The following is a 144,179-nucleotide window of genomic DNA, read 5'->3' on the forward strand; positions in this document are numbered from 1 at the left end:
TGTGTTTGGGCTCCTTTTCTCATTGCACATTTTGAACTAACCCTGAAGTCATCCTGAAGATCACACTTGGTGCCAATGGAGACAGAAAGTGTTCAGAGGCAGGCTGAGGTGTAGTTGGTCTTTCTACCCTGTCCTCCCAAGCACACCTGCTGAGGCAGTGTGCCGCCATGTAACCACACCACAGGCAGTGCATGGACTTATATTCACAAGCTATACAGATGGGACTTTTCAGGATGCAGAGATCCTTTGCACGTACATAAAGAGACACAGCTTGGAAGTAAATCTGGGCAGACGCTATATGGATTGGGAACAGAGAGGTTGAAAGAATCTTCTCCAGCATTCAAGTACCAAACTTAGAGGGAATCTTTCAACTTGGAGTGAAAACTGCTCATGGGGAGCTAAGATCACAAGCCCATTTATCATTATACTGGCAAGTGCTCCCTCTGCACTTGGAAGGAATGGGAGAGTCTCACCAGAAAATGTGCTGTGTCTTCTGCAGTGTCCTCTGGGACAGCATGGCCGTTTACTCTTACTCAGAAAAATGCCTTAAAATCCTTTCATATTACTACACTTCACTGACAGTGTTGCATAGTCATTCAAGAGGAAAGGGGGAAAAAAGGATAATTAAAAAGACAATTCGTATATCGTTTTAAAAAATATTTATGTACATGCATATATCTTCAGAGCATTTTTATTGGAAATATCATTAATAAAATCAAGACCTACTGATGTTATTCCACCCTAAGGTGAAATTGTCATTGACTTCAATGGGATATTTGCCTGACTAAGGGCATGGGAATTAGATTCAATGCAATTAAAGCTATAAAATATCCCCTCACTAAAATAAAACTGGAAAAAAACTGCTACTGCTACCACAACACTGTACTATTCCAAATGTGTGCTACTGAACTGTTATTATGCTTGCATAGATGGTTGCAGGGGAAACAGTGCTCTACATTCTCTTCTAGCAAAGCAGACCTCTGCAGGTAATTTTAATGGGGCTGTTAATAATCTGGCAACTGTCCCAGCCAGATGTAGCACATTTAAACATTGTCCTTACAGCTTTGTCAGAACCGTTGACATGGCATGTCAGTAACAGAAAATTGCCACTGCACCAAACAACCATCTTCATTATATGGAATCACATTGTTAATCTACAGCCAAATGCAACTTGAGGCAGAAAGAGAGTTTAGATTGCACCCATCTGTATACTATCACTCCAGGTGGCAGGTCGTTCTTCAGGATTAGAGATTGAAGCAGTCTTTCCATCATCAATAAGCCCTCCTCCACAACGAATGCCTGTCAATCCAATATTTTACTTTCAGCACCGTGAGGACCGCACAGCATGGTAATGAAATTTCTCTGTAAGTAGACCACAGGGATCTATACCAGGGAGATATATCTCTTTAAAAAGCTCAGGGAAATCAGACAGCACACTGCACAATCTGGACAGTAACTCAGTTTCAAGCACCAACCTGTTTTATCTGTTTAGGGATGAGATTTACTAGATAAAACAGCATTCTAATACTAGATTATTTTAATTTTTATAGTAATTAGTAGTGGGTGATTATTTCCTATTCGGAAAGGTTTGACAGCCTCAGAAAAGATACCCATCTTTGAAACAAAACAAGCATGTTGATATAAAGAATCAGAATCAGAATCACCAGGTTGGAAGGGACCCTCAAGATCATCGAGTCCAACCCATGCCTTACACCTCGACTAAAGCTTCTACATTTAACATTTCTCATCACATATTACAATCATGACCTTGGCTAAAAAACTCTATTTTAAATTGCCCATTAGTAAAACTTACTGGACATATTTTATTGCTATCTTTTCAAGATGCAACTTAGCTTCTTCCAACAGCAACTGGATTTTCTTCAAGACCACTTGCTACCTGCAGTAGGCATTTTGTCACATTAAGAAGTCTTCTGCCTCGTTAAATTACCTGTCTTGCTCTTATATATTTATGATACAACTCCAACCATGGTATCTAGTCACCATCACCAGCACTTTCCTGAATCAGTTAGAATAATTAGTTCAATACTTTAGGCTTTTTGACTTTCTGATGATAGGTTTATTTTAACAGTATTATAAAAAAGTATACATGCATACTAGCTGCAACTCATGTACTTCAATTATTACAAATGAAACTACTTTTGTAACAAAAATATGAGTACAAAATTATCATGTTGTAACAGAAATCTGGCTTTTAAAAAGTGTATTATTTGTATTGCATTCATTACTACTTGGTCATATTATGGATATTAAATCAGGTCCTTTTTTTAAAGTGTTCATGTTTTAACTGAAATGGGTAGTTACAGTAGTTTTTCAAGGCATACAGAAATTAGACTAAACACATTGTCCAGTTTTTCACAACCTGTTGTTAATTTGGGTAGGTTGCACATTTGTTAAACACCTAACAAGCTTGATCAAACAATAATGATCATTTAAGAGAAATGACTCTGACATTATCACAGAAACTGCTGAAAATAGGAAAGCAAACAAAACAGAAGACATTTCAACTATGGAGGAACAGAAGCAAAAGACAAACTCTAAACCCAGAATTTCTGGAGGAGTAGGACTGGTAGAAATCCATCCTAGAATATGTCTTTTACCTCAGTACATCATTAGTATGTCTTGTACCTCAGTACAAAGTTTATCACATCTGCAAATACAGGGAAGGTATTTGTTTACAAGTACAGTTCCTTAGGAGACAGATAATTTGATTATTTATCCATTTATTCCTGTTGTATTGCCCAGCAGAACTAAAGAAACAATGTTAGTATATATTTTTTCTAACAGATCTCCTTTTCATTATACTGATGGTGGACCTGACTGATGACGCTATTTCCTTTCCAATTACATGGCCTATAGTCCAGTACCTATAGAGGGTGCTCTGCCTATAGGACTACAGTGGCCTAAGTCAGAAATCCCTGCTTCATATAGTCGGTAGCTCATGGAATTGAATAGTAGTAAATGCCCCACCAGAGGCACCTGTTAAGCCCCTCCTGCACTAAGAGGAACAAAATGATTAATTTCTTCATTCCATGATCTTTAAGCAGAAATAGACTCAGTAAATTATCAGTATGGACTTGAATTTTATTTGAAGGTTAAAGTCCAAAATTCGGAACTTTTCTCCCATATTCCTCAGTCTTTTCAACATTTATAAAATAATAAGACAATATCCTTTGGTATATCCTCTTACGTTTTCTTGGAGGTAACTAACCTGATGCCATGAAAGGAAACATCATATTAAAAGAAACAACTCTAACTCAGAAAAAGAAAAGTTTTTGTAGACAGAACTCAGAAACTCTTCTATCTATTGTCAGCCCCAAAACAGACCTTTTTGATGACCTTGCCCTTGCCTGGTAACATTTATGAGATGATAAAGTCTACATCTACACTACGAAAAACATCCTCTGGTTTCAGACCACCTGGTACCAGGAGCTTGCATCTACATTTCCTTGGGGTTCAACTCCATCAGCAAAGGATTAATTATGTCCAAAGTACACTGCAGCCCACACTGAGCTGCACTTGGCTTTAATTCCTCTGGCCCATTTGCTGCTTCAGTATCCACCCTGAAATAAGAAGGATGTTTTTGCTGTTCACAACACATGAAACCCAACCTGCCAGGAAGGTATTTTCTTAACACAATGCCCAGAGTCTATACTGTGTGCCACAGGTGTACCACATGACATATGAAGGTATTTTAGGGTTCAAGGCTTGCCAAGACAGTGTGCAAAGACCATATAAACAAAGATCCCAAGATCTTACGTACATTTGAAGATAAGATGTCCCTAGAGGGAGCTATCCAGAAAACCACATCCAGGTTTTATTTTAAAGGAACTGGCTGGTGTATTCCAATTGAAAGCCTGCAAGTAAACTATGACGGATGCACTGTGGGTGATGAGAGAGAGCAAATGAGAGAGCTGATTTGACCAAGAATGGAGGTAATATTCCAGCAGTTCTTGGGTTTATATTGCAAGTGGTCAGCCTACTGAGTCATCGGAGAGAGCCAGGATCCCAGATGGAAATGTGTCCCTCCTTCAAGGTCTGAGTAAGGAGCCTGCAATCAATGACAGTTCTCCCTTTTCTCCCTTCCACAGCATTTTTAACTACTAGTATCTCCTTGTATGACCTTCTTGCATGCTTACAAATGACTGTAAAAACTGCTGGAAAAATTTCAGGCACCACCTTTCCCCAACTGCTTGTTACCACTCCCTTGCCCTATTAGCCAAAGAGGATTTTGAGAGCACAGCTGCTACTTCACTGCCACAGCCACTGGCTGAGTAGGGGCATGCTGAGGCTGTGGTGGAATGTTCACAGAGTATCAGTAGAATCATGGAATGGTTTGGGTTGGAAAGAACCTTAAAGATTATTTAGTTCCAAACCCACCGACACAGGCAGAGGCACTTTCCGCTAGACTAGGTTGCTCAAAGCCCAGTTCAGCCTGGCAAAAAGAAGCACAAACCATGCTAGGTGGCCACAGCTACTCTTTCACTGAACACCTCCTTTTGACTTGTCTCCACCTTCAAAGTGCTAATTTCACAACGACAGCCAAAAATTAGTGCTGCAGAACCAACGTTCCTCTTGTATCCCTTTTTGGCGGTGTGCGAAATGGCAGAATTACAGCACATCACGTCACTGAATGGTAGACTATAACTGATCAATGTCTGAAGTGCCTTTATATGCCTTCAGATGGACATTAAGTTTAATAGCGTTCTTTGTGCAAATGGATCTTCCAATGCAGACAAAGAAACAGCAGAAGGAATGAAACTTATATGAGATGAAAATTAAATGAACAGGCCATGTGTCATACCTCAGGGGTTGTTGGCTCAGTGCTACAAGCAGCTTCCAAGATTAAAGACCAGGCATTAAAACTGGCCTTCTACTCTGCCACCCTCAAACTCGGTATAAATTTTGTTACTTAGTTCCAGAGGAACTTTACTACCAAACTTTCTGAATCACCTTTGTACCCCTTATTTTTTGAGGTTGCCTGAGAACCTGTTGAACTCCTGGCATCAATCAATGAAAGCTTAAAGCTATGCTAATTCATATATTGCCTGCAAGCATCCCTTATGAGCAATCCACCTGTCCAGAAGAGCTAGATAATGGCCCATTCTGGGTCTGCCTGTAACCTCAGAACACCTCCAAAGTGGGGAGTGTTTCCAAAGCCTATTTTACCCTTTTATGACCTCTTTGTATTGTCAAAGTGATGCAATTTGGATGAGTCCAATGGCAACTCAACACTTCCATGTGCGTATTAAACTGTTCAATGCAGAAATGCACTGCACCATGATCTGTGATGGATTTATCAGTCACTCAGGCCTGATGAACGATTCCACTCATTAAGTGGCATTACAGTGAATTTTTCTAGCTATATAACTAAACCCAGACTTCACAACTTATGATGCCTGGTTACAGTAATCTAGCAAACATATCTGTTTAAGAGATAGGTAGAGGAAAGGAGCAACATCTGAGAAGTCGTTTTAAAAGGGTAATTACAGCTGTGACGTGTATAGGCATAATGAAAGAAATCGACTTACATGGCCAGTTATAATATATTTCACATAATGGAGAAAAAGCTAAGTCAATGAACAATTTTGTATCACTGTTATTGCAAAATGATTAAAGTCCCCTTTACCACAGCTGTACAATATGCTGACTGAACAGGAAAACATGCAGTACACATAGTGTAGTGATTTCTATCACTGTGTAAGTAAATGTCAGACTTGTTCCATGTATTCAGTGATTTTCTTAATGAAAACATCAGCATAACATTGGCATTTTCCTCCTTTCATTTAATTCTTGCACTCTTCTTTCATCCGCTAGCTGACCTTTGCATGCACTTGGTAGCTTGCCCAAGGTGCTGTCACACCTTCATTGCTCCTCTCTAATGATGCTCTTTCACTGCCAGATTCAAAAAGGATACCTCAAAAGGAATTGCAGGGCCCTGCTCCCAGTACAGTACAGGGAGGAGAATCTGAGCACTTCACTACTTTATGTGACTTTTCACTTCTCTGAAAAGAATAATCAACAATTGTTTACCATAATTAACCTGTTCAAATAGTGTCCTGTTACAATATTCTAGGACTCAACAGAAGGAGCCGTTGAAGGAACAACTATTATACCAGCACCACAGAAATACTGAGGAACTACTAACTGTTGAATGAGCCAGAGATTTAATGGAGGATGTTTTCTCAATACAAAAGGATGACAAACAATTAGAATGAGAAGAGTTTTACATAAGACAATGACAAACAGGAATAACTTGTGCTTTATAAAATAGGAACAGTTACATGAAGTCAGGCCCTGTTTATATTACCATGTTGCAAAGAAAAGACTTAATAATAGTTGACCCAGTAGTTACCCAGAAAGATCAACACTTCATTTGGATACATATTATCTCTAGCATCAATACAAATAAACCCTGATCCAACTTGATGAAATAGGAAGAAAGATTAGTTTGTTGGGGGTTTTTTGTTTTGTTTTGTTTTAATCAAATCCCATTTGTGCACCATTTTTAGTGCTGGTCCAAGGAGATTTGTCTACATTGTACTGTGCTCTTGCATATGTTAGCCAACCACTGACCCCACAGCAGAGGCAGCAGGCAAGGGTAAGATGTACAATAAATTCTGGAGTGACTTGAAGAGGGAAGTAGTAAAAGCCGAGAGAATATGCAGCAGCAGCTGGTTCAAAAGGAAACTAAGTCCAAAGCTTCCTTCCTGAGCAATGCCAGTTTGAGGGTTTGTTCTCTCTTTCCAGGGTCTCTACACTTTCAAAGACTGACTTTCTGCCACAGAAACTCCTGTTCCTGACTTCTGAGCCTCTGGGAATGAACAGAACAAAGGCAATTACCTTTTCTCTCACTGCTTTATGATATTCTTTTACTTTGCCTGTGGGTTAAGAAAGGAATGGGCTAACTGCAATAACAAATAGTTCCTGGCTAGCAGATTTCACAAGGTTCAGCAAAAGCCAGACCCAGCTAAGCTACACAAATTCAGTTAGTTTTCCTGATATCGTGCAATATCAATACGTTGATTTATCCCTGACAAACATCATGTACTACATACAGAAACATAAAGAATTTCTGTCTCAGGCATAAAACAGTTAAACTAGAACTGCGAGCAACAGTTAACTCTAAAAGAAAGGTGACCTATTTGGGGAAAGGAATGATCAGTTACTTAAATCCTCTCCTACAAAGCATAACAAAATATATCTCATACAAACAACTAGGTTATGAATTTGACAGGTTTACTGCTATGCCACAAGTCTCTTACTGTTAGTTAGGTCTGTACCTGTAATACTTATAATCAGTTTTCCTCCCGAAAATGTGGATCAAAAGAAGTTGAAATAAGGCATACAGGAAGGTGTTGAACATAATAAGTAGGCTAAAGTAATTAAAGCTTTAGCTAAATATTTTCCACTTTTATCATTTCGCTGCAAGCTGAGAAAAATAACTTGCAAAAGAAGTATTTCACATGCCAAAGGAGAATACTCATGGCCTGAAAAATGAGAAGGCAGAAGGATCAGAAATCTGCAAATGATTTGGGTGGGCTGCTCTTTGCCACCAACATTGGCACTCAGGCACCTCAGCACCGGATCAGCATCCCTGAAGTTTGGAACACCAGCAACTTCTTTAACCAACTTTAGACACTTGTGATTGAGATTTTTGGCCATGCATTCTATACAAAAGCATAATTGAATGACAAAGTTCTGCTGTAATAAATGACTCCCTGTAATGGTGAGTGCTAGAGAGCAGATTGCTTATTTCTAGGAGTGAAAGATATAGTACTCTTTCAAGGATAATCTGATAGATCACAAGGATATTCAATGCCACAAAAGACTAAGCAGAGCCTTGGGATTTCACTGAGAAGAGGGACGTAACTAACCTAACATAATCTACTGATGAAGAATTAGCGATTTGCTACCAGCTGATACACTCAATTATAAAACCTTCTCTTGTCTCACTGTATCTTAGCAAACAGCAATGTTTTCCATAATGGCCATGCAGCCTGTGCTTTCCCCTCCTGCAAAAGCCAACAGGTTTGACTTTGCAGGAAAGAAACCTGCACAAGCACTCTCAAACTAAGACAAAAATCCCTTCTTTCAACTAAATAAAATGAGTGAACAAGTTCCCTTTGTTCTACACATGAAAACATTCCCTATCATACTTTGCAATAATGAGCATATGACCTTGAAAAGATTATCTGGTTGTAACACATGCTGCCAAACTATCAGTTTTACACCAACTGCTATTTTATTAGATAGTGTTTGTTTGTTTGGAGGGGCAGGCTTGTCGCTGGTGGTAGTGAATTTCACAGAGAAGAAACTATTTTTATGAAATATTGCCCCTTTTTATGGTGACAAAACTGAGATGATGGGTCAATTCTGAATTTGGGTCACCACCCTGGAGTGGTTAGCAGTGTATGAGAAACATATACCATGACTTACTTGCTTTCTCAAACACATTGGCAGCAAAGATAACACTTGGATAAATAATATGTGAGGAAAGGCAAAAGATACAATTCCTAGAATCACTGCAAAAAAAGATGGATGCTCCAGAATAGGAAGATGCATGAATGGCTGATTTTAATAAATAAGGAGAATAACCCCCTACTAGATATACAGAAGAGCTGAATTCCTTTCACAAGTGCTATATCCATAGAAAGTTCTCAAAGGGAAAAAACAGACTTGAACGCACAACTTTCTTTTTTCTCTCCCTGCCAGAGTCTCATTCCATAACGAGCAATAGAAAAGCAGAAAGCTCAAATTATTATAAAACAATGAGTACCACCATACTTGCCTGTATGGCCTTTATTGTTTGTCAAAGTACGTGTTGTCATCAGATTAAATCTACAACACATTTTGTTCAAGACAAACAAGTTTACTTCACACTTTCAGCACTTTTTTTTTTCCATGTGCACATTTACCAGAGTCTATAACCTTAGACTGATGAATGAGCTTTTCTAAAATACATGCTTGGCATTGTCACCCATGTAAAACATAACTGACAGAGTTTTTCAAGATCTAGCTATTATCATTCGTACAGTCAGACAGTAAGGTTTTAGTGTGGTGCTACCCAGGAGGCTTCTGTAATAGTTACTCCCTTTTCTGCCCTGAAAAATACGTAACTGCAGGGATGATATTTTAATTCAGACTTGCTTCTTCCCACCTCTTTATTATCCCATGACATAGTTAATCAACACAAGCTGCATGTGTTTTGCTATGGGAAAATGGAAAAAAAAAATTGTTATATGGTGTTTTTTTTTCTTTTTCACCCAGTTCAAGTACCAAATACTTCAGTTTTACATTTTCACCCTTCTCTTCTTCTCTTTCCTGATCCTGTGTAACTTCACATGATTTTATAAATTGACACGGTAGAATTTAAAGAGTTTTAATGACTAAGAAATTGTTGAAATATGTGCTTCTACTGCAACACATAAATGAAGTTTGCCTATGATTTTTTTTTCACCACGCTACTTGTTAATCCAACTGATGGCTTGTTAATTTAAATAGCTCATTCTGCTTTGTAATGCTTAGAGCCCCAAATTCTCTTTTAAGGTGTTCTTCTAGAATTACCTACCAGCAATCTTGTAAAATTTCAAACGTAAAGCTTATTACCATTTAAAGTAGATAACCTTAGGTAGTTAGAAGAAGTGATTTATGACATAAGTCAAGTAATTTTGGCAAAGATTAAGGAAAGAGAATTTCTGAAGTACCATAATTTTCATGAAAATTCCCCATGTTTGAAGGAGATATTGTACGCAACTGAGATCTATTCTTCAATCTTCTCCACTTGCTGAAGAGGTTGTGCTTTATTCATTTATGATAATAGGCCACTTTATATAAATACTCTTATTATTCTGAGTGAGTAATTTTGAAGGAGAGCATTTCCAGTGACCTGGCAAACCACAAGTTCAGAATTTGAGAATTAGGAAAGAAAAATTATTTGAAAATATTTCTTAACAAAAAGAAAAGTCCGAAGGACTACTTTTAGATTTTTCTTGATTACTAAGTTCTCAGCTTCATGGCTAACCCAAACAGACTGACTGACAACTCATGTGCTTAATGTTAAAATAGCACTGAAGTGCTTTAAACCAGCATCTAAATATTTCATACAGATATGATCAGAAGCATGTATTCATCTTGGACAGGGAATCACATTACATTTACATACCTCCACATCTTTGAGTATGTGGTCTGAAGTTCAGAGCCTTAAAAATACCACAGTGATTTCAAAGGGCACTGGATCTGGTATTAGTTAATAACTCTAGCTGCAATAATATGCTATTTGAAAATATTTAATTGAGCTCTGAAGACTCCATAGGATAGCAAAACCATTTTTATTCCAGTTTGACTGAATTCCATGGCAAAACTTTCTGACAGGGGTGGAACAAGCCCTAAAAGAACTGAAACAAGAAGACTTGTAGGTGTAACACTTATTGCAAGAAAACTAAGCAGCAGGGTGTGCCCACATTGCCTCTGCAGCATAGGCACTACTTTAATTCCAGTCCTATGACTTACTCTGAACACAGTCAATGAATTTGCTGCCTTGGAAGCAAATAATGGCAATAAGCAACACTGGCACACTGCTGCAAGTTTTCAAAGCTAATTGAATCAGCATATAAAAATGTTTTCCCTGTGTAATAAATCTCATTATAGACATCTTCTCCATGGCAGACACTTCCCTATGATATGCAAATTTCAATTATTTATTTAGGATATATTTAACATTTTCATGTGACTCCATTTCCTATTTAAAAATTTGAGAGTTGCCCAGCTCTCCTTTGGAAACTGTCATTATTAACAAAAATGTATGTCAGCATAATAATGGAGCTTTTCAAATATTTGGACTACAAATATAATTTAGAAAAGGTGAAGAAAGGGTTTCACTCAAACTTCATTTTAGGAGCTTCTTGGTCCAATCTGTTGTACTGACTTTATAATATGAAACAGTGAAAGAGATCAAGTTTTTTACAGATATTTTTCCTATTTTTCCCCAACATGAAAGAACAAACTTCATGACATAACCATAATAAATTTCCATATTAAAAGTCAGTTCAATCTCAGTGAACTCATGCTGGACTTCCAAGTGTAAAAAAAAAAACAAACCTCTACAGCAACATCTATTGAGGGAGAAATACATTTACAAAAACGTACTAGTGATACACTGATGCTATGAATCTCTGTCTCAACTGGTGTTAAACATTCTGGAGAATAGCTAGATGTGGTTTGGCATTTTTTAAATCCCAGCACACTACAAAGAATTACTGTATTCAAGAAAAACAAAAAAAGAAACAAAAAAAAGTAAGTCCTTTGCTTGAGAAAGTACTAAAATAATGATCTGAGTAAAGAAAATCCAAGCAGGCAGCACTCTTGAAATTTGTGTCTCCTGACCTAAACATACACCATCATCCTGCTCTGCTGGGAAGAAGGAGAAGAGGATGCATCAGAAAACAGATATTCTCTAGTGGAAACTTTTCACAGTGTACTGAGTTTCTTACTGTTTCCTGTAAGACATGAAGAACATGGGGAAAAGAGTCATATATAAACCACACACTGAGATTAAAAGTTAAAGAGATGCGGAGTTGTTTTCATTCCCTGAGTAGCAAATGCTTTCCCTACATCATAGTTACTGTGAATATAGAACAATAAGCCGAGGTCAGAACTTGTCCCATGGATAATTACTATTTTAATTTCTATTAAGCATCTTCTCCATTGTGATTCTAATCATGTAATCTTCCAGAAGCACTAGGAACTAAAGCACTTTCATGATGATGACCATCTCTTACTATAGAAAAACACAACCTGTGAATTTCTATTGTTTCTTTCTTACTGTTTTTGCAGAAAATTGCATAGAATAATACATTACTTCAACACAGACTAGGCTGTAAGTAGCAGTGATTTCCAAAGAAGCATTAACATCTAGTGAATACTTCACGTTTGTTTGGTTTTGGGGATTCACATGCAAAAGTTAAACTCATATGAAAGAGATAACTGAAATATTTGAATCACAGAGGCTGAGAACTGATTAGTAAAACATACAGTATCACCAGCAGGAAAGCAAGGATTCATAATTAAAGTATATTAAATTATATGTCTCATCAAAATGAGGCAGTTATCAGAGGGAATTATAAAAAACCCCAGTTATACACAAAGCTTGTATATATAGTCTGTTGGATAAAGAGTCCCCAGGTATCAGAGGAGGCTTTGATCCTAGACACTTAAATGATGAATCCTGAACTGTGATAGAAGGATACATCATAAAAAGATACTCGAAGGTCCCTAAATAAACCCTGGCTAAGAACTGTTTGATGCTAGATTCAAATAATCAGTAGGTGAATGAACTAAGGTTGCACCCATTCCAGGTGAATTCCCATACCATATACTTCTCTTTTTTCTTTCTGGCCCCCTGAATATTTAGTTACCCTGGGCAAAACAGAACAAATGCAAAAGGAGAGACTGAGGCAATGTAATTGTAGAAAACCCATAGGACAAATACAGCAGATACACAGAAGATAGAGATTTAATTCTCTCCAGATCCCACCTCTCTGGCTGTGCTTTCCACGCCAAGCATAGGTTAAATAGGTAATTGTAGAAAAGGAAAGAGCCTGGAAAGAATATAAATCAGTTTCTGAAGTTGCTTACATATATTCTTATCTTCAGCATTTCCTTTTAACTGGATGTAACTGCTCTGTTCTTTGCATTCCATTCAGGTGCACCCAACTCTTTCTTGTATAAGGGAATAATGAAAAGTTGTGTATTTTTGACATAATGATTAGTTCTGAGCATAGTTACTACCATGTTTAATGTCATGCTGCTTAAATGCCTTTTGGATATGGGCCTGTGCACATCCCTTGGCAATATACACACTATCAAACAGGGATCGTGCTTCAGGGCAATTATTATGATGCTGAAACTCTTCTCTGGATCGAGCTCTAACAAACTATTTCCAGGAAACAAAATTGTTCAAATCTAACCGCTATGTTCTGTAAGAGTGGTAATTGGTATGTAATGTTAGCAGGTATGTCTGTCTTAATGGATGGAAGCTAAGAGGAATTGCTGATTGTTACTAAAAACACATTCTGGCAACAGAGCACTGGCTGAGCTCTTAACTACTGTGAAAAGTCTTGTAAAGTGTTTCTGAACACAATCCCTATATTCAATTCGGCAAAGACAACACCGTACTCATGATTCTAGTTTAGGTTTGTAATATCTCTTTCTCTGCAGATAAAAGCATTGTCTATGATTTTCGCCTTTGTAGAGTGATAGGTTACGTCTCCCTGTGCAGCTTTGAGGTCTGTCTGCTCTCTTTCCAAACTAATAAAATAAAAAGTGCTCTGGAAAGCATGACTCCTAAGAGAGAGACATATTTCAACTTTAAGAGACAAAAAACATCTGCATTAGGATGATAAATGACTGACTATAATTAATTAATCAACTAATTGTTTTTACAATAAAACCCAGTGGGCAGTAGAGGCCTTAAATACACCATGACCCCCAGTTTTATCTGATAAATTATGCTCCATCAAAATCCACAGTCAGCAGTTATTTAGTACGCAAAGTTCCAAAATGGATCTTCTACTTCTGAATTAACTTGGATCCTAAGTACTTTGCATTTGTATTGCCACCCAAAAGGGTTCTTGTAAAAATCATGTTTAAAAAAGGGATATACAATATTTAAAGTAGGAACATGCTTGACTTTCTATGATATTAAAAAAGCTTAGTGAGAGGGAACAATGCTCATCATCTAAATGTCTGCTTTAGAAAAATTACTCCTGGGGTAATTTTAGGATGCTGCTCTCCCTGGATTCAATTTATGTTCTGCATCTACAATAAAGGGCAAATGTCTCTGCAGTTCCCTGCTGAAACCAGCATTGGGCTTGTACTGACTTCATCTCACAGCTTGGAAGAAGGCCATGACAAAGAAGCACAGCAAAGGGAAATAAGCCACTGCAGAGAAAGTCAAGACTGAAGGTATACTTCAAATCAATTCTGGCATGAAGCTGAGCTCTTGTTACGTCTGGTAGGAATGGATTTTAACAGATAGAAGAGAATAACCTTGGGGCTACTACTCTCCTAATCACACAGATTTTTTTTTACCTTTTTTTTTTTTTCTCTCTTTGCTGAGAAGACCAAACTGTTACAGTTTTTAAAAAAAACATTTAAGAGTCCTAAATGTCTAATAAAATCTTAGAGAAGTGGTTCAGTCTTGGAAAAAGATGTTATTTGCCCTATGAAACATGTTAAACTGATTTTTAAAGTGGAACTTTGTTATTCTAGCTGTTACATCATCATGTTCTTATACAAGCACTTTCCCAAAGGTGATGGAAATAAGAGACAAAAGAAGCATCAGTCTAATGAAGTATTAGAAAGAACTTTGACACGGTATTTGACAACATAGAATCGTAGAATAGTTAGGGTTGGAAAGGACCTTAAGATCATCAAGTTCCAACCCCCCCTGCAATGGGCAGGGACACCTCACACTAAACCATGTCACCCAAGGCTTTGTCCAACTTGGCCTTGAACACCACCAGGGATGGAGCATTCACAACTTGCCTGGGCAGCCCATTCCAGTGCCTCACCACCCTTACAGTAAACATATCAAATAAAGGGCACAATTCAGTAAGGGATCAAAATTCAAACATTCAGTAGTATTTAAAAAAGACTACACAACTTTAAACCCCACTACAATATGTATATATAAGTGCTACCCTAACATGCAGAACACAAACTGAGGAATAATATTTCAGAATAGCTGAAAAATCATGAGATTTGCTCATAGCCACTCCAAAGCTTTTCCACAACTAACTGAAATAGAGGTCATACGTCTCACAAAAATCCGGTTTCAAATACTTACCATTAATAATGGTAAGTATTTGAATAAACCCATCAATAAACCCACCAATGAACCCATCACAACAGTTGCACACATCAGCATCTTTGAGTTCAACTTGTAGCAGCAGTTAGGTATAGTTGGGAAGAAGACAAAGCAATGTTTGTTGCTATAAATTCTTGGGTTTTTGCTCAACTATGCCGGTCTATAGCACAGTTTAGAACAGCTCCATGGCCAGTTATGTACTTGGGGTCTGTTATCATTCAGACTCTGTTATCATTTGGGGAAGCATAACCAGATAAGATCTTAACTAGTATATTCCAAACATGCACAAGTTCCTCTACACTGCATACAGTGCTGTACTGATTCCTATCTCTTTTCTGGGTTATTTCACTAACAAAATAGTCATGACAAATGTACACAAAGCCAAAAAGACATTCAGACATTAAAACCATCCCTAGCCCACTTAACCTCCCCCAAAAGAAGTCTTTATATAACTGAAAATTGTGTGTGGTTGGTTGTGGCTTTGGTACATTGCCAAAAGAGTTTTCATCGAATTGCCACTTATTCACATTGAAACACTCTCAAATTCACGTCATCTATTTTTAGAGACAGATACTAAACATTTATGTGATCAAAATAAATAATATAGGACCACTGAAATATTTCAAAGGCTTTGCTGTTCAGAATGACATCAGCTCCTGCCAAGGAAGCGCACACAGCACTAGCCACACTGCGGCTTTCAACCATTTATTTTTGACAAAGGAAAATGCCTTCCCTGCAAGTACATGGCCTCTCTTCCTCTCTTATGTCAGAGTCTACAAGTCGTTGAGGGTAAAAGATGTACAAGCCTGTTCAGACTGAGCACACCAGCAACTTAGTCAGTATATTTCTTTTTTTTTTTTTTTTTTGAGTATTTAATATCATTCCTGACTGTGGTGGATTTAGTGCTCTTGAAAGTAAACACTGGAATATTTGGACTGCCACTGTGTGAGGGACAGTGATTGCTGAGACAGGACAGTCAGAATTTTCGCTCGTCCTACTTTTAAACACACTGTTAGAGAGACAGGGTAAGTATTTTTTTAAAGGACACCCCACATCAGGCAGTGTTGCTGTGAATCACACATAGCTGCTTACTAGACATGCCTCTGCAAACGCAGCTGCTCGCATTCCTTTGTGTATGCTTACAGCCTGCAGACTGAACGTCCTGAAATGAAGAGGAAAGGGGGGAAAATGGATTACAGATGATCAGACTGGTTTCAGCCTGAAGAATCCAAGGCAGCAGCTGCTTAAAGCTTTGGTAGGGGTTATCTAACTAAACCTGAGGGATTAATACATGAGTCTGTTCCTAGATAACCTGTCGCCAATGGCATTAACCAGGAGTTTGCAACCCAAGTGAAAGCATTCACCCCTTCTACTTCAGCAGCCTTTCAAATTGCAGCCAAGCACCATTAGAGTGCATACTGACATCAGAGCAGGCTTTTCTAAAGATCTATACAGAACAGCATTGTTTCCTGAAAATCAGCAGTTTTAGGCCAAATTCTATGAATCCCAGTGACCTTGTCTTTCATCAAATAAAATATGAAGCACTGGTGAATTGGATGCAGACTTTAACCACGACGAATAATAGTTTAAGCATTCCATGCTGGGATATGCAAAAGAACAGGCTATTCTGTTAAAAATACAAGCAGCCATGTAGTAGATTAGATTGTCTGTACCAGCATCTCTGAAATTCAGTCCTTTCTTATATCATTTCAAAGGCAGATGGACAATGTTTCGCCAAGTCTGCAATTTGGTGGTGATGGAATTGCAGCATGAATGTGATGGAAGTTAGATGACTACTTAGAATTTCATATATTTGTGAGAGAACAGAGGAAGAATTATCTGAGCTCTTCTAAACTGCAAGAAAAGAGAGGAAATTTGCGGCATGCTGAATCATCGGCAAAAGGACAAGCTGAATCTGTTTATAAGAATGCTGGCAAAAGATTAAGTGCCTTACAATTTTAAATCAAAGACCTGCTGGTGGAGAAAAGCTGGAGAGAAAAAAAAGAGAAACCTGCAAATACAGTTACACTTTGCTTTTGGTATGACATACAAAATAGGAACAGAGAAAGTAACAAAGGAAGTGGAATGTAATGAGTTTTTACCCAGGAAAGTATTTCTAAGCTCAAACTTGAGAAAAGGTAGGAGATACTGAGGGGAAATAATAAATATGGTAAATACATCTGAAAGAATCACCTCACATATAATATGTACAGACTATTTAAATATTTAGTGGTTATGCTGTGGTTTGATGTGTTTGTTAGAATACACACAGTATAAGCTGTGCAAAGTGCTCACAGTTCACTTTGCCATAGTACATTTCAGTTGGTTTCTGCACTATATTTAAAAGGGAGGTTTATAACTCATTTCCCTATGCTTGTTTTTCCTTTATGTAGAGCTTATCTATGCAAAATATGGCAATATTGGTAGATAATAACATGCACCTAAAATGTACTCCTATCTACATAACAATACCAAATATTGTTGCTCATGAGATGCCAAACCAGGTAGTTCTCTACAATGGAGGCATCCAGCCATCTCCTGCTTGGAACATCAATGTCCCTACAGTTACTAAACATTAATAAGAAAACACAATAATGGCAGATCTATTCTGCAGAAAGAGATGAAAAGAAAAGCCCAAAGACCACCTGCAAAATGACTCAAACTTCCAAAACGGGCGTGACTTCAGATAGCTGACTTCAGCTATGTGATCCAAATAGCTTCTGTTCATTGTCTCCCTGAACACAAAGACTTTGCAAACATTGAATGTCTGGTTTTCACCTGAAAATTTATTTCTACTTGTCCCAGTTTTGCCCTGTTTAAGCCCCAGCAGAATACAGAACACAGACAGGACTGTGTTCAGGTCTTTAGGTTCTCATTCCCGTGTGTGCTCAGGGCATGTTCATGCACCTGTTCATGGCACACTTCACCCACTGATAATTCTCTTTAAAAGGCAGTCTTAGTGGACTAGTTGACACTCATCTTTTATAACAGCCTCATGCAGAAACATGTATGTTCAGATCCACCTGAGCCTAATTATAAGGGATTCAACCCTACCTTTCCTCTACAGTGGCTTATGCAGAAAACAAGGCAGGATCACAGCAGTATAAATGAGCATGAGAAACCCATGATTCAGGATTTCCTGCAATATCTGGACTTGATTACTTTCATCATCCTCAGTAGACAGAAAGATCGCTGTCTGGTGATTCAAGAAAGATTCATGACATATTTTTAGAACTTATTTCAGTCCTCTCCATTTGCTTTTATCGCAAACTTCTGTCTTTCCTCCCTCCTACTTACCTTCATTTTCCTTATCACAAAACTGGAACAATAACTTCAGATTTTGCTAGCGTCTGTTCTTATTCTCTCTTTTAATCTTTGTCTTACTTTCACATCCTCTCACGTCACACCACAAACATGCTTGCCCCACCCCCCTTGCCTCTTTAACTACCATTTCTCCTCTCTCTTTAATCTCTTTCTGCTCAGGAACAGCACTCTGTATCCTGCCTTGAACTGTCAGCTCCCTTCAATGCATCTAAGTTCCTCTTGAACTCGGTCTCCTTTTGGCTTCTCTGGCTGTGCATTATGATCATTTTTCCACTGTGTTTCTGCCACAGAACTCTCCAGATTTTATTGCAGTTCTTGGTGGGAACTCAAAAATACTTTGTATTTTGCCTCCTTCTCGCCTGCCTTTAAATTATCTCAGCATATTCCTACCTGCAAATTTAAATTTAACTACTATCTTAAAGCAACTCACAGCCCTACCTCATCACCCCAGACCCTTCACCTCTTTGTCTCTGACATCATTTTATGACTGAATTGCTAGCAACTTTTCAAGTTCAACAAAATTAAAACAGGCATCTTGATATTTACTTGCACATTTTCCCACTATTTTCTTAATCACTTGGGATAACTTTGTCATTCTGCCACTCAAGCAACAATCCAAAGATAGATTTTTTATTTGTACCTTTCACCAACCTCTCTTGGTCTGTTAAGCCAGTTTTGCAAATTCTTCTACTTGGTACCTCCTACGTATTCTCTTCCTCTTCATCCTCACAATAAAACCTCTCTTTTCCAATTCTGATCAACCAGCATTTCAATATGATATATATTTAGAAATACAAAAGACATATTCCATCTACCCTCACTTATTCAAAATGCTGCTGCAACTACAAAGTTTTGTGTCCACACCACCCCTCTCTCTTCATTCTGCCACTACTAGGTCACTTTTTGTAGGAAATACAATGCATTTGTCTTGATTTTTAACACTCAATACATCACAGACCTATCCTAGTAAGCTCTATTAGTTCAAGAGCAGGAACTCCAAATGACTCCTCAGTTCAGTCTTCACATTATAACTGCTCTCTCACACACACGATACAGTGAAATATCTCCCCATCTTTCTCCCCTAGGTTTGTAAAATATTTCCCTTATTGTGAACCCGCAGAAATCTTTCCACTAGTCATGCTCTATTACTATAGAATATTTGACATATTTTCTTGTGCTGTGGTTTTTTGCATCTAGTATCTCCTTTTACTCTTAGATCAGTTGGGCTGGGATCTTCTTTGGTGCATCCAGAGAGTGCGCAGCCAACAGCATATCCAGTACTACTGCCACATTTATATTGCTGTTTAGGGATGTTCTCATGTGGGCCACCTGGCTGTAGCTCCATCTTCATAACTAACAACAAGTCCCTTGAGAGAATGTGTCCAAGACAAAAGGCTGGTCCTGAGAAGGGTCGTGGGAAGGAGAGGAGGGAAACAGTTGCAAAAGATGTAAGACCTTCACAAAGAATATGGAGTCTAGAGAATTGACACAAGTTGCATAGCACAAAAATAGAAAAATTATGTGAAAAATCTTATCCTTTCATCAAGAGAAAAACTGGCCTCACAGAAGGGGTTCCAGGAAGTCATTTTGTTTCCTCCCTTTTCTCTTTTCCTTGTCTCCCACACTTTGCAAACCTGAGTTGCTCTGAAAGCAGAGGTCATATTCATGCTCACAGGTTGAAAATGAAAGAAAGAATCTTCTATAGTACAAAATGAGTTCTCTGTTACAACCAGACAGCAAGGACAGAGACGAGGAACTGAATAAAGACATTTCTGTTCTACACATATGTAGTTATGTAAATTAGTTTATTTTAATGGTTTATTCTAAACTGACACTCATCACTTTTACTGATACTGCAAGCAATTACTGAATCTGTCCATCTCTCTTCAGTGTGGATTTCTATGATTCTTTTCAGCTGGATTTACAAGATCAGTATTACCTCCTGGATTGCCATCTGTTTTGAACTAAAAGCTTAAGATATTTTTTAATATTCTCCATGAAACAGTATTTGCAGTAAAATGATACAGGGAAAAATGGTAGCAATATCTCATGTAAAGCAAACATGTTTATAGTGAACTACCTGATTTCTGTCTTTTGCAATTCTGTATATTTAGCATCATTTTGCTTAGGGTTAGAGATCAGCAGAAATGACTGATAAATACTTATAAGTATGTTTGATCCTATTTTATACTAAAGTCTTTATTGAATTATGTATTTTAAGTTACACTCATGACAAGTGCAAAGAAAGGCACACTGAACCGGTCTTATATAGCAGTTAAAAGCTTTCTTCAAATGCTAATCATTTATAATTAGTCTACTTCAATTAGTAATGAACAAATTGCCCTCTCCAAGAAAAGAGAACATATTCCATGCACTGATTAAAAGGCAGCAGTGATTTTCAAATTGTGAAGCGAATGACTGATGTAAAGCTAAACTCTCCCACAATTCTGTACTTTTAACTCTTTGATGAACTGATAAACAAAGGCAAGTTTCCCCAAAATCTCAAAACCATTATTACCAATTCACATACAGAAAAGCACATCTGTGTTCATAGATTCACACTTTAAATACATCCTTGCTTTAGTGTTATTTTCTGCCATTTACTAAGCAGGTGTTATCTTCCTCTTTTTCCCTCTGGGAATCAGATCTTAATTGGCTACTTTCTAATGTGCAATAAAATCAAAAACCAACCTGCTGGTTGGCAAATGGTTGTTAGGTGGTTGTCCCAGAAAAGCTTTGGGCAGCAATAAACATCTTGTTGATTGGGGACAGTCTCAATCTCTAAAGATTACACAGTTTGTGAGAAAATACCTAAGCTGAATTTTAATACAAGACTTTTTCTACTTACTCTGTGTCAGAATTCTGACATTTACTGGAGCAGAGCAACGTTTATTGGTAGAGTAGTTTTGCATAACATATTCTCGGGGCAACAGTGTACTCCATGCTCAAGCATATGCAGATAAAGTATTGAATCAGCTGTAATGAAATGGGGCAGGGACAGGGGAAAGAAAATTAGATAATTCAGAGAGTAAGTTTCTGCTTTCTGCTGATATCCCAACCAGTGCATTACAGAAAATCAATGTTCTGTCCTTTATGTTCTGTTATTAGATACACTGTTTTCAGATGTTTGGAGAGGTCTTGTATAACTGGGGTTTTCTTTGTTGGTCGTGGTGGCATTTTTATGTTGTTAGGCACGTGTGTAGGATATTAAGCAAAAAATATACAGGACAATGTATCTGTTACATTTTAAAAGTAGAGAAGGTCCTCATCACTGATATGAGTGTGTAGGTGGCTGCTGTAGGAGTGATAAGGAATATATTAACAAAAAGATTGCAAATGGAAATGTGCAGACTTCAAATATCAGATAAAAGTTCTTCAACGACAAATCTGTCTCAACAAGAGCAGCTCACCTAGGTAGAGTGTTTCTCTAATAGAATTAATGGAATTTAACAGAGATTTCCAGTAGCTCATTTTAGCTTTACACTTCTCTCACAAATTAAAGTCTGCATGTAATTCTTCCTGTCAGGACTCATGGCACAGTCTCTGCGGAAGGAGGTGATAGCTCCTTCCAGTCATCCTCCACCAGCACTGATCACCCTTCATTCGGGGAGGCAGATGAAGGTACAGAAGCACAGCTCAGAAGCTGATATAAACTGTAAATCATTTAAATTTTATAACATCATTTGAAAAGATGTGGACATGTATATAATTGTAATCACTCCCATCTACATGTACATAGAGAAAAGGACATATCTTTGCTATTTTCTTAGGTGTACATAAAGATACAGCTTTCTTAACTATACCTCAATATACAGCTATAGCACTGATTAATTTCCCAATTAAATCTATAGATAACTTTGTAAAATGACTAGGAATAGCTTCATAAATCATTTACCAAGTGTCTAGAATTCAGAGAGTAAAACATAGTTTCTCTAAGAAGAGTTGGTTCCTCTCTTAGTCTCTTTCTTCCTAAATTAGTTCTTCAACTAAATTAATAATATTACGGTCAGCTTATGGCAATTCCAGAAATGTTCTATCAGGTTTAAAGAATTAACATTATCCCATAAAATGTCAGTGTATTTCTTTGATTTCTTACACTCAACCCTTTGCCTCAGTTCAGCTGACAATTTGCTGGTTCTGGAAAAGTTACATATTGTGCTTAAGAACAACAAAAAAAAATTCAAAGGATTTGTTGTTTGATTGCAAATGATCTCAGTAACCTATTAGGATGTTTAGATCAGTATGATCAGAACTAAACTGTATATTCCTTCCTTCCTTCCTTCCCTCCTTCTTTTCTTTCCTCCTTCCCTCCCTTCCTCCTTCCTTCCCTTCCTCCTTCCTTTCTTTCTTCCTTCCCTCCCTTCCTCCCTCCCTCCTTCCTTCCTTCCCTCCTTCCTTCCTTCCCTCCTTCCTTCCTTCCTTCCCTCCCTCCCTCCCTCCCTCTCTCCCTCCCTCCTTCCTTCCTTCCTTCCCTTCCTTCCTCCCTCCCTTCCCTCCCTCCCTTCCTCCCTACCTTCCTCCCTCCCTCCCTACCTTCCTCCCTCCCTTCTCTCCTTTCCTCCTCCCTCCCTTCCCTCCTTCCCTGCCTCCCTCTCTCCTTCTTTCCCTCCTTCCCTCCCTCCCTCCTTCCTTTCCTTCCTTCCTTCCCTCCCTCCCGCCTTCCTTTCCTTCCTTCCTTTCTCCCTCCCTCCCTCTCTCCCTCCCTTTCTTCCTCCCTCCCTTACTTCCTCCCTCCCCTCCTCCCTTCCTTCCTCCCTCCCTCCCCTCTCTCCCTCCCTTCCCTCCCTCCCTTCCTCCCTCCCTTCTCTCCTTTCCTCCTCCCTCCCTTCCCTCCTTCCCTCCCTCCCTCCTTCTTTCCCTCCTTCCCTCCCTCCCTCCTTCCTTTCCTTCCTTCCTTCCTTCCCTCCCTCCCGCCTTCCTTTCCTTCCTTCCTTTCTCCCTCCCTCCCTTCCTTCCTCCCTTTCTTCCTCCCTCCCTTCCTTCCTCCCTCCCCTCCTGTCTTCCTTCCTCCCTCCCTCCCCTCTCTCCCTCCTTCTCTTCCATCCTCCCTCCTTTCCTCCCTCCCTCTCTTCCCTCCTTCCCTCTCTCCCTCCTTCCTTTCCTTCCTACCTTCCTTCCTTCCTAACTTCCTTCCTTCCTCCCCTCCTGTCTTCCTTCCTCCCTCCCTCCCCTCTCTCCCTCCTTCTCTTCCATCCTCCCTCCTTTCCTCCCTCCCTCTCTTCCCTCCTTCCCTCTCTCCCTCCTTCCTTTCCTTCCTACCTTCCTTCCTTCCTACCTTCCTTCCTTCCTACCTTCCTTCCTTCCTACCTTCCTACCTTCCTTCCTTCCTACCTTTCTTCCTCCCTCCCTCCCCTCCTTCCCTCCCTCCCCTCCTTCCCTCCCTCGTACCTTCCTTCCCCCCTCCCTTCCCTCCTTCCCTCCCTCCCTCCTAACATCCTTCCTCCCTCCCTTCCCTCCTTCCCTCCCTCCTTCCTTCCTTCCCCCCTCCCTTCCCTCCTTCTCTCCCTCCCTCCCTTTCTTCCTCCCTCTCTTCCTCCCTCCCTCCCTTCCCTCCCTCCCTCCTTCCTTTCCTTCCTACCTTCTTTCCTTCCTACCTTCCTTCCTTCCTCTCTCCCTTCCTCCCTCCCTTCCTCTCTCCCTCCTTCCTAGGTTCCCTCTTCCTTCCCTTCCTCCCTCCCTCCCTCCCCTCCTTCCCTCCCTCCCTCCTTCCTTTCCTTCCTTCCTTCACTCCTTCTTTCTCTCCTTCCTTCCTTCACTCCTTCTTTCTTTCCCTCCTTCCTTCCCCCCTTCCTCCCCTCCTTCCTCCCTCCCTTCTTCCCTTAGTTTCCAGACACACTGCAGCAATAAAATGTCCATACAACATTGTTCACAACACATGTAAACCACCTAACGTAGGCCCCCTTCAGATGATATCGGGAGACCTGGCTACCCTGGATTTGGAGAAGGCTGAGGTTCTTAATGACTTCTTTGCCTCGGTCTTCACTGGCAAAGGCTCTGACCGCACCACCCAAGTCTTGGAAGGCAGACGCAGGGACTGTAAGAATGAAGACCCTAGGCCCACTGTAGGAGAGGATCTGGTTCGAGACCATCTGAAAAACCTAAACATACACAAGTCCATGGGACCTGACGACATCCATCCACAGGTCCTGAAGGAGCTGGCAAATGAAATTGCTAAGCCACTGGCCATCATATTTGAAAAATTATGGCAGTCAGGTGAAGTTTCCGATGACTGGAAAAAGGGAAATATAACCCCCATTTTCAAGAAGGGGAAAATGGATGACTCAGGGAATTACAGACCAGTCAGTCTCACTTCTGTGCCTGGAAAAATCTTGGAGCAGATTCTCCTGGAAGAAATGCTAAGGCACATGAAAAACAAGGAGGTGGTTGGTGACAGCCAGCATGGCTTCACTAAGGGGAAATCCTGCCTGACCAATTTGGTGGCCTTCTATGATGGGGCTACAGAACTGATGGACAGGGGCAGAGCAGTTGACGTCATCTACCTGGACTTGTGCAAAGCGTTCAACACTGTCCCACACAACATCCTTGTCTCTAAATTGAAGAGACATCAATTTGATAGGTGGACCACTCGGTGGATAAAGAACTGGCTGGATGGCCGCACGCAAAGAGTTGTGGTCAATGGCTTGATGTTCAGCTGGAGACCAGTAATGAGTGGTGTCCCTCAGGGATCAGTGTTGGGACCGGTCTTGTTCAACATCTTTGTCGGTGACATGGACAGTGGAATTGAGTGCGCCCTCAGCAAGTTTGCCGGTGACACCAAGCTGTGTGGTTCGGTTGATATGCTGGAGGGAAAGAATGCCATCCAGAGGGACCTCGACACGCTTGTGAGGTGGGCTGATGCCAAACTGATGAAGTTTAACCATGCCAAGTGCAAGGTCCTACACCTGGGTCGGAGCAATCCCAGGCACAGCTACAGGTTGGGCAGAGAAGAGATTCAGAGCAGCCCTGCAGAGAAGGACTTGGGGGTGTTGGTCGATGAGAAAATGAACATGAGCCAGCTTCAGTGTGCGCTCGCAGCCCGGAAAGCCAACCGTATCCTGGGCTGCATCAAAAGGAGCGTGACCAGCAGGTCAAAGGAGGTGATCCTGCCCCTCTACTCTGCTCTCCTGAGACCTCACTTGGAGTATTGTGTGCAGTTCTGGTGTCCTCAACATCAAAAGGACATGGAACTGTTGGAACAAGTCCAGAGGAGGGCCACCGGGATGATCAGGGGACTGGAGCACCTCCCATATGAAGAGAGGCTGAGAAAGTTGGGGCTGTTCAGCCTGGAGAAGAGAAGGCTGCGTGGAGACCTCATAGCAGCCTTCCAGTATCTGAAGGGGGCCTATAAGGATGCTGGGGATGGACTATTCATCAGGAACTGTAGTGATAGGACAAGGGGTAATGGGTTCAAACTTAAACAGGGGAAGTTTAGATTGGATATAAGGAAGAAGTTCTTTACTGTAAGGGTGGTGAGGCACTGGAATGGGTTGCCCAAGGAAGTTGTGAATGCTCCATCCTTGGCGGTGTTCAAGGCCAGGTTGGATGAGGCCTTGGGTGTCATGGTTTAGTGTGGGGTGTCCCTGCCCATAGGAGGGGGGCTGGAACTAGATGATCTTAAGGTCCTTTCCAACCCTAACTATTCTATGATTCTATGATTCTATGATTCTATATTGCAACTTACCCATTTGTACTTTTTATACAGTATTCTTTAAAGAAACACTGTTTATTAAGGGATTATTCAGGAGATTAGTTAGGGATAGCCTTTGGGTCAAGTGCCTTGATTTTCTCACAGATTTAGTTTTCACTTCTACCCTAGACATTGTATCTGACTTTTCTGAAGGAGAAAGTTTATGAATTTATGCTATCAGGAAAACACAACAGTATATGTTACTGTGTTACCTCCTCCACTTTTTGAAACATGACAACAAAATCAGGAACTGAAAATATAAGCTATTTAAAGAAAAAATCTATATTGTTTTAAAACTTGCCTTCTCTCTGGCCTCATGATGTGGGTAGTGTTTTGTTTGACAGAAAATGCAGTATTATCATCAGACTATTGATGGACTTTCAGAGTCATCAGTATTACTAATCCTGCAGAAATGAAAAATAATTTCCCAGGAGTCATTCAATTTACCACTTATAATGCACAAAGGACTCTGAAGAGAAACAGGAAAAATTGCTTTGCAAAACAAAGGTTTATCATAAAAATTAAATATTGTCCTTAATGAAGGGGCTTTTCATATAATAAATGCTTTCACAGCACCAGCTTCAGAATCCACATCTTGTTTCATGAAAATATATGGAAAATGAACTATGTGTATATGAAATACATAGCAGACATCAGCTTTGTACATTCTGTGAACACCAGTTAGGAAAAAGACATAATCCAAAGAATTAGTGAAAAGTCTTCTGCATTAAGGGAAAATATTTGATGGAATTCACCACTTGGAATTTAGAGAAAGCACTATACAATGCAATACAAGAAATACTAATGGTTTGGTAGGAAAGTAGCTGGAAAAACCTTTAGGGTTTATCTTCCTGTTTTGTAATTCTTCACCCTTGTCACTGACTTCCTTAAGTATTTCTAATATTTTTGTCACCATTTCTATAAAGAAAAAATTAAGTTAATTCCATGTTTTAAGTGAAGAAACTCTCAATTTCTATGGAAAAATTGTTCAGTGAGCTAACAGATATAAAAAAATCTATACAGTGTCCCTCTATACACAGTTGAGATAATCACCCCTGCAGCAGACATCATTTTATATTGCCAACAGCTTATTCAAGATCCTAACAAGTCAACAGAACAGCTCCCAGACAGAAATTATAAACATTAAGTAAAAGTTGTACAAGCAAGATTACAAATGATAAGTTTATTAGGATGTAATTAGACATTAAGATGTAATGAAGTTAAATGGACATCACCATGGGGTAGGGTGAATGGATGAAGCAGAACATAGTGTCCAGCTCCCCTCAACTGGAAACCTGGTAGCATCTTTCTGCTTTCACACACACACAGAGCACAGATCTCCAGAGATATTTAGAGACTAGTGTGCCCCTTGCAGAAGCAGCAGGAGCTGTCTTGAAGAGCTGTGCTTCTCAAAAGAACATACTTTGTACCTCCTATTCTCTTGTTAATACCCTGTGATACAGAGCATATTTCTGCTTGGATACTTCCAGTTTCTTCAAGAATCAAACTTCCTAATTTGTTTATTACTTGATCTTCAGCTATACCCAGCAGTGTAACAGACTAGCAAGCAGACTCCACCATAAAGAAACTGTCTGTTCTTTGCATAAGCTGGGACTGATGATTCCTAATAAACCTGTGTTTTCAGTTGTACACATTCAAATTCAAAAATGTATAGCCAAGACTGCTGTGATCCCATCACACAACAGTATGCTTGTGTTCTGCTGCTATGACATTTTATGTAGTTATGTCTTCTTGTCATAAGGAAAACTGAAAATGTAAAGTAAGCAAACGTTGCAGAGCTTTTACTCATTTTTTGCAGCACTCAAAACTCAAATCCTCTGATTATACGGCAGTGAATTTAGGGATATTACAGACCACACGCAGACAAATACAGCCTGAAATCAATCTTTGCAGCAGGTAAGGTCTTGATTTGCCCCTCAGAATTGAGGCTGCTGCAATTTATTCTGAAAGTTGTATATTTTCAACATAGATGTTTTAGCTCCAAATTTGCAAAGAATCAAGCTCCATTTCCCAGAATATTTTTTACATACCTTTTCGTCATATTAGGTAATTTTTCACCTGCTGTTTTTCTAGTTATTTAGATTATCAGGTATCAACAAAGGTCATTAAAAAAAGAAAGAAGGTTTGGGTATTTTTAATATCTTTATGTAAATGTGTAATTTAAAAATGGGTTATATATTTATGGAAAACAACAGCTAATTCCTCCCCAGAATATATTTTAAGTCAATAATATAAAACTTAAGAGGCAAAAGGCAGTCCAAATTTACCATTTACCAAATTTACCAAAATTGAGGGTCTCACTGAAAAAGCTGAACTTACAGGCTCTATTACAGATTGTCTAAGGATTTCAAAATTACTCTTACATCATACTGTCTCATAGCCACCAGGGTAAGAAAAAAGGCCAAGAAAAATCAGATGGATGCTTTCAAATCTGGATGACCTGCATCTCCCAAAAATGATGTCCAGGACTATAAGCAAGCAGACACCACTTAAGTTAGACTTCACACAGCTCCAGCTTCAGCCAGCAGTAGGGATTTGTCTGGACCCTGGCCAGCATCAGGCTTGAAGCAGTGAAAAGCTGTTTTTGTTCTCAGTGCATTTTGTTTTGGTTTTTGGTTGTTGGTTTTTTTTTTTGGCCAAATGAAGCTTGCACACACTACCAGACCTGCTTTTCTATTTATATCCCTGTTTAGACATGTATCAGTACCTTTGCAGACCTTTCAGAGAACACATACTTCATGGCAGACACTTCGCCAACGCACAGACCGCAGGGAAGCAAAGCTCGACAGCCCTGCTCCCTCAAACACACACAACATGGGCCTCCCAGGTTAAGCAGCTGTCTTTCATTCCCACGAAAACTGAGCTGTAGAATGGATAAGAGGAAGTGGTATATTCTCATCTTAAATTTTGGTCTCTTTCAGTCTAGAGGCTGTGCACAGTAGAGTACATGCTTAGACCTGCAAAGCAGGAGTTGATCGGGCACTGCTCTTTAAATGCAGCACCAGAGATACGGCTTTGTAAAGTTACATCAACTATGAACACATTTTACTTTTGAAATACTACAGTTTACAGGGTTAGAAATAATAAAATAGCGAGCCCAGCAGAAAGAATAGAGCTCATGTTTAAAGTACGACTTTTCCTCATCTAATGGGTAGGTATTTATAATTTACTAACCCTGCAATGATAATGAGGACAACCTGACAAGGCAAATAAGCTCTCTGACTTTCCAGCTTAGTCTTCTGTCACTTGGGTAAGTGAGCTGGTTTTCATTTTAAGTGAATATGTAATTCTATTCATAGCCTGCTCAGCAGAAGAAATTTAGTCTCTGAGTTCCTCAGGGGTCACTGTGTCAAGAGGGTCTTGGGGAGATACCTCCACACAGAAAGAACTGGGGCCTGGGGCACACACAGGGAACAGAAAACATCTGCGAAGTGCTTCGGGACAGGGATTGCTAGGCCTCTGGCAGCACCCATGGGCAGGGTGGCAGGATCATTTTCGCTCATCTCCCTTTCGCATGGTGTCACTCACAGCACCAATTCCTCCTCCATCCTGGAAACAGCTGCTCTGCTGGCAAGGCACAGCACTGCTTAAGGTGCTAAATGCTGTCTGGTCAGTCTGGCATTGCCTGGTCATCCAGGCTAAAATTCATAGAATCATAGATTGGTTTGGTTTGGAAGGGACCTTAAAGCTCACCCAGTTCCTGGGTGGACACCTTCCACTACAGCAGGTTGCCACAAGCCCTGTCTGACCTGGCCTTGAGCCCTGCTAGGGATGGGGCAGCCACAGGTTCTCTGGGCACCCTGTGCCACTGCTTCACCACCCTCACAGTGAAGAATTTCTCAAGCTCCACAGCATACTAATTCAGCCATGCTTCATCCCTTTCCTAAAGTTGGCTTGGTCTGTGGTGGCTTGGAGACAGCTGAACGTTGCTTTACTGCCTGCAGTTGTAACTATTTATCTCTCATCCTCTCGGTGGGAAAGATCTGCAGCTCTTTCCATTTTTTCATTTTTTCCATTTTTTTTCTAAAAATCCACCAGATTTTTACATGAGAAATAGCCTAAACACAATGCAACACTTAAAGACTAAAGGGTGGTGGGTCGGGGTTTTTTTTGAGGGGGGTGGCAGGGGGTCACAACACAGATGACACAGACACAGTTTCATCCTATGCCTGTATCCTATTATATGAGATAATCTGGCTTTTTGCACAGATATATTAGAATCACTCAAAAAAAAAAAAAAAAAAAAAAGAAAAATCACTGAATGTCTTGGTATTAATACTATTTGCCTTGTATTTTAACAAGAAAATAAGCCTCTAGCCTCATCTAGACAATGCTTCTAAGATTTCCTTCTCACCATGTCCAAACAATCAACATTCCTGTAATAATTAGTGCCTTGATATTAACTAAATCTCTAAGGTATCTTTGCATGGAGTTCTCATAGCATGGGCTGATATATTTAATTGATGAATAGCTTTGTATGTGCTTATTTTTAATCCTACCCATTTATCTCATGAAGAATTGCTATAATTGTAATTATTCCAAAGAAATAATACCAATATTTTTAATGATAATAATGAATGACATGGCTTTTAGTGAGCTTTTTTTAATGTTTGCAAAACAATACTCTGATTAGTCAGAATGAAATATTTGCTTAGTTAATACATAAAAGCTTGATTTTTTTTAACTTGATCTCATGTCAATACAATGAATCCAATAGGCTGAGTTTCTCTTTGAAACCCATGACCAGAATTTTTTTTAATCATACTCATATTTTATAATCTGCCAAATACTCTTGAAGATCTGCATGTTCCTAGTTAAAGAATATGAAACACTACCGGAAAGAACCCCTATAGCATTTTACCTGCTCTTTCATCTTCTGTATCCAACTGTTGCATCATGTTGAGAATTTAAATTGGAAGGTCTTTGTACTGGGCAGCAGTTTTTTCCTATGTGGCAGAATGGCTTCATTGTCCACTGTTAAGGTTCCTTGTGCTAATGCACTACAAAGAATGGTTATTATTTAATGAATACCTGTCGTCACCAGGATGGTTCACTGAGGTTATCGTTGTCAGTTATATTTTCTAAGCTTATATTAAAAAAATTACAGGAATAACTATCCCTTTGCTCACTAAAGGGAACAGAAGACTTCACCACTTAAGCAAAGAGCACACATAAATACCGTCCATAGCTGCAGTCTCAAGAGTTCTTATAAATAGCAGAGAATCCACCTCTGGATGTCTAGCCCTGAATCTTGGCCTGTGATCCAAAATTCGGTTTTAGGCCCTTAAATAGGCAAAGGAGTGTATAAAAGCCCTCATTATCTAGTCACACCACATATGTCACTGGCTGCCAGGGGAATCCATCAGTCCCATGTCATTGGAGGCGAGTTTATTCTCATTTGCCAAGTTCACAGACTACACAGGCCATTCTTTTGATAGTAGGCCTTCAGGTGTTTCTATTTTCACATCTGAAGCTCTTCAGAAGACTTCTGAAGACCCTCAGGAAATATTCAAACCATTCAAGCTTAAATATGAAGAGAGGCCCATCTGCTGCCTGCCATTCTCCCCATCTTTTCTCTTTTGATTCTTCCAGAAAAAATTAAAAATGAGATTTGCATTTTCAAATTTTTTTGTACAAATGACTTATTGATTTGAGACTTACTGATTTACTCAGTTAATACTTTACCAGTCTGATCAGTTAATATTTACAGTATTTTAGGTTATGAAATTAAATATTTTTTACATTCAGTGCTTCTTGGAAAATACCAAGAAAAAAGTTTATGAATTTCAATAAACTTTTTGAAAACCTTTTCCAAGTTTTTAATTCATCTGCTTCACTATCCACATCCTCCTTTCCAGACCACTGTAAACAGTTTGTTGATCATTAAGGAAATCATTAATCATACAGCTGATATCTCTTTCATTAATCTCACAACACAGGATTTTCTGAACAAGGAATACATTTTATATAAGTTTTGCTTAAAAAAGTAAACAAGGATGGAGTGCATTTATTGTTGGAATTTTATCTCTCTGTTGCATGCATGCTACGTACAACAAACTTCAAGCAAGAACTGAGGTCTTCTGAATACCACTGTGTACTGAAAACTGATAAAACCAGTATGGAAGTTCTTTTAGCCTGTGGAAAAGCGTTAAGTAAATACTTCATTGTGAAAAAGCACTGTAAAATTTGCCTCAAGTTTTCAAAGACCTTGCATATTTGGGAGCTTTGCCTCTTTTGTTTCTGTTGTCTTGTTTCTCTTGTGTTCACACATATAAGCAGAGAACATAAAGTGTGTTTGGCTTAAAGAGAATGGCAACTAAGTTATTTCAGTTTAAACATGAGGAGATTACAGTCTATTTGGTCTATTAAATTAAATCCCACTTAGGTTTTGCTTACTCTAAGCTTTGTATTTCACTGTACCTTCCCATAAAAGTTCTCAGGTGGAAATATAGCTGCTGTTTTCTAGGTATAAGAACTTCTTCCTGCCTCTCCTATTAAAAAAGAGTGAAAAGACATTTCATCAAAATCATTGTGCTGATAATCCCCTAAATTCCAATTTCAGTGGTTTCAGTGGTTTTTATTGGTTGAAAAACTTATTCAAGCTCTACTCATTAATTATGTATGTAGGAACTGAGGACAGTATCATATGATCCATAATTACAAATCAAGTCTTATAGAAGAGTCTCTTTTATATTGCTCTGGTATTCCCTCAGCAATGTACTTTTGCATCTCTAATATTAGCTTTTTATTGCCTTGGGGACTGCATATTGTTTATCAAAAATAATTCAAAACAATCTCAGAACAAACTCAGGTTGACACTGCTGCAGTACCATCCCCACAGACACACTGCCATGGCTTCATTAGGCTAATGAGTGTCCTTATGATTGCTTTGATAAAGACTATATCTCCTTAGCCTCAAGTGTTTGCACAGATGTCTACCATGACAGGTCTGCAAAATGTAATATTGCACTCATACGTGGCACCTCCTACACACAAGAAAAGGGTGGTAAAAAGGCAGAGAAAAGTAACAGTACTGCAGTGTGACAGCCTAGTTCACACTGGAATTGCTGGAAGAATAATTTTCTGAACATAACCCAACTCAGCCACTTAGTCAAGTATGAAGCTGGACACACTATGATCTGTAGTTATATGGTCAAAAAAAGATTCCTGTTCTGAATTGTTTCCTGGAGGAGCATCCCAGTCTCTGCAGGCTACCTAAGAAACCTGAAAAAGACAAACTTACTATCATAGCTTTTTAAGCTCAAACTTACAATAAGGTATTGTGAATACTCTGACAAAATGTGTAAATGGACAGCTCAAGAATCTTTCTGCATGTTAGAGTGGGAGCTCTACATGCTGGGCATCTCAACAGGCAAGAAGTAGTCCAGAAGAGGTCAGCCAAAAGGTCAGATGATGGAGGCACCTTCTTCAAACATGTCAGCTTTCACCCAACAGTCTGCATTGCTCAGAATTAGTTTGCTTCCTTTCTCCAGGGAGTTTAAAATATTATGGCTCTTTAGAAATCTAGATGACCAACTCCTTCACTACTCTAACAAGGAGTAAACACAGCAGTCCCTGCTGAAAATCAATTATAGTAGCTTGATGACTAACTAAAACTGAATGAATATTTCCATTATTTTTATACGTGATTTATTTTATTTTAGAATCTTAGAGCTTTTGGATATGTGGAGAGAAAATGAATGCAAGTTTGATGTTATTTTTATATTCTTCGTTTATCCTAATGATTGAATGTATCTATGACTGCTTCAAACTAGAAAGCACATCTGAAACTTCCAAATCTATGAAAAGCAAAACTAAAAAGTGTCTGACTGAATGTTAGATGCAAATCTATGACTTCTTTTTTTAAAGCTTTGAATATTCATGAACATTTTCTAAAAACGGTTTAAAACCTTATGAAATAGTAACTTTAATCACAACATTAACACATTTATTTGAGTTCCCCATAATGATAAGAAAGTAGTAATTCTACCAAAGGATTTAGGATGTTTTTAAAAGAGAAGAAACAGAAATACTCCTTTACCCTGAAAGTAAACGTATTCTGATGCCACTCAGGATCAACGTATTCTTAGATAACAAAATACCAGCCAAGCATGAGATTTGCATCTTCACTTCAGATTTCTCACACATGAACTTCTTTCCGCCTTATCAATGCAGTTAACCAAAAGGCTTAGCAAATGCAGCTGAAGTGGAGTTTCTCACTGTAGTTCTGACTGAAAACGTAATTGTTCGTGTCCATGTCTAGCAGCAAGTCATGCCTGCAGACTCATGATAAATTTAACTATAGAACAGGAAAAAAATAGGGGATATATGCAAATAAAATATTAATCTATATCTGCAAGAGTTAATGTGCCAAATTATATTATACATATTATGCACATAATTTAATTTCATTTATATTTTAAATCAAATGGCCTGATCAAAAGGAGAAATACTCTACCTGCTCTTCAAGCAATATGGGTCAGTTTAAACATGCTTAATGTTACCATATCCTTAGCAAAATTATTTCTGTCATTTAGATCAAAGGCATGTATTTGCAGCATTTTCCATGCCTGCTCAATAGATATAGATACATTACTTTCATAAGAAGCTGGTACTAATGCTATTGTAATTGCTCAGAAAATACTAAAATCACAGAATTTAATTCTGTGAAAGATTCTCTTTAATAAAATATTGCTTTTATTTTTCTCTTATGACTGTGTCATTATTTATTCTTTTCATGCATTTTGTTTCAGAAGTTTCAGTGTTTGACAACAACAACAAAAAAAATCAATTAAAAGCCCAAAGACGACACTGCAGCAACATGAAAAGAAATATAATAAACTTAAATGCAAAGTTCTAAATTATTCAAATTAGAAGTTTTTATAGGTATCCACAGTAATAAAAAATAATAAAAAGCCTTCAAACGAAGAAAAAAGGCAGCAGGTTTGAAGACCGATATTTAATATCTATAATTAGTTTAATAATTTGGTAATACTTTTGCCTTGCACAGAGGATAACGGCAGTTGTCTATGGAAATCACATATGCACTTGCTCAAAACTCCATTTTTGCTTTAACTTTCTGTGCACCATTTTACAGATCCTTCATGTTGTATCTACTGAACACAGAAATATTTTGTGCTTTTATGATGCCTTTGATCTATAAATCTCAAAGTAACTTGAACAATCACAACATTCTGCAAAATGAAAATTATTTTTGCTTTATAACTGGCGAAACTGGTACACAAGGTACACCGTCAAACATTTCACATGCTCCTGAATAAAAATTAGTGACCAAAAATGCAGAGGTGACAAATATCCACAATTTGCAGTGACGTATGTATGAGCTAAAAGCCTCACTGTGTCAGCAGCACCAGAACAGCTGCACTTACTTAGGTTCCAAGGGATGAACCTGAAGTTCTTTGCTTTTGGTGCCTGAGTGCATAAAAGCTGGACTGCATGATTTATTCCCTGATTACATATTATGGCACAGTATCTAGAAACCCATGTTATGAAGAATTCTTCTACCTCATTTGAAGGCCTTTATTGTAATACAAGCTGAGAATCTCACAGATGGTGTATTTGCCATCATTACTTCTTGTGACAGAATCCCAGTTTTACAGACTGAGGACCCAAGAAGAATGGAATTAAGGCTGAATGTGGGACTTATCTAAATTTACCTGGAGCAAGATGATGCACTACCCCAGAGATAATGGAGGAATTAGCATAATGAGGCAAACAAATGCTTCAGAGTCATAACTTCCGCTCCAATGCCTCTTGCGATGCTTCCTTTGCTCTGTTGAGTACTAAAACCATCTTAGGGCTGCTGACAAACAGGTGATAAAGGAAAAGAACAAAATGCCCATTTCCTTTATGATCTCCACACATGAACTGGGGTACAGAAAAATAAAAACTGCCATGCTGGGTTAAACTGAAATGGCTAAATCTGCCTCTGACTGCAACCAGTAGTCGATGGTTAGGCAACACAGAAGAAACAAGGGAAGGACAGACTGACCCTTCTCAGCAAACATTCACTGCTTCTGGCAGTCAGAACATTAACGATCTCCTGAACTGCCCACCTGCCATGAAGTATCCATTCATCTGGCACCAAGTCCCACAATTTAATTAAGAATTTTATGGCAAAAAAAAAAAAAAAAAAAAAATCCTTTCGCTTGTTTTAGATCTGTTCCTAGAAAGCAGATGTGTAGGTTCTTTTCTTTCCTTTCCTAAGTAAACTGTTGTTTATGGACACCTTTGTAATTACATGTTTTTATTGATCCCTCTATTTCTTGCATCCTTTGCACCTTCTGTTTCTCAGGACAGGCACATCCTCACTTATTTAGTTACACCCATCTATAGTAAAACCTCTCATTATTTATAAACCTCTACCTCACCTTTAATCCAGTCATTAATCACCACAACTGATAATTACTATGATTAAGAAACGGTGACACTTGAGTAAAAACATTTCCTCTTATTTCACAATAGCTTAGTTTCCTAAAGGATCTTTTCAACGAGGAACACAGGAGCTCCTAGTTCATCAGTGCTATAGCTATTTCAGTAAACTGAGGTGCCAAAAAACATTTCCGTGCACAAGAATTTCTTTCTCTGCAGTTTATCAAACCATTAAAATCGCCCTTGCCACACCTTTGGCGCAGGCAAGCTGGCACTCTCCAGACAGAGCCATCTGTGATGCAGTGTGTTAGGTTAGGACTGTTCCCATGGGCAGTTTGGACGTAGTCCTCCTCCTTTGGATTCTGAGAGTGTTCAATAGCATGGCCAGATGCTGCCTGGTGTCTCCAGGGCTGGTGAACGTGCCCTGGCACTGCTCAGTGCACTAGCATAGAAAAAGCCCAAATCAACGAAGTTCTTCAAAGCAGAGCACAAGACATGATTTACCTTTCATGTCCACTCCTACTTATTAGAAGTGGTTATATGTGATCAGCATATCCCCATATAACATCACCTTCCCCCAGATTTTGGATGTTCTTGACGGTATCGGAGCTCCTACATCCTTCTGCGGCCATCTAGGGCAAGCACATACTGTTCATAAATGTTTACCATAAAGAGAGTGAATCACAAAGTAAGAGCAGTATTCCTACATCTCAGTCCACTGCCAAAATAATATTTTCCTCAGCTCTGTTCTTAAGGTACTGTACAGCGATTTTAAGTCACAGTTGTTTTAAAATAAAACAAACTACTGAACCACAGTTTAGCTTAGGTGCTTATTCCTGAAACAAACAATATATTATTCTTCATTTTAATTATAAAAAATTGTTTGTGGAATTTCTTCCAGGAAGAAGGTCATCAGACATAAGCTACTTCTACTTTGAACATTTAAATCTAAAAACCCCACCACCTCTCCCATGTGTTGCCTTTCCAAGCAACCCTTCATTAAAGATGCAGTTTAGCAAGGCATAATTCCTCACTCTTCCTTGCTTAGTTAAGAACACCTAACTGATTATCCAGGGTTTCAGTTGTTTCCTTGAAATCACACTGTTGCATCTCATGCAGTTGAATTGAACTGATGGCTTATTGAATAGTGAACTCTTATTTGACATCGTGCTTATTCTGCTAAAACATAACTTGGCTAGGTTCCATTTAGGAAACCTAATCACCTTCCCATAGAAATACAGGGTTTTATCCAATTTTTATGTATTACTGTGAACTTGGCTTTTACTACATTTTCACACTTGCCCTTATGTTTCTTCCATGCCCATTGGTTTTTGTAGGGTTTGACTGTTGCACTGCTCCAGCTAGGCCAAAAAGCACCAATTCTGTTAAGCTCTTCTGAAAGATGTGACTTATTCAATTTAACTGCAGGTGAGACACATCTCATTAACTTCAGATAGCTACAACATAGTCATTTGAGTTTGCAGTCCTAGATCTGTGCTTGAGTTGGTGCAATGAAAAATGCATTTTATAGGGCAGTATACTTCAGTCTAGTGCAATCGCAAGAACTAGCTGAGATCCAGACTTTCAAAACTGTAGCCATCTCAAATTAGCCAAGATAATTGTTTCACATATTTTTTTAATATTACCTTCCTCATAAATACATGAGAAGAGCTAATTTTTGGTTGTCCTGAGAAACAACAGAGGAATAGCACTTGAGAGAGCAATATGTTGCATTTTCCCAAGTGATTAGCAGTCAGAGTGCCAAGCTGCAAGTCCAAACCATATTCAATGACCAGTACTCTAGAGTAGAATATAAGGGCACAATTGTTCACAGAGGTAATTCTGTCTTTTTCAATGATTTCTCCAGAACATACTATATACCCCATGAAAATTTTCCAGGGGTTTAATTTATAGCATAGTTTAAAGCATGAAATTATCCTCACTGATGAGTTATGATCAAATATGCTTTCAGCATAAGCCAGAATGAATCTGAACCAGCAGTGTGCTTCCTTGAGCCAGGAAGAAGGAAGTGGTAAACAGAGAGTGAGATTTGTGATGTGCTCTGTTTCACTATGTTCACATTCAAATAATTTCCCTGTTCTGTGACTCAATTTACCCTTCTGCAGACTGAGTATTTGTATTTTCTGAGAAAGCAGCTGTGAAATTTTACAGCTCAGAACTATACTTTGCTTTCAAATACACAGGAATCTCTGTTGTTTCACATCTGGAACTGAAATTAGAGTTCAGCCCTTGAGGTCCAAGTAAATAACTTGAGACTCTCAGTTGAAAAGGGCTAGGAAAGTGTGCATTAATATTTAAACTTGAATTGCATGGCATTTTCTGGGACATGTTTTCTATTCACTGACATTATCCAAACACACCACATTTCCTCTTTAGCAAGGTTTTACTGTGGGATTATCTTGATTGATGTAGATAACAGCGTTGCTGTGAAGAGCATTCTTTTGTGCATGCAGTCCAGTTCCTGTTAACAAATGTAAAGATTAGGGGTTTATACAACAGGTATTAACAGACTTTTCCTGATATTAGCCATTTAGATCAGTAATTTGGTTCATATTTGTGCATGAAGGCTTTATGATCAAGTATTCAAAGTGGTTCTGCTTTCTTTTTCTTGCTTGATTTATTGTTGGACAAGCTTAAATTCTTTGCTCAACTTCTCATATTTGAGGAATTCAAACAGCCTGCAGGCTCAAGGAGGGTCAATATATTATATCATACATTAAGGATGAATGTAAAATGAATTTCCACCTTATTCTGTATGACTAAACCCCTTATCAGTAAAGTCATCAGCTTTATTAAAATAACTTGTAAAATTACATACATCACATCTAGTGGAAGGTGTCCCTGCCCATAGTAGGGTGTTGGAACTAGATGACTTTTAAGGTACCTTTGGTACCTTTCAACCCAAACCATTCTGTGATTCTATGATCTTGGACATAACCCTCATCAGGGTCACAAGACAACTTTCACAGCTGAACGTGCTGTTCTTTGCTCAGTGCTGTGAACAGTACTGTGTGAGAGAAAGAAAGGAGCAGTCAAATAAAACAGAATCATCAGGGTTGGAAGGGACCTCTGGAGATCATCTAGTCCAACCCCCCTACACCTAGAGCAGGTTATGATTGCATATAATTCAAGTATTTAAATAAGTTTCTACCTTGAGGATCAGCATACAACACTCCTCTCCTGTCCATCTTCTCAAAAAAACCTCTGCTAAGGTTCAAATTTTTATTTCTGTCAAAGGGCTCAGAAACCTTTTATAACATACCTGTCTTGGGCAAAATCTATGCCATATCTATTCCCCATTATCTACATATTTGAAAGTGAAAAGATGCAGATATTTTTCTTCGTGAGGACAGAAATACCAGAGGGTTAAAATTAGAGCAGTAGCATTAGGCTGAATATGTGTATTCACTTCACTTCGAAGCCTGTAGCTTCCAAAAAACTTGGTGTTTGCATGATAAAAAGAATGATGTTCAAATGAGAAATTTTACATATAAATAGATTTCTTACAAATCACATATGTATATAGATTAAAAAGCATCCCAGAATCTTTATGGTTGTAAAATGTTTAGCTGTTGACCTCACTTCATTCTTCCTAGGAGAAACAGATGGCTCTAATTGAAATTATATGTGATTTTAAAGTTGTGCCTAATTTATGGATTTTGATACAGCTCTTTATTATTATACAATAAAAGAGGATTTCTTTCTTCTCTTTCTTTTAGTTTTTAATTTTGATTTATGTCTTTTTGTTTGTTTGTTTTTTAAGTCTGGTCAATACCATCAACAAGAGTGCAATTTTGGCACAAGCTTTTGCTCCCAAAAATCTACATGACGCTCTCCTCTGTTGTTTTCACGTACTGCTATCAGGTAACACTATCTCTGTCTCTGCCCAGTGCCAGCCAACATGGGCAAGCTTGAGCTCTGCTATGAGCTGGGTCTGGGCCAAGCCACCCAGTGACTCTGGCAAAAGCCCAGTGAGAGCTGGAACTGCTGTCATCCAGCTCTCAGCCCTCCTCCTCTGCTGCACCCCTTGGCTGAGGGAAGCTGAATTTCTCGTGCTTCACCCAAGAATGCAAGGGGGAAGGGAACCCTTGCGCAATAGGGCATCACAGTCATGCTCATGAACACAGGAACGTTTAAAAACACTAGAAATCACTCGTTATTTAATGCAGTGACGAGACAGTCCAAAAATATGAAGTAATAAATAACATGAACGGAAGGGATTTAGAAGCTATTCTAAGAAAATAATATGTACGTAAGAGCTATGTTGCAAAAATCTAAAAGAGCAGCAGCAATATTTCCATGAGGCAAGATCAGGGTTTTTTCCATAAAATAAAAGATAGAGCATCAGAATGGCATCACACCACAACATCAAGGGGAGTAAGATCTGGCTGAACTCAGATGCTACCGCTGTCTTACTATATAGCATATTATTTCAGAAACACATTTCTTTTACATAAAACCAGTGAAATATTCTCTGCTAACACAAAACCAATAAAATGTGCCCAGTTTTAAGCAAAGTAAAAAATCTGATTTTGTTTGGCAATTAACTGAAAATAGAGTTTTCTTTCACAATTTAAAGAACAATTAAATAAAGCATGATGGCACAATTCTTTTTAGATTCAAGTAATAAAACTCCTTTTAGTGTCATGTGACAAAAACACTTTCCCAGGGAATTATATCTCCTCTGTTCCATTAACATTGACGTAAGCTCTATACAATAAATAATCTCAACAGCAAAGCCCTGCTTGGCAATATCACAAAATCTTTTCTGGAAGCCTTCCCCATACCCTACTGAGCTAACACCATGGCAAATCTCAGGATAAGATGAGGTTAAATCTTCAGAAATCAATTACTCTACTGAGCATTTGCAAATAAGTACACACAAAGACCAAAAAAAGAAGGCCTACCAAGTATGGGATGAAAAATAGTTAGCAGAATAATGTACCTTCCTCAAAAATTGGAGATATATATTGAACATTTAAGGAATTTTTTTTAGATAACCCTAATCATAGTAGGGAATCACTGAGATTTTTTGCATGACTCAGTATGCTTTAAAAATTATTATACTTACAAGAAGCTAACCAGCTTTCTTCTACTTTCCTGCTCAAAGAATGACAATAATCAAACCTATGTGTCCCTATACACACATTATTAGGGCATAGTCAAAAGCTGCCTGAAGTGCTGTTCTGCTGTTCTCAAATGAATCCCTAAGCGCCTGCTCCCTTCAATCCCTTGAATTGTTCTGTAAGAGAGGAGAAGGGGTTGGGACCAGCAAAGACAAACCAACTCAAAGAGGAAGCCCTTAAAATCTTCAAACTGCTTTGAGCCATTTTTCACCTGGAGCAAATGGGCAGAACCGTTCCAGGGAACCATGCAAAAACCCCTAAAGCACCAGTGAAGCACCAGCTCTGTTGTGAGGAGCTGCACATTCACAGTGATGTTTTCCCCTACACCACTGCCTTTTTCAAGGTAACTAGATGAATTACTTAGGGAGTTATCATCAGATTTCTTCAGCAAGTGTAAGCAAGTGGCTTGTGGCTTCAGGTGAGAAGCCACCCACCTGAAAAGGCTGGGGAAATTATGCTAGAACAAGACTTAAATTAACTGTCATGCTGTCATGTTAAATTAACTGACCAAACTGAGTGAGATGTCAATGTTAAACAGCACAGTTGAGAAGCTTTTTAAAAAAATAAAATTGCTTTTAGTTTCAGGAATTTAAGAACATAGTTTTTATATTACTGGTTTTGTAGTACTGAGTTCAAGCATTTCGCTGCACTCATGCTTTTAAACGTGAATACTGCATTCAAACTTAATACAACATAGCAAACTGATAAAAATTTTCCAGTGGCCACTTTGGAGGAACCAAATGGAATTGTTTTTCTTCGAGTTCCTTCTGCCATTGATAAAATGACAGCCTCTCCTTTTGAGAATCCCCCTCATGATTTTTCAGACCCTCAATATTATAAATTCCTACCTTACCAAAATCATGATAGTCCATTGACTTCAGTGCACTGCATTAGATAACTCACTAGGTAACATTTTGCAATAACTTATTTCAGCCAAGGAATAGATAAAAGACTAATGCCTCTGTACCACCAATTATATCATTGTCTTCAGTGATCAAGTTTAAGTTCAAGAATATTTTCAGAAGCTGATATTTAAGAATATTTAAGAGATGCAGTGTGCCCACTTACTGCATTTAAAAGCAAAAATAGCATCTGGATGCCTAAATGGAGTACAGGATTCTGCAAAAATTAAAATTTCAGCATGCTAAACTTAGAATAATACAGAATAATGTCATTTTCATGACCAAAAAAAGTTTCCCCATACATTTCAAATATATTAAATTCTTAGACTGGAAGTTACATTTATATTCCTTTCTAAACTCAAGGCAAGTCCACAGAAAGATTTACATTTTTGGTCAAACAAAAGTGCTGTTCACATACATTGTCTAATCCGTGGAGACCTACAGGCTTTCTCTTTTAAAACATGACAGGTTTCTAGTACCACACTACATGCTGCAATTAGCAGTAAGCATCTGTGATTGTGAGATACAGAATAACTGATAATGTATGATGAGACTCATGTGACAGCAAAAGTAAACATGTTTTGTTTGTAACAGGGGCGGCTGAATCATATGATGTGATATTTTCCCCAGGCTCTGATCCTTTCCTCTCGGTTGTCTTAATGCTTGAGCAGATTTCTATCAGAATTACAGGAAGAAATGCCAAGCCTACACTGGTTCTGGCTATGACCCTTTCCTTTTTTGCCAGTTTCTGATGTCCCTTCTGCAAGGATTCTAATTACATCATACTCCCCACTGTAGGGCACAAAGAAATAAGGTGAAATTTGACAGGAGAGGTGCCTACATGTCCACCCATGTGAAATGATGCTCTTGCTTCGCCTGGTAAGAGCTCTCCTGACTGACTGCACACTTACATCTTTGTACACTAGATTTTGGAATAAAAGGTAAAACCCATCTTCCAAGTTAGGATTAGTTATTTTAAAATTAAATACTTCTTCCTCCAAAAATGGTTGTGGAGCAATCACACTGAGTAACTTCCACCAAATAACAAAAAAGAAACAAAAGCCTCAATTATGCCAATGATTAGTTCATAGAATCACAGAACCATTTGAATAGGAAAAGACATTTAAGATCATTGAATTCAACCGTTAACCAAAACCTGCCAAGTCCACCACTAAACCATGTCTGTAAGTGTCACATATGCATGTCTTTTAAATATCTCCAGGGATGAGGCCTCGGCCACTTCCCTGGACAGCCTGTTCCAATGCTTGATAAGCCTTTTGGTGAAGAATTTTTTCCTAATATCCAATCCTGACCTCCACTGGTGCAACTTGAGGTTATTTTCTGTTGTGCTATTGCTTGTTACCTGGAAAGAGACTGACATTCATGCTGCAACCTCTTTCCTGGTAGCTGTAGGGAGCAATTTACTAATTTCAAAGTGGCTAGTTCATAATTTTCCACAATATTTTTAAAACTTTTAGTTTTACAATATTTTCCATGAAAAGGAGCTTTTTGACTTTGCACCCAGCAACTGAAATAGCCTATCAGAGAATGGGCTGCCAAAGGCTCAGACTGAATGCAATCTCTCTGAAACAAAACAAGCACTTAGGAAAATACACCCAAAGTAATAAAGTATTGTGGGCTGAGTCCCTCTTGGTCTCTCATTTTTTGCTATTAAGAACTTAAATATTCATTAATACAGGAACCTGGGCACCCCCAGAGAGTGTACTAAGCAGCAGGCTCCAGAGATACTTTTTGTATTGCTGACCAAAATAGATGCTTAAGCATTTTATACATAGTGGAGCTGTTCTAACTGAAAAGCATGACATTCTGTAATAACATATAGCTCCATAGTTTGGACATTTTCTTCTAAGTTAGGGGAAAAACATACATCACCTTAAAATCAGTAGAGATTTGAACTGTTTCTGATCCAACATGTGTAAGAAAACCACAGCATCTCTTTTGTGATACGAGCTACATCCTCCTATAAATCAAGGTTTTGCTTTCATCTAAAATGCCTGAAAATGCATTTTTGGTTGGATTGAGCATGTTGCTTTGATTAGCTGGAAAAGGGGGGAAGGAGCAAGGAGCGATCTGTTTCTTGTCAACTGGAACCATTTTAATTTATTTATTTTTAAGTCGGTCACTGAACTGACAGATCAATTTCTTGTGTAGCCCAAGTGCTGATCGCCTGCCCTGAAGTCAAAGCAAGATGCACAGATGTAGGCAAAATTTGGCCTTTGCTTTTTGAGCACAGCCCCCATGAGCTGTGGAGTACGGTTCCTATGCAGGCTCTGCAGGTTCCGCGTCAGCAAATACCAAAATAGAGAAGCTTTATAGAGATTAAGAGATTACTCTTTCTCTGTAAGGTATAATTAAAAGAGAAGGAAGCTTAATTTCTCTAATTCCTAAAATGGAATAAATCAGAGTAAAACATCTTGTATTTTTATTTTCATAAAATAAGTATTAATATGTGTTTCACAAAGCATTGTATCACTACACATGTATTCCAACAGCAACAAAGCAAATGTTTCCATTAACAAACACCTGCTGAGATAAGCACTTTGCACTGTACTAATTCATACTGATATCTATTATACATTGCATTTTATAATTTCATCTAACTTCCTAATCAGCAATTGTACACCAGTTAACAAGTGAAAGCTATATAATAAAGAAGTAGAATTGTGGCAATTTTCTGAAACCTAAAGCAAAACAGATACCTGGAGCAGATTCACGTCTTTGCCATTTACTGTGACCAGTATGCACCTACAAAGAATTACTGCTAGACAATTCCTGGTGTAATTTTCTGAGAATTTTCTGCTTGCTATTTAAATTCCATATAATTAACTGGCAAAAATTGGAATTCCTGTTTCTGTAGAGCACATGGATGATTTCTGGATTAAGCTTCTCTGAACACATCATGTTTAATATGAAGGAAGGAAGGAAGAGAAGTAGTACCAGCAATACAAAGAAGCCCCAGTGCATAGGCATACCATGAGGAGGTGGCATACAATGTGGCGGATTAGTCCAGATCCCTGGAAGGTTTTTGGAAAACCATCGACCTGTATACTTGGAAAGTGCCACTTGTTATCATTCCTGAAGCAACACATCATTTGCCCATTTCATTAACAATGCATTTAAATACAATCTATTCCATTTGAATGGAAAGACAAATTATACAGAAATAGACAAAATGAATTAAATCATCACTAGTGTTTCTCTTTGGAACCGGCTGAGTACTTCACCGTTCCTCACCTATTCTTAAATTTGAATTTGGTTAGCAGTGTATCTGCACTAGAAAAGTTGCTCTTTTTGCACCCCTGAAGTGGAAGAATTGCAAATTATCAAGAATAAAACTATCGGGAATCCTTAGCAAGAAAGCAAAACCTGATCCAGCCACAGAGTCTGAAATCTGTATCTAGGTGTAGGTTTGATTTCTCAGAAACTGGGGAGGTATGAATATGACTTTTTGGTTTAGATCCACCGGTTAAATACAGAGGGAGTTTTAAGAGTTCCCTGGCAGAAAAGGCAGACAACAGGAACCATCTAGACTGTTCCTTATCTCCCTGACCCTGCACTTTCTTGCAAAGAACAGGGCCTATGGGATTATTTACCTCCTACTGCCTCAAAGCCATTTGTCCTGTTTATTTCAATAGCAAAAATACTTAGGCAACTCTAGTCTCTGCAAAAAAACAAACTCTCCCCAGGAAGAGGAAGCACAAACTGATACCAAGCACTGACACCGCAACTCCCCTGCTTTCTACGATTTTCCCTTGGGCCACTCGCACTCTTACTCATCATGCTCCTCCTGCACCATCTAATTATTCCATCTACCCATCTATCTTCTTCCTCTTCCTCTATGCACCATGTCATTTCCCTTCATGGTCTCTTTTCTCACCTCTTGATGACTAAAAAAATCCCCTAGAAATCCCACAAAGGTATTTTAAAAACTTAAGATAGCCCTGAAAAATGCCTTTCCTTTGATATAAAGAATTAAAAAAGAAACTATGGAAAAAAAAGTCCGAGTGTACTGGTATAATACCTGCAGTCAGTGTATTTAGCATTCTTTTTTATTCCATCCCCTTCTTCATACTCTTTACATTGTTCAGTTGGATACTATCACTTTGTCTTCATATGGTACGTGGGCAGTTACTGTTGCCTAAATATTCGTAAAACAATTTAACCGCTTAAATACATTAGTAAGCATATTGTATAAAACACATCTTTTGACCTTGATCTCCATCCCTGTGTTAACCCCGCTCTTTTGCCTATTCTTATACTAAAAAAATACTTCTAAAAAATTCAAGAAGATGCGAGACTAAAGGGATGTCTCCACAAAGGATATAAATCAATTTATGCAATTCAACTACAGGGTTCAATTTTATGGTAAATTTAAATTCTATAATAAAGAATGTTAAATTCTATAATTTTTTTTTTCACTCTATGCTTCCATCAATAATAAAAATTTGTTTTTCATAACAAGTAATTACAAACAAAGCATATTCACAGAAAAGTTATTTTATCTACAGTGAAAAACACTGGTTAAAAAAATTAAAAAAAACCAAACCAACACATCACATTTAGGGAAGAAGCAAATCAACCAAGGTCCTTGCATGACATTCCTATACTTAGGTTAGGACATCTTCATTAAGTTACAACAATTTCCTATGTTGCTATAACAGCAAAATTCAAATAACTGAATAACCACATGTAGAGGATATTCTGGCACATATATGTAAAGAACAGACCAAAAATTCCTTTTGTCTGAAGTTCAGCTAGTACCAGCCAGTCTCAGAGGATCAATTCAACACTGAAGGCTAATGGACTAGGTCAGGCATTGGAGGTGGGTGACTGGAACATTCGGCCTTGGGTGCAGAGCCCATGGACAGTGCTCCAGTGCTTAGTGCAGCTAATGGTGGAGCTCTAGATATTGAGTAAAATCAGCAGGAAACCCATCAGATGGGCAGTTAATAGCAAAACCCATAGATAGCTGCAATGAAGCAAAAGCAGCAGGGGATGAGAACAAACAAAAGATGCTAAGACTGCAAACAAACAGAAAAAAAAGTGGCAACAGGCAAGAGCAGTTCAAGAGACAAACTGACAAACCTAAACCTGAAGCACATTAGAAGCAACACAAAGCACAGGCAGCTTCCCACACTATAAAGGCAGGCAGGAGCTAGAGACAGATTTCAAACACTCGGTTACAAAATTAAATTCATTCGGCAAATAGAAATTCTCTTTTGGAAGGAGACTTTTTTACTTTAATTGCCTGTTTCATATTTGTCCTTGTGCTATCAGATATAGATTGAATGTTTTCAAAATCATTCTAAGTTGACAATGTGACAGAATGACAACCAAGCTGGTGAGCAGATCTGGCTTGTTCAGCAAAACTATGTTAGAGTTTACTAATAAGTAACATCCAGAACAGAAGTATGAGTTCACAAAAAACTCTGTCTTAATCAAGAGGTGGCCCATATTACTTCTTTCAAAATAAGAGATATGGTCCTTGTTTTTCTGAATTACAGCCCAGGATCAGGTACTTCTTAGCTACCTCCATGAAACAAGTAACAAATAGGGAGAGCACTCATACAGCCCACTTGAATTATTTCCTGTGGTAGGAGAACTCAACTCCAGCTAAGAGACAGGTTACCATATCCATCAGGGCATTCCCATTCTCCCCATGGAGGCTATGAAATTATTAAAGTACAACACTAAACTGGAGAATTCTGCAGTGTACTGGCCACCTTAGGTGGAAAGGGAACTTCAAACCCCTGTGCCAAAAGCTGACATGAGAGCTGAAGCTGTCCTTAGCATGGAAACTGGAGCCCTCAGGTGAATACAAACCATTAAACCTCATGCTCACATGTATTTTTCTCTCTGGCCCACTGAATCATGAACTATTTTCTCCCTAAAATAACCAAGACATATGAGGTTAAGGAAACTTCCTTGTACACAAGAAGAGATTCTGAGGTCAGTTCAGACCTCAGGTAGTGTGGCTGAATGCTTTAACTGTAGAGCAAGTATATATACAGAGAGACTTTCGTATTGGCAGCAGCCTTTCAGTTCACTGCCTTAAATGCAAGAAACTATCTATTGCTTTTTAAAAAATTGACCTCTACATAGAGTATTCTTGAGACAAGTCAGTTAGGCAGAGATTGAGGAAAGGGCGTAGTGCTCTCTTTCCTCCCCATACCTTTCCATCTCCTCCACAAGGTATGGTAAAGGTAGCTATTCTATTCTGTACAGACATAACAGCCAGGCTCACCCTCTCCTGAAGCCATGAAGAGGGACAGCCAAAATAAAGCAGAGTTGGTGCTAATACTGGCTTTTGAGACTTTGCATTTTGTCCCTTTGTATCTGAACAGATCAGTCAGTCTGATGGCAGAGACTTGAACAAGTATCTGGGATCTGGAAGACATTACTCCTACATGACCAAATTTGCCAATTACCTTACCCGTGAAATAAAATCTTAAATTTTTACAGAAATTCTGTAAGGTTCTACCATCATTTGCAACAGGTTCGATAAGGAGGTCTCTAATCAGTTAAGCTGCCTGAATGCAAAATTAATCACACCAGCACATGTTCAGGGAGCACCTTAATCAGAATTCAGTTTCTTTCCTTGAACTTTTTCTGGACCTTAGGATAACAGGGATTGGTTTATGCTTCTGGGCTCTTTCACTGGGCACAACAGTATATTTGAGAACACAGAGCAAATATCACTTCTGCATATTCCAGCACCATCAGTGCCCCACAGTAATTCAAAGGGCATTGCCAGGCAGCCTGGTCCATGGCTCTCCTTTGAGGAAGAAGGATTTTAAAAAATCCCAGATTCTGCATCTAACCATGTTAGGCTGACACTGCACAAGTTGTCCAGAGAAGCTGTGGCTGCCCCATCCCTGGCAGTGTTCAAGGCCAGGTTGGAAGGGACTTGGAGCAACCTGGTTTAGTGGAAGGTGTCCCTGTCTGTGGCAGGGGGGTTGGAATTGGATGAGGTTTAAGGTCCCTTCCAACCCAAACCAGTCTGTGATTCTATTACTGTTACACCTGGATTCTTTCTGGGTGAACTGCAGCAGTTCACTACGTAGGCTGTGCACCCTGCAATTTTTCGTATGCTTATGAAATACAGAGATTCCACTGGCTACATCAAAAAAATACAACCCTATTAATAGTGGCTATTCTTTAATAAACTGCCAAGAGATGTGATTAAAGAGAATTTCACTGTGGCTTCAGCTCTCCATTAAAAAAAGGAGGAGGGGGGAAAATGCTATAAGTTCAGAAGCAAAACACTGTTATTATTCTGATGCAGGAATGACATCCTTGTATTAACACAGTATGAAATCATGGTAGCAATTTTCATGCTGTATTATTTTGTTTTTGTCAGGTCACTGATTTTCAATTTCATCAATACTATATAAAACTAAGGAAGATAATAGAATAAAAAACATCCATTTGGAGTCCACTATTGAAGCAAGTGAAATCACAGAAGCAAGTACTGCTTCTGTGAATTTAAATCAACCAATCCACCCACAGAAAATATGGGTTACTCTCACCCTGGAATAACATAAATAAACTCAAATCAGAGGTTACAGAAAAGGTAATTTACCAAAGTAAACCTGATACAATTCTAAGTGTATGTTAGTATAGTTTGCAAGTTGATAATTACCTTCCTTTAACAAAGAGGAACAAAGTAACCAGAGAAGTACAAAGCAAAAAGCAACAGTGGGCTTTGTTTACACTCATCTGGACCCATGTTTTTAGGTTTTTCCCAAACACTATTCATTTAAAGTGAAATTACCACTCAAATAATCCCAGATTTAGCTTAATGCGTATCATCTTTCAGCTGTCTCTCTGTATTTTAAATGTATCATTACAACTGATCTGAGATCTCCACACGTTATGGCACAATAGAGAGCTAGGAGAGACAAAGGCACTATATTCAAAGCACACCTGCCAACTCACCACTGTGAGGGTCCCAGTTCAAGAAGAAAAGCTCACAGAACTGCACCTGGATAGCAGAGAGCCCCTAGAGATCCACCTCTCCATTTGGAGGCATTTGTGTGGTTCTCTGCCTGGAGAAGGAAAATGGGAGAAAAAACAGAAAGCAGCTATCACTTACAAAAGATCCGAATAAGTTTGCAGTTGGGCAGCTTGACTGTGAAGTATGTCAGTATCTGCTTTTCTAACTCATGACTGCTCCACCAGGTTCTAAACCCATGAGCACCTCACCTGAACCTCTGCATACAGCCTCAGCCCAAACAAGAGAACCTTCCTACAAAGAAGCCACTAAACTTCCAGGTTTCATCTCATGCATATGCCTATGCAAGACCAGAGGTGACTTTTCAAGAAGAAATATGCAACTTCTTTTTTCAAAGGTGACTGGAAGCCCCTGCAAACTTTCTGCAGTGAAGGCCGCACACGAAGAGTTGTGGTCAATGGCTCAATGTCCAGCTGGAGACCGGTAACGAGTGGTGTCCCTCAGGGATCAGTGTTGGGACTGGTCTTGTTCAACATCTTTGTTGGTGACATGGACAGTGGGATTGAGTGCGCCCTCAGCAAGTTTGCCAATGACACCAAGCTGTGTGGTTCGGTTGATGTGCTGGAGGGAAAGAATGCCATCCAGAGGGACCTTGACACGCTTGTGAGGTGGGCTGATGCCAAACTGAGGAAGTTTAACCATGCCAAGTGCAAGGTCCTACACCTGGGTCGGAGCAATCCCAGGCACAGCTACAGGTTGGGCAGAGAAGAGATTCAGAGCAGCCCTGCAGAGAAGGACTTGGGGGTGCTGGTCGATGAGAAAATGAACATGAGCCAGCAGTGTGCGCTCGCAGCCCAGAAAGCCAACCGTATCCTGGGCTGCATCAAGAGGAGCGTGACCAGCAGGTCGAAGGAGGTGATTCTGCCCCTCTACTCTGCTCTCGTGAGACCTCACTTGGAGTATTGTGTGCAGTTCTGGTGTCCTCAACATCAAAAGGACATGGAACTGTTGGAACAAGTCCAGAGAAGGGCCACAAGGATGATCAGGGGACTGGAGCACCTCCCGTATGAAGAGAGGCTGAGAAAGTTGGGGCTGTTCAGCCTGGAGAAGAGGAGGCTGTGTGGAGACCTCATAGCAGCGTTCCAGTATCTGAAGGGGGCCTACAAGGATGCTGGGGAGGGACTCTTCATTAGGAACTGTAGTGACAGGACAAGGGGTAATGGGTTCAAACTTAAACAGGGGAAGTTTAGATCGGATATAAGGAGGAAGTTCTTTACTGTAAGAGTGGTGAGGCACTGGGTTGTCTGAGGAAGCTGTGAATGCCCCATCCCTGGTGGTGTTCAAGGCCAGGTTGGACAGAGCCTTGGGTGACATGGTTTAGTGTGAGGCATCCCTGCCCATGGGAGGGGGGCTGGAACTGGATGACCTTAAGGTCCTTTCCAATCCTAACTATTCTGTGATTCCAAGATAAGGGTAGGAGGGAGATGGATGCAGCCAGTCCTCTTCCTTTTGTTCTCCATTTGTAGCCATGGCAGGAATGTCCCTCACTGATTCTGAGTCCCTTGGGAACCCTACTTGCTGCTCTCATTCCCCAGTATTCTTGTTGATGTACCGGGGAGACCCAAGTAGTTTGCCTGGAAGGGACCTAAAGCTCAGTCCAGCCAAGCCCTAACTCGGATGGGAGAGGAAGGAGGCCATGCTGCACAGCACCCAAGCTCTTGTAAAGGTGTCTTGTGTCTACTTTCCCTGTAATAGTTTAAAGATAGACAATTGCTGTGATTTTCTTCAATATCCTACCACCATCAGCAGTCATAAATTTCCCTATGAAAATACTGCAGATTAAATTGGACATTCTATGATTTTTTTATAAAACTGGATCCTTCCCATCTCTATTAGAAAATAATTAGGCCTTCTCCAACACCGAATGATTAAAATGTAACTAACACCACACTTCTTTCACATGATCAATGTTGGTACAATGAATAGCACATGAATTAGTAATGTCTAGGCACTTTTTCTAATTGTTTCCTAATGTTCTGTTATTATATATTCATTTGATATTCACTGTAATGCTAGTGATCAGCATTTTTTCATTTGTTCCATGAAACCCACACATTTTGCCTTTGCTTTCTGCAAAAAAAGAATTAAAAGAATGAAATAAGGTCACCTGATTTTCCTTTCACAAAGTTTCTCAGTCACCCATGGAAGTGGCATTTGCTTAAAAAAGCCCCACACAACATTGCACAGGTTAAGTGCTCACTTGGGGAATCACATCTCTTGAACAGGATGGTCAGTCACTGCTCAGAGGGCAGCAGGAGTCTCCATTTCAAGACTCATTGCAGCAGCACCATCAGCTGGATTGGGTTAGAATCCCCAGACTGCTGTTCTCTTCATCTTTTATAATTCAACCGGCTGCTGGTCCTGCGCAACCACTCCAGAACAGGCATCAGCCACCACTATAATGGCACTAAGGGAGATGAAATGAACATATACTACTACTGGTAAAAATGTTGAGGTATACTACCCTGCATTATGATGACCTGCCCCCTAATTGTCCTGGGATTACTTTTTTTTTTCCTCTATTTGAGTCAAAATAAAAAAATCAACATCAAGTCCAATGCATTTGTTCACAGAAGTGTATGTCCCTGGAAGCTGATATTTTTCTCACTCCTATGGTGTCCAAATTTTGCAGGTGGCATCAGACTTCTTATTACAAGGTGCCTTTATTTACCTGTTCTTTGACTGGGAGATACCATGAAAAGGAAATTAGATTGTTCATGGATCACAAACTTCCCTTTAAACAAAACAAAATATTCTAATTACTGTTAATATCCAAACACTTAGAAGAAAAAATTGCATCGCCTAGAAACATGTTCTTTATAAGCAGGCACCTGAATGTGATGGAAGTGACAAACGTCATATTCATAGTAGTTTGTACAAGTACCGGTTTTGTTTGTTATTAGGCTTTGTTCGGCTTGATCATAACTCCCAGCACAAAATCAACTAAGACAGATCACTTGAGAGAATACTGCAGACTATTTTCTTATTAAGCACAAAGAAAAACCCCCACATTTTCTGGCTATTAGCACTCTGTGAGAAAAGCTTACAAAATAGAAAACATGATACAGGATGACTCCAGGCTTTGTTTTGTGCCCTCACCCATACCTTCTAAACATCTTCTCATGCAAAACAAAAAAAAGTACTTCACATCAATATTTTATTGAAATTCTTTCAGAAAAGACATATACATTATATTTTCAAGATGAGATGCAGACAATTTTAGTTGCAGGGGAGAGCAATATGTTGGATAATAGCTGACATTTGACTCCCAGGGTTTTTCTTTTATGAATCAAAATTCATTTAGCGACAGTAAAGTAGAAGAAATCAATAGAAACATTCTGTATTCTAGTTATGGAACATAGAGATAACCCTAAGTCACCATTAATTATGCTGGCCTGGATAAACATTGACAAAGCCAAAGGGATGACTTTAAATAATAGACTTCAACAAGCAGGTATACACAAGCTGTGTTAATGGAGATTGCTGACATGCCTTATGATGGTTTCAATTTGTTCAGTGATGAATTCAGAAATGATCAGTGGCACCCAATTGAAAGCTGTAGCCTGATGTGATTGGAACAAAATTTTTCAAACTACATGACAAATGTTTATCTCCTCCTTTCCTCTAACAGCTTGGAAATAATAAAATCTCTTTCAAATACATAACATTTATTTACTGGCTCACCCCAGCTCTGTGCCAGTGACCGAAGATGGTTTTATTTTTATTTTCCTTATTGACAATGAACACTGAAATTACACTACCAAATGCACATACCCCATGCATTAATAAATCAGGTAAAGTCCATAAAATAACCAGAACAAAGGCCTTGTATTTCCCGACTATCCAAAACATGACTGCTATTGGAAGGAACTGTTTATGTTTAAAGAGTGAAATATCAAAACAGGAGATGGATGAGGCCAAAAGCTGTCTGCTCCATACAGGAACAATTAAGCCCATCGTCCCCTCAGTTCAGAAAGTGAATTGCCAGATATGACCGACCCAAGCAAAGCAGTAAAGCAAAAGGAGGGGATGAAACTATGTTTAACACATGCAGGTCCAACAGAAATAAAGAAGCAGTATCAAGGGTAACGCAGGTAAAGACCAAGATGCATTCCAAATGATTCTGCCAAATATTAATTGTAGAAACACCTATTCTTCAGTTTTGGGATTTAAACATTCTGTTTCTGAAAGCCACGAAATCTAAGCCAACTTTTAATTAGACAATAAATTAAAACAACAGCAAAAATCTGTTTCTATTCTTTTGTATTTGAAGGACTTGATTTTTATTAAACTGTTGCCTGTTTGGATACCAACATGAAATTTTTCCCTGTTTTAACCAGCTGCTTCAAATAGAGGCATTCCTGAGATCTCCCAGCTAAAGCTTTCAAACAGCTACTCAGTTTTTAGTTTATTCAAAAACAATTCCATTTTATTACTCTTAATGATCACACATACTGCAAAGGAAGCTGTCGGGCATAGCTATAAGTACACAATTTAGGACTCAGCAACATATATCTTATTTCCTTAAAGCCAGAATAAATCAGAGGTTAATAGTGAATCATCTGTAAAGAGGTGGCAAAAAAGCCATTACACAGTGTGTGACAACTACGCAAAATTAATTAGAAGTTTCAGTCAGTGTCACAAAGGCAACAATAAACAAACATTTTGGGTCCTCCTTTTTATTTACTGAGTCTTCCAATACTTCTTAGCAACTGTAGCTAACAAGGCCACATCTCCTACACTTCTGAGAATTTCAGATTTTACTATATGTTTCTAAAAAGCATATCTACCTCTCATAAAGACAAGCTTAAATATGCAATTTTAATGTACCCCAAAGACACAAGTGGGAAGGCAAAAAAAAAAAAAACACCTTTTAGACTCTTTTTTATTTCCTGTTTTAAACAAAACTCCTGATTCTTGTACATCTAACATAAGCAATGCTTTAAATTCAAAATGTCAAAGAAAAATCTTTGCCAGCAGGATCAACACAATGAGAATAAGGAATAAAAAATGTCCAGACAAAGGAAAGTGCCTTCTTTCCCCTTAGTTTGGTTCTTACTAAGAAATCAAAATATGCTTATTACTCTCTACTGGGAAATGCATATCAATTTCACCTTTATTTTATGAATATTTACTTAGCTGAATACCTAATGCTGCTAATCCATATTTTATGAATATGCGTACACACACACAAGTGCTACATGGAAATTGTTTCCTTTATAACACAAAAGAACTTTTTCTCCTGGTGAGCATATGGGTTTTTTTGAACAGGGAGGATGAATAAGCCCTGTCACCAGCCAAAAATCTACTTGAATCTGGAGAAGTTAAGACTGTTTGCAAGCCATGGATTATCTTTTGTTTCCATAGCATACCTTTTGAGGCAGAATAGGAGAGAACCATTTCCTTTTGTCCTTTGCTGTGCCCTTACCTATGTTATCTTTAGTGCATAGTAATACATTCTATAAAGATAACTTAATTATTTCCAGGAGAATAAGCAGCAAAAAGCCTCAGTGACTAAGGAGAAAAACACTTTCCTATTCACCACCCCATCGTGATATTTTTGTATCAGCTATTTTCCTTTGCAAGGGTGCAGAGAGAAGCATCAGAAGCATTTTCTGCTCTCATAGGAGAGAATAACTCAACATATGTGTTTCAGAAACCATTTCTCAGGATCTTTCAATTCTATTTATTTCAAATACCACTGCCTCAAGAGTAATAAATATATAACTGCCTGGGGACAAAACAAAGTGTTTAATCTTGATGCAAGAGGTTGCACAGTTGTTAAACAAGAGAATCTCAGAATTTGTTTCTTTTAGACACAAGGAGAGAAGAATTTTATTCAGGATACTCTCTGATACCCAAACGAATTAAGGAAGGTAGGACTATTTTAGCTATAAAGACACATTAAACGAATGTATCGTGTGGGGATTTTTGTATGCTGACCTTAAAACTGTAATTCAGCAGGAGGCAGATCAGACAGCAAAAAATTGGTCTATTTTGTAATAGAGCTGTGCATAGAACTAATATTTACATATTTGTTGACTTTGGTTCAGTAAAATATGAACATTAGTACTTCCTTTACAAAAGCCTGATTACTAAATCATTGCAGTGTACCACCACCATAAGCAACTTCGTGTGTTCTTGCTTTGTTCAACTCAAAAGAAACATGCTGGATTTTAAATTGTTGCTTACTCCTACCTTATTTGTATTCATGTATTAGGATTACCCTAAAATGAATATTTTTTTTAGGAGTTTTACAGTTATTTAGCCAAAATATACCCTTGATGTTCATGTGAAGCAAGACTGTTAATCTTGAAATCTAAAAAGTCTCACAAGACAAAACCAATCATGTTTTGGCTTGAAAGGTGTCTTTGGAAGTGTCAGCGATTTATCTAGTCATAGCAAAAGACAACCTTTGTCTCAATAAGCTACTTACACATTAATCACAGAATGGTTTGGGGTGGAAGGGACCTTAAAGCTCATCCAGTTCCAATCCCCCCCCGCCACAGGCAGGGACGCCTTCCACTAGATCAGGCTGCTCCAAGCCCCATCCAACCTGGCCTTGAACACTGCCAGGGATGGGGGAGTCAAAGCTTCTCTGGGCACCCTGTGCCAGTGCCTCACCACCCTCACAGGGAAGAACTTTTTCCTAACATCTAATCTAAATCTTCCCTTTGTCAGTTTAAAGCCATTCCCCTTGTCCTGTCACTAAATGCCCTTGTAAAAAGTCCCTCTCCAAATTTCTTGTAGGTCCCTTTTAGGTATTGGAAGACTGCTTCTTCATCTGGAAAAATCTGTATTGATGAAGACCAAGATATTTATTTCAAAGTGATAAATTAGGTCACCAGAAAATAAATTTCATTTTGGACTTTTGCTTTTAAACAGAAATACTTTTTCCCTAGCGAGCATGCCTTATTGCATCATTTAAGCAATCAAATCTAGAAAGGACAAATGGATTAATGACGACAGTCCTGAAGTAAGGGTTATCTTCAAGCCAAAATTTTGCTTTAATTTCAGACATAAAAAATAGTGCAGAGCCTCAGACAAAACAACAAGGAGGCTATACAAATTCATCTAAAGACAAATTAATTAATCCTACCATGACAATAATGTAAGAATTCAGAATTCAAAATAACTGAAACTTGAAAGCTGCAACTTCAGCAGGTAAAGATGAGAATAAAGGTTACAACCTTTCCCTTTAGAGAAGACAATATAACACAAGACACCTAAACATTAAAGATCCAGTACTTCTCACCTTTTTTATAGGCAGAGATTCTGTCTGCATGTTACCATGCACTGGTGTATGAGTGCAAAAACCAAAGCTGCTGTGAACTATAGCCCAAGCAGCAAGTTGGGAATTCATCAGTAGAAAAGTAGAAAGTAGAAAGACCATGGCTTTGTTCTAAATTCACCTAGGTTATAACTATTTGCAATTTCTCTTATCTAAGAAAAAAAATAAAACTTTTTGCATTAGCTATCCACATAAAAAGACTAGCACTGGCTAGTGCTATTTTGGAGAACTATTAATAAAAAATAACATTTTTTTTTGTTAGAAATAAGATACATATGAAACTACATCTACAGATGGAAAAGAAAAAGACTCACTAAGATGACCTTATTATTTTACTTGAGTAGAACAAAATCCAAGGTAAAAAAACTCCTCTGGAAGTCAGAAGTGGATGATTGCAGTTAGTTCCAAGTGTACTGGACGCCCCTCCAAGTAAAAGCTAACTGTGGCCTGCACTCTGCTGCCAAACAGATTGAGAAAAATGCATTGGCAATATCAATCTTGGCATACCACTTGGCTGCCTTTGACTCCAGTTCATACTGAAGTTCTAGCATGTCCGGTACGGCAGCACTCAATGGTGGTGTGACTTCATTCAGGCCACGATAGTCTACTGTTAGTCTCCACTCTCTGTTAGACTTTCGCATTGGCCATATGGCACTATTAAAGGGTGAGTGGGTCCTGCTGATCACCCCTTGGTTGTCCAGTCTACGGATCAGCTTATGGATGGGAATCAGGGCGTCTCAGTGCGATATTGCCGCCGGTGCACTGTTGTGGTTGCGATTGGCACTTGTTGTTCTTCGACCTTCAGCAACCCCACAACAGAAGGATCCTCTGAGAGACCAGGTAAGGTGGACAGCTGCTTAATTTCAGCATGTTTCACATTTGTGAATAACTTGGGCAATAGTGTCCATTGTTAAGTCCACCCCTTGATCACGAGCCCATCTGTATGTTGCATCTCTGCCCTGATGACCTGAGGTGTCACAGACCTACCAGGCCAAAAAAAATTCCCCTTTATGTTGCCAATCTAATTCCATCTGAGCCACTCCAATCTTAGCAGCTTTATCCACTTGTTGGTTGTTCTGGTGTTCCTCAGTGGTCTGACCCTTGGGTACATGAGCATCTACATGGCGTACCTTCACCACCAGGTTCCTCACTGGGGCAGCGATATCTTGCCACGGTGCAGCAGCCCAGATGGGTTTACCTCTGCGTTGCCAGTTGCTCTGCTTCCATTGCTGCCTTTAGGCTAAGGACAAATTATAGACTGTGGAAGTAGCATGATCCAGTGAAAAAAATGCACAAGGTATTTTGGTTATAGAGTAGTATCTCTGCTACTATCACAGTTCCAGCTTCTGCAGCCAGTCCCTAATAAAAGAATCAAGAAGATCTGTAGCAATAACATAGGCACATGTAGACCCTCAGAGACTGAAAATAAGTGCACTACGTTGCAAAACTGTGATAGAAGCTGTCCTTATTCTGAATTGATACAAAACCTGAATAATCCTCAGTTTTTTTGAGACATCGCAGTCTCAGCATTGCCTTTTGTTTGCAAAAATAATTTTAAAATGCCCACCAAGCACTCAAATTCTAGAATAAATTTTGATATTCTGCTAAATCTACATCAGCAGAGAAATACATTTTATATTGTACCGTTTACATTTCCAATGTAAATAAAGCAAGAGAACATCTGGAGAGAGGGAGACACAGGTTCTTTAATTCCCTAAGTCTGCAATGCAGCAGGACTGGCACGACTCTCAGTTACAGACTTCTTGCAGCTCTGTAGAGACTGCACTGCAACACTGCACGAGGGAAACACTAGGCACCCTTCTCTGCTAACACTCACTCACAGTTTTAAGAGTGCTTTTGCCTCGTTATGTTAGTTTTGTGATTGACATTAAACTTGGCTCCAAACTAACCAAGACTCCCACTTGGCTTACCTATTGCCTTATGTAAAACTGTGACACTAAGCAGGGAGACCAGTCTTGGAAAGGACATTTCCAGCCTGGCCTCAATGGAGGAAGTCATCCACAGCAGAGAGGGTGATACAGAGCCAGCTGTACCAGTCTCACAGCAGTGCTGAGAACTCCCTGAGTCGTAATATGAGCTAAATATTTCACTAAACTCCTGTAGAAGATCTGTGTAAAAGACCAGTATCACATTACTGTACCTACAGTGCTCTAGCCCTTGAGACCTTGGAGCCTACCTGCTCTCTTCTGTACAACCCTGCAGAGTACAGCTGCACCCTGAGCAGCCGAGCAACAGAAATCCTGTAAATAATCACTCACCTTTTCTCCATTGTGAACTCCACACACTTCCTGTCCTTTAAGGCAGCCTGACAAGACAGCACCTACCAGCTCCCTGTGAATGCCTCCTGCTCCCAGAATACTTCCCCAGCATGGACCAAAGAACTGTAATCTTTACATATGCTTATTGCTGCCACTCCTCACTTAAACCTCTCTGGCAGCACACCAGGCAGTGTAGGACTTTGTGAGACATTCAGAAAAGCAGCACACCAAAAGCTGCCTGCGTTGGGCCTGGACACCAAAGCACAATTCAATCCCACAAACTGAAGTTCAAGGTCTGCTGGACTGTCTAGGCAGAGACATTGTGCTCCTGCCCTGCACGGTACCTGCTTTGCTTTTCCCTGCTTTTCTGTTTCTCTTGTTCTCTTACACTTGGATTTTCTCTACAATGACTGACACATGACACTGAGTCAACTTACCTACGAGTAGTGCCTTCCTGTATGTTTTATGTGACCAACAATCAGAACCTTAAAAGGTGGCGGCACTGGAATGGAGAGCAATCACAGAATTATCTGTCCTGCTTCAGATCTAAGGCAGCTACTGATCTGGAGATATGAAGACACTTCTCTATAGAATGGCTCTATAAATATCTCTACTGGTGATTTTTAGCTTCCTTTGAAGTGTCAGGCACATGACATTACCAGAGGTTCCTCTGTGTTAGGCAGACAGATGTGATATATTAATCCCAAGAGGTAGACTGCTATATGCCTTCCCGGCACCCACCTAAAGCTCAGCAGAAGAGAGCGAAGTTAAAGCAAACTGCTTTGAAGATGTTTGTTGTCACTTCACCCATTTAGAAAAATGGTGTCAAAGCCAAGTACTCTATTGCTGGAAACTGCAGGACAGCCTACAACCGTGCTAAGTGCTATTTCTTCTTTGTTGTACCGCAGCTGCAGAAATAGTTCAGGATTGTGCCACATCAGACCTTGGTATCTCTCCTTAGGACAGAAGGCTTAATAGAATCAAGACCATGTATTAGACACCATGACAGCTAAGGGGTGACTCAGGCCAGAAGAGCATTCATTACAAATAAAGGATCTGTGGTCTTTTTGACAAGGCAGAACCAGAGTATCTGATTGTATAGAGTCCCCAAAAAGTAGCCAGCAGAAGGGATAAGGCAAACAACTATTTGCCAGCCAGCCAAGCCTTCCCAAGGTGCTTACAGTACACCTCCCTGGAATATCTGCTACATCACAGCTAGCTAACACAGCAGGGTAGGAAGGGGAAAGAAGTTCCTTCCATCTCTAACCACATCTATACCCACAAACAAAAGCAAAGAGTGTAGCATCCCTGTGGAGATCACCTGAAGTACGGCACACATGATCAGGGGCTTTTTGACCAAGATTATTCGTGGAAGAGATACATTGTTGTTTTGTGCTGCAAGTGCAAACAAAATTCGGTAGGCTCCATAGGCCTGTAATCACCGTGCCGAAAGAACATCTGTGCTCACAAACCACGAATAGCGCAAAGCCTTTGTCTCTTTTTTCTCTTCTGATATGAAAAGGCACTTTAAGCCTGTATCTCCAAAGGTGTTTGTGTCTTCTATATGTCACTTAACTCCCACTGAACTTGGTACTTAACTGCCTAGGAGAAGCTGACATTTAGGTTTTATCTAGACAACTTTTGAAAATACCTTCAACTCCCTGGAAAGGAACAGACATTAGCAGTGTCTCTTAAAAACTGAGAATATTTCAGCAATTTATGAATAACCAGAAAGTCAAGCCTTGAGCAAACTAAAGTAGTACAGCATTATGATCAAACTAGAGTAGAAAATGAAACTAATGAAAGGAATTTTAAGTCATCTGAGTTAAACTTTACCTTGGCTGTATATATTTTGATTTTGGTTATCCACACCAAAATCAGCTGTAGTCCAGTTTTTATGCTTTTAATTACATGTAAAGAGTTAAAAGCATGTACATTTTTATTCTGTTTATAGAAACAAAAAACAGAGTTTGAAATGTCATAGAAACCTTTCAAAGGCTTTTACAGCTGTTCATAAACACCTTTATAATCTTATTGTATTTTATTAATCATTTGTGACACCTCATCAGCTCTATTTTGTTTGGTATTTATAAAAAAATGTTAAGCCCCAACTTTGTGTCACAATGTTGGATCCATCTAGGTTGGCTAACTTGCACGCAATGGAGTTCAGTACCTGTGACTTCCTGCTCTTCCGTTTTCATGGAAATACTACAGTACTGTCCCAACCACCCAACTTTTCAATACATTCAGAATGCCTAGAAAACAGACACATCTTGCTCCTCCTCTTCATCCTTCACTGGAAATTAGTATTTATTGTTATTTATAGAGAACATTCCTCAGTGTGTGTGTGACAGGAAGAAAGGATAAAACAAGCTCCAGCAATCACATGAAATGCGTGTATTCATTAATAAGACATTCCCTACCATCCAAATTAAAATAACTCTCCCACTACTACAGACGGAATCTGTGTGGCCATTGTGCGCTCTGGTGCCAATTTCCAGGTTTGTCCACAGCCCTAGTTTTGGGAATATAACGGCCCAAACTGGCACCAATTCTATGTATTAATAGCTAATGCTGTCTGCTTTGTATGCAGAAACAACTAAAAGAGAGGTTCGACCCCTTCATCTTTTTTCTAACAGGTGTTAAAAAATGAGCAAGAACAATGTTACACAGCCCCTCAGTCCATCATAGGAAAAAAAAAAATAACTGCACTATTTTCCTAAGGCTGAAAGTTATCTTGTATTAATCAAACATGTCCCTACACATTAGAAGAGACAAAAAGTCCTTACGAATGCATCAGTAAGCTCATCCAAACTATTCAAATAACTTCTACAAATGTCAAGTTTTAGAAAACAAGACTGTGCAGAACACACAGATACGATTTTACTTTACAAAATATCCTTCAGAACACAATCCTCTGGTACTGTTTTTATTAAAAACACAGGATGAGCAACCACTGCCAGTAAATGATGCTGATCTGGAAGCTCTAGTGTATGAAGCAGCGCCTTCAGAGAAGACCAATATTTATTATTCAAGAGTGCCACAAACCCTGGTGACAGAAAAGAGAAAGCTGCACACGTTTTTAGAGAGAACAACCATAATCCTGCTGAGGAACATTATTCTGTGCAGCTGAACTATCCACATAAGGCTGGTAAAATATTTGACTAAATTCTCAGAGTAAGCTCTGTATTCCTACGCAAAACTCTTTGGTAAACTGCTCTTAATGTTAACCAGGTGTCCCGAAGCAGATGAAAACCCTTCTGAGGAGTTCTTTTAATATAACAGTTTAAAAGTAAATAATCATTTTCAAGTACAAAATAAATAGGGGGTTTGGTGGTTTGATTTTGTTGGGGGTTTTTTTCCCCCTAAAGTAGAGCTCAGTGCTACTTAAAAGATTCACTGAATTAAGGAATTTGGGGCTGGGGATTGCTGCAGTTGTATTGAGAAATAGACTAATTACACTGATGGGAATGCACTTTTAATAAGCGGTACATAATCACGAGCTACAGAAATAAAAATCTAGATTTTTTTTAATTTTTCTTTTTTCATTGTTTTGTTTTGGGATTGGTTTGGTTTTTAACAGATCTAAAGTGTTCATATGTCCTTTTGAACACTGCAAATTACTCAAGATGTCAGACTCACGGAAGACACACAGCCCCCAAAATCTAGGATTATGTAGAACAAAATAAAACAGGTAAACTATTTTTCAAGCACAAATAACAAAGGATTCTGGCTTCCAGCTCAGCCACAGAAAGGCAGAGTGCAGAAACCTCATGTATTTGAAGCACCGACGAACACATTCTGCAATGAACCTCAGATAACTCGTGAACCACACTCTTCCAATGCAAGGCAGAGAGAAGGAATGGCCTCAGTGCCAACAGCCACAGGCCCTCCTTGATTCTTTATGGAGTACACTTCAGTACTAAGGGGAAACAAGCAGAGTTCAGGGAGTGTTTCACAACCATTCCCTCCTCTGAGTTCAGAGGCACAACAACTCCCTGTTCACAGCCCCTCTTTCAGCATAATTACTCCATAACATAATCTGTGTATGTGAACACCTACCTGCGCTTCTTTCCAACTTCTTAATTATGACAGGCCTCCTAATTGGGTTTTCTAAAGATTCTTTTGCTCAGTTGGCATAATCCAAAAAGGAAAGTATTAACTATACTGCTCTGTATGCTTTAAAGATAATCTTTTCATGTCTTTAAGCAACCAGCCAGAATAAATATGGCTTCCAATTCTAAGCAGGGAAGCTTTTTTTCTTGTTCACTGGCTTATTTATGACTATACAATTTAATTAACATTTCTGTACTACCTTTTCTGCCAGATAACGACTCCTTTCTTCAACTTTGCTTTTCAAACCCACTATATTATAAATCACAAGGGAAAAATCTTTATTTTTAATATTTCCATTTATGTATTTAATGAACATTATTGAATTTTTGCCAAGTACTTATTGGAAACTTAGAATAAATATCTGTGAACTACTACTTCGTTTCTGTCTGTGAGGATGAAGTGTTCTGCTGACACCAGAATTTTAATAATAATTAGCTCCTTTATTAGAAGTCTGCTCTTCATTTTCAGTAACAGTATAAAAAGGCTGAATTTTAAACTAAACTAGAAATCAAAAGCTTGCTTTTTATTGAACTTTTGAACATAAGTTTTGAGGAAATCTTCAAAACCACAGACTGCAGAATGCCATGCCATGCCTAGTACTAATTAGTACTCAGTGCTGAATGTGGAGTTTTCGGCAATAAGTCCCAGCCTGCCCTCTTGAACTGTCTTAGTTATGCCTGCAGTTCCCTCTCCGAAACACACATTGTGCTCATGAATCTGCTGCATTTTTAAGTGCAGCTCCTTAGATCTTTTCAATACCTCACTACCAGGAGGCCTCACTTCCCAGCTGACCCACAATAGGTGCGCCAGTGGTCCCATCTCCTGCTTTGTCAAGGATTCAGTCCTCTCTGTAATCTTTCTTTTCATGACTAACCTACCTCTCTAAAGGAACTGTTCACCTTCCATTTAAGGATATGCATGTTTCAGGTTTAATTCCTTAAATATAAGAAAGAGTGAAATTCCAGCACAAACACCAGAACTCGCGCCATACTCTCCCCTAGATTTTTCTGTCATACTTCCCTGGCACACTCACTGTCAGTAAATTCGCTGAGGTGTATTGAGTAACAAAATGGGATCTACTTTATTGCAGATCTCTAAGGCACAGCATTGATTGTTTAATTATAAAACACAACAGGCCTTCTTTGGAAAAAAATTACTTTTTCACTAGGCTGAGTTATCCTCAGAGTATTTCATCAGTAGGGTGACATAGAACTCAATATTTAGAAGGAATATTTCTTCATGCTGATATTTTGACAGGATCAGGTCCATTAAAATAGAGCTTTTAGTGCACAGTCCTTTATGTCTGTGTGTAAACTACCATAGTTATCTGAAGTTTTCACACTTATAATGTAGCTGAAGCATCAATTATAAATCAAAGCATTCAACATTCAGTAGGTTTCAAATTATGAATGCTCTTGATCATATTTCATCTTACAGCTTCTTTGACAAACTATAAGACAAAAGATTTTTTTTTAAAGCCTAATCTTTACTAAATAATTGGGTATGTAATTGTTATGTTTTTGCATTTATGAAAAGGAACTGTATATTTTCATTCTGAATTCTTCTTAGGCTAAGGGAACAACAAAATCAAAACAAAAAATCTTTTTGAGACCACGTTGTATACCTCCCCTGTAAAGAAAGGATCCTTCCCACAATTATCCACAGATTCCTTAAAGACAAAAGTTAAATCGAATACATCAACACAAGACCCAAGAACAAAATTACGATTTGGTTACTTGGCATATATGTGGTCCTGTATCAGAAGCACTTTAATTAGAAATTTATTTGGCAAGTATGTTAGTGTTCAAAGATGCAATACCAGTTTCTTTTTTGGCCTTTTGGCCATTAAACAATTCTTGATTCAAGAGGTGAATACTGACTGTGGCTAAGGTGTAGGCCAATATTTATATGAGTGAAAAGTAAGTCCTGATACTGAAGAATATAAATGTCAGTATTTGGTGGAAGTCTGTGCACATACCCATAGCCTTTTTCTTTAAAACAGGGTGGATGTTTCCCTACCTCAGAACTGCTCTGTACTTCCCTACAGACTCACATCAAACCCAGGATTAAGACTATGTTTTCCTCTGCAGCTGCAAAGAATAGAAACCGTGGCACGTTCCTGTAACAAAGCACTCCTGTTGACAGCATAATGAGCAAGCTAACTTGTGAGAAATATGTTCTTCATATGTAAAGCACAGACTGTACTGTTCATCTTGAGGTTGTTCTTTCCTTGCTATTGACCAAACAGAATTAACTATGAATTTCTTCCTATCTACTCTCAGCTAAATAATAACTATTCCCCATGAAAGTTCATCCTCTCTTCTGGTCTGCTTTTCTCCAATTAGATACATTTTTTTTTTTTTTCTTTTTTCCAGAGTGATGCTTTTACCAAGGTGTTCCCTGTTTGTCACAGTTTGGGAGAGCTAACCATAAGAGCTGCCATATTTTTATGCAATTCTCAGCTGTAGAAATCTGAGATATGATTCACTGTTTACTGAAATTAGTGGACAGCCTGCCATTGATCTCAACAGATAAAGAAACTGACCTTTTATGTGCAAGTTTTTGCTCCCAAAGGAAAGGCTGGAATGGCTAGAAAAGAACAATTGGAGATTATTGAGACCTAGTACAACCCATTTTCTTCACTCACATCTTTTATTCTTTTTTATTTTCTAATATCCTGATATCTTTCTAGATTTGTGGGCAGAGGTCTCCTGTAGGCTGATGTCAGGAATATACAGTATAGCAGACTGTGCATTTATTTAGCAATGCTTTTTTCCTTTTACTTGTCTGAACAGATTGCTACCTACCTATTGAGTGATATTTAATATTCTGGTTTCTTGTTACTGTTCTTTGGGAGACTCCATCATCAACATGGCTTTGTAAATACATACAGTGGCTGGCCTTTACCTATGTAAAATTGATATCTCTTTGTGGCACACCTTAACTGTAACACTTCCTAAAAACTAAGTACTCAACTTCACAACACTTTTTAATGTAATGATTGAAGTGTATGTATCTATAGGATTACAGAAAAGGTATTGTTAAAATGCAAACTACTGTACCATATAAAAAAGCAGATAATTTGCACATCAGATATAAGAATAGTTCAGCATTCTCCAGGTTACTAGACTCTTTTCATCACATGCTGTCAATTTTGCTATGCTTATTTCTTTGGTACATCAAAACTAAGATTCTAAAGACCTCACAGAAGAAGAGTCAGAAAATAAGATTTGGAACCAAATTTGCTGTTCTGCTGATATCATGTACATGCAAACAAACTGTACAACTCCCTTAATGTTGTTTCCTTTTCCAAGCAAAGGCAGACTTTGAAAGCACATGTGGTTTGGTGCATTCACATTCATATTCACAAAGAACCTGAAATAACTTTAAAATGTGAAGGGCCTCACTCATTTCAAGACTGATAACTTGTAGTAAATGCTTATCCCCTGAAGTGCCAATAGAGTTAACTGTGATCAGCAGACCTGTCGGAAGCTTCAGTTCAGATCGTTGCTTAGATCTGTGCAACCTGCAAATAACCACTCCTTAAAAAAAGTAGCAAGACTGTAGATGGCTAACATTTACTTTAAGAGTTTAGGCAAGTTATGCTTGAAAGGGTAACACTTAAATACAAAACAAAGAAGAAATAAAATATCCCTCTAGAAAAATACTGAATTTAAGGGAAATGCCACAAATTGACTAATAATCTTTACTTTTCCCTATATGACATCTTTTAGATTAGGATACCATTACTCCTGACAATGAAACAATTCATAACAAGTGCAGTTAGGACAAATCTACATAAATTTTTGCAAGGAAGGTACTACTTACTGAACCATTAAAGTTGTGGGAAGTGGGTATTTTATCTGTAATTTTCTACAACAAGACCCTTGGGATACATTAGACTAATGATTCAATAATCATTAAGAGCTTAGAAGTATGGAGCCCTTTTAAAGAAATGCTTATTGAACACATCATAGTTTTAAACAGAGTAACACTACTCTGAGTTCTCATTTCTGGCAGAGTACTCATACTTTGAGAACTTCAGAAGAAACTGGGACCAATGTTTTAAGAAATCCACAATACCTTTAATTTCATGAAACATTTATTAATTTCATTAAACAAGGGATACATGCTTTTCATGTATCCTTTACATGGTACTTGAATATTGTCTGGGTTATTTCAGACAGGTCCTAATATGAGTTACAGTAGAATAAAAGGAAAAGTCATCCTTTCTAGCTTTCCTGCCATTCCAACTATAGCCAAGCTGATCCCTGATCATATTTTTCCTAGGCATGCTGGGATGCGTGCAGTGATTCTTGAAACTCTTGAACACCTCTTCTGTCTGATTTTCTATATCTTTTTCCTCCAAGATTCCCACTTGAACTAAGACTGCCAGCAGCTGCAGCCTTTCAGAAAGCCTCCCTGTTCTGAGTAGAGATCCTCTGGTGGCCCAGTGAGTACCAGCCTGGAAATGAAATCTCACCAGTACAAACAAGGGAGTTTTCTTTGATGGCCCAGATCAGAATGTTCAAAAACTTTAGGGAAAAAAAACCCCAAAACCACACCAACAAAAACACACTCACCACCCCCCAAAAAATATGCAACCAAGCCCCCCCCCAAAAAAAAACCCCACAAAACAAACAAACCCCCCCACTTCTAGACTTTTGGGAAACAAAAGGAACAAAATAAACAAGTGAGCATGTTCCATTCCACCCCACACATGTTTTGCTGCTGTTCCTCCCCAAAGAAAGCTACTATGTATTAGGGAACTGGCACTGACCATACTTTTCAAGCTTAGGGTTGGGGTATTTAAATATACTATTTCTTGTATTTATGTAAGAAAGAATGGTGCTGTTCACACATGATGGAAACACTTAGCCAAAGTCAGTGACCTTTTAAATCTCAGATGATGCCAGCATGTTCTACAAACCTAAAACTTAAATCTGACCATTCACAGTCATTTACAACTGCGGATTTAAACTGAGTTTCTGTGATACTGTACCCACACAAGTGAAAGCAAAATCCAGATTCATAGTTCCCCTCAGGGTAAAGCCTGTAAGATCTTCAAATTATTTTTGCATTATACAGCTGGAGCAACATATGAATTTTGATACTTTTCATTACGATTTAGCAAACACAGAACTATCATTTGGATACTGAACAAGTAATTCTGCTTTTTCCTTAATCCCAAGATTTCAGGAGGAGATAAAAAATGACCTTTCACACTTTCCTGACTCTTGTTGCCTTCAAAAACAACCAAAGTTGCTGAACAAGTCAGATTCATAACACTGAAAATAGTAGGAGACAGCATGCTCTTTCAGCTATTTGGGCGTATAGAAGGCTCAAATTAAAATGCCAAGATCTGAACATTAGAAATGAATGAAATCCTCAACAGGAAGACTCAAGTTGTTACAAAAACAGATATAAAACTGAACACCCTTGTAGACAGTAGATTTATATTTTATTGCCAGTAAAGTTCCACATTAAAACAGCCGGTGGGGCGGAATCATTTCCCATGGATCATGAATCAGTTGCTTTTCAACACTGCAGTGTTCAACTTCATCCTATAAGCAAGACTAATGCTACGGTACCTTGTAATTGGAGCAAATTTGCATTGTCTTTCAGAATTGGACAGATTTCCATCCCAGTTGTTTTGGGAACTAACTAGATCATCAGAAAACACACATTAAACAAATTTATCAGAGTGACATTATAGAGTTACCACTTACTACGCAGCAAGAAGGGTCTGATCTGGCACTATTTATTTCCATGAGTAATACTTAATGAAATGCCTGTTCCTACTCTCCCAAGAACAACAATTTGTGAGCAAAGGTTATTCATGTATTTACAATGTGAGATTTTCTCTTTGACCTTCTAATTACATTATTATATATACTTAGAAGTCCTGGTGTTAACAGCCATATTTTCTGGCTTTATCTTTACATATTCTAAGTATTTCTAAAGTTACAATTGGATACAGCAGTAATTATCTTTCTCACTTCACTAGCACTTAAAAAGTGTCATAACATTAATTCTGGTTTCTATGAATACATGCTGGACCTAGCAGGACTACTAGTGTTAAGGATTAAATAATGACTGAAAGGTTTTTGTCGGTTTTGTTGTTGAAGCAAAATTAATAAAAGTTTGTAGGATGACACTCCAAATCAAGCCATAATCCTGACTGCCTAATAAAGTAAAATTATCTATTTATTTCAGAGCAAAGATTGCTATTTATTCTACTTATTTAGTCTTAAATATTTCAATTATGTGTACTAATATACAATAGCAAACCTTTGTTGATCTAAAACACTGTAACATATTATACAAGAATTATTTAGTATTTGCCAAGCAAACACTGGATGTTAGGTTTTGCAGAGAGCATGGAATAAACAGAATAAACACTCTGCATTGCATAACTATTATGATTTAACAGGGTGCATTTACATCGGTTAGTTAGGAAAAAGAGAAGTCTCTCTTAAAAGGCAATGGCTTGGACACTATGTCCTTTCAAAATTAAAAAAATATTGTAGAAAACAATTTTTAATCAAAGGGAATGAGAAAACAGATGAACAGGTAACACAGGACTCCAGGCAACGAGATGATAGGATCATTGCTGAACCTTTCCCCAGCAACGACGTGCACCCCTAACAGAATTATCATGTATCCCAGGGCTGACATGAGTGTTCCATAAAACAGATCATAAAGCCTTCTTCTTCTTTCATACTCCTCGCAATTAAAGCAGTGAAATACCTAACCCTTTTGCCTGTCCTGTCTACCTATTTGTAATTTCATTTCAGACCTCTGCTGATTTAAAGCATTACAAACCATATTGCCCTTCATATCCAATCACATCATCAGCTCAAGTTTCAGTCCACAGCAGTGAAGTATTAGACTGGGAAATGGAGGAGCAAGAGATCCATTTCTGCACCTAAGTCCTGAACAGACTTGTTTACCAGTGTAATTGATAACAAATTTGGTAATTCCATTTCTTCATAAATATTTGAGCATTACATTTTGCTAGGTAGATATCTCTTCATTTGATCTAATGGCTGTCCTTTGGAAAATGTCATAGAAAGCCATTAGCATAGCTCCACCAGTGTAAAATTGTTAGACGTAAATAGTGATTGCTGAGAACAATATCCTTTGCCCAAAGCACAGTGATGTAAAGGTTGGATAATTTTATTACCTTTAATAACATTTGCAGCTATGCAAGCTAAGCCAATGATATGGGTAATCAAATCTCAGGCTTATAAGAGGACCACCTGTGGCTATTAGGAAAGGAATCCCCACTATCTCAGGCCCAGGCACAACACTACATAACCAACAGCCCATTATTTCGGAGAGGGCAAATAGACAGGGGAAAACAATGAGCAAATTACTGTAGACAGCAAACAAAGCTTGTTTTCATCAGAATTGATCTCAACCATTTTTCAGAGGACCATAAACACAAAGTATGGGAAACTTCTGAATCTCCCTTTTGCCCCCTGTCCCTTCCATACTGCAAGTCTATGGCTTTGGCAGTTCTCTAAACTGTCTCTATCAGGCAGGCATGCAGTGCTGCCAAGAAGGGTAAATGTGACACTGTGAATGTCAGGTGTGCTATGTTCTGCCCTGCTGTGACTACAAATGTTTGAAAGCACAAAATTTCAGACTGGGAGTGGCAGTCCCTGTGCCATTGCTGACTGCCTTCCCTGGAAGGAGCAACACAAACAATGTGGGAAGAGCTTCAAGGCATGTGTTCTGTTTGGTTGTTAAGATCGCCTCATTTCCTTAACTATAGACTAATTATGCAAGCTGACCAGACTTTAACTGGGCATAGAGAGAGAATAGTGACCTCAAAACTGGTAAAGTAAAGCTGGGGTTGCAGATATTGTCAAACCTACTCTCCTTCATTCTTTCTTTGCCTACTGTGTTTTTGCGGTCTAACCTCTGTAGATTTAGGCTCCTCCCCAAAAACGGCACAGTGCACAAAAAGATGTAAAGTGCTTCTGGTGTACTTCTAATAAGCAGGTGAGATGGAATTTCAGAGCGATTTTATGTCTCTTTGTTGAAACTGTATAAATAACTGCAGATTATATACTGCATACATTGAAAGACAGAGTTCAAAACCTTTAGTCCTCTAACCTGATTACCTAATTTGAGGTAAGATCTATCCCATAGCAGCTACCAGTCTACTAAACCCTGAACTTTAGATGCAGAGATCTGCTAACCCAGATAAAGCACCAAGTATTTTTCAAACAGGTAGATGATAAGTCAGGAATATCTCCTATGTGAAATTAGCAAACATGAAGGTTGTTTCAGTTTTGGGGTTTTGGTTTTTTTTAATGATGTACTCACTTCCAAGAATACTGCACTGCAGAAAGCATTTAACTTGTCATGTTCTTCTATTATTTTATTTTACACTTCATTCGTTTCTATTACATAGCCTTGCACTTTATTGTTCGTGTGTTCTGTTGTTGCAAACAGGCACACTGAATTCTGATCCAGTTATTCCAGTGGAAATTTTTTGTCAGCCTTTAAACTGAAACAAATGAATGAGTGTGATCTTCAACAGTTTTAATAATATGTGTTGACTCTTGGGTATTCATGGCCTTTAGATGACTAAAAATAATAATGCTTTTATATGAAAAATGAATATTGATTAATGAGCTGTAATACTTTTTTTTTTTAAACAGCAGTCAAGTTAGTGGCTATACTTGTCATGCAATTTATTATAAATCACATAATGGATATACCAAGCAAAGATATACCAAGCAAATTGAATTTTTCCACTGCAAATGCCTCCCTATCATAACCGTATATCCTCTGTTGTCCTTAACAATGGAGAACAAATACACAAATACTAAAAAAAAAAAACCAGCTATCCTCCTAGACACATGCTTAACAAATTTATGCATGAATAATTATTTGAAATATTTCAGCAACATTGTAACCAGTTGTGAAAATCACAAGCTTCTACATAGGTAATACCCTGTACCCGTAAGAATTCCTTTATTTGCCAGTGCTATTACTGGAAAATATTAGGCTTTTTTTTGAGCTGAAAATATACTTAGTATTAATTATTTGCAAATTACTATTTTTTTTCTAAGCAAAATACAGAGTAAACTATCATTACTGTAATGAACCAACCTAACCACTGCTAAGACCCTCACTATCCTCCAGGCAGGATGGGCAGGAGAATCAAAAAAATTTAAACTCCACAGATTGAGATAAGAAAAAACCCAATAAACACAAGTGATGCACCATACAATTGCTCACCACCTGCTGAGCAATACCCAGCCTAACCCAATAAGCAATCGGTCCTGTCTAGGTGACTCCCCCCAGTTTATATACTGTGCATCACGTGCTGTGGTATGGAATACCCCTTTGGCTAGTTTGGGTCAGGTGTCCTGCCTCTGCTTCCTCCTGGCTTCTCACTGGTAGAGCATGAGAGGCTGAAAAGTCCTTGATCAGGATAAGCGCTACTGAGCAACAACTAAAACATCAGCGTGTTATCAGCATTCCTCTCAGACTAAAGCTGAAACACAGCACTGCACCAGCTACTAGAAGGAGAAAACTAACTGTTACGGCTGAACCCAGGACACACACATCATGATCCTCTGCATTTTCTCTCAAAGAACCTTGTGGAACTCATTTGATTCAGAGATACTCTAAGTTGACTATTATTGGAATAACAACTTTCTTCAATAATACGTAAAATACAGGCACATCCATCAATCTGAGGCATTTTTCCTTATCTTTTAGACAGCAGAAAATTTATTTTAGAGGCAAAAAACACAACAACTTTTATCTGAGAAGCAACAACGCAATGTTACAGTAATACAATTTCTCTACTTCTCCCTCTGAGTATTTCAACAAGACGTTACTAGCTCTTTTCACTCACCGGATCCACCACAGAGGGCTTGCTTATAACAGAAGTCATTCTAATGCAGCACGTAAGACAGGGCATTCCTGACTCTTCAAAGCCAACTCTTCATAATGATCTGTTTGTGAATAAAATTCACTTTGTTTAGTATCCCTGGTAGCACTCAAGGAGAACAATTTACAGATTCAAAAAGTCAGTTTTGCTTTAACATGTCTCTATTGTGCAAAAATACATTTAAAGTTTATTTTCAGAAAGCCAAAACAGTTCACAATAATCAAAAAGGACATATAATTTGTAACTATGCAAATGCTGCTGATTCATTTACATTTATTGACAATACAGAATATGATTTTATTAGGAAATTGTAATTGGAATCAAACACCAAAATCCTTTAGAAACTTGTTTTGCTGTTCTTCAGTCTCCTCTCTCTGCTTGTAAATATTATATAGATTTCATTTTTGCAAATAACTATAAATCTCATTTGGCTCAAGGAGAATATAGTTTTATAACCCTATTTCAGATTGTGCCATCCCAGCATTTGTCACAAGTGCAAAAATATAATTATAAATCTTCTCTAGAATACTAATGCATTGAAGAAAATTAAAAAAATTTTCATTTCAAAATCAACTAGATTTTTATAAATCATATTTGGTAATTGAAGCTGCTTTGGAAAAGGTGCATCTTTCAGGTAAAGAAAACCCGAGCAGTTGGGGAAACACTAGACACTTTCCAGTGGAAAAGAGTGGAATATCCAGAGATTTCTAAAAAAGACCCAGAAGTTACAAAACTACTTTACATGTCAAATCTGTTTTGAAATAACATCATGTTTATTAAGACATACGTTAATTACAGGTTTAGGAAGCCTCATAGCACAAAATCTTCAGCATTCCCTCACAAATAAAGGAAAGGAGTGGTTCTTACATAGGATTATGACAGGATTACTGTAGGTGTAAACATACTATACAGAGTAGAAAGAACATCTTCTACAGGTGTACAACTAAAAAGTCCTCAACACTTGCTAAATTCAAGTTAATTTTATCCTAAATCTCTGCTATGACCACTACAACACTGGATTTTTTCTCCTTATTAGATACTAATACTTAAAAACAAGTGCAAAGAAACCTTTAGCAGCTCTACACAGACATAAAATTTTAAATTGCCAACAAACTCTCTGAAAGAAAATTCTTTCAAAGTCATTTTTTATTTGTCCCAGGTGGAATTAAATACACTACAGCACATAAATGCAATTTTATGCTATAAAAACAGTGGAGAATGTGGAGGTAGGCTAAAACAACTACAGATTATACATCCTGGGAAAAAAAAACCCTATGGAAACCTTAGAAATATTGCATTTCGTAATGTTATACCCAGTGCTTTCAATGTGTATTTATTTCACCAGTTATTGCATGACAGGGCAGAGAGTTCCTTCAGCATTCAGCTATTAAATCAGTTAAAAAAAAAAAAAAAAAAGGCAATTCCCCCTCCCCTCGATAGAAAAAGATGAACAAAATTTACATTTTTCCTATAGACATTTATTCGTATACAGTAATATTATCAACAGAATTAGAAACATTTTTTTGATCTGGTCAAGTCTAAGACCTTCCTCTTTCTAATTTCACTGGGATTCCACCTAAACAGTTTTATTATTGCCAACCTCAGTCATGAGATGGATGAGCATGTTTAAAGACACAAACAGTGGGAAAAGCCTAATGCAAAACACCTTCACAGTTATCTCCCTTTGTAACGCCTTTTGCAAACAGACTTTCTAACTACTCTGTTAAATATGATAGCCTGTCTTTGTGGTTTTATCTGTTCTGTAAACTTCAAATTACTTAAGAAAATACTTGGCTATGTCAATGACTGGAAAATATTCCTAATACAGGGTAGCGCAGGAGATGTGATTTGCCCTCCATTAATTTTTGTTTACGAACATCAATGAACACTGGCAACCAATATCTTCATAATTTTTTTTTTTTTTTCTTCAGGAGAAGAAATCACTAGGGAGATCTGTAATTACCTTCCCGTTTCCCAGATTTCAATCTGAAGATGAGCATCGGAGAAGTACCCTTAAAAAAAAAATCCTCACATATACACCTTCCTTTTGCGAAATAGGAATACCTGCTGCTCTCCTAGCATGAGGGAACAAGGAACGCAACTTCTGAAGGTCTTTGTGGAATTAAAGACGGAGGAGAAAAATAAGCAAAACAAAACCTGGAAAGCTCTAAGTTTAAGGAAAGAAGAACATCACCGTGCAGTGCAGCCTGGGATGAGACTCCAATGCTTTCAGTCTATAAGTATGCCTAGCAAGAAAGGAATAAGGAAGCTGTGTAAGAGGAGCAGATGTGCAAAGTCTGCCAATATGTATGCAATGCAGAAAAGAGAGGTCACGTTATACTAGGAAGTAAACAGTTGCTTGGATAAAACTGTTGTATAAATAGGCTTTAAAAAAAGCAAGTATGACCTCATTAAAACACTTCCTAATGGCGTAGTTTCAAGGTAAAGCACAATCCAGTCTCTTTATGAAGAAACTTATTAGTTGGCAGAATGGAAACAGCTTCTAAAAATAACATGATCCACTGAATAACCCTAAACCACGTTGCCATTAATAATCACAAAATTATTGCTAAAATTTAATAAATGAATTAAAATTGAATTATTTGGTGGAAGTTATAAGTGCAATTGAAAAATGGAAGTATGCCAAAAACCAAATCTCATTTTAGCATAAAGCATTTCCTATTTTAGAACTGTCATTCATGTGTAATTTACCACACAGAAGAATATGAACCTAAAGACCAAGGCAAGTTATTAATTTTGTGGTTTTTACCTCTCCTTTTCATCCAGGAATAAATTGTGCTCCCAGCTTGTTTGTATCAGGTAACTGGCACATAGCATTGACATGGAGGGGGTTTGGTTCCCCTTTCTCCTTTTTTCACATGTTCCTAGATGGACAACCCCTTTCTTAGACCTGTTTTATTTTTTTGAATAAAAGGACTTCCACAGATTGGATACAAGTCAAACCATCCTGGGATAAAAGCTAACTGTACCCAAGAATGAGAGAATTAAAATTTAAAAAGTAAAACAAGATGCTTGTGTGAATCAGCAAGATGTCCAGTCACATAGCTGTGAAGAAGCTTTAAAGACAGACGAACATTAAATAGCAAAATATGGCTTGTATTTCAAGTGTTTGAGAAACAGAGAACTAATTATGGCAATTAAACCCCTCTGTTTACTATTTTACTTTCAATCACTGGATACTACAGGGTATCAAGGCTTGGTTTGGGAGCATGTTACTCGCTTCATATACTGTGTGAAGTATCTCATTTGCTTGTATGAAATGGGAGATGTTCACTTCTGCACTGATAAAAGATACTGTACTTGTGTTTACCCTATGTCCTTGTATAGGGTACAGTCCCTGCATATAGAATACATACAAGTTGACTACGTCTGTAACATACGAGCTGAACACATCTCGGTAACTTGAAGCTATTTGGTAGAAAACTCAAAAAAGGAAATAATTTATCCTTATAGACCAAGTATTTTTCCCATGGACTTTGTTCGTGAACACCTTAGAATTTTATTTTAATGACTAACTTCACAGGCAGGAAATGACAGACTTTAAGAATGCAATGCAGAGCAAATTTCAGCTAGTACTAATCCTTGGCTAAATACAATCTTAAGAGGTAAGTACATGCTTAAAGACCTCTGCTTAAAGCCACTGCTTGAACAGTTTAATTCTAAAACCTCCTTAATGTTTGTGTTTGTTTACAAATAGGTTGTTTGTATTAACTGCATTATGATCATCATTCAACATATACAGGAGATTGAAGAGGAAAAGTATATACGTTTATTTTAACTTTATGTAATAAAATTTATTTAGTGGGTTTTGTGTATTAAATACTTTCTGCAGAAGAAATCAGAATTTAGAGGTAGATACAGTCCATAAATTACTGAACATACTGACATTTCTCAATATATTTCCAGTGAATATTCACATTCCAGTTAATCTGAAGATTCCTCATAGTATAAGCAGGTCAGCCTGTTTTAAAATTCAGAATGCTAACATATCCATTGTTTCCAGTTATACCAGTTATACCTTTCAGTATTAAATCTTTCAGATTAAATCTTCCAGTTTATTCTTTTTTATTTATTCTTACCTTGTAATGTAATCATATTCTATTGAACACTATAGCTTAGGACAGTATCCCATTACAAATCTATAGGCCTATGACCATACAAACAAGAATAGCTGGAGGGGTAGGAAGAAAGATCCATACAATCTGTATTTAATCCTACCTCTTCGCCTCTTCTAGTCATTCATTCCAACTCCCATCACACATAACAAAAAGGCAACAGCTGCTGCATGATTCATTTTCTAGGTTTAGACCTAAAGTCAGTCAAGTATTTATTAATACATAATATTAATTTTTTTTCTTATGTCATTACTAAAAGAAGAAAACAAATGTGTACTCTCAACCAAAAGCCTGAATACCTTCCATGAAAGCAACATACCAGTAAGAAGTTCTTGAAAGAAAACAGGACTATAACAACTACAGACAAATACTCTAACTTATAACCAAAGTTCAACCTCAAATGTGAGAGTATTTTATTTAAAGCAGAACAGTCATCAACACGGATTTAATTTGGTCAGATATAATAATTTTCCTTCTCCCTGCCTTTTTCGTGGGCATAAATATTTGTGTAGATAATATACCTATTGTGAAAATGACAAGCAACATGAGGAAAGGCAACAGGATCTCATAGTAATATCTACTATCACTCCACTAATTAGGTATATCAGGATACAGACCACAGAAGAATATGACATTGCTTCTATCATGGACACAGTAGGATATATTTCTTCACTTCCCTGAGAACTACCGCATACCTCATAAGATCAGGCAACATAAAATGGCAAAATTTGGAAGCAGTATACACTGGGATGTGCCCTGTGGCAGATATGTCATATAGTGCATATGAAATACTTGTCAACAGATGTCTCCCTGGGGGTCAGGAATGCTTGGTGTACCTCAGGAACCTGAGGAACCCCAAGCAGCTTTTACCATCCATAGTAAAGGGGGAATTGAAGCTGAAGATACAGACAGGAGGACAAATGAACACATTGGCATCTGCTCTTAATGACCAGAATGACATCAAGGAATACAAACATCCCTTTACAGTTAGTGTTGATGTTTCATCTACATATCACAGCTATAGTTTGACAAGTGGAATACTGATTTTTTTGCTCGTCACAGTGAAGAAATGCACAAACATTGTCCTTTTGCTACATGAGGGTGCATTAAGCAGGGCCAGGTTTTAACAAGTTTTAACCTGAGAGGGAACAAGTGAACACAACTTTCGTACGGCACAGCAGGAAGCTCCAAAAGAACCTAAACAGCGACACTGAACTGCAAGGCCACCAGCTACTTCTCTGATCGACTCCTGGCTCCTAAAAATTCTTCAAAGAGGAAAAAAATGTTCTTCAAAAGAGAGGTTAAGGTTTATCAATTACTGTAGTACTAACTCAAAACCTTCTAAATAAGGAATCAAAACCTCTAGGACTTCTAGTCTGTAGCTTGATCTGTAGGTCTCCACAGTTCTTTCCTAAGGAAGGAGCTATTGAAGGACAAAGTAAAGCAGTTTTACATCAGCTTTGTACTTGCTGATCTGTTGAGTGCTGATGCTATAGGTAGAAAGAAGCATCAAATATTCAAAAGAAAACCTAAGCAGTAGTTGGTATCTAGCTTGCTTCAAATGGTCTCTCTAGGTTACTTCACCTCAACTGAACAAAAAAAGACTATTAAATAGCATAATTAGTGAAATAAAACATAGAAATCCTTTTTTTTTTCCTGATGAATGAGGCAATATTGCATATTATTATGGTATTAACAAGCCTGATTATCCTGAGGATGCTCTTTACATTATTGTCATGTAAACATTTCTAACATGAATAATCTGTGTTTGAAAGTTCTATTCAATGACCATTAAAAAAAAAAAAAAAAAAAAAGTCATTTACATCTGAAATATAAAATGGGTATCAAAGACAAAATTTTGTTTGCATTTTACAGAGCATATTTAAAACATGTTTCAAAACCAGCATTATACAAAAGCAAATCTTACTTAGAAAAACCATGTATTTTAATGACTTTACTTTCTTTTCATAAGTAGATAATTTGATCAATTGCTTAAAGGATTTTTTTCCTGTATACCTTCCATCCATTTAAAAATTTTCTTTAGTTATCAAGTTCTGAAGTATAAAGGAATGTGGTCATCTTATTATGGTTATTAGAAGACTGGTAAATGAAAGAATACTACAAAGTAACATTCTCACTCAAGCCAGAGAATAGTAAAGTCTATATATTAAAGGTCTTTAGTACATGTATTACATGTCTTTAGTACAATCAGGCAAAACAAAACTGATGTATTACACCGGATGTGTTTGGCTAGTTTTCCTTTGATTCTACTTTTTCCTTTTGAAGCATTACCTTATCATTTAGTTTGCAAACTAATGTGCATATTAGCATAAATCTCTGCTTAACATTTATTCTATAGGCCTCTAGACAAAAGCCTGAGTTAGCACATAAGGTCAGAAAAACAGATTTTGGAAATGTTACGACAGTAAACCACAAGGTTCAGAAGAATACTATGTAAATTGTGTAAAAAAAATTAACTTACCTGAATCAAGGCTATTAATACAAGCTTGGGTTTAAAAAAGGAAAAAAAAAATCAATAAGCAATATCTAAACAGGTGAACTGTTTACTGAGAATGGTCTACAAAAAAGTAAGATAATGGTTAAAAACTCCTGTGTTTACAGACAGAGTTAACAGATTTTAGAACCAAAAAGCAGAATTTTCAGTTATTCCAGTGAAAATCTAGGTTATATTCTTAGTCTTGGTATCCCTGATGTCGCTACAATTTTCTTCCTGTTTAACACTGAGAACACCATTTCGTTCTCAAAGTTCTCTCTGACTTATTCCAAGCAATTCCCCACCCTAACAATCCAGTCATCAGGTGAATTCATAGTATTGTTACAAATGTTCAGGAAGAGCTGTGTGGAAGACTACACAAAAAGCCATTTCTCATAAATATAGCTGGATAGGCTGACAGCAGATGGGTATGAACAGATGCAAACAGGTCTCTGACAAGCAGAGAACACTGGATGTTTAAGAGAGTTTCTTGTTTTGAAGTTCACTGACGAGCCATTCTGCTGCTGACAGAAGTGGCAGACGAGTCATTTGTAAAAACTTTTCCAGCTCTAAGCTTTGCTAGCTCTTAAACTTTTACCACAATCCAAGACAAAACAAACAAGTCTCTTTTTAAGCCCCTGCTCATGAAGGCAGGCTCACACTTTAGTATAAACTCCAGTTTTATTTGGAAAGCAGCTCACAGGCATGGAGAATTTGATTCCTGGGACAAAAAGGTTAAACCTGACTCGAGCGCTGTCCCTGAAAACGTGTCAATACGGAATAAAAAGATCTATGTAGCCTAGCCCTATGCATGCTTTATGCCCGTCTATCTGCATACCACAAGTCTAAGACCTATTTGATTGCTCCAGTGTTAAGCATTTACTGAATATTTGGGGAGAGCTTTCAGGAGATATGGAGGAAGTATTATAACCAGCCAAAAAAGCCAACTACAGACAAGAGAAAAGAACATCAGTATAAATGAAAATAAATTTAAAGCTTGGATGCAAATCAAATTGATTATTGTTCATGTATTCTGAATTACCATGAAGGACAACGAAAAATTAAAACAAAAGTAACAGCTTTGAGAGACTTTTCTTTCAATATATCCCGAGACAGGGTTAAAGTGAAAGAGTTAGAGAAAGATTTTTGTGCAACATGAAGGGATACAGCCACAAATGACACTGGGCACTGAACTGCCATATAGATAACACAGCACTCTCCTGGTCCTGGAAACTTGTTCAGCTGGAGTCTATACCTAACACTGCAGCACCTTCCAAAAGCTGATGTGCTTACATGCTGATCCCAAGTGAGTTGTTGCTTTGTCATAACCAGCATGGTTCAGACTCACTGTGAATCAATTTCATTCGGATCTGAGATGCTCAGTACTGCCAGGTCTAAGCATTCAAGCTCAGTAAACAAGGTCCCTACTTTTGCCGGGCAATTTGTAGAGCTTTAATTTCAGCTTCCACTCCATTTTGTCCCAGAAGTTCCACTGCATATACATTTGTTGAGGGAATTCAGGCACTGATGGAGCAAGATACCAGCAGCGTGAAAGACTAGGCCTGACTTTCCTTCAAGTAGTGGACTCAAGCAATAGCTTTCCATCAGCCTTAACTCTGAAAGCTCCTCTGATGAAGTAAGAAACTGCTCTCTTGCATTTGTTCTTCAGGATGTCAAAATTTTAAAATAGAATTAAAATATGAGAGAATATTAAAATATTTCTCCATTAAAAGATGGAGAAACCCTTCCATATTATGAGAGCTTGCCTTGTTGCTGACCTCCAACAACAAGCTATTCACAGGTGTTTGAAGAGGTGCAACACGCAAAACATGTCAGGATAAAGATTCTTCCCTGCAATACCAAACAAGCATCTGACAGTCACTTTTTAGGGAAGATGTTTTATAGCCACTAATGGACACACTTTTTTTTCTTATTCTCTTGGCCTGCCTACCCCTAGAAGCCATAAGTTTAAATGACTAACTGCTCTCAAAGGGGTAAGAGGGATATTATTTTCTACTTTGTAGGGGCTGCTTGAATAATGGCATTGGGCACCTCTGAGAACTAGCATTGTCAGAAACAGTGAGCAATCACTCCCTATTCAACTTTTCTATACTGTCATGATTTCGTAAATTTCCATCATATTTGACCTCTCCTGTACAGTTTTTTCTCATCTGAAGAGTCAGTTTCATCTTTCTTTTAAGACTTTCTCCTCTTCCACACCTCTGTTCTTTCCCACTCTGGGCCTATTCTGGTTCTTTAATAGAATTCCAAGCTGTCTTTCCTAAGTGCTGAGAACTAAATTAGAGCCCAACACTGCATATATGTCGATGCAGCTGTTTTATCTTGTCCTTAAGTGCATTACTCTGCATTTATGAATACTGTAGTTCTGCACGCCTTTCAGTCACATCGTATGAGAATTCTTCACAAAGTCAAATATAAAGCTGACTGAACAGCTGCATACTTAACTGTCATGTTGTTATTTATCCCTTTTTTGCCTGATTATTTACCAAGGTTGCCAGCCCAGTTTCCAGCTAATGCTTTTCTGAGATGTCAACAGGAACCTTACCCTGTGTAGGATCAGAACAAAAAGCGGTATTTGCAGTTACCTCCTTTTATTCCTTTGGTATCAAGGCTGATGCAGTGCAAGGTCATGCTACACAACCATTCACTCAGGCACTTCATTTCCTAATTTCCTGAGGACTCTTAGGTAACACTATGCTAACCTTAGATTTGTTACAGTTCATTTACTTGTTTTATTCTCAAACTCCTACTGTTGGTAGTGCAGTTTGAGATTGTTCAAAGGGCTTCTCGGTGGAAAAGGTAAAACCCTGCTTTAGCACATTCTTAAATTCCTTTGTAGCAAACAGTGCAGCAAAACACTAGCTTTGCCTGTTTGCCACAGCCATGCATTCTCTCAAAGCTCCTTTTATCACCTCTCTTTTTCACTCCTCAATCTGTCAGCCAGTCCCACTAGTTTACCAGTATGCTTCACCATCTCATTATTTAATAGTGGCTTATAATCTACCTCACATCAGCTGAAATCCAAATCTACCATGATCTCTTCTAATGATGCTACAGAGCTTAAAAGGAAATCACATGTACTTGATTAGGAAAAGGAAATTACTTCACTAAACTTGTATTCTTCTTTTAGAAAGAAGGACAGAATTCTTCATCATCTGGTTTCTCAATAAAAACAAACCACACTAATAAGTTTGACTACAGCTGAGTTTCTACAGCCTCCAGTGATCTGGATATCAACTTCAGAGAAGTATGTTCAATGTCACTAGCGTGCCAGCTCAAGCCTTTCACTGTTGTTTGGATACATTCTATTCCCACAAGCATAGGACTGAAGTTTCCACTCAGGGAAAAAGGCCACGTTTTAAAATTTTCACATTAATACTATAAAGTGACAGGAACTATTGTTAAAAAGAAAAATCTGAGAGGTTTTATTTTTTCCTAAACTGAAAATAGGTTAGAGGCATTTAATCTGAGGCTTAAGTTCACTCTACTCACTGTGTGGGATAGTAATAACCATGTGTAAAATAAAAATACCTGAGGACCTGCAAGCTCTCAGTCTTGTCAGTTCTGGCTGACACATCTCATACTCAACTGGATTTCTTAAGTTCATATTGCAACAACTATTTTATTTGAATTCACAGGAAACACACCATGAATTCAAGTGAAGCTAATGAGACCACTTTTGGAGCAAGGCACTTCTTAGCTGAAGTAGTGCTGTCATAATCTGGCTTTTGAAAAATACCAAAACCAAGTTAAGTTACTACCATATAACAACACCTGCTGCTGTGATACCACAAAATAGACTTTACAGACATTATTTTTAGCTGAAGCTTTTTTTTTTTTTTTTTTTTTTTTAATTTATTAAATATTCACCTCTTATTTTGGTTGAAGGGCATCTGTTCACTTGCATGAATACGACTCATTATGACTTCAGACCTGTATTTGCCTTCTTAGCCTATTTATTTTTACCTATCCTACTGTTATGGCAGAGATTTTTGGATCTGTCCTATGCTGTTCCTCCTTCTGCTGTAGACTACTCATCTTTGTTAAGGTTATGAAATACAAATTGATAATTCTTGCAAGTCAATATAAATCTGTGCATACAGTGTACATACCCAAATAGCATGGAATAACAGCACTGTAATAATTTGTGGAAGTACTACAATGTGCTGGACAATTAAAAACCCATGAAAGAGATTAGCAACGGGTTTTGAAATTTAAATATTTAAATCATATTCAGCTGATGCAAGCACATGTTCTGATGACCTCACTGGAATCACTAACATTTCTGTGTCTCATAACACCTAGCATTTAAAAAAAGTCAACCCTAATTGAACTTACAGACATCTTTCTCTAAAGAAACACAAACATTCAAAAGGAAGGCAACTCATCTGTCCAAGGCAGGTGCAGGTAAGTGCTGCCATCTGTCTTATGATTCTTTATTATATTCCTACGATTACCTTATATTTCTGCATGTAATTCACTCTGCCCATCCCTCAGAATGCTGAGCTGCCCAGAGATGAAGTGCAGGTATTTAGCAGCTGTTCTTTATGATACTCAATCTATCAATTTTTTTTCCCTAGGCTCAGCTGCAGTGGATTAAAACAGAAAAGTCTATTCTTTGCTGCTCAACTATTCAACTGCCAACATCTATTACAGTATAATTGAAGCAAGGAATATATATGCCATTTTCTTCTGTATTCACCATGTTTTTAAAGCTCATACGCTACAGTACTTAGTAGATATTAACTACATGAGGTAAGAAAAAAAGCTGGTTTGCTTTTAAAAGAAAACTCCTTTTTTTTTTTTTTTTTAATTGGCTCTCAGCTAGTGTTATAAATAGTGAACGGATTTTTCCATTTCACAATTCCTGGTGGTAAAGCTGCTTCTCTAATTAATATCCACTAGTAACTATAGAAGTTAATGTCAAAATAGCACTTGAGAAATCACACGTGATGTCAAAGAATCCATATAATTTCATTTTTCCCGTTGTCATCTTGCACACAAGATGCAAAAGCAGGAAATAACATCTGAACATTAGCTGCAGAGCAGTATTATCAAAACATAACTGTAAATACACATTCCTATTCCAAGAGGAAATAATACCAGGTTATTTTAGAACCTCCAACAGAGAGCCTAGTATCAGAGTTCGGTTTGGGTTTTTTGCAAGCAAACGGTCTATCAAATTTTTAAAGAAGAAGATATACCCACCCCAAACCAGAAAGAGTGCCACAGAAAAGCAATAATCAATATATATTGATGATCTCCTGTTTCAGTAGCATGGAAAGAAAGTAAAATCAAATTGCCGAGAACATAAGGAAGCCACAAGTAATGCTCAGGATCCCGACTCACAAGTTATTCTTACTTTTGTATTTATCTGCTTGGATTAATCAACATTTGGGGTTTTTTTGTCTTTTACCTTCATTTCAGTTGTCACTTATTTGATCTTCTTATTTTTAACTCAAAATCTATCCCTCCTTACTGACTTTGCTTCAAAGCAAGGTCTGCAGTTTGGTTTCACACCAGATTTTCATGAAAAAACCATCAAAACCATTCATGCAGTCTGCCCTATTCTCAGGGACAGAAAAGAATATCAAAGTCCTTTGTACTTATTGTAAATGTGTGACCCTCCTTCCCAGACTGCCAAGATGCAAATATGTAGCTGTGTTCAATTTTGATGAAATTCTCACAGCACAGTAATGCAGCTTGAGCTTTGTGGTCCAGAAATTGAATGCAAATGTAAATAAACTCTGAAAATAGTATTGTTCTTGCAACACAAACCTTTCTACATCACTCAAGCAAAACATACATTTTTCACTGTTTGCATTAACAAAATTTTATATACATATACATACCTTTCATTTTCCATTTTCTTTATTCATATAGAAAGCATTCAGAATTTTAAACAAAAATCACTCTTGACCTTTTCAGTAAGGGGAAGTACAATGAGACCTGACCTGTATTCACAATACTCCTAAATCATATTACCTGACCCTGATGCTTCACATTATCAGCTTCTTTATTACTTATGATTTCTTTATGACCTTCTAAGATAATTAGAGAAACCCCAGTCCATAAGCCGAAGTTAAAAATGTAAAACAAGTTACCTACCCCTGTTCCCAAAAGCTTAATCCTTTTATGTCAGGTTTCAGCAAAGGAAGACCATTTTCCACAATATTATATTGGAGGGAAAAAGAAAAAAAAAGGAAAAAAGAAACAAGTTTCAGTCACTGAGAAACAAGAAGTATGGGTTGCAATATATGCAGGTTTTGTCCCATCTGGAAGTGAGAAAGCCTGCATAACCTTAAGTTATACAATTTAAAGTATCTAAAACATGTTCCATTTAACCATTTACATCTTGCAGCACTATTTTATTAAATAGTGAAATATTTATAGCTTCTATGGCTCTAATTAAAATGTTTTCTCAAGATGATCTTGCTTATTTCATATGAAGACTTAACATATGAAAACAGACAACCCAGTATATATTTGAAAGGAAATGATAGATGAATATTCACTTATGAATGGCAGAGTGAAAGAACAAGCACACAAAAGCTACCCTGAATATAATCTTCTCCAAACCAGCAAAGCATAACCAGATCTAACTCATGTCTACAATAACTTGCAACTGTCTTGAAAATGCTTTGATTATGGATAAAGGACTGGAAGAAATTCTCCAGATAAGCAATTTTAGACTGTCGCTACAGTAATAAACCATTTTTGTCTCCCCATTTTCAAAAACAACACAACAACAGAACTACTCAGATGACCCTTTGAACACAGAAGAGCAGAGAGGCTAGACAGAGGCATGAGTTAAAACTGAACCCCTAGATTAAAACAACTGGTTCTGTAGACACAGTACAACATTAATGTCTCCTACAACAGAAATGCACATTTCTGCTTATGCTGTCTGCATCTTTCCATAGATGGAGTCCAGTCTTACCTTGCTATTACTCTGTGCTAGAGATCTCTTTTCTGCTCTGCCTTTTACCTTTAAGTTGAACACTTAAATACATCCTTATCCAGGAAAATGGCTCCCAGGACTTTAACTCTCAGGGGAAGGATTTTCATTTGTTTTAAGCAACAAGCAGTGTCCACCAGCATCAGCAGGGCTGTGGTCACCCGGCTGCTTTCCTACATTGTTCTTCCATGATTTAATTCAACTGCTTAACAGACAAACACTTTCAAAGACAGGCCTTCACACAGTTTAAACACAGGGCAAAGCCTATACAGGTACCAGTGCGAGACAGGCATCCATCAACAGTCACACCATGGCAGGGATCCTGCTCCTACATGGATGCTGTCTCCCAGGCACCCACCACACATTACTTGGAAACAGCTACATGCTTATGGCTTTCCTGAGACCTGAGGTTGGATGTGGAACATGAAGGGCTATGCAAATGACACAAGTACAGACAGGGGAAAGAGAGAGCTACTGTTAGTAACTGTTACAGAAAGTTACTGTTACAGCATTACTCATGTCTTCTCCCTGCTTTAACAACAGCTGGGAGGACACCAAACTCCTGCATTTGGCTATCTACACTCCGTTCAGAGCCCAAGATGGAAGTAAAGTCAGTGACTCCCCTGAATTTGGCACCAAGCCCCAGAATGATACGGTCAATTTGTAGCATCTACATAACTGAGTGTCCTTTGCTTTATTGAGAAATGGATTTGTAATAAGATGCCTAAATGATTACACAACTTTTGTCAGTTGCATCAACAATTTACTTATTTCAGCCGTCCAGCTGACTGCAGATAAAGTCAGTCTGGACTTGTATAGGAACAGGGACTAAATATTTACCAGACGCAACGGCATTATTCAAAAGAAATTATCATATTGCTAAAGGCAGGCAATGCAATAAAAATTACCACTCTAATACTTTATTTATAATTGTGGTAGATTTTTTGGTTTGAGTTTTTCTGTGGGGTTTTTGTTTTGGTTTGGTTTGGATTTTTTTAGGAAAGTGGTGAAAAGTCCTGTTTTTTTAAAAATAATATTTGAAAGCCTGATTTAAAATGCTGGAGGCATTTTATTTGACATTTCTGAACACCACCATTTTCATTTCCCTCTGAAAGTGAAAATCCAATGTCTGCCATCATTCTTGTTACATTTCTTTACATTTTCAGCAGCAGCTTTTTCTGTTTGTTTGGAGTTGTGGGTTGGTTTGGAGGTCTTTTTCCTTGTTTGGTGCTGCTGGTTTCTTTTTAAGTCAGGTTTTGGATGGGTTTGTGGTGAGTTGGCCTTGGCTGTCCACCAGCTGCTCTCTCACATCCCTCCTGAGAGCAGAGATCTTGAGGGTGTAGATCAAGACAGGGTTACAGCTTATCAGTTAGCACCACCGGCACAACAGTCTTGGCTTGGGGAAGATTTAATCTAGTAGTGAGAAACAAAACCAAAAGTAAACTCACCTTCTCTCCTCCTTCCCAGGCTCAACTTCTCTCTTGCATCGTTTGCCTCATGCCCCTGAGGAACTGTGCTGTGCCATGTGGTGGGCTATGTGGATCTGGATGGAACTGGCTGTGTCTGGCACGTGGCAGGCCCAGGGGCTGCCCCTCAGTCCCCCCCACCTCCACCCCTCAGGCACCCGTGCCCAATACCAGGCTCATGAGCAGTTGCAACTTCCCCATTTGATGCCTTTTTATTTTGCAGCCCCTTTAAATGACAATCTCAAATTCTCATTTTGTGCAATTTCTCTTCCACCATCATTAAAGAAAAATAATAAAAACTGGGGAGAGGAGCAGAACACCAAAGGATCAGACACCCTGCAGAAGTGTCAGGGCTTTTTCCCTAGGGTTCGGTTGGGTGAGTTATTGCTATTAAAAGAAATAACTACTAAAAAGCCTACCTAATCCTCCAGTAACAGACAAGGATGAATAAAATGTCCAACTTCTGATATTAACTTTCCGATTCTGCAAAAGGCATACCACCATTAAATATATAGTCAAATCAGTACTGCCCCAGGTTTCATTCTCCTGGTATCGATTTAGTACAAATAAGTACAGGTAACTATAAGTATTTCATGCATAACAAAATCCTCAATGCTACAAGTGTGTGGGAAAGATGTGTCCAGCTTTGCTGCTTGAAGCACTCAGTACTGCACATGCTTTAAGTCATCCAGTAAGCCTGAAGTATATAGTACTAAAAGCAATTCAGACTCCTGTCTGAAGTTTTGGGCTTAATTTCTTCTATCTCCTTTCTTTTATCACAATGCCAGAAGAAATTAACTGTCTCAAATACCAAGATATTAGACAACAATACATGTTAAGCTTTGAAATACTACCCTGAAGTGATAACTGATTAGTATTCACGTTTTCAGATCAAGAGAATACAAAGGCAAACACCATTAGAGATACCAAAGGAAAGGAGCTTGAAGCAAAGCACACAATTCAAATGAGTTAATAAGATACAAATCACTAAGGGTCATATTCACTCCATGGAATATCATAGAAGTCAGAAGATTAGCACTTTGAAATGGGTGAACTCCAAAAAAAAAGAAACAACTTGAATTTGACTTTTTTTGACAAAAATTTTGAAAAAAAGATAGATGTCCAGTGCCCATGAAATAGTAAGAGTTACGAAGTTAGCCGTATTAGCCATACAGCAAATATATTCCTGTAATACGTGTTATACAAATATTTGGTGGCAAAATTACATAAATTCTTTATTTTTTATTCTCTGCTAAATACCAAATCAATGACACCTGTGCAAAAGCAATAACAATAAAACTGATCTACTGTCAGACTGTTATGGCCTCACAAAAAGTATTTATGGAGACAACTTGCTCAAAGCTAGGGCCTAGCTTAATCTTTAGATTCTAGGTTAAATTATGTTTCTGAAAGGGTAAAAGAGGAGTCAGTGGCAGAAAAGAGAAGAAAAAAGAGAAGAAGAGAAAAGAGAAGAGAAAAAGAGTCTTATGAATAGATCACACCTTATACACTGATAGTTACCCTTAATTCTCTAATATGTTCCTGTGCAGCTCCTCTAAATATTAAGATCCTCAGTTCTGAATGCGCATGTCTCCAAATACTGCATGAATTCTTGTAATCTAAGCCCGGTGTTATTCTATTACCATGATTTGCACATATTATTACCGTTTCACGCCACTATAAAGGAAAGGAAAATACTACAGACTACAACGTACTCCTCCATCTTCTATTTAAATGGTTGAAAAAGTTCTGGGCTGTTAGGATGCATGCTCTGGAAACTCATCCCAACAATAAGATAATGGCTATTCTGTATTAAAGTAAAGTGTAAAAGACATCATTACTTGAGGAGGTGCTCTATAAATGTATAAATCCTGACTGGCAGTCAATTAGTTATTACTTATACCACTTGCCCACACACCCATTAAGTTAATGTTTTTGCACTCCCTCTCTCTAAAGATCTGGGAGAACTTTATGAAATACAGTGACACAAAACTCTGACACAGTCCTTGTTACAAAATATACCTCAGATGGCAGTTAATCAAAGGATGCCATGAGCTCAACAAAACCTTCAATAAATACAACAGGACTGAACATCTGCAGCTATTGTTTCAGCTGTAAATCTTGTGAATGCTTTTTACTGTAGCAACAAACCGCTAATAAATTCAACTTGCATTACCAGAAACATATAAAGGACAAGAGACAGTTCATAGTGTTTTTTCAGTGTCCTCCCTGAGCCCATGCACTCAGGCATATTGTTTCCAGAAATATTTCATAGTTAGCAGTCATACACTGTCCCCCATACCCTCTCTCATGACAGATGAGACAGAGAACATTGACTGAATACCATTGCCTGGCACTACATGCCTCTCACTCATAAGAGAATTGTAACCTTTATGCTTACAATTCACATTAGCTTTAGCAGCAATCATCAACATGTATATGTATCATTGAGCAAATAGATTTCTTTCTTCAAAAAGAAAAAACACAAACAAACGAGTGCTGTCCCCGCTACTGTGCAAAAGTAATGGAGTTTTCTAGCATTTTTCTAATGCATATATTCAGTAAATAGGACTAACAAGCCATTCACAGCTAAGGTTACTCAGTGAAGAGTCTTGAATTTTCAAAGTACTTCTAACACTAATTGAATAAAGTAGCACAAAAGACAAGAATTTCTCATCTACGTTTGTTTCATTTCAAAGAAGAAAGGATTCCTCCAATGAGATTTCTGCAAGCTTTCACATCCTACGTAACTTTAATCCCTACCAACTACAACAAAGGTCACTGGCTTGTTTTTACTTTCACCTCCTATTACCACATTTTGTTCTGAATGAGGACATGATAGATCCAAAAAGAAAAAGAAAGAAACTGACATTGTTTGACATCAACCGAAAAGCCAGACTAAACAAAAGATCACAACCCTTATGCCTCAGGTCTAGAAATCTCCAGTGGTATCAAGCTGGTTTAGATTCATACTGAGCCAGGCTGAATGTACATGGCTTATCAGCAAGCAAGCTGTGCTCCATGTAATACAGTAGTTACTGACAACTGCATACACAGCCAGGAGGGGGAAACCACTCAGACAAAGCTAGTGGGGCAGGTGTTTGCTCTACATGTATTTAATTGCAGTCTTGCTGTTCTTACTCAACTTTCTCTTTGTTTGCTTCTTCATTTCTTGGAGGTTTGAAACCCACCATCATCTGTAGCCTTCAGAAATATAAAGCCAATGGAACACAGAGGATTAAACTGAAAGGTACTAGAAGTCTCTTCTCTCTTTCCACCTCCTCACATACTTACTAACAAAACCAGAATAGGCAAATAGAGAAGTGCTCCACTGAAAAGTAACTTGCTGCTTCCTATCCCACTAGGGAGGTAGGAATGACATTATAACCATTTCTCTGACACAGGCCAGCATAACCTATTGGATCAAGGAAGAATGTGTAAATTTGAAGTTTATCCCAGAGACTTATAATCTCTGTTTTCTGGGATCTCAGCATTTTGCTAGTGTTCATCCTTAACAAGTTCTATGCAGCTCTGCTGTACTGGTGTTTTCACAGCTGGTCAGTTGCTTTCTGGAAGGAGAGCCACCTAAAACTAAGGGGAAGCAACAGCTTGGTAGACTCTCACTGGTGAAGACAGAGGAAAAGAGGTTTCAGCAGAGAAAAGGGGAAGGAGGAGAAAAAGAAGATTACTTTCCCATATAAAAGTCAGAAACAGTTTATTTTCTCAAAATCTCACAAATTACATGCTATAGAAATACTGGTCATTGTGAAGCGTATCAGACACCAGACGACAAACTGATTTTGCAGACATGAAGGAGTTACTATGGTCACTAATACAGTACTAATAAACACATAGTGCTGGTATGTAAGGAAGTGACTTTGTAAATAAAACTATTTTCCCAGTTAGGAAGAGTTATCTTTCCAAAAAATACATTTTTATGGAAACTATTCCAGTTGGTCATTTACTCCATTAAGTTCCAAAATAGCAGAAAGTGCCTTCTATTGCCAGCAGAACCATTAGTATCAGTACATGACATGGGTTTCCAGACAAATTTTTAGAAGCTTTTTTTGGTGGAATTTTCTGGAGAAACTGCAAGCAGCTGCATTACATCAACAGATACCAGCTCACAAGAAGTCTGATTAACTTCTGCTTGGAGACTAAGAGAATGATTTTAAGAAGATAGGCAGTTTTAGAAGGTGCTGCCACTGGTGTTTTGCTACTTGGCATTTACAAAGGGGGACCAAAACAGGTATACACATTTGGTTCAGGGCAGTTTAAGGGAAAGCTGCTTATTCTTTTACAAACTAATCCCTCCTCCCTTTTGTTCAGTCACATAGTAGTCTACAGTTCACAAGTACCAAATACTAGCTAACACTGTAAAGATGGAATCAATAGTATAATCCTATTAAATTCTGCAGTGCAGGCTACTTTTCAGATATATAGTGGAATCCTCTTAAATTGATTTTTTTTTAAGGTAGGGTTATGTGAGGCTCTACCTAGAAACCTAAAGAATATTGTCTACGTATGCTCTTAAGGTAGCAGGTCACTCTGCTTTCCTCTGTACAGTTTCTGTATACTGGCTGGCATATAACCGTGATACTTCACTAGATCATCTTCCAAAATAAAACTGAAGCTTCCTTAGTTATTGTAACCACAGAGCAATGAAATAATTGACGACACTTCAGTGAGAACAGACACTCTCTTTGCCTGTGAGCTATTGACACCTATTGCTGAAGTTCCTTCACTAACATGATCAAATTGTTCTTATTTATATTGGAAGCTTGAGATTCTTTCCAGTTATTAGCTATTTTACAGTTTATTCCATCCCAAAATTCATCGGTTTATAGTTGAAGATGGCAGGATCTCTAAATCTATTGTGAAAAATTATAACGTTTGAACTTATGGGAAAATTTAATCTATTTCCCTCACATAACTGGAGCATTCAGAGCAAAGAAACTACACACAGGAAATTAGGAAATTCTTTCTCTGCTTCCCTAGGGAAAAAAAAAACAAAACAAAAAAACAAAGAAAAAAAAAAAACACCTTTAAATGCTCTACTTCCTATCTTTACCCATACTACCAATGCTTCTCAGTCGTGCAGCTGCAACAGATCCTGATGATATTAACAGATGTACAAAGAATTCAGGCCTTTACGGTACCTCAACTAACTTGAGATGCATAGAAAAATCTGTAACTACAATTGGCAACTCAGAAAAATCACAGCTCTATGATCAGAATAATGCACTGACATTACCAAAAATATGACAGATTTCTCATTTCTCCAAGTAATAAATGTGCATATTCAGTTTTTTCTAGATTAATTGGATGCATCTTGCAGATTCATTTTATTGCCAGTGTCATACCTATACCAGAATTTCTCCGTCCACAGATCAGCAGCAGTATCCCTCACATGTCTAGCACTCACTGGACACCCCCTTCCCTGAGATAAGAAGCAGTGGAAACAGACAGGAGCCGAAGGCCATGCAATACCTCTGCTTAACCTCCTGCTGCAACAGGGTCATAAGGGAGCTGGAGAGAGTACCCAGAACCCTGCCTTTGCCCCATCCATCTTTCATGTTCTAAATTAATGTCTCAATAGACCACAACATGTTACAAAGGTTTGGGATTGACAGGAGGAAAAAAAGTGCAAGTGTAAGAACCCCATTAAGATTCTGTTCTCAAAGGCTCCACACAGCTTTGTCTTTTGAAGAGTAAAAGCTGCTTAACTTAAAAGTCAGCAATAGCTCAGTGTCGTTCCCCCCCCCCACCCCGCCCCAGAACAGCTATGGTAACAGTCTTCATTGCTCAAACACTTTCTTGAATTACTTTCCCAAGTCTCTGCTAATGTGAACCTGTGGAGTGAAAGAAATGCTAGACAGCTCTTTTGTCTCCCTGCTTTTTTTAAACACTTTGCATGACAAGTGTATCACTCCTGTTTCCTATCTTTTGCCTTGTGTTACAAATAAATCATCAGAATACACATTTCTGAGGTAAGGGTTCTTGTGACTAAATCCACAGAAGCAGTTGTCACAACTGCAGAATTAGCCTAAGATTTCTGTCCCAGAGGAGCCAGTTGGCAGTGCATTTTAGGATGTACCTGTTCAAGCATCAAAACAAACTTTTTACACTTAACAGGAATGCTTTTGGGATAGTTACACAAAGCACAACAAAACCAACTTACCCACCTCAATAACACAGTTGTAGCTCTTCTCATTTTTGGAGACAAGCAGGCAGAAACGTTGGTTTTCCCCTTTACCCCCATCTTCGCTTAAAATCTGGGTACAAGCATGTCCCAGAACACAAGCCCACAGCTGTCCTTAAGGGAGCGCCCACAACCTGCAGGAAGTGCACTCAAGCACCACATCTGCCTGAGGAAGAGGCAGCATGTTGCTTTTGCACTCCAGACACTTTGCATTATTTCATTTGACCTGAAAAAGATCATGTTGCAACAGCATGGCCAGAGACATAAATGAAATTACTTAAGCATTGCCATATAGATGTCTAATATTAAAACTCAATGGACTTCTGCTCTCTTGCTTTACATGAAGCCTGAAGGAAAAGCTGTGGTTCTGTACGAGCCAACAGCATGGGACAGGCTGTGTCAGTGCCTTGCTCAGCAGCCATCTGGTCCAACAGATTCTGTAATCCCATACATGCATTTGATCCTTCCTGTACAGCATTTCAGCCACCACACTTTGGTGTTCTACTCAAGCATCACAAAGATATTAAACACTTGCTTTAAAACCTGTCTACTGTACTGTAACCTTCTGAAACACGAACCCTGGGCATAAAGGGCAGGAGCTATGCACTTAAAAAATGTGTAAAAAGCAAATGCCTTTCTGATTAATAAATTGCAATAGCAGCTTAATCTCAAGAGTAAATGAAATGAAAACTGCACAGCAGAGGTCAGTTTTTAATTTGAGATTTCTACTGATAAAAACTGTATGTTAGCTTTAATAAGGTGTCAGTTGTCCCAGTCCTTATACATACCCAAGTCTCTACAGAGGGTAATCAAAGCTGGAAATAAAGAAGCACTTTGAAATTTATATACGTTTGCTCCACAGACAGTTCTAAACACAGGAGGCAAATGCAGCCTTTTTTGAAGGGCTGCTAATGCCAGTATTGTTTCCCTTCTCCCTGCTCCATCCCTTTGCTTTTATAAGAGACTTGAAATGCAGAAGCAGAAACCACATTGTACTCCCAAAACCACACCTGGCCCAGCTCCCCTTTGTAGAATCACACAGTTCATTTATAAAGCATAGGAAATCCTATTTGAGACATTTTAGGTGTTCTTAAAAAGACAAAAGTCAAATAAATATACATGCTTAGGGTAGCATACACAGTACTGTGTTAATTCAGGAGATGCTCAGGGACTGAACTCTTCAAGTAGCCCATGAATATCTAAAACACTTCAGACTTGCCCTTTGAACAAGCACAGAGAGGTAAGCTTGTAGCAGAACGTCTTTCAACACCCCTGGAAGGAAGAGGACCTTTTAAAAGCAGTGGCTGTAAAGCCCCAACACAGGACAGAACAATAACACCTGTTTCCCTGAACAGCACAGAGCTCTTCTGAAAGGAACTATAGGATTAATGTCAGATTGCTCATGATTTTGAACATTATCCACTGAAGTTTGGTAAACAGAAGCCTGTACACCCCAGGAGTGAGAACATATTACTGCATAAAACACTTCAATTCAAAGAGCTTGAAGGCCAACATTTCTTTCTCCCTCCTCTTTACTCTATAAGCAGAATAAAAAAAACAAGCCTGAAACAACGTGTTTTCTAACAGGCACTGATAAATTGACAGGGAAGAGAGAACAGTCACATTTCTAAGACAACTTTGTGTTATTTTTACATGTACAACAGAAACATCAGCCATCAAGTGTTATACAGAGTATGACTGATTTAGCTGGTGCTACTGAGGCAAAAAAGATGAAACACACCTTGCACATTCAGCAAGTCATTCTAGACGCAAATCATAGAGAAAGTAGAAAAACATGCATAGATGATAAGAAACAGGTGTGGTAATCAAAGAGAGAGTGTTCATGCAGGACATACAGTGTTTATAAAGACTCACTCAGGTGAATAGAAAGAGCAGAAAGTCTCAGTGTTTCCTAACAGTCTGACAGGGCAAGAGTTATGCAGTGCTTTGGCCTTTCCTGGCAGATGATCAGTGCAGGAGAGCAACAGGAAGACCAGGAGTACAATAGGTCAGCAGCACATCTGAACAGGCATAAATGAAAACAAGATGCATCCGCTACCCCTCCAAACACTTTGGTGAGTTAAGTACATAGAAAAAATGTTCATGTAACCAAGTATGAATATAAAAAGTATTTTTTGGTGGAACATTTCTGATGTTCAAAAAGAGAGAGGAAGAAAATAAACAACAACAACAACAAAAAAAAAGGCTAGAAGGATTCCTGTAAAGATCCATTTTGCAGAGCTACAGTTTTATCTTGCCCTTTAAGACTAGAAGGAGGAGGGGGAAGTGGAATTATGATTCAGAAGTACTTTCTTCCTTGAACTCTGCTTAGAAGAAGAAAGGATTAAGCCTGATGTATTCAGAGTTAACACCACAACATAACTCTTGGGCACAAATACTTCTAACTTGTCACCTGAATTCTCTAATTCAAATGTTTAACCTGAAGCCTTTACTCAAAATGAATTGAACATCACTGTAACAATCTAATGAAGAATATGGTCTGCAGACCAGCATACTCCGAGAAAAAAATGAAGCTGGAATCAGAATCTAGCATTCTTTTAAAAAGGTAACATACCAAAGGACAGGGTTTTGCTGGAGCTGCTTCAGCCTACCTCAGCTGAACTGCATACTAGTATCATACCAGGCTCCCAATGAAGCAATTACAAACTGTTTTCATATTCTACATTCCTTCCATCCATCCTGCGCTGCACATCCTGACCTGGCTTCTCATCTCCCAGACAGCACCCTGTGGAAGGGGTGGCAAATACTTTTATTACAGCTACTTGAAAGCCATCTGTGTCATTCAGGCTGCATGCTGAGGCCAGAGGAGCAGCAGTATTCATTCAGGCTGCATGCTGAGGCCAGAGGAGCAGCAGTATTCATCACATAGGTAGTGCTGTGTCTTTACAACCCTACTTCTGCTGCTAGTGGCCTTGTCCAAGAACAGCAGACAGTAACTCCTGAGTGCAGCTTTGCAACTCATAGTCTTCACGAACTGCAATACAGAGCTTATAGACTGTGGTGACCTCTCTGTTATTGTGAGGTTACACTTAGAATTGGCTTTTCCAGAAAGGAAAAGTCTGTCACCTACAGAATATTTTAATACTTCAGAAGTCTTTCTGGGTTTCATATATATAGCATGAGTTCCAAAAATACACACTAAAGTCTGTCTGTATATATATACACACAGATGTAGCTACACCTGACCCAGAACATTTTGCTATTTGATGATTCATTAACATGAACCCAATCATAAACGTATTTTACTCTCAATTATATCTATTTATATCTAATCTTTAAATATTTTAAACCAGATTTTCTCAACAGTTATAGCATCTAACATGTTTCTTCCCCTGACTCATACATAAGAAAACCACTCATATTATCCATAAAAAAAAGTATGTATTTTGTAATCAGAATATTTTCAGCTAATTGCTCAATACAGAACCTTTTATTCAGACCTAGTAAGTCTCAATGAATGAGCATGAGGGAAGCTTTGGTTTTGTAGGAGCCAGGTTCATGTTCTGCTGTGCACAGATCTGTGAACAGAAAGTGATTTACCCAAGTAAAGGACTTCACAGCCTTTGAGTAACACAGTGAGAGTGCTATGGAAAACTATTCTGTCAAAATTTTGTTTGGAGAAAACCCTGAAACTTCAGTTCATATAATTCAAATAAGAAGATTGCTAATTACTGCATGCAAGTCTTTAACTTCTGACATTTTCAATACCCTACTCACATACCCCACAAAACTAAATTAGTTTCTAGTCTACATCATTCTGAAACTATACAATTTTGTGTAGCTTTTGTGTTTTGCTTTTCTTAATTGTACAAAAGTCACAGACTGTAACCCCAGCATAGGGGAGGTTGTTGTGTGTTGCTATTCAATCAAAAAGGACAAGCAGGCTCAAGCAAAATCCACATTAGCCCAAAGATCATTGCTGGAACATCTGGCAGGTTTCTTTCTCAAGCAATCAAAACCCTATTTCAAACAGTTCATGTTTCAGGGGGGATGTGCTTGATGAGCCACCAGCTACTTGTAATAGGAAAAGAGGCCATAAATATGAAAGGCAACCTACCTAAGAAAGGCAACCAGTATTTTTTTTCTAAACAATTAAATTAAAAAAAAAAAAGTCATTAATGACTTTTACTATCTCAAAATTACCACTACAACTGGACGCTGTTACCTTTTGTGGAGGCTTATTCTGCAAACAGCTGCCATCCCCACTGGGGTGGGAGGAAAGATCTCCAGAGGAGCAGCAAGGCAACAGCTGTCCGTTGACTACCCTGCAACACGGTGTTCTGCCTTCTACTGATAGGAAAATCCTTTCTAACTAGAGTACCAAGATTTTGTGTTCTGCAACAAATACCATAGCAATAAAGCTAAAGCTGAGCAGACTGAGGACAGAAGAAATTCTTTCCAAACCACACAAAAACCCTGCATTTTTTTCATTTTCCTCCCTGTTCTTGAAGCAATCTTTACATCACGTTTCATTTAACTCACAGCTTGTCTTTCCCTTATTTCATCTGCCCTCCTTTATAAAATATTCAAACTCAAGAAGACTGTTAAATAAAGTATTTTTAAGAGCTTGACTAGCATGAACCTCAGAAATTCACGGAAAATGATGACACTCTATTACTCATTTCCTTAATTCAATTTTATTAACACAGAAGGCAAGACTTCCATTCTGTCCTAAATCTAGTGCATGACATTCCTAGACTTAAATTGTGGTTTTTTTCAGTTACTAAGAGAACACAGAAATGATCGCACCTCTCAACAGCATACACAGTCATTCTACCGTATCTCTACCCACTTTTCACTACTACCAGAGAGCAGATTTTTTGAGTCTGCTCCAGAGGATCTTTGCCTTCAATAATGAAACTAGTTATTTAGCAGGTCTGTCACTGGGCAGTGTAATGTGGGTGAACACAGCTCAGTATTCTCCTGTTTTAAATTATACATTCAGGAAACTATATTTAGTTGCATTTGACATTTTTCTTCTGTCTTGCATTCTTGTTTCAACTCAGAATTATAATCAACCATCTATACATACTTCCTAAATGCTTTAATGAGGATGGGTAGCTAGTGAATTACCAAGAGGCTGCAGAAACTCTTCCTGGCTCATTTTTATCACTCACACTTGCAAAGGTCTCTCTTAGGCCAAGTATACAGCACTGTTCCACAACCTTCTCTACACTCACTTATGGTAAGAGATGATTCTTCTATCTGAAGGAAAATTCAGAATAAGAAATGATACCCGGCTGCCTTACTAGTGATTTGGAGAAGGCCTGTTATTTGGGGGGGGGGTGGGGGGGGGTGTTGTTGGATTTTTTTTTTTTTTACTATTTTGAGGCAATTTAAAATGAATCAACTCAAGGAAGAATTCTTTCCTTGAAAGTAATTTGAAGAAAATCTCCAAACACTAAAGCATAAATTTAGTGGTCAACTCTGACAATTTAAGACAATATAATTTATTTTGTTACTCATTTAAATTATTCCTTAGGGTACAATTTATCAGAGTTAATTTTTTTCAAAGCAAAATCAGTATTATCACTGAAGCCCAGCAATATATTGTATATTCTGTGGTAAGCCCTTCAAAGCAGCAGAAGTGATTAGGTTAAGACTGTAGGAGGAGACAGTCCTTCCTGGAACACATTTTACATTTAATCTGAAGAAATTCAAAAAAACTGTTGATGTACTTAAACGAACCACTGTGCTGAGCACCAAAATGAGTATTTAATCCAAACCATTAACTATTCTTCTACTTTTTAGGCTGTCTTTTAATTTTGATAGTCTTCTGTATCTTCTTTAACTCCTGTCATTCTCCTAGGTCCCTCTAGTTACACATTTGAGATTTAGTAAATTCGAAACCCCTTGGCAAATGGCTTCCATGGCACTTGTGGATTAGGCACACTAATATTTCTCTGTTGGTTTACTTCTATACTAACAGAAAGAAAACTGTTCTTTGCTCTTTAAAGAAGTTACTCTATGTTGTTGTAGTAAGCATGCCAACCTACACTGATAAGCTTCTGTCAGCTTCAAAGTAGTAACAGTCCGTTAGTTAGTTGCTATTTTTTACTGGCATTTCAAATGGCTATAACAGAGCTATTATGTGCCAAACACAATGCAGCACAACTGCTATTTGAAATTTTTCTGTAGGTGTAGCTCTCCTGTGTAAGCCATGCGATATATTTATCTTTACAGAAATCATTCTTCATCAGACGATGAATGTTGGTCCTTATTTGAGAAGTGGTGTATCGCTAAGGAAAACTATGGTCTTACAGGGCTGGATATTAGGAGGAGGGAAAGAAGAGCTATTTGTACTTGGAATGAATATGTTATTGGGTAGAGGTTTATTCCCAAGCGTGAACTAATTATTTTCAGACTTTATCAATAAAATTAGAATCAACTTCCACTAAAAAGCAGGCATAATATTCAGCAAACATCTTCAGTAAAAGCCCTATTAATGAGTGAAGATGCAGCTTATAACAACATCCCATGCCTATGAAGAGACATCATTCTCACAAACTGCTCATATGTGGCTTCCAATGTTTATACAGACATTTTACACAAATAATTGTATGGTTTCATCTAATTATCATGATTCCCCTGACACTGCAGTTTTAAAGGTCAAGTAGGGTGTTTCTAAGCAGTTCGGGTTTTGAAGCAGACGAAGGAAAAATTACAAATTAGGGAAGGAGCAGGGGTGCATGATCTTCTTTTGAACTCACCCATGTGGAATTCAGTGATTAGAACCAAGTTAATATACTGAAGAATAAATTAAACTCAAGTTTATTTGCAAGTAGTTCATAGGATGTACATCTCCATCTTAAAATAATTTTTAAGCAGTTTACATATTTGCAGATATCTTTACATTAAAGGAGATATATAGTATAAATAGAATGCAAAGCAAAAGCATTGCTACTTTGCTAATCCCTGGCTTGCCTCCATGCTAGCATTAAATTACTTGTTCCTCCAAATTCTTACTCATCCCTATTCTTTTCCAACATAGACTTCTACCTAAGATAGAAGATTGCATTATTTAAGGACTGGAGGTTCAAGGACATTTCTCACAAGCTTACTAGCAATTTCTAAAATAGGAACAGTTATAAGTGAAATGATATTTTTTTCAAGTGTTTCCAGTATAGCACCTGTATTCCAAAACACATGGTTCATATAGATAATTGCTTGCTTTCATGTCCTTGCCAGGAAGTACTGGAAATTTGGCTTTGACGAAAAGAACAGCTTTGTTGATATTAGAAATTTTTCTATTTAGTCTTGTCAGGCAACATTCTTAACCTGCTGAAAAAAAAAAAAAAAAAAAAGCCTTATCAAAACTCACTGACTAAATTACAAGCGAGGTAAGAGTACATTGCAAGACTTTCTTCTACAACCTTTTAAAGTAATTAACACTGCAGCACTGCGACTCGGTGTCAATCAACTTTCACTTACTTTTGAGTGAGGTCTTAGTCAAAAGTGCCTTCTGGTTGATGTTAGGCAGGGAAAGTTAGGGATTGATTCTCCTTCTTCCAAACATGGTATCCTCAAGATTACTGACCACAACTACATCTGGGCTCAGCCAAGAGCTAGTAACAATCCGATTTTGTTGATGTCGTCTAACTACTTCCATCATTCCTGTATGTTCATCAGTGTAAATATGGATACATTCACTTAAGTAGGGATGACAGAAGGTCTGCTTCGCGATCTGACTGCTGATCCAGCAGTGTCTGCATCTCCAAAGAAGTACACTACTCCTTTGTTTATCAGGGGTTTCAAGCATCTCTCACTTTCCTAAAAGCCTCTGACGAAGACAGAGTTTAAACTGAATCCAACTCACTTTAAGTGAGTTCCTGAAGCAGCTGAGATTTTACAAACTGGAGTTGTCTCTGGGAGCTACACCCCAGCACTTCAGGCCCTGGGGAAAGGGGTCAGGAAAGTCCAGAGGTCAGACAAATGCAGTTATAGGGAGAACAATCTTTCTGATTTTACTTCTGTGTAGAAATGCCTCCCTTGCTTCTTCAAGAAAGTCTAAAGACTTTAGTATCCATGTTATCTATTACAGATGCTGCAAATAATTTCATTTCTATTTTAATCTAACCTGCTTTGAATTAAAGATACTTTATCCCTCAGTGAGCAATTAGATTTTCACTTGGAAATTATCCGGGTATCAAGGATTAAACAAATGTGCACATCCCACATGCAGCATTTCAGGAGATAAATGAATAACAAGATGCGATTCCACAAAAGCAGTATGTAACAACAGTACTAGAATAAGAAGGCCTCTGAAGAGTGGGAAGCATCCCTCCAACAAACAATGACATCCAGGATCTATTTCTCTGTTGTCAGGAAAGCAGGCCTTGAAATGTTTTGGTGGTTTGGTTAGTTGGTTTAGGGGGGTTTTGTTTATTTCTAAAGGAGTTTGTATCAGCTTCCTTTAATGAAAAGGATAATGGGCTCATCTAGTTCTACTTAAAGCAGTTTCTGCCTTCATACTGCTCTCTGCGGCATGCCCAGTCAAACTTTTGACAAGCAAATGAAAACTGGCTTCAAGCGAATGGATAATACAGAGCTAGTCCTCCAATCAATCTCATGCTACCCAATTATTAGGGTGCATCAAGTGGCAGCTCTGAGCTTGCAACATCACCCACTGCAGAACAGTCAGGCCACTGCCATCCCATTGATTCATCCCCTGAATAAGGCTCAAGAAGCCAGTTAAAAAATCAATGAAGAAAAATTGAGGCTTTATCCACTGAAATGGATAAAGTCTCTTACACAAAATCCTTCCTTGATCTACCTGTCATAATTATTCATGTTTAAGAACACTGCATAGAATTGCTTAAAAGTTGAATAACAGAAAATTACTCTTGTCCTTAGGAACAAGGACCACTTAACGATAGTAGGAGAATTTGAAAGCTTAACAGATGCATTTTGTCATGACAACGCTTCAGTAAACAGGCTGTAACATGAAGAAATTAAAGCCTTTGGTTTTAAAAAGATACCAGTTTTCAAGTAGCAAGATGATTAATTAATAGAACAGACTGAAAGCTACTAAAGCATTATCCATATTAAGGTTGTATAACAGAGGTGTATCCTATGATTTAGTCAAACATGTTACTCGGATCAACCCACACACAGTTGACAGCTGTACAGAAATTCAGAATATTAGAAATTATTCACTGTGGACTTAATTGATGAATTCATGCATTACTGGATTTAAGGTAATATTTTACTAGAGATGATTTAAGTGGCTTCATTGCATACACAGAAAACAAATTATGCTCAGTTAGTTGTCCCAGCAGTGCAGAAGGTCACCGCCCAGCTCACTGAGGGACAAGACTCTCTTAACAGTTGTAGCTATAACAGCAGGAATAGACCTACTTACTTATGTCTCAATTATAGACTGTTCCTGTCACCATTAGCTGATGCTTTTAGAGTTAGTGAAGCTGTTGGTACAGCAGGCTTTTTAACTATCCAGCTTATGTTTCTAGTAATATGCCTTTGTATTCACCTGAAAATACTTCAGCCAAAAAGAAAGGGAAGAATAACCTTTGCCTTAGGATAGCAGAAACCTTGATTTTCTTCACTTAACAGATGTTTTCCCAAGTTCCAGCCATGGTTGAGAAGTGATTGTGTACCATATGTGAACATCAGACATGCACGCAGATCAACAGCAGAGGTTCTATTCTTTTTTTCCCTCCAGGTTAATGCTCTTCAGAAAAAAGTGCACGATGACCGTAACTATTCTATGATTCTATGAGCATGCATCAACTTTAATGGGACTGAATGAGATACCTGCTGACAGAGAACTGTTAACTACTTCAAGTTTCTCTTTTGCATGTTCTTCTGAGTTAGTAAAATTTTCACTACTATTTCAGTGGTAACTCCTTAGTTAAAAGTTTTTTGTTTTTTAAAGTAAGTTATAGTTTTTAAAGGTAAGTTACCTGCCTTTTGCAGAGCTTAAATAGGCTCAATTAACACTAATATACTTGTTAGGCTCCCATGAATAAAAAGTCAGATACACAATAAAAATTACAGCAGGATATAGAGTTATTACAGATTTTGAAAAAAGGTTAATGACTGCTAACAGAACTCATTTTGATTGCCAGGATGAAAACCAAATGTATATTTTTATCTACTGTATATTCATTTTCCAGACTTGCAAAAAATCACAATGTTAATGCATGAATCTGTAACTCTTCTGGCCACACTTCTGGTTACCTGACTTTTATCAGCATTTATGTTTGCTGCAGTTATATTAAAGATATGAATTCATTCCTGGCTAGCACCTAAGAATACTCTAAAGATCAGAAAGGTCTATCCTAAAAAAAAACAACAAACACCTTTTTTGACTTCATTTTTCCTAATTACATTTTTCTAGATCAAAACACCTTTTAGAAGTGAATAAGACACTGCTCAAGCATATGAAATATCTTGAGCTCATCCTGAATACTTGATTTGCTTGCTTTAAGGAAAGTCCAGTAAGGTAATTAGAATTTATACTCCTAGTATGAAATTATTTACACTATTATTTATGCTATGTCCTCTTTCAGAAGGTGTTTCTTTTAAAGCTTATTCTGTTATCTACTAATACATAACTTAAGACACTTTTTGTAGACACACTTGTTGGGAGCAAGCAGTATGCACCAATTGTCTTGAGTTGATGCTTTTAACAGCTGTAGACAGCTATGGCCTTTAGCATAAACCCCCGTTGGTTTGCAGGTTTGAATGATGCCCTTCATCAATGTTTGTCTGCTCTACTTTGTGACAGTAAGAAACTTACTGAGTAGTAAAAAAAGCATCTTTACCTCCTTAATGTGAGCAACCGGTGACAACTGCAAAATCATTTTGACATTTGGAGAGTTGTTAACATGCTCATATTCTCTTTAGCATCTTGAACATGCTAATTACAAATTTCATTACTGGGGGGGAGGAAAGAGCAGCGAGCTCAAAGCTTGAATTCTGCTGCACCTTCTCACTGCATGATCACATTAGATTGATGAATATGAGATAAAGAAAGGTACTGGCTTATGCCCCTTCAGAATACCACCACATTCAGGAATTAAGAATCTTGCTAAAAATTGCACAAAGCTACTCAAAGTAAAAGAACGAAGTTAGTGATATTCACATTGCAAACAGCAGGACGGTTCCCCAGCGCCAGAGGTGACGTGCATCCTTCATCAACTACACACTGAAACTGGTTATGCCTCAAGAAAACCAGAGTGGTAAGGAAGAACACAGAAGACAGGCATATCCTACCCTTTCACTCACAAAGCCTCTCAGAAGAAGCATAGACCTAATTCTTGAATTTCCCATCTGCTATGGCTGTACTGCAGAGGATAAATCCTTTGCCTGGAACAGTCTTGCATTTTACTGTGTTCTACCAGAAACTCTTCACATGCAGCATATTTTTCCTCTGGATATTTGCCCATAAGATGCTGTAACTAAGTGCTACATGATTAAGTCATAAGTTCACAGCTTATGATGTTGCTTTTTACAAACTTGTCGAAGGCCACATTATTATAACAGATGAAACAGCCAACGTTACTGCATGCTACAAGAATTTCCTTCAGCAGGAGAACCGTTGAGATGAAAGCTTCCTTACCAAAAAAACTTGCTTCCTATGTATGCATGAGCCATATATATATACATATATACATAAAAACCTGACTTTTACCACACAAACATTTCACATACATAAAAATACATCTCTCCAAGATTAAAACTGTAAAGAAAAAGCTGTTGTACAATCAAGCTTTTTTTAATCAAGAAATAGACATGCACAGAAATATGCTGTTACTCCTGAAGCATGATTAAGGAAGGAAAGGTTTAGAGAAAACTACGCAGAATCAGCTGACGCAGCTCAAGAAACAGGCCTTCAAGCACATAAGTCCTTCTTTGGGTCTAAAAATAAAAGAGCCCACTAAGGAAAGTTCACCTCCAGAAACAGGAGGTTGAAGTTACTGTTTCTACTACAGACTTGAAGAAATGCTTGCATGGGTCTGGTACACATAACCCCCGAACTTCACTCATTGAGAGCACTTTTCTGGAAAAACACCCTTTAAATGACAACATGCAAATAAACAGCCCCAGCCCTTTACAGGTGGCATTGTAAACCAAACAAGATCAAACATAAAACAATATACAGTACTCTACTGCAAACAGCATGCTTTTTTAAAAATCACCATATTGATATCAATTTCACAACAGCAGAAATAATAAGCTATGTCTTCCCTTCAGAGTCAAGGCATTACTTTACATAATAAATAACCACGGGTAAGATGACATTTTACACTTGGTTTGGCTGGGGTGGAGTTAATTTTCTCCACAGTAGCTAGTATAGGGCCTTATTTTGTATTTTTGCTGGAAACAGCCTTGATAACACAGGGATGTTTTCATTGCTGCTGAGTGGTGCTCACACAGAGTCAAGGCCTTTCCTGCTCCTCACCCCACTACACCAATGAGTAGGCTGGGAGTGCACAAGGACACAGCTGGGCCAGCTGATCCCAACTTACTCAAGGGATATCTTCAAGGGATATCCCACACTACAGAACATCATGGTATTCATTCCGCCTAGTTCATTTCCCCTATGAACTAGGGGAAAGAGGAAGAAAAGAGGGAACATTCTCATTGGTGGCATTTGTACTTCCCAAGCTTTCCTGGGGACGGCTGAGCACCTGTCTGTCCATGGAGAGTGGTGAATGAATTCCTTGATTGCTGTGCTTATGGGTTCAGCTTTAGCTTTGCCTTTTAAACTATCTTAAAATCTCAACCCATGAATTTTCGCATTTTTACTCTTCCAATTCTCTCCCCCATTACGCCAGAGTGAAGGGAGCAAGTGGCTGTGTGGGGCTCAGTTGCTGGCTGGGGTTAAACTACAACACATTATTAAACTGTAGTCCTGCGTCTCATCATAGTGGGACTGAACCATGTGCTGCAAAGGGAAATCTTCTGTTCCCTTTGGTTTTAAAATCCAGCTTTACTATATAACCAGCATAAAGAGCTGATTGTTATTCCTTCTATCTGCTAATTGGCACAGATTGTGATGATCTATTTATATCTTCAAAAATACTCCTAAACACACTGCAAAATACTTGCCGGAGGATTCACAGACCAAAAGTGATCAATCCTGTTGGCAGATATTGTATTTTTCTACACAACCAAATTATATTGCTGTTTCTCATTTAAAAAAAAAAATTAAAAAAATCACCACAATTCATGAGGAGAAAAAAAACCCCACAACAACTCAATAAGGAAATATTAGGTTTAAAATCTAATATATAAGGGAACTGTAACCATTCTGTCTGCACGTGGCAGATGTGCACATTTTACATGATAGACATTTCCAGAAGACTCATCTTTGATGGGGCTATAGCTCCTATGCTGAAACAACACATTTCAAACTTTCAAAATGGTAAGACATGACCAGACTGCAGTCTGGCATGGATATCTATAGTTGGCTGTGACTACTCAGACTATACCTGAAAAGTCACACCCCAGCACCACTAAATATCTCTAACCCAGTTCCAAGGATGTGTGTTTCACTGACCTGTCCTGACAAAACTACACTGAGACTGACTGCATGGAGAGGTCGCCCAACCTGCTCCAGCACACAGGTACCACAACTGTCAGCAGGCAGCCTCTAACCTACTCCTCCTGTGCTGCTACAAACCATTTACAGGTTGTCCTCTGCTAAGCATACATGACAAGACTTCATTCCTTTTGCTACGATTTCCCTTTATGACAGTAAGCAGTAAATACTGTGAGCAGGCACTTGAATACAATCAGCACATCTGGGCAACTGCCCTTTCCTTCTAACCCCCATCCTAGTTACTGTGAGAATGCTGAGGACACAGGGTGGAAATTTCTTACACAGAAGGGATCACTTATCAGTTAATGGCACTGCTCATGGCTTAGTGAGGCTATGACTTATGAAATAGATGCAATACAAAAAAAAAAAATAGTCACCACCATGACTGTTTCATTGTTTTTTTGTTTCTCCTTTCCAAAAACCCACTTGGTGTCTTACTCTGTCTATCAGTTTTAATTGGTGTCTGTCAAACTTCTTTACCCAGAGGAATGACAACACTTGACTTGGATGAGGAACATCAGGTCTGTAAGTTTAATAGCACTAGCATCTACCTAACTGACAATAGTTGTCTATTCAGCTATACAGAGAGAAAGAGGTCCAGTATCCTACTTTACACTTTCATTTTTCCCTTTTAGCAGCTGTAAGGTTATAACAGGCATTTTTAGAGCTTGTCAATAAGAGAACGGAGGAGAAATGAGGTCTGTAAACAGGTCAGCAGTTCAAACTTCAAGCTGTCCGCATGTTTCGCTGTAGGTGATAGCCTGCCATTGTTTCTAAATGTAGTCTGGTTCTTACTCTAAACAGGACACGTAAAAGCCAGTAAATGACAGCTCAAATGAGAACAAAGACAACCACTGAGGATGCTGCCATGGTTGAACTCAGGACAGATGCAAAAGGCACAGAATGCTGATGCGTTTTTATTACTGAAGCTTTAATTAAAAACATACCTCTCATACTACAGGGCTGAAGAATTACCTGTTAACTTTTCATCCTCAGAAACAGTTTTAGCAGCTTAACTAGAAACAAAAACAAACAAACTAAAAAAGGACATTTGAGTTTCAAGCAGTTTTTGTCCTAACTTGGTAATATAGATGCTAACACAAAATATGCTTTCAAAGCTCAAAGGTGATTGATGCTGCTACATTTCATGTTAGTGTTATCGAGACCCTTCTGCACAAATCCTGACAAAAATGAGAGTTATGAAGTGCGTACTCTTTATTCTGAAAGCAAGAGGCCTTTGCAAGTGACAAGATGCGGTCTTTGCTCACGACCTGGTTTTGATAGCAGAAATCAGACAGTCCTTCTCACTTTTTGCTCCACACTCATTAGCACTGTCAGAAATAGTTGTAGGTGAGAAGTCATATTATTCTGCTTCTTCTCCTTTGGGAGGCCAGCAAGTCTCAAGATTGATTGACATGATTTATTTTTCAAATCTATTAATTCTCCTGTTTTATAAAATGCCTTCTTTTTTTTTTTTTAATTTTATTTTTTTTACAGCTTTATCATCTCCATTGTACTGTAATCTTATTCATCTCTCCTCCACAACTCAGCACTTTCTGGTGTATTTAGTCCACATAAAAGGAAAAAAAATCTCCATATTAGCCTGTAGGAAATTTGTTTATTTATAATTAATTTAAATAGAGTTTCTACCTGGCTGGAATGGAATTAACTTTGTTCACAGTAGCCCATATAGTGCTGTGTTTTGGGCTTGCGGCTGAACAGTGCTGAGAATACAACAGTGTTGTGGATATTGCTGAACAGTGCTCACACAGCACCAAGGCTTTCACACCCACCCACCAGCAAGAAGGGGGTGAGAAAGAACCTGGGAGAGGACACAGCCAGCAGAGGTGACCTGAACTGGCCAAAGGGACATTCCACTCCAACCCATGCTGTGCTCAGAGCTCACTGCCCCCTCCTATTAGTCCCAGTGGGAAGCCAGGGGAGAACAAGAAGAACAAAAGCAACAGAACTCATGGATTGAGATAAGACAGTTTAATAATTGAAGGAAAGGGGCAGAAGGGAAAGGCAAACCAGTGATACAGAAGCTATCACTCACCACCTCTCACAAGAAGACTGACACCCAGTCGATCTTGGAAACCAAATCCCACACCTTCTTCCTCCTCTACCGTAGGGTTGGGGTTTGGTTTTGTTTGGGGTTTTTTTGTTTGGTTGTTTTGTTTTCCTTGGTTGTTTTTTTTTTCCTTCAGTGTTTAGCCATTTGCATTGCTAGTAGTAACAATTCATTGACATAATCAAGACTTCAAAATTGCTTCCAAGCAAAACCCAGAAGATCATCAAGAATGATGCAAGTTATTGGCTCTCTAAGGCACAAATTCTACCTTTGCATATAAGCACTTAGTATTTACCATGCTGTGGTTATTAGACTGTACAAACTTTGAGAAGCACAGTACATCACATTTTACCACACGATTTTTAAATGATAAGGTATGAAAAAAACCCATTTGATTTGGAAAGAAAAAAGAAGTTTTACTATTCTTGGGTGTGTGATCAGATGGCAAAGTTACCCTTTTGTCAGGCTGTTCATAACAAAACCAAGGTCATTTAGCAGAAAAAAAGAAATGCTATTCTAATCTTACCTACACAATCCCAAACACAATCAGAAACTATTTAAAATTGCATTGAGACCAGCAGCAAAACTCATAGCAGTGCAGAAGGGCAAGTTCACAGCCATCTGCCTGATACGTCGTTTCATACATTCTTGGGGATGGTTAAGGAGAAAAGTCCCTAGACACTACTGCATGAATCTGTTAAGCTGTAAACTAACTTTATTTTTCCAATTCTGTTTTGAGAACTTCTGTAAGTCCACACAATATATGCATTCATTCAGTTAATTCAACCAAGCAAACTAATTGAGTCCCTAGTTCACACGTTTGGGTTTTTTCTTTATGATCTAGAGCAATCTGCAATAACTTCTCAGAGAAATTATTTGTTCAATTCAACTTAAAAAAATCTCTCCCTCCTTCTCATTTGGGCTTTCTCACATCTGACTGCTGCCAGATGTTACAGGTAGAAGCAGACAGAACACACCATCTGCACTACTGAATGTCTCAGGCATATCCTAACAGGCTGTTGGCTTCATCTGAACATTAATGGCTTCATCTGAACATTAATGGCTTATGGCAGCACGGCAGGTGCAGTGGAGGGCCAGTGGGAAATGTGTTGAGAAGCCCAGAATAGGCTTTTACTTGTGTGCCAGATGAAAGCTGGGAATTATAAAAAGAAGACTGCAGTAAATATTGAAGGGGATTGAGAATACTCATTTCAGGACTTTCCAAATAATACTGCATGGTGTTATATTTCAAAAAAATAAAGTCTTAGCCTATTGTATTTCATGAAAGTGGGAAATGAGAAATGTAATTACAAAGATATTTATAAACTGAAGTGCATTTTAATAGCGTGCTTGACATGCTGTAAAAAGGTCCAAGAGTATACATTTCAACTGCATCAATTGTTAGATAACACAAGACAAATATATGACTACATACACGCTTGTCCAGATCTAGATTTATTCCTTAGTTGAGTTTAAAATACAGACCTATGAGGTTTTATCTAAAGTTGATAAGCGTGGTAAGAGAAACTCACTTTATTACCAATGTATTGAAGTTATTTTCTGTTCAGTCCCTCTGTAACGAATATAATTTGTTACTTTGTTTTGCAAGAATGTCTCTCTCCCTCCCTCTCCCCCCCCCCAATTTACGCTGAATTATTTCACCACAAGATATTGGAGAAAGAGTTAAAAACTTCAGTTACCCTCAGCAATCAAATGCATTCCATAGCTCTCAAGAGAAATACATAGCTCAAGGAGGCTTTGCTCCAAGACTTTGCTAGTGTCAGACATCCAATACACATAGCAAATCATATCTGAACCTTGCTGACATATCACCAAAGCTTTTTCATGATACTGTCAGTATACCTGTACCTACTGTGAATGAAATGTCTTTAGAGAATGAATAAATAAATAAAACTAATCCCATTTATTATTCTGCTAAATGCCCGAGTTAGTTCACAGTCTCTCTGCTAATGCGGAAAAATACAAACTACATTATTGGATATGTAATGTTTTCATTTCTCTACATTTTTTTACCAGCAACTGAGCCAAGACCTGCTCATTTCACACAGACAGGACTGCTTGTTTGTTTTTAAATATCACTGTAAATTAATTTCCTTAGAAGACTGAAGTCACCATATCACTGACCTTACCAATTACCTGGCACAGCTGTAAGAAAGTACATTCACAGCAGAGCCATAATTCTGAAAGTATCTGTGTGCCTACAGATCTTAAAGAATGGTAAAGAAGTAGGTATATATTTAAAAAAAAAAAATACTAGACACAAACCTGATGAACAAAGTGATGTGCCTGTGGCCATTTCTGCTCATTAAAATTTAATGACAATTTGCCACTGCCTTTCATTCCCTAAATTGAAGATCAAGTTCCTCTCAATGCACCAGATAAATTTTAATTCCTGTTACATGCTTTGTGCTGCTGCCCCTTCAGTCAAAGCTGTCCTGTAAGAGCTCACTGCACAAAATGCCAGTGATGGAGCACCGTTCTACCATGACCCCTGCCACCAAACAGGGTCAGGGGTCAACAGCTGCCACCAGATCCCATTACTGCAATGGTGGTCCACAGGCATGTTGGGATCTGTCTTTGTCAACAGCTACATACACACTGTGACTGTTACCACAAGCAATTTCAGACTAATCACTGAGCTATGTCACTGGTGGAATAATAAAATTACCTGTTTCACTTTGGTTTCCTGAAGAGAGGATGAAGATCACACTGAATTACATCTATTCCACTGTGCCCAACCATCAACCAGGGTGCTACCAAAATGCAGGACTCCTCTCACTTCTGTAAGTCAAGCCCAATAGTTCAAACAGGAAAGGAACAAATCTAGGATTTCGTCACAATAGCTAAAGGATTTGAAGCCTTTGCTTACTTCCCCCTAATCCTAATTTAGGATTTAGTTTATTAAGCCTTGATCAATATCTTAAATTACATTCTATATTCCTTTGCATCTATCAAATGCAAATAAGGACTTTTGCTAAAAAAAGTAGCATTTACCTCCCTGTCACAGAACAGCCTAATTGTTCTCTCATTGGAACAGGCCAACATTTTGTCTTTTTTTTTTTTTTTTGTTACTTTTTGGGGGGATGATGGTGTTGGGCTTTTGTTGTTTTTTAAAGTTAAAAACCCGCAATGCTTCCAACTACTTCAAAATATTTAATTCACTAGTTTAAAGCTTTGGCTGCCAATGTGCCTAACCCTTTCTCAACATTTAACTAGATAGCCCACAAATTGAGAGGACAAATTGTTAAAGTCTTTAAGTTACACAATTAGCTTGACTCATGCCAATAGCTCCATTGGAGTCAATGGAAGCTTTTCTTTGAGGGAAGTTCATGTTTTAACTTGTTTACTTTTCTTTTAGGCAGATAAGGGTGGAACAATGGAGTTCATCAACTTCAAAGTAGCTCCATAGGGTTTCAGTGGTATGAAGCTGATCCATTGTTTAACATTGTATTTTCTGATGATTTCCTTTATTATCCTTTGAATAATTAAAACCTTGGAAAGCCTGTTCCATTAAAACAGCTAATTTTCATATCATTAGTCGTCTGAATAGCTGAAAGCGCAAACATAAGCTATATGTAGTTTTGAAGAAAATGTTCATTTCTTTGTGTTAAATGACATCCACAATGCCCATCAACAGATCTTCACAGCCTAGGTTACTGAAAGTTAGTTTCTGTACATGGTGCATATAGTATTAATAGCAGATTTAAGTTCAGCAGCAAAATACCACTGCTATTCATCATAATCCAATACTAAATTAAGGGATATTAAGCTCTTAAATATTTAAGATTTTTATGTTAACCATATTTGCTCCATTTCTTCCCACATGCTCAAGTTACAGAATACTTTTAATCTAGCAGAAGGACAGGTAACATTTTCCCGCAGACAATCAATATTAAGGCAGGTATAAGTTATCTTAAGAAGAAAAAAATTTTGGGCCCAAGTGCACAAAGACAAAGCAGGAACCAATTCCTACCAATGAACAGGGTCAAATAGGAACTGTATTATTCCTTTTTTCTTCCCTAGAAAGGCCTACAGTCTATAACATCATTAGTGGAGGCGTTAAAAAAAGAAGGGTACCAAAATATCATCTCACACTTTCTTTAATCATATAAAAAAGGTCATCACATAAGCATTATTCATTCAAAAACTGTCTCATTTTCCACAGCCTAGGGCTAAAGGGAGATGCAGATGGGAGGAAGTTAACAGAACAATCTACAGAGAGGAACTTGTCGTGCAAAGCACTCTTTCAAAGGAAATAAAGGACAGAAGAAAAGTATTCTGCGCTTGCTCCACTGCTAAATATAGGCTGGAAGATATCCACTTAAATGTATTTATTACTATTTATATGCACATATATGCCAATTACTCCTGTAAATTTATTTCCAAATCAAGAAGCTCTGTAGGACCATACTTCCACTGAAAATGTGAGTTGGTTAAAGAAGCTTCCAGTATTTCATTTTCCTTCCTGTAATGATTTATTTAAACAGTCCAAGTAATTGGATCTTTTTCTGCATGTTATTATATTTTTTTAATGTAATTTATTTTATGGCTTTATGAACATCACAACATCTTTGAGTATTTAACCAGTAGCAAAGATTTGGCTTTTGAGATCAGAGCTATGTCTCTACGTAATACTAGTGCTAATATGCTAATCACATCACCTGTCCAAGTTCAATGTCTCCAAACATAGCCTAGAAAAAATCTAAATAGGCAGACCCAATATTCAAAAGCAATATTGCTGAGTAAAAAATTCCATATACATTTCACTATTAAAACTGAGCCATCAATCCTCTACTGCTGGAAGAGATGAGACTTACAAAAATACTGAAGATCCATACCAATAGCTTATTGAAAGCTTTGCTGTGTTGCTAGCTCAGAGCTCAGCTTCCTGTATCAGTTTGCATATCAAAAGCCACATGAAATAAAATTCTGACACTTGAGAGCTATGTCAATCCACAAACCAGGAGCCCATACAGGTAGTATGATCTGCAGTTATGCAGCCAGTGTCAAAATTCAGCCCCCTGTTTTAGAGAGAGGATACTAATCTGACTGGGAAAAGCAATGTTTCAGGCAGTACAATTATTTATCCTAGAAAAGTCAGAGAAGACGCCTGTTAGTGGTAAATACTTCACAGTATAATGGACACTGGTTAAGCATACGAGCATAAGGACATCTGACAGTATAAAGATCAAGTCTGCCATGCATTAATACTTGAAGGTCTTCTGAACACAATTAAATGAGAATAATCCTTGTACAAATGCAGTTATAAGAAATTCTGGCTTTTACTTGTATTACCTGGTAGAACTTGATTAACATTTCAAGTTTATGGCAGAAAACCAACAAGTCTGGCATGTTGCATATGCAACGTTTTGGCATTGTTCTTTTGAGGAGGTGAAAGGGAAAGAATGGTTCTTTTGTCACATCTTCAACACCATCTGTTCCAGACACAGCAAAAATACTTAAACTTTGATTTGCATGGGCATGCATTGGCAACTTGTTTACAATGCTGGATGGGAAACAAATCTACCATGATCTAAAACTGTTCCCTCTTCCACATGAGCCGATCTCTGCAGAAAGATCTGTTAACCACAGAAGCAGTCCCCTCCCTTTTTCCCCAACCTGTATTACTATGGACAGCTTCCTAAAAAGCTGAGGCCCAAAAATCTAAGCTGTGACCCCTCCAGGGAGATGTAGCTTCAGAACTCATGGTCCAAATTGGAGACCAGCTCATCAGCGGTCATCCTTGTTGGATTTTGACCTCAAATTGCTGGCTGCTCTCAGAAAACTCACTCAAATAATACTTCACTGACACTAAAAACTAAATTGGATAGACCACAGTACATACTTAAGTAACAGTAAAGCAAATCTAGGCTGTCCATAGTTAATTGTACAGGAAGAAAACTAAGGCTCTATTCCAGCTTTTTGACTACTATCCTGCATCTCATAGCAGGGCTACTTGCATTACAGGCCAAAAGCAAGTTGATAATATCTAAAGCTATAATAGCTTTCACTGTGCTCAAAACAGTTAAGTGCTAGCACTGTTGAGTAAACCTATAGCAAAAAGCTTCCTCAAACGGTTTTCTTCTTTTCTTGACCCTAAAAATTAGATGTGGTGTCACGTCTCTAACACCAGGCACTTCTTACTTCTTGGTACATTAAAAAAAGAAATCTCTCTCAAGATAAACTGGTTTATGAATGTATTTTTTAGTAATGACAAGTACTGGATGATTTGAAAGCAAATTTACGAAGTAAATGTACACCTGAAACGCCCATATTATGCCAAAGAAAACATCCCACACACTTTTCATGCCATCATCACTAGAGACCCCCTTGTAACTCCACAGAAAAGGCTGGAACTTGTGAACAACGTGTGTTAGTGGCAAGCAAAGGCAGAGCTGCTCAGCACAGCCTGAGCTGCACCTCAGATTATGCCAGTTCAAAAAAATCAGAAAGCTGCTGCCTTCTCTGGTGGCAACTGAATGTTAAGATTACATTTTGCTGCTAAGCTCCTCTTGACAGAGCAGGGAAGCTACAGAATACAGAGTGCCTTGAAGGCAGAATTGTCTCTCAAAAACATAAGATCTTTTATATCCTTTACTGGTTTTGCCAATGCACAATATGGCAGCTTCAAGCACATTATCCACTGGAATGTTACACCCCTGAACAGCACATGATAGCATTCCCTTGCACTGGCACTAAAATAAATTTGCTGAAGAAGGAAATAAGCAGCAAGAGATGAAATGCATGCTCTAGTTTCCAAGGAAAGCATGTTAATGCCTAATACATGGTGTGGGGGGAGGAATAGCAACAAAAATAAGGGAAAAATGTATCCTTTATAAAGATGTTGCTTGAGTGCTGCCAGTAGAAGATCAGCAGGACCTATAGTGATCTGCTGAGTAAATGCCGGTCATGCAAGCTAAAACTGCCAAAGAGCAGCTTTCAGTAACATATCCAATTTCAGAGTTTACAATGCATGAACTATTAAACTCAACCAATATGACTCTTTATGGCAGCCTCTCAGAGCTATATGCTGACTAACACTTTCATACAGAAGAGCATTTTGTTTGCTTTTCAGAATATATTTCTCAAGCAAAAAAGTGTTACTTTGTAGTAAAGACTGACTGAGATACTGATGACAGCAAGGAAATATCCCCAAACTCTGTTTATATCAAGATTCCTATTCACCAGCTATCTGTACACCAACATGATTCCTCTTTTATGGTGTTTTATTTGAGAAACAGGGACATAGCAGTCAGAATTTAAAACTAGCTAATTAAGTTCAGCAAGCATTCTTGCCTCAACCAAATGAACAGTGCCATTAATAAGGGGCCAAGATTAAGGTTAAGGTTTTGTCTAAATGAATGTTTACTTATAGTTTTTATGCATGCCACTAATAATATAATGCTATTATTATCTAAACATACACCTTGTAGAGGTACAGCTTTGTCACAGACTAAAGGCCAGCCAAAAGCACTGCTCAGAGAAAAGAGATCTTGACCCTATGTGCCTGGCCTTGAGTTACTAGATTAACCCATTGTGAGCTCAAAAGACAAAGGAGGAATAGGCAACTTTGTTAGTAACTGCTGCTAACTTCAGTGTCCTGTTTCCTTAGGTTTGTGGTGTCAGTCTGAACTCAACTGGATAAGAATCACTGTCCATCCACAGCACCTGTCCCACCCAGTTAAATACTTCTCACCTTATACAATCATCAAGTGGTGAGGTTCTGCTCTCCAACCTCCCAATACAAACCCCCCAGAACAAGTGCTATTCCAAAAGCTGTAAGTTACTTTCAAGCATCACTTTACCCTTTTCTCTAGCAACCTAAATTTACATTGTGAATAGTTAAAAAATGGGAAATTATGGCCAAGAGCAGCAACAAAATCTGTTGGTTTGGGTTAGTTCTTCAGACTCTTACTACATCATTTGACATGTTACCAAGAATTGTGAAATGGTATTGCAAACTCTGTAATCTAAATTGCATATTGTTACATCTATGGAACCAGGTTACAGATATACCAGCATTTACCACACTTGTGTCAACTATGTAAGGTTAAATTACTGTGGAATTTAATCACAGAAGTACAACAAATTTCAACAAGATGCAGATTTCCCTCTTAGACAACAGCTATTGCATGAGTGTAATGCAAGAGTGTGTAGAAAAGTAGTTAGTTGTTCTAGATTTGCTGGTTTTGTTTGGTTTTTAAGCAGCATTGGTACTATCATTTATTGGTTCAGACTTCAAGTGTGGTTTCATCAGAGGGTCAGATTGGTTTAAGTTCAGTTTCTGAGTGACAGAGGCTGTCCATCCACTTTTTTTTTTTCCTGGATGGAATTGTTTTCAACTATACTGGCACCCTACCTGGATCACTGGGCAATTATACAGGCACTAGTGACACCTTAGGAATGCAAGTGTGCGAAAGCAGTTTTGCATGCAGGACTTCACTGGGAAGAGTCTCTTCAAGACTTTGATGAGGTTCCTAATATTCTAATCATCCAAAATCCTATTTTTATGTTGGACATACATATGTAAGTCCAAATATGGACTGGAAAGATTGCTGTCATTGGATATGCTCAGCTGTAGTGCAGAGTACTCCAAAATCCCCATATAAGTCACAGATTTATCCAGATCTCATGCAGACAACACATTATTGAGGGCAGCCCTTTACTTGGCACTCTATACAAAGAAATGCTTAGCAAAACAGGATTTTTTTTAAGTTTTATTTTTTTTTATTTAATGGACTACTCTGTGACTCATGTCAGGCTAAATTAGGTTTTACTTTTAAGAAGGAGCAGAACTAACTGCCACGAGATCAGGATCAGGAGCAGCCACAGGATCAGTGCAAAACAGCCTCTCTACAGCACTACCCTTCAGGCTAATGGAGTGCCATGCACCTCCTGTTAATCTTTGCTTTGGGCAATTCAGCAATTCTCCTACAGAATTACTTACTGAGAGACCAAGTATTTTCTCCAAGCATCTAGCATTGTATTATTTTGTACTTGTCAATACTGAAAAGCAAACAAACAAAAAATCTTCTATTATCTACTGACCTAAATAAAATATCACCATGCAGGGAATGCCCCAAGTCCTTTTAACATAGATTTGGTAGGCTTGTGCCACTGCTCCCCCTCCCCAGCGGGGACTGGTAATTATCAGCCACACAATTGCCCATACATTATGTGCCCTGTGGAATAAAAAGTTGTTGAAAAATATGTTATCAAAACACCTGCTATGACAGACCGACATAAGTCCAACAGTTAGACTCCATTATTATCTAATCCAGCAGATTGATTTCTCTTTCTACTTTTACCTATCTTACTATGATAATCTTTAACATAAATCATTTAGGAATTATTCCCCACTCTTATAGGTTATAAAAATGCAGATTTTATATGATAATGTGTTTACTCTTACTGTCCCTCAGCTTAATAAAATACTCATGTGAATTCTTTTATTATTTAGGAAGAAGAGACCACAGTTAGTTCTCAAATCTCAGATTCCTACAGCAGGATAAATTCAGAAGAATTCTATTAAACACAAATAGCAACTGTCAACCTTCCCCATGGGGACAGACTAGAAATGAACATTCAACCCACGGCTAAAAGGACAGCAACAGAAAAGCAGCAACAGCTTCTGAAGATTTCTTGAGCACATGTAAAGACCTGTTCTTTCAGATTGATTTATCTCCAAACAAACTAGATCAAGCACTTAAACAGGAGTGGGAGAACCTCCAGAGCTGAGAGAGGGCAGAACTGGGTGCTTCAATGCAAGTAAACGTTACTGAAGCTTCAGAGGAATCTGAGACCAGTTTATAAGAGAGCTTACATGGCAGGTTGCTGGATTCCTCCTTCACCCTCCATGTTTCCTACAATTTCACAAGGGTAGAAAAGACTAGAAGGGACATCAAACACCAGCTGGTCTATCCTCCCCTATTTCAAGACAGCATTAGCAACAGTTAGATAAGGCAAGTAAAAGACAAGAATTATAATCCATCAGAGAAGCAATTCAATGCTGTAAACACTAAGCAATACTAGCCCTTATTTCAAAAGGTATTTCGATACATGCTGCTGTGTAATAACATTGATACATGCCTACCACATTTAAACTAGCCCGTTTCAGACACATGCCAGGCAATCATACTGCTACCTGCAATTACAGTCCTTTCTTTAAGAAAGAAACATAGGAGATGACTAAAATGAAAAGTCTTGAGAAGCTGACACTCATGCAAAGTAAGACAGCCCAGTAAAATATCATTCAAATGTTACTCATATTATTTGCACAGTACAGAAAAAGACTGACATTGTTCAATTATTATTTTTCCGTTCCCTGAAAACCACTATTCAAATGCAGCGTCTAGAACATAGTGACACACATCAGCAATATGCACAAGCTCTTATCTTCCCCCTCAGACTCTGTTAGGGGTTCAAGCAGTTGAACTGGCTCTTCATGATCCTTTTGCAAATGTTTGGCACACGAAGATCTTTACTCTGTTTCAAATTCCAGAAAGCATTACCAGTCAGCCAGACTTACCAAGCCTGCTGACAGAGTAAAGTCACATCAGTTTGGATACAGCAATTTTAAATCCCTGCAAGAGTCTTGTATGACTAACTAGAACACTCTAGCACTTTGGCATTTTGTCTACATAGACTGAAACATTCATGCAGATGGCCTTCACAAGAATGAGCATGCTGAAGCTCTCGGAAATACTTGGATATCGATGCATCAGTTGGGCAACATATAAAGTTAACTAATGCCAAAGTGTTAAATAATGCCACTTCATCTAATGGCACAGATGGAGATTCATACTATCACTGCTTTAGGTGGGTGTGCAGTCACCCTAATGCAAGAACAAACAAGTCATTCAGATCCTGGAATGCCTCTCACGCAGCATGGCAATGCTCGACACTCCCTGCTTTCTTCACGGGTACACAATAATCACAGTTTGTGCAGAACTGCTGGTGTTGTTGCTAATGAGGATGCCTGCATTTGGCTTACTACTATTAGATTTACAGCAAAAAAGTTGAAAACAGCACCCACAAATAGAGAGCACAGAATTCACCCTGCATTTTTATCATTAAATGCATCCATGTAAATAGCTGAATGTATTAAAACCAGAAGAGTGTGGAAGCAGTAAAGTATTTCCATTTTTCCAAGTAAGTTTAATATTAAAAATTGCTTTTTATTACACTAATATTATATCTACAATTTGACTGCACATGCCTGAAGAAAAAAAATACAAAGTCTGTGCTTGAATGCGCTTACCATTGGACCTCAAAAGTCGAACTTTACTCACTTCTGAAAGGTGTACATATTTCCCTATAGGCTGCACATTGGTCTGTCCTCCAATTTCTACAACAAAGCAACAGGATATGTGCTGTCTCCTACTGAGAAATGCTGTTTCTGATCATACTGCTTATGAAATATAAAGGCAAATTTCAGTGCAACCGCATTTACAGTGTTCTGCATAAACTCAGAAGACCCCAAAGCTGACGTAATTGCAGAAGGAGAGGAAGAGTTGGGTTTTTTTTCCCCACTTTTTAGTAGAAGTAATGTATTACGGCTTTAGGAATGCCATTCCTAGGGAACCTAACTATGCTTTCTTAATTTACTTCAAATATACATTGTCATTTAGGACAACTGCAAGATATGCCTATCAAATGAAATAATTTCCTTGCTGTATATGAAAGGTAAACTTTGTATTTTATTCACAGCAAACAATGAGAACTATAATAAAATTTCAGTAAAAGCAAAACTGACTTGTTTGTAAGAGCTAGAACACACATTAAAAAAATGGCTTTTTAATGAAAATTGAGTATTAGTCATACAAGTCTTAGGAGGAGCTCTAAAGAATCATGATTTTGAAAATCAATCTAGCACTAAATTCCATTATAAAGCCAATCTATGAACAGGAAAAATCTTCCTGTCCTTCCCTCACACAAACACATATTTCTCAAAATACTTCTAACAGGCATATCCCGCCTTAAAAATACTTATCCATGTCTTAACGACAGTAGTAAACCAGAACTGTATTGCTTCTCAGAGCTTCTCTGCTGAGAATTTAGCATATTTTGGCAGAAATTCTTTTTTGCATATGCTCACTTGTCTTTAATTAAAAAATACACATGCATTTTGTGTCACAATTCCCCTGAAACAGTCTCAGCCAGCCTGGATCCAACCCTGCCACTGCTGATTCAGCAACATGGCTATTCACAATTAGATATGAACTTGATGAAATAGCAGCACTTTCCATTTACTAAATGATGTTGAAGTGCTTTCATATCTTCACGTGATTATAACTGTAGCTGCCCTATGCATTAGCCCTAATGTTCACCTCTGCCATTCTGACTTGTAACCATGAGTACAAGGAACAGATTATACAACCTTGATAGTCTGATTATCTCTGTTGCCACACTTCTCCACGGTACTCTATAATTGTTCCACAGACAACTACCAGTGATGTCTTAATGCCGACAACAGGATGCATTTCGGCTAAACTGTCTAAACATTAGTTGTTCTACAGAGAGGAAAGAGAGGTCCCAAGCATCAGAGCATGAGGAAAATAAATTATCAAACACCTATCAACACCAGGCAATAGGTAATGAAGGAACACCAGGCACAGAGACCATACGCAATGTACATTATTTTCACTACCATAGGTTAGCTGAATTTCATCAATAAAAGCAAAAATTCTTTCAAACTTCGAGTACAGGAAAGAGGATGACTTAAATTTCTATTCATACACCATTCACTGATGAGGGGAAAAAAAAAATACATGGGGATTGCAAAACTGAAACAGAAAACAGAATCATCTCCTGATGACAGAAGACAAAACTGAGGATGCTGTGTTTAGAGTCAGTCAGTTTCCACCTCAAACACATGGCAGAAATTTTAGTCTCTTGAGGGAGATTGCATGTGCTCATCTCTAAAGAATTAAACGTGAGAAATTAGGTCTCTGTTCAGATCCAGGAATCTGATTTTCAATTGCTGATCTTTACTCCCTCAAAACCATTTGCAAAGCAAGGTTGCTGAACAGACAAACACATGGAGCATATGTAAGGATGAGTACACACCATGAATCCTTGGAGATGATTCACTTGCCATCCATTTCTGCTGCAGAAATGAAATAGTGGGGTATTGGGTGGGGGGTTTTGGTGCACAAAATGCAGACTTGAAAAAGAAAATATGAATACTGCCAAGGAACATTTCAACATTGAGTAGCACCCAAGAACATGAAAAGCTTTGGGAAAACAATGAATTTAATATTGTTCCTTTTCTTGTCTGCAGATGTTATGAAAAAATGAGATGCAGGAAAAGGAAACTGAGAGAGAACAAATTATTTATGATTAAATTAAATATCAATACATAAATGAAGAAGCATTCAGAATTATATTTTAATCATTGTGCCAACCTTTTAAGTATTTAGGAAATGCTGTATCTATAGAAGAAACTTAAAAGCCACAGAAGGCATACCTGGGGCCATCCTTACGGGACAAATTGGATATTATCCTAGAGCTTCTTCAGATAAACAACCTGCACTTCAATTAGAAAACTAAAAGGTGTTCAGCATAAGACCAAAAGCAACAGAACCGGGCTCAGTCTGCTGGAATAAGAAAAACAAAAGTTTGGTTGCTGGAGTGAGCTGGCAAGTGTCTGGGTGTTGCTATATGCTGACATCACACAAACTTTCTCAGATAATAGAAGAATTTGGGAGACACTTAAACTTCACTTTTATAAAAAATGGGAAGAGAGTTTCTTTGGGAAGACTCTTCCCCCATAAGAAACAGATCAAGAAAAAGATGAGAGCAAGCAGTTGAACACTGGGTGTAAATGTAAAGGATGAGTTCACTCATTAATTTTCAATTAAGTTTTAATCCAGTAACAAAATCAGTTTTTCCTAAAAGCATTCTTCACTATAGCCAGATGTTGAGTGACAATGAAGAGGTGCCCTATTTGTCAGAGTTTGAAATAATATATATTTAACATAATTGGCACTGATGGTGAGGTCAGTCATATAACAGTGTTGAACTCCTTGGTAATAGCTAGTTGGAGAAAGATTGAGGGGACAAAAAGGAATGAAGGAGTGGGATAGCTGCTATGTGAACCCAACCTTAAAGAAAGCAGAGCTTGATTTTGGATCATTGATCACCCAGAAAAAGGAGATTAAAAAATTAAAAGTACATACAGTACTTTAAATCAAGTAGGATATTTTCAGGAATGATCACCAAGTCCCAGGTAGAAGAAATTATTTAAAGATTCTGAGGAAGTTACCATGTAAGACACGCAAAGAGTTGTGGTCAATGGCTCAATGTCCAGCTGGAGACCGGTAACGAGTGGTGTCCCTCAGGGATCGGTGTTGGGACCGGTCTTGTTCAACATCTTTGTCGATGACATGGACAGTGGGATTGAGTGTGCCCTCAGCAAGTTTGCCAATGATGCCAAGCTGTGTGGTTCGGTTGATACGCTGGAGGGAAGGGATGCCATCCAGAGGGAGGGGATGCCATCCAGAGGGACCCTGACACACTTGAGAGGTGGGCTGATGCCAACCTTATGAAGTTTAACCATAACAAGTGCAAGGTCCTACACCTGGGTCGGAGCAATCCCAGGCACAGCTACAGGTTGGGCAGAGAAGAGATTCAGAGCAGCCCTGCAGAGAAGGACTTGGGGGTGTTGGTTGATGAGAAAATGAACATGAGCCGGCTTCAGTGTGCGCTCGCAGCCCAGAAAGCCAACCGTATCCTGGGCTGCATCAAGATGAGTGTGACCAGCAGGTCGAAGGAGGTGATCCTGAACCTCTACTCTGCTCTCCTGAGACCTCACTTGGAGGACTATGTATTACTGGTGTCCTCAACATAAGAAGAACATAGAGCTGCTGGAGCAAGTGCAGAGGAGGCCACGAGGATGATCAGGGGACTGGAGCACCTCCCATATGAAGACAGGCTGAGAAAGTTGGGGCTGCTCAGCCTGGAGAAAGTTGCATGGAGACCTCATAGCAGCCTTCCAGTATCTGAAGGGGGGCCACAGGGATTCTGGAGAGGGACTATTCATTAGGGACCGTAGTGATAGGACAAGGGGTAACGGGTTCAAACTTAAACAGGGGAAGTTTAGATTGGATATAAGGAAGAAGTTCTTTACTGTAAGGGTGGTGAGGCACTGGAATGGGTTGCCCAAAGAAGTTGTGAATGCTCCATCCCTGGTGGTGTTCAAGGCCAGGTTGGACAGAGTCTTGAGTGACATGGTTTAGTGTGAGGTGTCCCTGCCCACAGGGAGGGGGGTTGGAACTAGATCATCTTAAGGTCCTTTCCAACCTTAACTATTCTATGATTCTAAAACAAGTTAAATTTCATCATTACAAGGGAAACTGCAGCTGTACTAGAAAGAAGATACACGAAGATAGGTTCAAATTGAGAATTTTGGTATCACTTATCCCACATTAAATTTATTACCTATCTTTAAACAGGCGTGAAACTGGGTCTCAGAAAGTAAGTCAGCAACATTTCTAGCATTAGCAAGTGTTGGGCAGGAGATGTTGCAGTCCAACAGACATAGCCAGAGATCCTCATGTACTTAACCCCTATCTGTATCTGCATACACTAAGAAACATCTGGATTTTTAGCTCTGAGACATCACTTTAAGAAGACAATCTTCCAAGTACCTGAATGTTGCTGTAATACAAGTTCATCTGAGCTAGGTTACTCTTCAGTCTCTTGGAATAACAAACCAGTACATCAGATGTCTCACTCTGGCCCTTTTTGACTGACAGAAAAAGCTCCAGAGCTTCTGTAACACTAAAATGCTATTAAAGTATTCAAGACATCCTTACATGAACCATGCAACACAGGCATTTACAGCAGTGATGTATTTTAAAAAACAGCACTGTAAAAAGCCCTAAGTTCTGCTGAACTAGAGGCAACTTTCTCATATAGAACCACCTTGATCAACTACTCACACAGTTGTATTGGCTAGAGACTTAGAGATCCTTGGGATTGATTGCATTCACTTCACTAAAACGGAAGCAAGTAAGTACAATATTCTGCTTCAAGTATTATCATTTTTCAGACATGACCTATTCCTACGCTTCTGGAGCTAACATACCGCTTTCTAATGCCCCTGCTGCTTCTGCACTTCAATATTTTCCTCGCAGCCACTAATTAGCACACCAAATGTAGCAAAATTGACAGGTAAATTATCCTTTAAGAGCATTAAAGCCATTTGCCAGGTAAACAATTATATTAAAATATGTTAAAGCGATGATTTTTCTGTACTAGGTCATGAAAAATATTTCTAAACATCTGTGAGAGACTGATCTGAAATCAGACTCCACTGTCCATTGTCGCAAAGACTGGTCTGAGAAGCTGAGCTGGAATCCCACCTATCTTTGGTCTCAGAGATATGTGGGATTAGTTCAGATAAGACTCCAATACCCACTGCCTGGGAGAAGTGTGTGAGGAGCTGAACTGGGACTCCACTGTCCATTGCCTGAGGGATGGGTGGGAAAGAGCTAAGACTCTTCTGTCCATTACCTGGAGGACTGGTGTGAGGAATTGCTGACCGTTATCTCAAGAACTGCTGCAGACACGTACACGTGTGTGTGCGCGCGTGCACGCAGGCACCTGCAGTTGAAGAGCTGGCTGCAAGACCAGGGAAACTGGTCCACCAGGAACACGTAATATGTGACATGAAGAGCAGAGGTACTCCCCCAGCTCATAAAAAGGGGAAAAGGTAATCAACAAGAGACACGTCTCCAGAGAGCCATTGCCATGAGGATTACTCCAGCAGGACACCTCTGTGAGGACACTCTCCACTCATGACTACTACGGACCCTGAGGGACACCCTCCATGAGACATCACCATGAGGGCAACTCCACGTGACACACTCCATGGGGTACCTTCAGGGGGACTCTCCAGAAGGGCACCTCCAAGAGGACACCCACCTCCGATGGACTCTTGGGGGACACTCTGCTCCGATACTGACTACAAAACCTGAAGGACTCCCACCACCAGCAACGGGACACCACTGGCTCCACAGAGGTGACTCTCTCTCTCTCTCTCTCTCTCCACCCCGAATCCTTGCTTAATTTTCTACCTTTTTCCCCAATATGTCCTATCGCTATCCCCTTTATTACAGTAATTTCCCTTTTTTATAATAACTGTCTTTTTGTAACATGTAATAAACTTACTAATTGATTACGGTGCTTGACCTTGTTTGTGTCTTAATTTCACTCTTGGGATCACGAACTGAAACAGGGTCCGGCACTGGGGTTTTCTGCAATTGGACCCTGACAACATCTACATTGTAAATGTGTATTCCATCTTATCATTTGTCATTTCTTTCACATAATGTACCTTTTAGAGTAACGGAAAGCTTCCTTGCTTCCCTCCTTATGCACTGCCCTTTTAAAACCAACAGGACCAAAAATACCAGCCACTGCCTGAACTTGACAGGAATGGCTGAACCCCTCTCAGCTTCTCTCTAGTGATATTCATTCCTCCCTCCTCCTCATCTGACACTAAAGGCAAATCTGTACTTGGGTGCCAAGATCCTTCTTTACAGAGTCGGGATTTAACCCGCGTAAACACTCACTTGGATTTGTGCTAAAAGTTTACGTATAGAGCATGTATCTACCTAATTTTGCCTTGAACCCAAGATAAAAATAATACAAGCTTATTTTTATATTGTTAGACTTCCCAGATTAACAATCATCCCATTTCTACAAGAAGGCAGTAGAAGTGGACTGGTTTTTCTTTTAAACATCTAAAATATGGCAACAGCCTGCACAGAGCTGATTTCTACTATTAAACTATTTTAAGTACAGCACATTTAAAAGCTAGCTTGGCTATTTTCACACTTCACTATACCTCAAAAAAACCCAAATATGGCCAAGTTCTGCCAGGATCTAAACCAAGCGCGCTGGTTAGAAGAATTAGCTATTGTTAAATTGAGGGAGCAATTTCAAGTACTTTTGACTTCAGCTGTCCAATTCAAAACTCCATCTTCTGAAAAGAAATAGAAAAATAAGGTAACACCCACACATCACAGGCTCTGAAGTTACCTCAAAACAAGACAGAAAAAAACCCTCATGTGTCTAAAAACCAAATAAACATCACTAAGGCATAGCCTCAGAGGCACTCTGTTACCCATTATAGCTGGAACTGCTACATTAAAAGAGACATAAAAATGTAGTAAACATACATTCATGCAGCCTTTTGGACAATGGGACATGCCACAAAGCCTTGCCAGGCACCTCGAGGGAATTCAATGAGCTGTACATATGTTCAAAATCATGTCTTTCCAGTGGTATTTTGTGTGCTGCCTGTGATCTGTCCACAGAGGAGCACACAAGTAAGTCAGTAGAAACCTTGCAACATATTAAGAGGAATTTTTTGTTTTGTTACACCAAGTGGAAAGCAATTTTAATTAAAAAGATCTGTTGAAATAGTGAATTACAGGAGCAGTAAATTAAACAGTATCTGTAACTGACAGTAAAAGACTGCTGCATGCACACATGCCTAGCTTTGAGACAAGCCATACACAATGGAGAAGATACCAAATTTAAGTCTTGAAATTCCTTTCCTTTTCTGAATGCTGTTCTGTGGAATGAAGAAAGACTTCCTAGTTTAATAGCCAAACCCCACATCTACAGACAACAGCCTCACACAGAGAAGTGCTATGGGATGTGTCCAATAACACCCCAGGAGAACTTTCAATCCATTGTCACTTCCCCTGTCCCAGATGAATCCAGATTTCATTTGCAGCACAACAGGTCCAGAGCATGAGCATTAGAGTAGTCACAGGCAAAATTCGCCTGAGAGTTCATGGTTTGATGAGACTCTCAGGTGCAGAGAGCTGAGCCCAGCATTCCCCACAGCTCCAGTACGTGCTTTAACAAATCATTTACTGGGAAGAAAGAACTGCTGCAGCTATGACTACTGGCTGCTACAGCCTGTATATTTTAAAACAAAAAGAAGTTACTTAAAATTTGAATTCTTCCCCTTAAAACTTTTATTTACATTGAACAAATATTTCCCTACAGCTTAACTTACTGCCCTGCAGTCTAGAGTTGTATTGCAGCCCATTGGCTCAGTTAAAAATCCTTCTTGATGGCTTCTCCATCAGCACTACAAGATAATTCAGGTGCCTCACTGAGAGGCACCAACTGGATTTCAGTTATTTAAACACAGGCTTTGCAATATACCTTGTCACAACACCTATGTCCCCTCTGTAGATCTGACTCTTGACATTTACACTGAGTTCTATCTTCTTTGTGAAAGAATTAAGTACACACAGGGATTAATCATTTCTTCTGTTTTCAAAGCCCTTTCTGTGATCCAATACACACAGCTGCTTTGCTGCTTTGGTGTGTATAACTCAAAGAATAACTAAAAACCCTCTGAAGTCTAGCTCATAAATACACTGGACAACTGACCAAAACCTGGTCCTGTCTCCCTTCTTTCCCAGCCTCTCACAGACAATAGCACTCACAAATTACATACAATATTGCTCTATATACTGTCCCTGACATGATGGCAGCATTTTGCAGTTCAGGGTGTAACAATTCATGGTACATGGCTTGCCTCTCAGCAACGTGAAAGCCGTAACACAAGCTAGCTCCCCTGGCTGTAAGATGCTTTAGCTTAGGTCTCTTAGTAGAAAACTAGAACGCTCCAAAATAACCCAGAGTGTGACACAACTTTCACTCCCCTAAGCTGCATGCCACAGTTCACGAGACACTGCAGTCCTGCTCTTGACAGCAGTGTTTTCCTTCGTTATTCTCTCAGAACAGTTGTCACTCTTTAAAATCAGGTTTGATTTCATGACATATTATTGAATTCCCAACTGCAACAACAGAGTAACCAGTTTAGGCATGTACCTTGGTACAGTAGTAACTGAAGAATAAAAAGGGTATAAGACTTACCATGCAAATCTACACACAAAAGTGTTTCCAGCATAATCAAAACACCTGATACCGAGCTGTATGCAGGTTTAGGTTTAATCAACACAGGATTTTTTTTGTCTTTCAGAGGCTGAAGCAGTCTCAAATAAGATTAGGGCTCTGCAGCATGCCTAGTAAGACTGAAGAGGATATTGCCAGAAAACAGTCTACCTTTCAGCAAGTATTTATTCCACCTAACCATCCATTCCCAGAAGACATCACTTCAGTCTAAGGGTTAGAAAAGAAAATATCATACATGGTAACCAGAATTTGAAAATGCCTATTTCTTAAATGACCCAAAGGCCTGTTCCTTTCCATCTGTAGTCTCAGAGAATATGAAAAATAGCCAGACTACTGCTAGTGCACAATAAATTCCCCAGCTTGATAAGGCTTGAATAATGCTGTTGTGGAACTACAAAGGTACTTTAAAATCAACACTTGGAAAATTCTCTTTATGAAGATTTATTTCTTACATGTTTTACTCACATCCATATTTGAAGAGCCACAAAATAAAGCTAGTTTCAAAGTAAGTTGTTAGCAATACAATCAGAGTTCGTCTTTTCCACATGCATACATGGCGGGGGACTCTCACAATATGAGGTCCGTTAAACCTGACTGTATCCAGTGTTGATTCATGCTTAGATACAGGTTAAGATGGGATATGCATTCAGGCAGTTTTAAACCTTTTATGACCCAGAACAACTCTGACTCAGCTATCTGTTTGTTTTTTTTTTTTTTGCAGACAAATTCCTTCGGTAATGGATAATGTTACAACATCGTAATAACCAATATAAAACCAACATGCAGCCTTACAATTCTTGATCCAGTCTGGAAGGCACTGCTGTATCCCAACGACCAAGAGCAACATTAGATTGCATATGAGCAGCTGATGTACCAAAAATGAAAGTTTAATTCAGAACTCAAGGCCCTTCACCTGTATCTGCCCTGATAGCTGCCTGCCTTCTTGAGAACCACAACAAATACTCCCACAACGACAAGTCTCACGGGAGAAAAACTGTGGGGGAAAGCAAGAAGAAAATTAAGGAGTAGTTATCTCAAACCTTTATTTTATCAAGTATTCATATTTATTAATTATTTAGCTTATTTAATAATAAATAATAAGTTAGCTTATTTCTACAGCTATGTTTCATATCTTTTATGTGTACAGTTCCTTATGTGTGCCTGGCTTGGCACATGACTCCAGTATCAGGCCACTCACACTCATAAGTTCACAGGACAAGACCTTTTATGCAATTACTTGTCTGAGCAATTCCCCCGAACTTTACTCAGGAAATTAGTCCTCTAGTCACATATATGCATTCAAATACTTGAAAATGCAAGATTTTTCAAATTTAAACTTTTCTTTTTCAGTTTCCTCTTTTTATTAAAACCATTGTATAAAAGTAGTTTGTGCAGCATCTAGTGGAAGCTGAAGAGGTCCATGGAAAGTCTACAGAAACCCAAATGAGTTTGCTCCAAATAATCAGAAATTAAGTAATTTTTACACATGTACAAATAGACATCTTGGTAGAAACATAACTCTTGTATTTATTCATGCACAAAACCCCACCCACAATCATCTAATTCTTCCTCTCTGACTACATGTATAAAAGAGGCAAACGAGTCATCTGCATAGGTAATACACTGAGAAGACAAGAGAGATAAAAGCTTTTGCCAACATGCTTATCCAGTTCTGACCACTGAATGTTACTGATCATATCTCTAGTCATGCTACAGTGAGTACAGAAAAGAACACCGCCCTGCACCCACACACACACACACTAATTGGGTTTTTCACTTGCTTAATGAGTTTTGTTTGGGATTCTGCAGAAATGTTTGATGTGGATAATTAGCTCAGAATGCTTCAATAAATCCTAAAATAGCTTTTAAATAAACAATTTTATGGCATGGTCATCCTTCCATACAGAAATTAGAATTATATCAGATAAGCTTACTTTTACATGCAGCAGCACACAATCGCTTAAAAAAAACCCAAACCAAACAGGTTTTAGTTCTTGCCATGCAGGACTGGTTTGTGCCCAGGTCTGAACCTCATTCTCTCAAATATTCCTTACAGTTCACAAAGCTGCTCAGGAGTTCACTGATTATCACTCAAGTAGTTGGTTTATTCAGGCAAATAAATGCTTTGTGTGCTCAAGTGCTCAGCAGCCACCCTGTAACATAACAGGGTGCTTACCAACAAGCTCTGGTAAATCTCACTCCAGCAGTTTCCAGCTGCCAAACCTGAATTCCCACACACTTCCCTGTTTTCTATCTACCAGAGAACAACTGAAATGCTTCACTCCAGACTCCAGCTTCCTTGCATGAAGCCAGCTTAATTGATAATTTAAGATAATACTCCATACTTTCTAATGAGGCACATGCATTACTCCTCTTCATTATGCCCTGGAGAGTAGATCAACAAAAGGAATCAAATGGGAAGGCAAGCATTAACCACTTCAGCAGGATTCCCCAGGGCTCACCAGTTAGCAACCATAGTCAGAAGTACTTAATGCAGCCAAAAGAAGAAAGATTGTGATTAATGGGGGATTAATAGTCAAGATTGATTTTGGTTTAATTTAAAATAAAATCAAATCAAAACCAAGAATAGGGTTCTGCATGCACAAAAGCTACATCTCCAGAGAACAGAGTGCAGCTGGACTCCTAAAGCCAACTGTAAAGGAGACACAGTAAAGGATTTGGTAAGGACATTTCTCACCTGATCAAGTCATTTCCCTTCTGATGTCCTTCTTAACTTAAGCAAGGGATATTTTCTTTATCCTTCTTAGATCATGGCAAACCAAAACATCATTTGACTGACTAAAAAAATGCACGGAAATTTATGGTATCAATACACTATCCTGCTCATCCCTGGAAGAACCTGAAGAGCAGTCATTCCCTTGTTTGAGCCAAGTGTTTTAAGCAGCCAAAAATCTAATTCAGCTGCATATAGCTTCTTCTCCCCAAAGAATCAAAATACCTGCGTCTTGCATTTGCCACAAGGAAATCTGCCTAGGAAACATAGCATTCATCTTTGCTAGGTTTTACTTACAACAGAGCCAAATCTGTGCAATCTCTTGCCATAGAGATTAAATGGTTTAAGACTTTAAAGACTATTCTGGTCTCAACTGAGCAAAGGAATAATTGGCTTTGGAAAAATAATAAAGGAATTTACCAGTGTTGCTTTACTGACCTGGAAATAGCTTTAGTAAATGACAAGTGAGATCAGCAAGGGGGAGTGAAAAGGGAAGAAAACCCTACTACTCTCAATTAAATTCTTCTCAAGAAATTTGATCGCCCAACCACTGATTTACCATCAGTTTCAGAGAACTGGAGGAGATCCTTTGAAATGCTCCTACAAATTATTTCTGCCAGCTTGTGAAATCATAGGCAAACCCCAGCTATGTCAGATAGAAAAATACCATACAGACTATTCCTGTTGTTTTATAAGATGATCTTAGTGATGCAGAAAAAGCTAACAAGATCTTAGCAAAAGACATTTCCAGCTTGTTCATGGATTGCATGCTCCAAAACTGAAGAGTTAACCTTTCAGGAACATTGGCACTGGTTATGCGTTTGCAATACATAATGCAGAACTCTGGTTTACTCCTTGTGACTCAGACTTTCTTTAAAACATCTGCAAAAGCATGCTACATGTCTACCTTGTTCAGATTACACTGCATCTACACTCTTTCTATGAGCTAAGGGGGTATTTGAAGACATGAGAAGTGTGATAGTAAGTTACTGGTAATTGTTCAAGGATAAAACCTACGCAGCCATTGACAAAACTCAAGATGTAGGAATTACTGTCCCCCAAAGTCCCCCCTTTGGGTTTAGTCTTTTTATTTGGTAAAAAAAAAAAAAAAAAAAGCTATGAAGAGTCTGAATGGCCGGTTTCAATGTTAGCACTAAAACTGATTTTGCTTAATGCTTTTAGAATTCACCACCAAATCACTCTTGCCATTTCTAAATCACTTCTGCTAGCTGAAGAATAGATGCCCACCAACTGAGATGTACTATCCTACTGTTAAATACATTGGCTGCCTTTCCCATTTGACAGCCCCACTTGAAGCGCAAACCAAGCTTCAAGTGTCAGAATCAGATTCTTGCAGAGAAATCCTCACAGATATACGCATCCAGCAATGGAGGCTGACAAAGTTATTTATGCACTTGCTCTTTTATGAAGCTTTTTCCAGTCATCACAGCTGTTCACATCAGGACTTGGCAGGTTTTAGGTCTGCAGTATCTTCAGGTAGGAACAGCAGTCAGAATTTGAAGCACAAAGTCCCTCTTACCCCTCTGCAAAGGAGAATTTTAAATTAAGTTCTGCTCATGCAAATTGCTTATATCTTTTGTAGATAAAATCTGAAAATCAGTAAACACTGTAAGATAAAGTAGCATTGAGTGAAGTGCTTCACTTCATGGAGGGACTTGATTCAGGAGCCAGACAAGATCTTACTGAAGCAACTGCTGTCACAAGGCAGCTGATGATCTCTTCTACAGTATTTCATGTATCTCTCAGTGTGCAGAAAAATGTTCGAGGCAAACTTATCCTTGAAACTATCAATTAAAACATACAGGAAATCCTATTTTCCAAGCGGTTGAATAAAACTATGATGCTTCTTTGTTAGAAGTCACTTTAAAGTGAATTCCACATCCTATTTTGCAAACAGTGACAATTCAAGAGTTAACCTTATTAATAGATTTGATGACCTTTATTCAAAAATAATTTTATTCAAACTAAGTTTCATGAAAACAACTATTACTTGCTCTTGAAGTCCAACATAATTCATGTAATTTCCACCAGATGTAATAGGAACAGTTTCAATTATCCTACTTTTCAATTATTCTCCATAATATACATATCTATTTATTTATTTTGAAAGCCTAGAGTGGCTTTTATTAATAAAGTGTTAAACTGATAAAGATGCTTGGTGAAAAAGGGAAGAACTGGCTATACAAGAAAAAAAAAAAAAGTATCATATATTACCTACCCTATCTCACTCAATCTCTGAAGACAAGAGAAAGACAGAATAAGTGACCTAATGGGCAGACTTTTTAAGTGACATATCTGAATTGGACATGCAGATGAGTTATAAGGATTAAGGTCAAAGGATAGATAAAGGGCATAAATCTGCTGAATGTTCATTAAGACGCAGATGTTTTATTTAAAGACACTCCTAATTCAGACCAATGTTAAGAAATATAAATCTGTAAGACCAGCACTGTCAGTTTTATGCTAAAGCCAGCTCTTTTGAAATTGTTGCATGTTACTTAAGCTAATAGCACAAAAAAATAATTAGAGAAAACTTCTTTTTGACGAGGTGCTTAAATCCCACACTGAGGTGGTGGGGGGTGGAAAACATTGCATAATATTACAAGTGCTATGTCAATCCAAAACTGTTTTCCAAAGTAACTTCCTTACCTGACATAGCTTACCAGCTAGTTAATAATTGTTCACATCCACATATCTAGTTAAGGATATACAAGTACACTGAACCTGGACAAGCAATGGTATGCCCTGTCCTGAGGTTCAAGTCCTTTCAGAACACACCAGTAACAACAAGCTAAATCACTCATTCCAGCCACATCCTGGTTATGCCAAGAGAGGCCTTTATGACCATTGGATATTAGAATATTTATTTTTTTATCTTAAAAAGGTTTCTGTGCTTGCAGTTCTGCTATTTAAAGTGCTGTACAGATCTTTACAAGCCACAAAGTATTTTATGGAATATTTTATTCTACAAAAACTTCTCACATATAATTAAGTAAGGCTTTAATATGTAAAGATCAGCATGAATGCCTTCATTGTTTTGGTTTGGGTTTTGTTGGGTTCTGAAGGTTTTTGTTCTTTTTATTTCATATAATCTTTTACTTCAGCATTTTAGAATGCACCCCATTCATTTTGCTTGCCATTCCAGAAAAAGTCACCATCAACTTTAAAACACTAAATACCTTTTTGTGCTGATCTTGATAGTTACAAAGAGATGGAGCCAATTTTATACACTAGCTATAGCTGTTTAGTAGTGGTTTATTTTAGTGTACCACCAATAACACAGAACAGAGAATTAAGAAAACATAAATCCTCTAAAAATAAGAATTGAGCTAAAACTATAAAGGAAGTCATATGTGAATAAGTGCTATTGTCGTGGTTTCAGCCCAGGCCATAAATTAGAACCACACAGTCTACTTCCCCCCACCCGTTCTTCCCCCCACTCCTGGAGGGACGGGGAGGAGAATCGAAAGAATGCAACTCCCACAGGTTGAGATAAGAACAGTTTAATAACTAACGTATAACACAAACCACTGCTGCTACCACCAATAATAATAATGATAAGGGAAATAACAAGGGAAGAGAATACAACACATCACGACCCGTCAACCGATACGTCCCCCCCACCCAGCAGCGAACCAGCCCTTCCGGATAACTCTCAGTTCCATCCTGGGCATGACGTGCTGTGGTATGGAATACCTCTTTGGCTAGTTTGGGTCAGGTGCCCTGCCTCTGCTTCCTCCAGGCTTCCCCTCCTCCCTGGCAGAGCATGAGACTCACAAAGTCTTTGATCAGCCTAAACATTCTGACCAGCAACTAAAAACATCAGCGTCATCAGCGTCGTTCCCAGGCCGAAAGTCAAAAACACAGCACTGCATAAGCTACTAAGAAGGAGAAAAAATGACTGCTACTGCTGAACCCAGGACAGCTATATTTTGAATAAATGGCACCTCAAAAACTTGCTAGATATTAAAATGTCTATTTATGTTTCCATTATAAATCCTGTTTTGTAGCAATTAAAGACTTATCAAAGCTGATTTGCATCAATGTGAAGCCTGACATTACAGTCCTCGATTTAAATGCATTTCCCTTTTCCCAATTTTGAAGAACAATTGATGTAAATCATTCCAGACCTTCTCATTATTAGATGAGAAACTCATAACCTTATTGCTTTTCTAGCCAAGAAAAAAAGCCCACTAACAAAGAACTGATATAATCTGTTGAATAGTTCCATATTTTTCTATATCTGTTAAATGAGTTTCCAAGCTCTTCACTACTAAAGCTTCTTAACAAAGGCCTCACAGGTACTATATTCCAAATTAATAGCCCCGAGTATGTAGAATCAAAATATACATCATTCAACATAAATGTTTATAAATAAAAACATACAAAGTTCCAGTATGACAGCTTTTACTTGGGCAAAGCTGCCTGTAATTTCAGCCTAAACAGCTGCAAAATTAAGTCTATGATCACTCCACGTTACTAGCAGCCATGTAATGGACAGGTTCTCTTATGGTGAGCCACAGGATTTTAATGGTCTTTAGATACGGTCTGTAACAAGACTCCAGTTACAGTTTTGAGACAAATCCTCACCCTACTTCAGGTGCACAGGTACACAGCAAACCTGCCCATGACATCGGAAAGCAGAATCTGTAGCCATCTTTTCACACACTAGAAGAACAAATCCAAGAGGAAATACAGCTATTGATTCCTTCCTCAAAGCTTCTCCACAATCTATCCTGCCTTTCCAAGAACTGAAGCAGATATCACAACAATACCCTTGAGAACTCCAGGTGTGTCAGCATTTAGGGACTAGCAGACTAGAAGTGCACTTTTTAAGAAGCTTTCAAACATGTACATTTAGTATGCTCCATTGTGCAGAGTGGAGTGGACACTGGGCTCCTTCTGGATAAAGCAACCCTTGTACTCCAGTCATACTCAACCCATAGAATGAGATTTAAATTAATCCAAAGTGAAGAAGACGATAAAAACATGTATTGATGCACTTCCAGTGTGCACATGAAGCCCTCGGCTCCTCCCAGCTCACACTATACCTCCACCCCTGTTGGTTTACACCACCACACAAGGTCAATGAAGCCAGTGATGATCTGGACAAGCAAAACACTTCAGCCAGAAGGAGGAGAAACCTCTGTCTTGTGCATGAAACATCATTTGTTTGCTGGAAGGGCCAGTCCTCATTTAATCCAACCAAAGTTCTACTAAATTGCTCTGTATTTTAAGTTACACACAGGAAGAGATTATGTTAACCTGCAACAATCAGGCTACTGCAGCACAGTTCTCAGAGTCCTTCACTCACATTTTCACTACATTGTCAATGCTGTTATTTAACAGCTGAATCTGAAGAGCTGACCAAGTTATCAGTAGAAAATGTTTTTAAACAAATTCATTAAATAAATGTAAAGCACAAAGGACCGGGACAGTCACTCAACTGTTCATCCAAATGGTCCTAAGGGCTGAATACAAAGATGCTGAAAACCTGCATAACTTGTCACCCACATGAGCACATGTGGAAGAGGAATTGTGTCTATTTGCCACAAGAATCCTCATTAAAGGTTCCTAAAGAAACTGAATTGCAATTAGATGAGAGACAATCCCACCCTTCGTTTCCTATCCTTTGATTACTTATAATTAATGAAAAAAGTAAACTGTCCTTTCAAACCAGTTGCTAAGTCAAGTCCTTGAAATACAGGTATTTGGCTCTTCACTGTTCAATGCACTCAGGTGATCAAGATAGGACAGAGAAGATGATGAAACAGGGGAAGTTCAGGTTAGATATAAGGAAGTTCTTTACTATTAGGGTGGTGAGGCACTGGAACAGGTTGCCCAGAGGTGTGGCAAATGCTCCATCCCTGGCAGTGTTCAAGGTAGGACAGAGCCTTGGGTGACATGGTCTAGGGTGAGGTGTCCCTGCCCATGATAGGAGGCTTGGAACTAGGTGATCTTAAGGTTCTATCCAACCCTAACTATTCTATGATTCTATTATTAGGCATGAAAAGAAAGGAGAGTAGAGTAAAGAGTTAGAGGGTTTACAGTTTAAGAGCTGAGGATTACCATGACAGGCTGGAGAGTACCTTAAGCAGATGACTTAAGACAAAGATCATTGCAAAGATGAACACAGAGGAAAAAAAGTGGTCTCCATCTCACACAACCACTGAAGGAGGGAGAGTTACCACTCAGGAAGGAGACTAGAATTAATATTCACTATTCAGAAGCAGACAAGTAAAAGGTTTGAAATTATTAGGAAAGGAACAGTAAACCAGAAAGCTTTGTGATATTCCTCCAAAAGGCCACATACACATTTATGAATTCATATTGCAGCAGTTCTATTAATCCCATTACAAAAAAGAGATCGAAAAAGTAGAAAAGACGTAGACTGTTGTGAGGATAATCAAAGGTATAGAAAAATCTTTAGAAAGGGATTAAGGAGATTAGTTTGCCATCTGAAAAGAAAACTAGGGGAGAGAGAGAGCAGTGTTCTACAAAAGTTTGCACTGTATAAAGCAGCTGAAGGAGATTACTCTCTTCTACAGCAGGACAGAGAAAAGAACTAGGTAGCCACAAGCAGAGTGAAAACTGAGGAGGTTTAAAACGAAGTTACAACTACTTCTTCTTTTCATGCAAATTTTCATCAAAATTTTGGAAGTCGCTGCCAAAGAACAGCAAAACTGAGATTTGATCAATTTGCAGAGAGTTAGTGTGACCATTACAAAATTACTACCCAGACATTAACTTCCAGATGGTCAGATGCTGGTCACACGTAGCAGTGTAAAGCCCCTGCAATGCATACTCTGTACTCCTCACACTCTCCTTAGTGAACGCTGCAAGCTCCAAGGAAGCAGGGTAGAAAGATATTTGGTTAGACCTGATAAAGCAACTGGTTAGATACAATGGAAAGACAATCAAGTCTCTCTTAGTCAGTCTTGTTCATGACTGACTGAAGGAAAGAGTAAGCCGCTCTCAGCCTGTTCTGCATTCTTCACCTACAACTCAGCATCCATGAAATATGCATAGTCTCTCCAATTCTGGAAGGAGTCAACATGCACACAGCCTGTAAAACTATCATTTTTATTCATGTTACATGCGGTTTGGGGGTTTTATACCTGGTTTGTTTTGAGTCTTTTCAGATTTCACTAGAACACTGGAAACATTTTCACTTTGCTAGTTCCTGTGTAACTCAGAGAACATCAGTCTGCTTAATGCTCTAAAAAGGACAGCAGTGAAGTTATTTTCCTATTCAACTCAAATCTTTCCTAAAAGGCATTCACTAAAATGAATAAAATATTTTTAGCATAAGACTTACTTGATCACTGCAAGTATTAAGTTAAACATGCAGGGGACAAAAAACCGAACCAAACCAAACCAAAACCCCTGGTCATTGGCAAATATTTCATTATTTGCACTTATAGAACAGTTACTAATTTTCTCTGAAGTCTATATGCTCAAAAACATTGACAGTCCTCTAACAATCAGCTCCATTTCCCTAACTGCTGTTCAAAAGAGAGGTAGCAGGGAAAGCACAAGCGGCAGCTTTTGTATCTCCTACCCACGGGCCCCTCTTCCTCAGACACCAAATTCACTCTGGCAGAAAACCTGTATTTGACACAATCATAGAATAGTTAGGGTTGGAAAGGACTTTAAGATCATCAAGTTCCAACCTCCCTGCTATGGGCAGGGACATCTCACACTATGACACCATGTCACCTAGGCTCTGCCCAACCTGGCCTTGAACACCACCAAGACAAGGTAACTGGATACCTAGTCACACGCATGTGTTTCTTGTGCGATGCAAAATTTCAGGTCATTTTGATTCTGACTATATTATCTAAAGAAGGCTAGATGAAAGAACTGCATGAAATTTAGAGAGTATTCTGCCCATCTGCGACAGGAACCTAAATGCTGAAACTAGTGTAAGAGCTGTCTGAAGTAGGCTTTCAATTTTACTGAAATGCTGAACTAAAGGACAAAATTAAAAATAAATAAATAAATAAAAACCTCAAGAAAACCAACACCAAACTAAAAAAGTAATAACCTGTCAGAGAATTAGCAACTACTGGACAGGTTTCCTAGTAAACACTAGCAATGGCCTTCTTCAGAGTGGTTATAAACCAGTGTGCCACATTCACACACAGTTGGCTAATCAGTCTCTACACCTATTAGTCCCTAATAACTGTGATGCAATTGCTGATTTTTAAGGAGCTCTCGAGTACAATAGTTTGCCTTTTTTCCCCACCAACACCTATTTTTAAAAACAAAGGCTTCTCAGTGTAAGTTTGCATAACTGCATTCATTTCTAAATCAATGCATCAATTTACATGAAGCATTGGCCTCTTTCACAAATTGGATTTTAATTTTTTTTACACTAACAGGACGATACTGAAAAGATTAAAGATCAAGGACAATCCATTTCATACAAAAGGATTCCCCTTTCAAAATCATTTCAGCAAGGCCTGAAAAACTTACAAGCATTCCACACACTCCTGTTCAACTGAAGGACTCCTATAGCTCCTTAAGAAAGCAGAACTGAGAGAAGCATAACTTTCATTACAGGAAGAAAATAATATATGAAGACCAAGCTCCAGCTTGACCTTTATCTTCATAAGTGATAACTCTCAAAAGTGACCAAAAGGTTAACTAAACTCTAAAAAGGTCATCTGTCTTTAATCTGGCTATATAGATCCTTTGCTGATGTTCAATAATACACAGCTACTGTTCATTAAATATCACCCATCCATTCCATATTTCCACCTTCTGTTTTCAGCAGCAGCTAGACTTCTGTTCTGTCACATTAAATAACTTGCATATTCTTTCGATCCAGCACATTTTCTGGGACAGGAAGTGTTTTAAACTTACATAAATACATTCCTAACTACTGTAACACATATATATGACATTGCAGAAAAATTATTACATACTAGATCTGAGCACATTAGTGCCTTCTTCACCCCACTGTGAGTCTTTCATACTTCTAAGATACAGTTATCCCTCTTACTCCTCAGAAGTGATGCAGCTCAAATCATATTCACCTAAAGCTTATTTCAAAACAATTATATAATCTGAAGTTATACCAGAAATGAAACACTGAACTCCAAATTTAATAGACAAAGTAATAGTATGCAGGAGCAGGTTCTTCAGATGTCTAGAGAGTTAAAAAAGAACTGTGAGGGAATATAAAAGACATCAGGGTTGCTTTTTTTTTTTTCTTCAGAAAAATAATAAGAAAAAAAAAGAAAATTGTATTGCTAGATGTGCAAATTGATTGTGAAAGTTTACATCGTCTTATTGAATTACACAGGTTATTCATGTCTCTCCTCTTTCCTTTTTACTATTTTGCAAGCACTGCTTGTTACAGTTTAGATTCAACATTCCCGGGAATGAAGTTGCCACTTTTTTTTTTTTTTTCTTTCACAGACAATGCTGTTCTGAAGGTTCCATTTCTTCTGCTCTTCATTAATCAAAATCCAGCTGATCAAATAGACATGTGTTATCTTCTCACTTTTCATCAGGTATGTAACAAAATCCACAAAAAAAAAGACTTCCTCTAGGTTGACTTTCATGTTTTCTGCAGGTACCCCCTAAACTCAGTCTGGAATATTCACTGCGAAGAACTTCACTTTTCAAGTTATCTGATAAATTTTATCTTTGAGAACTGAGAATTCTGAAGGATTACCTAGCACAGAAAGCTATTAAAAAACCCAAACGACCAAGCCATCCTTTCAAGCTACCACCATACCATCATTAACCTGAACAGACACTACTTATCAGATCACAAAAAATGTATTGGTGATGAATGGGCTTCTTCAGACCTCCTTATTTCTGGGATGAAACAGAGAACATAGAATGATCCACAGATAGATACTATTTGTCCAGTTCACCTATAGCAATACAGGAGGAAATGGAGTGTACTTCCCCATCTAGACTAACAATTTTCTTCCAGCTCTCTCCTATCTGTATGATAATTGTTATAATTATCATATTTATTGCAAAGCTCAGAAGTAATTCTTCACTGTCATGCCCAAATTTGCGCATGAAAAGTCAATTTGGTCATCAATTCAAGCCTGGCTTTTCACAGGAAGAGCTGAATAGCAATCATCATCCAACCACACACTAGTCTGAAATGCTGAGAGAAAAAAGGCTTTCAAAGGAGTGACACCTCTTGGAGGTAATATCACCACAGGCAGACGTGCAAGAGACTCAGGAAAACAGCAGGGAATGATTTAATCCCCAGCAAGCACAGAGGAGTAGACAGAGCTGCTTGTCTTGGAGACTGACAAAACAGACTCATGTCAGTCCATCTGTCCTGCACGTGAAGCATGTAATGGTTCTATGATTCTCAAGAGAATCGAGGTTCAATGTGGTGAGGAGTGGTTGTACCAGCACCTGGATGTCTGTTCTCTCTACTCTTCTGACAGCTGTACAAATCTTAGCATATATCCCAATTTATTAGGCAGCACATTTTTCTGGTTTCTTCAAGGAACAGTTATGAGTAAAGCCATGAAGTA

This window comes from Psittacula echo (genome assembly GCF_963264785.1).
Source record: "Psittacula echo genome assembly, chromosome: 1".
Lineage (NCBI taxonomy): Eukaryota > Metazoa > Chordata > Aves > Psittaciformes > Psittacidae > Psittacula > Psittacula echo.